General features: G+C 41.8%; 2 protein-coding genes and 1 long non-coding RNA gene across 4 annotated transcripts in view; 1 reads left to right on the top strand and 2 right to left on the bottom strand.

Moving 5' to 3' along the window:
* The window catches only part of znf711 (zinc finger protein 711), a 35,253-nt gene extending 32,798 nt beyond the window's left edge, over positions 1 to 2,455 (top strand). For both annotated transcript variants that reach the window (XM_080187705.1, XM_080187706.1), the window contains one exon: positions 108 to 2,455. In XM_080187705.1, the coding sequence (XP_080043831.1) occupies positions 108 to 1,285 (1,178 nt within the window). In that variant the 3' untranslated portion in view covers positions 1,286 to 2,455. The remainder of the gene's footprint in view (positions 1 to 107) is intronic.
* LOC145342277 (uncharacterized) overlaps positions 1 to 18,392 on the bottom strand; it is a 30,687-nt gene extending 12,295 nt beyond the window's left edge. Inside the window, exon 1 of the long non-coding RNA XR_013886528.1 lies at positions 18,370 to 18,392. This is a non-coding gene — a long non-coding RNA (uncharacterized LOC145342277). The remainder of the gene's footprint in view (positions 1 to 18,369) is intronic.
* A 10,680-nt stretch (positions 18,393 to 29,072) lies between these two features.
* pof1b (POF1B actin binding protein) lies at positions 29,073 to 121,572 on the bottom strand. The gene is made up of 16 exons (XM_080187707.1): positions 121,176 to 121,572; positions 95,820 to 95,906; positions 87,397 to 87,519; positions 84,496 to 84,603; positions 82,209 to 82,385; positions 66,433 to 66,575; positions 58,823 to 58,856; positions 57,611 to 57,691; positions 52,846 to 52,938; positions 50,998 to 51,111; positions 49,575 to 49,727; positions 43,440 to 43,562; positions 40,148 to 40,276; positions 34,119 to 34,189; positions 30,634 to 30,742; positions 29,073 to 30,428 (listed from the first exon to the last, which is right to left on the bottom strand). The coding sequence occupies exons 1-15, from the start codon at positions 121,377 to 121,379 to the stop codon at positions 30,640 to 30,642; spliced, it is 1,743 nt and encodes a 580-aa protein (XP_080043833.1). The 5' UTR covers positions 121,380 to 121,572; the 3' UTR covers positions 29,073 to 30,428; positions 30,634 to 30,639.
* Between the last annotated feature and the right edge of the window lie 324 nt (positions 121,573 to 121,896).

The raw sequence follows: 121,896 nt of genomic DNA on the forward strand, positions 1-121,896 counted from the left end.
GAATCCTAGCAGATATTTCAGCTTAACCATGAGAGTGAAGTTGTATTTTTAAAATTGTAAAACATGAATTTTAAGGAAGTTTACACAATTTTTTTCTTGTTTTGAAGCTGTCATCATAGGTCCTGATGGACAGCCTATAACTGTATATCCATGTCACATCTGTGGGAAGAAGTTTAAATCCAGGGGTTTCTTGAAAAGGCACATGAAGAACCATCCTGAGCAGACCACTAAGAAGAAGTATCAGTGCACAGACTGTGACTATACAACAAATAAAAAAGCAAGTTTTCATAATCATTTAGAGAGTCACAAACTCATTAACAAAGGAGAGAAAACATACGAGTATAATGAGTACGGAAAAAGGTTCATTCAGGCAGGAGCCCTGACTGCTCATAAACTGGTCACTAGGGAAAAAGAAACCAAAATGCATAAGTGTAAATTTTGTGATTATGAGACAGCTGAACAGGGTCTTCTCAATCGCCATCTGTTGGCAGTGCACAGCAAGAATTTCCCGCACATCTGTGTGGAATGCGGGAAGGGATTCCGTCATCCATCAGAACTCAAGAAACACATGCGAACTCACACAGGGGAAAAACCATACCACTGTCAATACTGCGAATACAGATCAGCTGATGCTTCTAATCTGAAGACCCATGTGAAAACTAAGCACAGCAACGAGCTGCCATACAAATGTGACCATTGTCCTCAAACATTTTTGGATGACAAAGATTTGCAAAAGCATGCCACTTTATTTCAGGCACATAGGACCCATCAGTGCCCACATTGCGACCACAGAAGCTCTAACTCTAGTGACCTTAAACGCCATATAATATCTGTACACACCAAGGAATTTCCACACAAATGTGAGGTGTGCGATAAGGGATTTCATCGTCCATCAGAGCTGAAGAAACATATGTCAACTCACAAAGGTAAAAAGCTTCATCAGTGCAGGCACTGTGATTTCAAAATTGCAGATCCTTTTATACTTAGCCGCCATATTCTTTCAGTCCATACCAAGGACCTTCCTTTTAAATGCAAAAGGTGCAAGAGAGAGTTTCGACAGCAAAGTGAGCTTAAAAAGCACATGAAGACACACAGTGGAAAGAAAGTTTACCAGTGTGAATATTGCGAATATAGCACTACTGATGCTTCAGGTTTCAAGCGTCATGTAATATCTATTCATACAAAGGACTACCCTCACCGATGCGAGTTTTGCAAAAAAGGTTTCCGTAGACCATCAGAAAAGAATCAGCATATAATGCGGCATCATAAAGAGGCTATAATGTGACGTACAGGAAAATATTTTACACAAAACGTAATAACTTAATTGGCACGGCTCGTTAACTGTTTCTCCTGGTCTCAACTTGAATGTTGTTTCTCAACCTACCTTTCATTCTTTGTATTATAAGTTTTTAAAAGGTATGAGAGTTGGGAAGAGGAGTCAATTGTACAAATGTTTTGGTTTCTTTACAAAAGCTGACTAGTAATATTCCGAGGTTGCCATAATTGCGAAGCCATTCAGCAAGTTCTCTGTCTTAACAGTTTCAGGTGACTCGCGTTTAATTCACATGCAGTTGCAAAATATTGTATTCTACAGCTACGCTATAAAACCCGCAATTAGACCCTTCAAAATTGTTTCCATTTTATTGTTAATCCTGGTGAATATCTGGTTCGTAGAACAGATGTTTAAAAAATCTGTTTTTAACTTTTTATCAAAAATAAACCCCAATCAATAGTGATTTGTGACAAGTAGCCTCTTTCCAAAAGCTTCAAGAAAAGAGTGATTCAATAGATGAAATGGAACTTCTTTTGATTCACTCCTTACAGTTGCTACAGCTTGTTACAGACTTGCATTTTAATATTAAAGCAAGTATAGCTCAATGTAACCAGTGTGAATTAGTGCCACACTGCTGAGAGTTGGACTGCTTTTTATTATAGGGCATATGTGGTGATTCAGTGCATCCCTTTTCAAATACGTTTGGTCTGCAAGTTACATAATGTAGGGAGTACATTATGAATCAAGCAAGTTGGTTCAGGGCTTATTTAATGGATACAGATCTTGTTTTGACATTGTTATGCATATAATGTACAAGAAGTGGTATGATGGATATAGTTTCTTAGCTGGTTACTGCTCACACATTAAATGGTTGTTCACTTTGTGAATTTTTAACTTTATTCATTGTGTTGTGGTAGTTTTTGTGTTTTTTCAAATGTTGTCAATTTTTGTTTTGCACCAGATGAGAATCAGTTGCTCGAGAATTCAAAATGTTCTATTTCCAAAATTCAGAATGTTAATTTAGCAATGCCTCTTAGATTAAAATAAAACACTTGTGTTTCATGTGGCTGTAAAGGTTGTACACTCTGTAAAATAAGAGATCTTTTGTCACTGTTCTGTGGGATTACTATTTCTAAATGTTCTTAATGTGATGAGTATATCAATAAAACTGCATCTGTTGCACTGTAAGTTATTTCTTGGGCAATTCCACATGTCCAGGCAGCCCGATCACATTGTGGTTTGGACAAAGGCTTTCCAAATGGTGGTTTTGCCTTGCTGTTAATTTATTGAAGTCCTGTCGGCTGCACTGAAAAAAAATTAAATTCCTATGAACTAAGTAGAGTTCCTGCACAGATAAAATATTTTAGATTTCATTTATGCTGATCCACATAGAACATAGAACATAGAACATTACAGCGCAGAACAGGCCCTTCGGCCCACGATGTTGCGCCGACCAGTTACAAAAACAATGACCCACTAGCCTATACCAATCCCTTTTCGTCCATAAACCTATCCAGAGATCTCTTAAACGCCCCCAAACTAGACGCATTTACAACTGCAGCAGGCAGGGCATTCCAATCCCTCACCACCCGCTGGGTAAAGAACCTACCCCTGACATCCGTCCTGTAGCTACCCCCCCTTAATTTAAAGCCATGCCCCCTCGTGCTAGCTTTCTCCATCCGAGGAAAAAGGCTATCACTATCCACCCTATCTAAACCTCTAATCATCTTATATGTTTCAATAAGATCCCCTCTTAGCCGCCTTCTTTCCAACGAAAACAACCCTAAATCCCTCAGTCTCTCCTCATAGGACCTCCCCACCATACCAGGCAACATCCTAGTAAACCTCCTCTGCACCCTCTCCAACGCCTCCACATCCTTCTTGTAATGCGGGGACCAGAACTGCACACAGTACTCCAAGTGTGGCCGCACTAGAGTAGTGTACAGTTGCAACATTACACTGCGACTCCTAAATTCAATCCCCCTACCAATAAACGCCAAGACACCGTACGCCTTCTTAACAACCTTATCTACTTGATTCCCAACTTTCAGGGATCTATGTACACACACACCTAGATCCCTCTGTTCATCCACACTATTCAAAGTCCTCCCGTTAGCCCTATACTCGACACATCTGTTGCTCCTACCAAAGTGAATTACCTCACACTTCTCCGCATTAAATTCCATCCGCCACCTCTCGGCCCAGCTCTGCAACCTATCTAAGTCTCCCTGCAGACTATGACACCCTTCCTCACAATCTACCACACCTCCAATTTTGGTGTCATCAGCAAATTTACTAATCCACCCAACTATACCCTCATCCAGATCATTAATAAAAATTACAAACAACAGTGGCCCCAAAACAGATCCCTGAGGCACACCACTCGTAACTGTACTCCATGATGAATATTTACCATCCACCACCACCCTCTGTCTCCTATCTGATAGCCAATTCCTGATCCAACTTCCTAGATTACCCACAATCCCATACATCTGCATTTTCTGCAGAAGCCTACCATGGTGAACCTTATCGAACGCCTTACTAAAATCCATGTATACCACGTCAACCGCCTTGCCCCCATCCACCTCTTTGGTCACCTTCTCAAAAAACTCAATAAGGTTAGTAAGGCACGACCTACCCGCTACAAAACCATGCTGACTAATTCTAATCAATTCATTACACTCCAAATAACTATAAATCCTATCCCTAATAATTTTTTCTAAAACCTTGCCCACAACAGAAGTAAGACTCACCGGTCTATAATTCCCGGCAAAGTCTCTGTTCCCCTTCTTAAACAATGGGACAACATTCGCTATCCTCCAATCCTCCGGGACTACACCAGAGACCAATGACGACCTGAAGATCTGAGCCAGAGGCTCTGCAATCACCTCTCTAGCCTCCCAGAGAATCCTAGGGTAGATCCCATCCGGACCAGGGGACTTATCTATTTTCAGCCCCTCAAGAATTTCCAGCAGATCCTCTTTATCAACCGTAATACTGTCTATTTTACACCCCTGCAACCCAATGTCCTCCTCAGCTATATTCATGTCCCCCTGCGTGAACACCGAAGAGAAATATTGGTTCAATACTTCTCCAATCTCCTCCGGTTCCACACACAACTTCCCCCTGCTGTCTGTAACTGGCCCTAATCTTGCCCTGACCAACCTTCTGTTCTTGACATACCTATAGAACGCCTTAGGATTCCCCTTAATCCTATCAGCCAAAGTCTTCTCATGTCCTCTTTTAGCCCTTCTCAACTCACTCTTCAACTCCCTCCTAGCCAATCTAAAGCTTTCTAGTGCACTATCTGAGCCCTCCAATCTCATCCGAACATAAGCCTCCTTATTCTTTTTAACCATCGACTCAACTCTTTTAGTGCACCACGGTTCCCTACATCCGTGCTAATTTCATCACTGTGTACTGAATTTCTCCAATCACCTGGGACAGAGAAGAAATAGGTAATTTGCAAGCTCTTGTTTAAAAATAATGCTCTGGCCTTTTATGATTAGGTAATCCCTGGGTTTGGGTTGGCAAGAGTGCAGTCATGAACCCATCAATTACTATCCAATATAATTTCCTCGTGCTGTGATAACCTAATTTTTATGAAATGCTATCTGCTCCTTTCTGAAGCGTTGTATAATATAGGTTTTCTATGCCTCCTTTAGAATCCTGTTCTACGTGTTGATCACTCTCTTAGAACAGTGAAGCTTCCAGGTATAGGGTCCACCCTGGCTTCAGTTTATGTGGGTGGCCCCTAAGTCTACCTATCCTCATCAATGCAAACACATTGTCCTTGCCTTTAGTAATCGAAATATCTGCCTGAAGTACGAAGTGTCAAGTCTATCACTACCTCAGGCAAGGTGTCTTTGTTGTCATTCTCACTGCCTTCAAATTCAAATAATCCTTCCTCAGGTAGGGAGACAAAAGTAAATTGTGTTTTGCTAAAGGAATATATAATAACATGACAACAAAATAGTGTGGATGCTGGAAATCTGAAATAAAAACAAATAATGCTGGAAAAACTCAGAAGGTCTGGCAGCATCTGAGAACAGAGAAACGGTTAACATTTCACGTCCATATGATTCCTCTTCAGAGCAGGACAGCACAGTTGGTAGCAATACTGCCTCAGTTTCAGGAATCCGGATTCAATTCCAGTCTCAGGTCACTGTGGAGTTTGCACGATCTTCCCGTGTCTATATGGGTTTCCTCTGGGTGTTCGTTTCCTCCCAGTCTGAAAGATGTGCAGGTTAGGTTGATTTGACTTTGCTAAATTGACACTTAGGACCCTATTTTACCATTTTGATCCTAGGTGCTGGGTGGACTTGAAACTGGGAGTGTTTCAGATCTGACTTTTAAACCTGTTCTGAGGGGCCCCAATATGTATTGTGCCTGCAAAAGTATCAGCAATTCTGAATTGTGCTGCACAATCCCGGGGGTAGGGCTTAATGCACCCAAAACGCTGCAGCTCCGATCCGAGCTTCCAACTGCACATGCGCAGAAAAAGATATAGAATGTGACTCCCCTGCCATTTTGCTTCTGGGCCGAATAATGCCTCCCCCTCTGCTACCCAGACCGATCGCAGCCCACCTCACCACCACCCCCCCACCCCACCCCCATCGATTTCAGGCAGAGTGGCAGCGGACACCCCCCCCCCTTCCCACTGATCTCAGCCAGAGTGGCAGTGGACCCTTCTCCTTCCCCATCCCCATCAATTTCAGGCACAGTGGCTGCGGATGAACCCCCTTCCCACACTCCCAACTGATCTCAAGCGGAAAGCCACCGGATGCTCAGCACTTAGCTCCTCAGTAACTGAAGCGCCCAAATCAGACTTTTGAGGAGTAGCTTTGTTTTGTGCCGAATCTGGATAGGTGAATGCAGTGGTAAAGGGGGAAGTGCTGGTTAAGTTGGGCGTGCAGCCAATTAAGTCAATTTAAATGCATTCTAATGAATTTAAATGGCCATTATGTCCTTTTCAGGCGCAGTCCTGATCACAGCCATTTTCAGCCCTTGGTAAAGGGGAACTGGTGCAGAGGTGGGCACACACAGATTGCATTACTCGCCTTACAACTGACTTTACCAAGTTTTTATACCCGAAAATGGGTGCAACGTGATGGTGAAATTGGGTCCTTAATGTCAGGGGGATTAGCAGAGTAACTATGTGGGATTAACAGGGATAGTGCTTGGGTGGGATTGTTGTTGGTGCAGGCTTGATGGGCCGAATAGCCGCCTCCTGCACTGTAGGGATTCTATTATTATATAATCCTATTACTATGGTCCTAGTTTTGATATGTATGACCTAGGCAATATAGCCCAGGAATCCACTTAATAGAAGAATGTTGCGAATAAACACATCTTTCTTCCTCTCTTAACTAACTGCACGTAACATTTCCCGTTTGTGTTAAATGCACCTAGGTGTGTAATAGGACATGTTTCTCTATTGAAAATAATTTTGGACTTTCCCAGTGTAACAAAACTCATCTGCTGTCTATAGTCAATTTCTTGGCTCCTGCGTGCTACACAGTTTGGTGTCATCAGCAATTGTAATTACAGTGCTGTCAATGCCTATCTCAATCATTAATGAATATTCTGAACAGAAGGGAACCTAACATTGAAACCTGAGGCTCCTATTTTTAAGCATTCCCATTGAGAAGCCACTACTTCATTCAAAACTTGGCTTTGTTTATGGCCTGTTAGTTTGTTACCTGTCTTTCCATTTCAACCCCACAACACAAACTTAATTTCCCACTGCAGCACCTTCAAAGACTTAAATTCAAATAGATACATTTCATTAGCACTCCTTGATTCAACAGTATAGACAGCTATTTTAAAAAGTTGGATCAAATTCATCAAACAAGTCTGCTTTCTAGATTTTTTTGGGTATCCCTTAGATGTCTACCTGTTTATTTATAGTACCTCTTACTGTATTTTCCCTTATCTGTCCATTGTGGAGATTAGACTGGTCTATGGTTCTTCAGATTTGACTTGAATCCCCTTTTTGAATAAGGAGACCATATTTGCTTTTCTCCAATCCTCTGGTATTATTCAAAACCACAGCGAACCAGGGTTTCACACCAGACTGTCAGAAATTTGTTCAACATGCTTGGATAAATTAAGCCAGTCTTTAATGCTTTCTTCATCGTTTGGGGCATTTTAATTTAGCTACCACCTTGACTATACTTTCTCATACCCTGCATCCTGTAGGGACTCTATTCCATTTTCCAAGTTTCTCCATCTTCTTCACATTGGTTCAGATCATGTGATCTTTCAAACTAATGCTTCATTGTGTCTTCCATTTCCTCCAGGGAGGATTGCCCCCCACTCCCTGCCACAGTATGGTTGACAGAACCTCTGTATTCAATAGACCCGCAACCTCCAGTATAATGCCACCATCACCTTCCCCTTCCCATTCAGCTTTCACAAAATACTGTTCCCTTTGTGATACCTTGGCCCTCTCCTCAGCATCCCATACTTGCAATGCCTGTTTTCATTTTTTTTTGCCAACTTTTCATGCAAGCATAGGAGCTTCAATACGACTCCTTTTACCTTCTCTTATTGTCTAAGGCCCCAAACGCTATTCCAAGAAATAAGATGTTCAGGTTAGGCGGATTTGCCACGTTAAAAATGCGGGGTTATGGGGAAAGGACAGGGTAAAATGCTGTTTTGGAGAATCAGTGCAGACCGAATGGCCTTTTTCTGCGCTAGAGATTCTATTTTTTTGATGGAAAACTTGTACTTTTAACTTAGAATGTTGTATTTGTTGTCCACAATGTGGTCTCCATATTGAGGAGACCAAATGCAGACTGTGAGACCACTTTGCGGAACACCTCTGTTTAGTCTATACGCATCATCTTGAGCTTCCAGTTACCTGTCGTTTTAGTTCCCTACTTTACTCCCACTGACCTTTGTCTTATGTCTGCTGCAGTGTTCCAATGAAGCTCAAAGCAATATTGAGGAACAGCATCTCTTCCTTCTATAAGGCATTTTACAGCTTTCCTGACAAAACATCAAGTTCAACAAATTTATATTGTGCTCACTTGCTCATTTTGTTTCCTTTTTCTTTGGGTCAGTTTTTTTTGTCCTCTGGTTTCTCTCTCCATGACTTTGATTTTGGAAAGCAGCTATTCAGGTTCCTACCGTCAACACATCTGGACAAATCTTGTTGTCCTATTATTTAGGCTTTGCAACATGATTTTCTACTGCACGTTCTCAATCCCCACCATGACTTCCCCCAAACCAGCTGTCCCAAAAAAATGTTTTGCATCTGTTCTGTGATATCCTTTAACCTGTCACCAGAGAGGGAATATATTTTAAGAGATTCACATTGGTAATGCATAATCAGCTATCTATCCCCTGACTATTAAACAGCCACTGCATTTTGACACTTTATACCTGCTTTTTTAATTCCCCCCAAAACCCTCGCCCTCATCGTTCAATACTGAACCAGTTTGTAAATGCCATATTCCTGGAGGATTCCCACCCTGCTAAATGACTACCCATTTACTATCCCCACTGAAAGCTCTATGGCTTTGAGATGAGCACTGTCTGCAACATGCAGGCTAGGAAGGTCTCGGCCTCCTATATGACCTGCAGTGACTCTACCCAATCGCCAAGCTTAGAAAAATGGAACTCAAGCAGCCAGTGGCACTTCCTGCACACATGGTTATCCAGGACACACAATTTCCTGGTTTTCCCACATAGTCACAGGAGGTTCTCAGCTATATCATCATTCCCTTAAAAGTCAAGCTAATATGATGTATGCTTTTGCATTCCTTAAGCCTAAATGTTATTTACACAGGCAAGATTTTTACTTTGTAGAATTTCAATCCCTTTAATGTTGATGTTCTCTACTTAGTAATTAGCTAAGCATAAGGGGATAAATTAACTATCTATATTTACAGTTGTCTCTGTTTACTTAGATTCTCCATCTTCCTTTGCACCTCATTCCTGCTCTCACCAAATTTGTATTTAAATACTCGCTCTCATTCAGAATTCATTTTCTTAGCTCTTTGAGGCCAGTGTCATGTATCTAAACTTAGAGCTTAGTTCCTGTCACAACTTTTCCCCAAAATGTTCCATTCACTGTTTCAATGCAATGTATTTATCTGTTTTAGTTGTGCTAAGTGGAATTCGACTTCATTCATCTTTTGGGTGAACAGTGAAAAACATCCAGAATTTGGAAGGTGGTTACATATCCATATTTTTTCCAAGCATCCCACAGGATCCCTCAACTTTGGCAAAAGTGCTTAATATATGAAACAATAGGATTGTCCATCTGTGGTTGTAGTATAATAATGTTATTTTGAAGGAATACTGTATTGTATCACTTTATTACTTTGTTGTCTCTGTACTTGACTGTTCTAGTGCTCATTTGATTAATCTCCCAATTTCCAGTCTCCCTTATTCGCACTCCAAATCTTTGCTGCTTGTATCCTATCCCATATCAAGTCATGCTTAACCATCACTCCTGTGCTCACTAAGCTATACTGGCCCCTTATCCCAAAATGCCTCATTTAAAATTCTAATCCTGTTTCAATGCCTTCTTGGTTTCATCCCAACTTGACTCGGTTAGCACCTCCAGTTCTACAATCCCCTGCTCAGAAGTACCGTTCCATTGACTCTTGTCTCTTGTATGTTCCAGCCTCTTTGTTCCTCCATAAATTGTCTACATTCAGTTGCCGAGGCTGCATCTCAAGCCTTTCTTGCTTCCTTTAAAATCCTCCTTAAAACTCCTTCGATTAATCTTTTAGTTTCTCATCACTCCTCTTCCTATCTTTTATTTCTTTGATTGTACCTCAATGAAGAGACTTGAGCGATAGATAAGTGCAAGCTATTGTATAACTTACCTTCAAGCATGTCCTTTCTTCTAGATTGAAATTCACTTTAAACATGCAAAACTCTTCCCCTTAGTATTTATCTAAGTCAGACTTCTTGGAGATAAACAAATTGGTAAAACTTACTTCTTGTAACAGTCAACCTTACTTGTTGCCAGCTGAATCAAAGAGCATAAGAATAGCAGTAGGAGTAAGCCATCCAGCCTCTCACCTGCTCTGCCATTCAATAGGACCAGAGTCAATCTAATTATGGCCTTAACTCCACTTTCCTGTCTGTCACCATAACCCTTGACACACTTAAGAATCAAAAATCTGACAGCCTTGAATATATACAATGACCCAGCCTCAGCTGCTCACTGTATGAGCAGCTGAGGTTGGGTCATTGTATATATTCAAGAGAATTCCAAACATTAATGACCCTCAAAGAAACTCCTAATCTCTGCCTTAAATGAGAGACCTCTTTAAACTGTTCTTAGTTCTAGATTCCCCTATGAGAAGAAACACCCCTATCAAGCCCCCTTGCGATCTTATATGTTACAAAGGTCCGTTGACTTCGGGTTGGATTTTCTGACATTGGGGCGAGTGCAGCTGGACAATCCTGTCCTTTCTTTCGTTAGGTAGACAGTCCTCCATTCATGCTAATATATTACCACAACATCCTACATTATATAGTAACCTTTCCTTTTGCATCTGATCAAATACTTTCTGGAAATCGGGTGCACTACATCTACTGGTTCCCCATTTATTTATTTAGCTGATTGCATTCTCAAGTTTGTCCAAAGTTATTTTCCAGTGGTTGGCACTTCTACTTCACAGTGCCAAGTGCCCAGATTCGATTCCCAGCTTGGGTCACTGTGTGGGTTTGCACGTTCTCCCCGTGTCAGCGTGAGTTTCCTCCGGGTGCTCCGGTTTTCTCCCATGGTTCAAAGAATGTACTGGTTAGGTGCATTGGCCATGCTAAATTCTCTCTTGGTATACATTAGCAGGCACCAGAGTGTGGCGCATAGGGGATTTTTCACAGAAACTTCACTGTGGTGTTAGTGTAAGCCTCCTTGTGAAACTAATAAATAAACTTAAAACTTAGACTGTTCACAAGACTATGCTGACTCTGCCTAATGGTAGCAGGACATTTAGAAAATCATAACACTATGTATCTAACAATGGACTCTGGCATTTTGTTTTACCAATGGCACATTAAGCTAACTGACTTAAAATCTTCCTGCTTTCTGTCTCCCTCCTTTCTGAACAAAGGTGCTACATTTGCAATTTTCAAATCCACCTTTCCAGAATCTAGGAATTTTGGAAGATAAAAGCCATTGTGTCCACTATCTTTGCATCAGGCCTAGGGAACTTGTCATCCTCATGTTCCATTTGTTTTCCCATTCCTTTCTCTCTAGGGATAGTAAAAGTTCGTCCTTTTGCCTCTTGCTTTTTTCTTTCACTTGGCATCTTTTTTGTGTCCTCTGAACAAAGAAGGGTGGGTAATTTGGAGCCATATATAACGGGTTAGGGCAATGTTCCTTTTGAACATCAATGACCTGCATGATTTTTTTTAGTAACTTGAAAGGTTAGATACATAGTTTAATAAATTATGAGCAGGAAATATGAACCAGATTGTATAACTGCAAAATCAGATGTCTTATAATGTTATGCCCTAATTCTCAATGTTGCTGAACACAATAACTTTTATCAATTTGTTGGGTGCAAAGCTCCTGGCATAATCATATATTCTATAAACTACTGAGCATTACAGCTTATCAGCTAATCTGACACCATGAATGAAAAACGAGTAATGGAAATATCTCTCCTAATAAATTTTGTCTTAAGCTTGTCAGGCATATGTATTTGTGAAGAGTTGTGCAGTGCAGCTGTCCTTGATGTGTCAATTAAATGCTTCTTTCTGACATGCACTAACCTCTCTACTGCCTGTAAGAATCTTAAATGGAATGAATTTTGGGCAGTCATAATCGGTTCATGGTAGGGGTGAACCAACAATAGAAAATTTGCCATGGTGTGACAGAATTTGATATTAAATTGGTAATCTTGTGCAGAAAAGTCAAAAGGGTGACATCTATTTAGTGGAAAAATTCTTAATGGAATAATTCCAGGGTTGCAAAGTTTAGGAAGTGCTATTCTGCATCTGACTGCCACATCAGGCCTGAGATTGTTCTATGCTAGTGTTGTAATTATTCCTAATAAACTATAGTGTTCATAACCTATAACCATTGTACCACTTCCCTCTGAGTTTGAGCATTCCAAATGCTGTCTTTCTGTATGGTAACACTGTGCAATATGCAGTAGTGATGAGGGAGATGTTTTTGTGGGACACGTATTTGGGAACTCCAGATCTGCTAGACACCTGAAGATTGGCATTAGCAGCTCTATAGTGTACTGGCTTATCAAACCGATGAACTTTACCTGTGCTGTTCAGGTGGCATGAGCCACCTTCTGAAAGTGTGCCACTTGTAGCCCTGCCAGCATCCTAGCACATTGCTGGGAGACAGTTCATTTTAATTTAGTTTATTTATTTGTCACAAGTAAGGCTTACATTAACACTGCAATGAAGTTACTGTGAAATTCTCCTAATTGCCACACTCCAGCACATAACCAGCATGTCTTTCAGAATGTGGGAGGAAACCGGAGCACCCAGAGGAAGCCCAACAGACCTGGAGAATGTACAAACTCCAGACAGACAGTGACCCAAGCTGGTCTCCGGTGCTGTGAGGCAGCAGTGCTAACCACTGTGCCACAGTGCGCTTAGAAAAATAGAATCCATAAAGTGCAGAAGGAGGCCATTTGGCCTCTCGAGCACTGACAACAATCCCATTCAGGCCTTTCCCCCTTAACCCCACGTATTTACACTGCTAGTCTCCCTGGCATGAAGGGCCAATTTAGCATTGCCATTCCTCCTAACCTGCACATCTTTGGAGTGTGGGAGGAAACAGGAGCACCAGAGGAAAGCCACATAGACATGGGGAGAACGTGCAAACTCCACTCAGTCACCCAAGGTGAGAATTGAACTCGGGTCCAGGCGCTGTGAGGCAGCAGTGTTAATTACTGTGCCATCCAGTTGCGTATCTAATCATTACAGCGACTTGGGTTCTTTGGATAAGTCTTGTATTTGATTCTATTTCAGCTACCCAGACTAGCCAGATGTTAATGGAGTTGCAGCTGTTTTCTACTTTTGAATAGTATTCATGTGCTCTGATGACAAACCCCCATGTGCTGTTAATAGTACCAGGGATACGAGGGAAGTCAGCCACTGTTACAAGAGAGGTCCTCTCTTGCTGACTGATGAAGCCAGTGGAGATGATGATGGATCCTTCAGCCCTGGTGAACAAGATGTCAGTGATCTATTTAATGCAGCAGTGTGCTATGAGAGCTGTTGGATTATGAGAACTACTGGAAAAACAAATTCCCTTGGTCCGGCACAAGATTACAAATGTTTACAATGACCCACCCAGAGTGTCCTGATACAGCACTCCAGATATATCCAAGGAAGTGATCTTGATGTAGACACCCTTGGGGTTGGGTATAACTTTTGAGCTGCTTCCTTTACCTGCTTCTTCCTAATAGACTCAGCTGCTGCTCATGCTGGCTTTTGAGGCAGATGGTCTTTGTGTGCTAAGTCTTCCTTTATCCCCCCAAAAATAGTAACTTAATAGTACCTAAGATTAGCAGAAGGAGTTTTCTATAGGTAAGTAAAGCTAACAGAAAGTTCAAGAAAGACTTGGTTTCCAAGCTGGAGACCTCTTGACAATTCATACCACACAGACCCTTTGCAATGATTTGCGACAACCTTCTCAACTGAAGTTAAATTCATACAGGTAGAGGGGACATTGCGCACATTTGAAGACACACTTACTGAGATTGGAAGAATTGAGTGGAGTCAGGAGATATGTAGTTAAAATATGTCACCCTGAAAGTTCTGAGTGAAGATTGGCTTTGGATTCTTCCTTCACCAACCGGTTATCAGGAATGTAACCTTGGTGAATGTCCCTTTAAACACTGTTTCAGTGGCTCTGAGAGACCTATTCATTTCACATTCACATTCTTGCATTATTCAATCATTCCATTGACATAGATAACCAAGAAGTCTCAGTTAAACAGTTACTTTGTTTTATTTTCACGGTCTCCTAACAATTACAAATTCTTACGGTAAGAACTTGTAATATTATAGCACCAATCCCTACATATTTTCATACCAGGATAAAAAATAGCCATCAGCACTGCATAGTTTAAAACACAATTACAAAGAATATATAGCACAGAAATGTTGTATTTTGTTTAAAAAACATTTAATTTGAATTTCCTCAGTATATTCTTCATCTGGTGAGAGGCATTGAGGTTAAAATTATACTTCAACACAAGTAGATGCTTATTAGATCTGTCCTTCAAAGGAGTTGTACGTTGGTGTAAATTGTAGAAATGTGTTAAACACAGGCAGTGCAATATTTGTACTTGCCACAGGGTGGAGGGAACTGGTTAAAAAAGATCATATACTCCTCCACGTGTTGGAAGGTCTCATTAAAACATTAGAATATGATATTGGAAAATATCAGTGTGTGGTATTGCCTTAAGACAACCATCGGTTATTGTCATAAGAACTCAGAATTAGTTGAGTATTTAGAACAGATGTAAATTGAATTTTTTCCTGCATTTGGGGAGAGTTTCAATTGATCCAAACATTCATGTTATGGAAGTCAATTTGAGAAGCTGCCTAGCTGAGGTATTGGATAGATATATTTGGATGAGCAATCAATATGAACAGCATTTTTCTCAGTGAGTGAGCACAGTTTTCCATTTTTATGGCATTTTATGCTCACCCTTTTGTCCCTGAAATTTGAGAAACTTCACCGAGTTTCAAATGCTAAACTTGTAGTGGCCACAAATAATGTGGGATGTTTTTGTTCTGTTTCGCTTGGGACTTTAATTTATTGTTCCTGACTCTCCAACTTGTTATTTAAGGGCATTTACCATTTATATAGATGATCTGGAGGAGGGAACCGAGTGTATGGTGTCGAAATTTGCTGATGACACCAAGATTGGTGGAATGGCAAATTGCGCGGAGGGTGTGGAGAGTCTGCAGAAGGATCTAGATAGGCTGGGCGAATGGGCCAGGAACTGGCAAATGGAATTTAATGTTGGCAAGTGCGAGGTAGTCCACTTTGGTAGGAATAATGGTAGGAAGGACTATTTCTTACTGGCGAAAAACTGCAGCAGGCGACGGTGCAGAGGGACCTCGGGGTCCTTGTGCATGAGTCGCAAAAACCCAGCCTGCAGGTGCAGCAGGTGGTCAGGAAGGCTAATGGGATGCTGGCCTTCGTAGCGAGGGGGATTGAATATAAAAGTAGGGAGGTCTTGCTGCAACTGTATAGGGCATTGGTGAGGCCGCAGCTGGAGTACTGTGTGCAGTTTTGGTTGCCGTACTTACGCAAGGATATTTTGGCCTTGGAGGGAGTGCAGAGGAGGTTTACTAGGCTGATACCGGAGTTGAGGGGGTTGAGCTATGAGGAGAGGCTGAATAAACTAGGCTTGTACTCGTTAGAGTTTAGAAGAATGAGGGGAGATCTCATTGAGATGTATAAGGTGATGAATGAGATGGATAGGATAGAGGTGGAGAGACTCCTCCCGCTCAGAAAGGACAGTAGGACTAGGGGGCACAGCCTCAAGATAAAGGGGGGGCGGTTTAGAATGGAGTTGAGGAGGAACTTCTTCACTCAAAGGGTGGTGAATCTCTGGAATTCTCTGCCCGTTGAAGTGGTGGAGGCTGCCTCGCTAAATATTTTTAAGACGCGGGTTGATGGGTTTTTGATACGTGAGGGGATTAAGGGTTATGGGGAGAGGGCGGAACTGAGCCACGACAGATCAGCCATGATCTTATTGAATGGTGGGGCAGGCTCGAAGGGCTAGATGGCCTACTCCTGCTCCTATTTCTTATGTTCTTATAAAATTAGTTGAAATTCCTTCTCTTGTAGGTTTGTAATTTCATCTGTAGGAGATGCTTGCACCAAAAGATGTGTGACAAACATGGAAAAGCTAAGGAGAAGATGAGTGCCACAATAACAACCAACTGTCAATGCTGCTTCCAATGGCACTAAAATAAAGTAAGTAGCAGTACAATTGGACTAACATTTTGTTATGTCTTCTTCCATCTCACTGGGATCATTGAAAAGGCCGTTGTCTATCTTGCTTGTGCTAGCTTTTGCCAAAAGCTAGCTAATTCATTTCCATGCCACAATCTTTTCCCTATAATCCTGTAAGTTATCCCTCTTCAAGTACATGTCTGTTTCTTATGGAATCTGCTTCTACTAACTTTTCATTTAGTCTGGCTTTCTAGGGCTCAACTACCCTAGTTGTGGAAAAAGAATTCTCATCTCACCTCCAGTTCTTTTGCCAAACATTTTAAAGTGATGACCTTGGTTGCCAACCCAGTTGCTTCTTGTTCTATCAGAACCTTTCATAATTAAGGAATATTTTTATTAGATCTTCCATTAACTTTTAATCTCAAAAGGCGCACAATCACACTCTCTGACAGAACACCCTCAACCTTGCTAAGCCTTCTTACATCCTCTGCAGTGCCTCAGTATCTTTTTCAAAATGTGGTACCATAATTATGCCCACTGTACTTCATCTGAGACCTGGTTTTATTCATGGTTAGTGCCACTTTCCTTAATGCCTTATCAACTCACCTGCCACCTGCAACGTTTTTTTTTTAATATGCAGCCCTTGGCTTCTCTTCTTCTACCTCTCTCAAATGGGCACCATTTATGTTGCCTCTCCATGTTGTTCCTTCCAAAGTGCATCACTTTAACTTTTCTGCATTAAATTGCATCTGTGTCTGCTCATTTCATCAATTTAAGTGCATTTGAAGTCAGCTACTACCCAATTTGCCAAATATTCTGTCACCTTCAAACTTTGAAATTGTACTTTCCACAGCCTTTTGTGTCACATGTTTTAAAGGACTTTAAGGGACTGTATCTTAAACTGCTGTCAATCATTACATACCTCGACAGGATGTGATGCATTTGTCCCAAACTTGCGGTCAGTCAGCAAGCAACAGGTCAGATGTACCATATTTAATCCCCCAGTGAATATGATCTATGTATAGACTTATCTTCAGCTAAAATGCTTCATTAATGTCTCACTGATACTAATGTATGATTGGTATGTTTATATTGAATAGAAGAAGAGTGTGGCACTCTAAAAAGTTCAAAACTTTCAGAGAAACAACAAAAGCTTTGGTCCTATCACCTGCATGGTGGCACAGTGATTAACACTGCTGCCTCACAGTGCCAGGGACCTACGTTTGATTCCTGGCTTGGGTCACTGTCTGTGTGAAGTTGACACGTTCTCCCTGTATCTGCATGGGTTTCCTCTGGGTGTTCCGGTTTCCTCCCACAGTCTGAAAGATGTGCTGGATAGGTGCATTGGCCATGTTAGCTTTTCCCTCAGTATACCCGAACAGGCATTGGAGAGTGGCAACTAGGGAATTTTCACAGTAACTTCATTGCAGTGTGAATCTAAACCTACTTGTGACACTATTAAATAAAACTTAAACTTTTTTTTACTGTTTTCCATTTTTTTTAAATCCTCTTTTTTTCTGTTTTCTAATCTCTTGTGTTTGACCATTCTGTCTGCAGTTACCAGTATTAACCCTCTTGGCATTTTTTGAACAGTATTGTAATATTTGCAACCTTCCAGTCCTTTGACTCCAGACATTTATACAACAAAGATTGAAAGTTTGTGCCAGAACTTGTACTGTCTCCACCCTTAGTTGTCCCAGCAACTGGACAACATTCCAATTGGACCTGGCGACTGTTAACTTTGAATGATGCCAAACTATTTAGCATCTCCTTACTTTTTCTCTTCATCTGACTAATACCTTTAATCCCTCCTTCTTCTGTTACATTAACTTCACCTTCCTGTTTTGTGAAAACAATTGCAGCCATACCCGTGTAGTACAAAAAGGTTTCCTTGATGCCTTGGATCACCCTCATCATTCTTTTTAACTATCAGTTTATTTTTTATATATTTATGCACGTTCTCCCCTTGTCTGCATGGGTTTCCTCCGGGTGCTCCGATTTCCTCCCACATTCTGAAACACATGCTGGTTAGGTGCAATCGCTGGAACAGGCACCGGACTATAGCAGTTGGGGAAATTTCATAGTAACGTCATTGCAGTGTTAATGTAAGCCTTACTTATACAAATAAACTTTAAAATGTGACTCTGAACCCACAGCAATGTGGTTCACTCTTACATACCTTCTGAAATCGCTGAGGAAGTCCCATGAATGAACAAAGAAAAAATAACTTATTTGGTTTATAACTGAGCTTTCTCTAACTTGAAAGTCTGCCATTGGTCATTTACTGCTTTGCTAATCAATCATTTCTTTCAGTCTACCAGATACTTATTGTTGTTTCCCTTCCTGCATCTAGTGATGCACCAGGCGGACTTTCATCTGTGCCTATAGTGAGGCTTTACCTGGAACAGGTTGCTAGCGTATTGCCAGAGGTTTATAACTTGAGGGGTACCCGAATCCACATCAAGCATGCTGACCAGAGTCTCTCTTGTTCTTACTTCCTCCCAATGGCGTGTATTGGAAGGATTTTGCAGATTGAGACTCAACCTGTTTTCTGTGCTATGAGTGCACTTTCCTCGGCCATCAAGTCCCGAGTCTCTAGAACCTGGAACCTGGAGTCTCTGGTTCAGAGGCACTGATTCCATCCAATGTGCAATGAGACCTCCTACCTAATCCACTTGTGCTGATCACAGACCTTCCATCTCCATGTCTTTTGCGCTTTTCTTTCACTCAGTCTACCTACTCGAGTGATCAAAATCCCTTATTACGCTTATGTTCTTTCCATCTCTCAAATTTTCTGTCAGATCTGCTATCCTACCATCTCCTCATTATTTGGGGTGGTTTATAAATACCCAGCAATGTAATGTCCTTTTTCCATTTGTTTGCTCTAACCAAATTGACTCAGTCTTCCTTGTGTGTTATCCCTCTTTAGAACATTAATATTATCCTTTGGTAATACTGCCTCCTCGCCCTAATCCTTTCCTTCCTCATCCCTCCTGAATACATTGTATTCAGGGAAGTATTGCATAGACTAACCCAATAGGACTTCAAATAGGGTGTTGAGCTCCTGCAGACATTACAGCATCTAGATTTCCATAGTGCTCCCACTTGATTTAGACATGCACTTAGCTACCCCGGAAATATGGCTGTAAAAGGAAAACAAGGTGCTGAGTCTGCTTCTGTGATTTTAACACTGTTACTACTGAGTTTCTGCCAGGAGTAAAAAACAAATATTTGGTATTCTGTCCTGGACCACATTGTTCTTTGAGTTAAGCACCTCTTCAGTTCTGAAGAAGAAATATAGGGACTTGAAACGTTAACTCCGTTACGCTCCCCTCAAGCACTGCCAGAGCTACTAAGGTTATCTTGCATTTTCTGTTTTTATTTCAGAATTCCAGCATCCGCAGTATTTTGATTTTATTTATCTTTTGAGATATTGTTTGCAACATGGGTTTTCAAATCTTGTGTGCGCTTGTTTGAGCATTTGTTAATGGAATTTTAGTGCTTAGTAATTGTTTTATGTGAGTCTGGGGTTGGGTGATCAATTTTAGGGATAGGATTTAATCAGCCTTTATAGTGATGAGCAGAATCAATCAATGTCTGGTGCTGAAGAATGACAGGAATACAGCTCAACCAACATGTGAGCCACACATTGGTAGTGATGATGCCTCATCTGGTGTTATTTTGTTCAGAAAGGGAAATGGTCTCACTTTGATAGAGAGGGAGGTGAAATTGATCTACCAAAATGCTTAACCCAATATATACTCTGCCAGTTTTTACTTACATAAGGAACACAACTTTAGAAATGTGTAATATTTTAATACCTTAGTGACATGACAATAGGTTTTTTTTGGTTGACAAGAGAGTTGAGACTTATGGGGGGTTGGGGGGGGGGGGGGGGGGGGGGATGTCAGGTAGGTGGAGTTGAGACCACAATCAGATTATCCATGATCTTATCGAATGATGGAGCAGCACAAGGGGCTGATTGGCCTATTTCTGCTCCTAATTCTTGTTCCCTTGTTCATTTTTCAATGTGTTTCTTACCATGCAAAACAATAAGAATTCAATCTCCAGGGTGGCACAGTGGTTAACACTGCTGCCTCACAGCCCCAAGAATCCAGGCTTGATTCCCAGCTTGGGTCACTGTCTGTGCAGAGTCTGCACATTCTCTCCATGTCTGCGTGGGTTTCCTCCGGGCGTTCCCATTTCCTCCCACAGTCTGAAAGTCATGCTAATTAGGCGCATTGGCTGTGCTAAATTCTCCTTCAGTGTACCCAAAAAGGCACCGGACTGTAGCGACCAGGGGATTTTCACAGTAACTTCTTTGAAGTGTTAGTGTAAGCCTACTTGTGACCCTAATAAATAAATTTAAAACTTTAAACTCCTGGGTTGCTGTCACTACGTTGTTGCTCAGAGTTTTGATGCTTCAATATTTCGTACATCCAAATGCTTATTTTGAGTCACACCCATTTTACGAACAGAATTGCTGCATAGTATATTTCCAAACTTTATGCAACAATCTCATAAGGTTTCACTTCAGTGACAAAAATGTTACAGCCATATCATAACATCAATACTGTTGCAAGGAAAAAAATAAAATTATATGCTGTCTAAGTACATCCAAAGGGAAACCATAAATAATTAAAGGTTGGTAATTTTACACTGGGTGTGTAACTAGGTGGTTGTAACATGAGACTTTACATTCAGTTGGTATCGTGATAAGTGAAATCTGAAAAATAAATTGGCTGGCGTCCATAAGATGTCATGCAGTTTGTTAAAGTAACTTGTGTTAAACCAGTAGGGCATGTTATAGGAGATTCTGCTGTTTTTGAAAAAAGACCGAAGGGTGGAGTTTATGAAATATTTTGCACAATGAATATATTCAAAATCTTTTAGGCCTATTAATTTAACTTGGCTGAACAACAAGTTTGCAATGAGATAATTCAACAAGATCAAGGTGGGCAGAAGAGATTATGTCATTTTAGTGTGATTAAAATTGTATAGAGTATGTATTACAGCAAAGCAAACATAAGCCTAGGCTGTGGGAAAAATGCACATACGCATTTGAGTGTCTGTTTCCCATGCAAAATAAATCGTGTATTCTTAGAAGATCGTGCGCTGACACTTGCTGGTGGGACTGGGGTGTCTTATTGACCCTGTATTTAAGTTTCATTTGTGAGTTGCTTTTTGCTTCAGGCAGTATCCCTTCAAAGGGGCCGTCCCTTTGTTTTTGCTCCCTCAGTTCACTTATTTAATGAGTTATTTAATTTGTTCTATAATACCTCAAAACAGTGCATAGAGCGCAAAGGGCCGAAAAATATTGTCTTCTTCCCGTGGCCTAGTGGTATTGGTCACTAATCTGCTCATCCACAAACCTAGAGTACCTGTGACTGGAGCTGTTGCTGAAGTGCTTGTCCCGAAGGAGCAGGACTTGTATGTGGACTTGATGCTACAAGATAGCCAGTAAGAAGCAGCATCTTTATTATTTGTGTTTGTTTTGCTTATCTTTTGTAGAGGAGGAAGGAGAGAGAGTGTTTTGGACTCTGTGCATTGTCCGTTCACAGCCTTGTACTACAGGGCCTAATTTTACTGAGCATTTTCACCTGGAGCAAGGAGCAGTGTTGCTGCTGCTAGGCCAGCCTTCTCTTGGGGCCTGGAGCCCGAGGCTTCACAGGCCCAGTGGGAGTGCCAGCTGGGAGGGAGAATATTTCAACAATAAGAACTTTTGACATTGTCAAGCTGATGCCTAACACCCTGTTGGGGTGGGATGATTCTCTACCCATTATTGTGTTGAGACAGGGGAAGGTGAAGAAGATGCATAATTCTGGACTATAGTTAGACACCTCCTGGGTTGAAGATTCTATCCACTTCACCAGTCAACACACACCCCCCACCCCCTCATTTGCCCCTGAACTAGGGCACCCATCTGTCTTTTGTCCTACCCTTGAATAACCCTCCTCCGCTTCCCTCTTCTCCCTCTCTTTATTTGCATAGCAATAGCTGGATGAGAGCACCTTTTTTTTCAATGACCTACAGAGATGCACCAAGGGAGGCTTTGCTGTCCTCCATGAGGGGACATCGTATAAAATTTTCTGGATGGTAAATGGATGGTAAATCAGCTACGACCCTCACAAGCTTTTACAGATGCGCCATAGAAAGCATTCTTTCTGGTTGTATCACAGCTTGGTATGGCTCCTGTTCTGCCCAAGACCACAAGAAACTACAAAAGGTCATGAATTTAGCCCAATCCATCATGCAAACCAGCCTCCATCCATTGACTCTGTCTACACTTCCTGCTGCTTTGGCAAAGCAGCCAGCATAATTAAGGACCCCACGCACCCCAGACATTCTCTCTTCCACCTTCTTCCTTTGGGATAAAGATACAAAAGTCTGAGGTAACGTACCAAACGACTCAAGAATGGTTTCTTCCCTGCTGCCATCAGACGTTTGAATGGATTTACCTTGCATTAAGTTGATCTTTCCCTACACCTGAGCTGTAACTGCAACACTACATTCTGCACTCTTGTGTTTCCTTCTCTATAAATGGTATGTTTTGTCTATATAGCACACAAGAAACAATACTTTTCACTGTATGATAATACGTGTGACAATAATTAAATTTAAAAAGTGGAATGCGGCGCCATGCCTGTAAGGAGATCGGGCATGTTAAGAAGTGCCCTGCCGCCCATTCCATGGATACCACAGCCGGCCATGCATCACCAAACCTCACCACCACATCATCCCCACAGCCAAACCAATCCCATCACCACACCATCTCCTCCCCAGCAAAGGGGGGCTGACACCAACAGTTATTGAGACCTCCGCTGCTGGGGAGGAATGACCACTCCAGAAATAAGATGGAGAAATATCCAGGGACAAGCCCAGACTCTGATCCATTGCCTGATCCCCAGACACCTCAGCAAACCAGCTTGATGGAAGCAGGATTAAAAAAGGACCAGGTACCCCAATTGCATGGGACCAACCCAAGCCCCAAATCCCAGCGGGTAGAACTTCTTTGGACATTTCCCCAACCCCTGACCTCCTCCAGAAGAGGCGCCACTCCCTGGAGGGGGTGTGGGGGGGTATTCTCCCACCAGAACAGCCAAACGTGCCAGCCTCCCATCCATCTCTTCCAAAGAGACATGGTGACTTTTCCAAGTGGACCAATATTCCTCCCTGCAGAGGGGATGTGATCCTCAGTATACTGCCACAATGCCTCGAGCAGGGTCCCTTAGGGGAGAGGAGGGTAAAACCCTGAGGCCACACTCCCCAGAATTCCATCTTGTGACCCTAGAGGGACCTATTGATTCACTGGGGACTGCAGCAGCAGTCCAAATGCTAGGTAACTGGATGCTGGCGAAGTTGGCCCCTCTCTCTGTTCTCAGGAGGTAAATTAGAATTTATGTGCTGTGAGATCTCCCAAACGAGTTGCCATTCATCCCCTCAGATCCCCCCAGGACTTTTCTCTGATTAACCAGAGGATTGTATTGCATTTCCCTTTCTTCTACTCGCTGGAAAAAAGACAAGGGATCGGTCAGCTGCTCCTTATGCTGCTGGCTGATGATGGATCTGTTGTCTCGGACCCGGAGAGCAATAGGGTTCTCACCTAAAGTCATAGAGGTTTACAGCATGGAAACAGGCCCTTCAGCCCAACTTGTCTATGCCGCCCTTTTCTTTAAACACCTAAGCTAATTCCAATTGCCCGCACTTGGCCCATATTCCTCTATACCAATGTAACTATCTATATGATTTTTAAAAGTTAAAATTTTACCCACCTCTATTACTACCTCTGGCAGCTTGTTCCAGACACTCACCATCCTCTGTGTGAAAAAATTGCCTCTCTCTGGACACTAGTGTATCTCTCCCCTCTCACCTTAAACCTATGCCCTCTAGTTTTAGACTCCCCTATCTTTGGGAAAAGATATTGACTATCTACCTTGTTTATGCCCCTCATTATTTTATAGACCTCTATAAGGTCACCCCTCAGCCTCCTACGCTCCAGCGAAAAAAGTCCCAGTCTATTCAGCCTCTCCTTATTACTCAATCCATCAAGTCCTAGTAGCATCCTAGTAAATCTTCTTTGCACTCTTTCTAGTTTAATAATATCCTTTCTATAATAGTGACCAGAATTGCACACAGTATTCCAAGTGTGGCCTTACCAATGTCTCGTACAACAACAACACATCCCAGCTCCTGTATTCAATGTTCTGACCGATGAAACCAATCATGCCCAATGTCTTCTTCACCACTCTGTCCACCTGTGACTCCACTTTCAAGGAGCTATGAACATGTATCCTTAGACCTCTTTATTCTATAACTCTCCCTAAAGCCCTACCATTAAGTGAGTAAGTCCTGCCCTGGTTCAATCTACCAAAATAAATCACCTCACATTTATCTAAATTAAACTCCATCTACCTTTCGTCAACCCACTGGCCCAACTGATCAAGATCCCTTTGCAATTGGAGATAACTTTCTTCACTGTCCACTATGCCACCAACCTTGGTGTCATCTGCAAACTTACTAACCATGCCTCCTATACTCTCATCCAAATCATTAGTATAAATGACAAATAACAGTGAACCTAGTACTGATCCCTGAGGCACACATCTGGTCACAGGCCTCCAGTTTGAAAAACAATTCTCTACAACCACCATCTACAGCCAATTTTGTATCCATTTCGATACCTCATCCTGGATCCCGTGAGATTTAACTTTGTGCAACAACCTTCCATGCATAACTTGTCAAAGGCCTTGCTAAACCTGCAATTATTACACCACCCTTTTGTCTCCAGATCTGTCCAGCAAAAATGCCCATAGAGGTTTTGTGGGAGGACCTGCCGCAGGTTGTCCCAGAAGGCACCACGATGCTGGATGCCCCAACCAGCCTGGGGGAGCTGACCGGCACCCTCAACATCCTCTCTGGGGTAAGACCCCAGGGCTGGGTGGGCTGACCGTGGATTTCTTCAGCGTCTTCTAGGGCATCCTGAGAGATGATCATGAAGGAATCCTGAGGGTAAGTATTGCAACTGGGGTGATGCCCCTTTTACGGTGCAGGGCCCTGCTGCCCAAGAAAGGGGAATCTCTACCTGCTGAAAAACTGGAACCTGGTCTCCCTCCTCAGCACAGATTATAAAATCTTTGCCAGGGCCGTGTCTTTCCACATTGGCACTATGCTGGACCACATGATCCACCCTAACCAGTGCTACACTGTCCTGGACTGGACCATCCATGATCATCTAGCCTAGGACTTAATCCATCATTTCACAGGACTGGTCTGTTGAGCACTTTCCTGTCCAGAAGTCATTCTAGAGGGTGGAACACAAGTATCTTACGAGGAAAGATTGAATGAACTTGGGCTGTTTTCCCTTGAGAGACGTCGGCTGAGGGGGGATCTAATAGAGGTTTATAAGATTATGAAGGGGATAGATAGAGTAAATGGTAGTAAGCTTTTTCCGCTACAAGAAATGGATAGAACGAGGGGTCACGGGCTTAGGGTGAGGGGGGCTAGGTATAAGACAAATATTAGAGGGCAGTTTTTCACGCAAAGGGTAGTGGGGGTGTGGAATGCACTGCCGAGTAAGGTGGTGGAAGCAGGCACGCTAGGGTTGTTTAAGAGTCACTTAGACAGCCATATGAGCGGGCTACATATAGGGGGATATAGTAGGCCTTACTGAACATTGTAGGCTTGGGAATACGTTTTGCCTCAGGAATGTTAGTCTTTGCCTGTTTAATAATGAATTTTTTTGTCTCCACAGGCATTTAAGTCCAGCAAGGGGCATGCAGGCGGCAGGTTGTAGTGGGCTGCTCTTGGATGTTGCTTCGGGAGTTGCCTATTGCTTCATGTCGTTAGTGTGCTTAAACTGGACCATCTCGAGGGCAACATGACAGCTCAGAGACTATCTCTGTTGCTGTGCGGACACATGGATTTGGGCCTGTGTCTGTGGGAGTTTGCACGTTCTCCCCGTGGTTGCGTGGGTTTCCTCCGGGTGCTCCGGTTTCCTCCCACATCCCCCAAAGATGTGCTTTTAGGCTGATTGATTGGGTACTAAAATTGTCCCTAAATTGGACCTCCCTGATCCTCGCACGTTAGGCGTAGACTAAAATCATGAATAGGTCACTGAGATAGTAGGACGGCGGCGCGGGCTCGTTGGGCCGAAGGGCCTGTTTCCCGTGCTGTGTTGTTCTTTGTTCTTTGTTCTATCTACTCAGGACACTGTGGAATTTTGGATTCAGGAAACACTTAGCAATCCAGATCCGATTACTGTACGCTGTCACAGTGTATCTCATTAAGGTTAACATGTCCCTGATGGTGCTCCTTCACTTAGGGATAGCAGTGTGGCAGGGCTGCCCCTTGTCTGGCCAACTGTGATTTGTGTGGGGCCATTCCTGCACCTCTTGTGGAGGAGGTTGTTGGTTTTAACTCTGCATAGGCTGGACATCGGGATGCTCCTTATGTTCACAAACCTAGCTGACCTATGAAGGATGCATTAATGCCAGGCAGTGTACTCAGCCATGATCAACTGGGCAAAGTATTCCAGACTCCTGGTTGGTCCATGGCAGATGGGCCTCTTCCCAGATGAGCTCAGGCCTTTCACTTGGAGTAAGACCAGCCTCCTCTACTTGGGAGACCATCCTTGCTTAGCTGAATTATGGCTGGTGAATTGGCAAGAACTGGAGGCAAAGATCACCGCTCTCCTGAATTGCTGGACTCACAGGGCATGAGTTCTCACCATAAACCAGCTGATTGTCTCCATGTTGTGGTACCGGCTGGTCACTTGACCCCTCCCCCTGATTTTGTTACAAAAGTCTAGATGAATTTTTCTGGGACTAAAGACTGCGCTGGGTTGCTGGTAAGGTTCTGAATCTCCAGCTTAAGTCTGGCACTGGTGTGCCCTACATACCCAAGCTGCACCTTCCGCCTTCAGCAATACTTTTACATCAAGATCCCTCCTAGATATATTTTTGGTAATGTATTTTTTCCACCAGGTGCGTAGCATGAATTACGATGCGCAGCTTCTGTTCGTAGACCTGAGGAGTCTTCACTCTTTGCAGGTGTTGCCCATCTTTTACCAGGATGTAGTCACAGTCTGAAACATAGTTGCCTCGCACCACACCTCTCCCTATCTATATATTCAACAACTGCTACTCCAGATAGGGAGATGTGTGGTACAAGGTGACTATGTTTCAGGGAACCGCTGCTCAGGAATCTATACCTTCACCATTTCAGGTAGCTGGTGGAGGAATAGGCAGTGTGTACTGGGGTGACCAGGATCAGGGCATACTGGTGGTGAAGGAGTGGGCTATCTCTATCTCCCTCATCTGGCACTTTAACAATATAACAATTTTTTCTTTCAGGTGTCTAGGGTCACAAACTTCACCAACTCTTGGATTTTCCAGATTCTTCATCCTCTTCATTTTCCATTGACCCCAAATCTCACTCCTAACCGTCTTTTCACTTTTGTCCTCTGTATGATCAAGGATCTCAGCTTCATACATTAACTACAATGAATTGGAGCTCAAAATGACACTTCCTCACTCCTGTTGGCGTGCCACCCACTTCTCTGGCCAGAAGTCTCCCCCCACCACACAACAAACTCTTCCACCTACCTTCAATCATCTCATTTCACCTTGACCCTCTGGTCTTGTACCCTCTTTTAATCTTTTCATTTGAGAGCTGACAGCATGACAGTGTTTTTCTCAATTTGTCTGCCGCCCTAGTATCTTTAAACTATCTCCCTTTGAACTTGCAGCACTTTGTTTCCTCAGATTCAGCTCCAATATTGTTCTTCTTTGGCGAATGAAATGCGACTTAGCGGAAGCTGAAAGCTAAACACTCTTGACATTTGGACCATGACCACTAAACAAAGCCATTGTTTCCAAGACCTTTACTTACCTCATCTTTCCTACAGTTTTTTTTTCCTTCACTGCCTTCAATCTAATGAAAGTTCAAACTAAAGTTTATTTATTAGTCACAAGTAGGCTACATTAACACTGCAATGCAGTTACTGTGAAAATCCCCTAGTCGCCACAGTCTGGCATCTGTTAGCGCACACAGAGAGAATTCAGCATGTCTTCAGACTGTGGGAGGAAACCAAGGCACCCAGAAGAAACCCACACAGTCATGGGGAGACTCAAGCTGGGGATCAAACTCGGGTTCCTGGCATTGTGATGCCCAGTCTTATTGTCCTTAAGCCCTGCACAATCTGCTTCAACTCTTATCAAGATTAACAAACTGGGCAGATCATTTCAAACAGCTCTTGCTTCACAGATGTAGTTTCTTCTGATAACTTTTTTTTCTCCTGGTTCAGCTCTTCCCTTCTAAATCCACAAACTCTGCCGATCTTCCAGCATTTCAATAGTTTTAAATTTCCTGGCCCCTTCTGTCTGTACCACGGACATCTAATCTCTCGACACCTCCATTCACTAACAGGCCAGCCCATAGCTCTCCAAATCTCCCTCAACCCATCTTTTAAAAAGTTGTCCAATTAACCCCTTTCCAAAAGTCCTGTAAATTCCTGAAGTAGATGTTTAGAAATATTCTCTGAGCAGCATTAGAACAACAGATTCAAAGTGATTTTTTGCGATTATAGAAGTGGATTGAGCCATAATGATGGTGAATGTGTTGAAACCCACATTTATAAGTCCAACTGCAAAAAAAAACACATAGCCACAGAACAAATAACAAACTGACTCAAAAGGCAAATTAACATTTTTATTTATGGAATTCCACAAATACATTCAGCTTCATAATATACGTTTGGTTACCTGATGATTGGCCAGGTAGCTTGGAAAAGATCCATGAACACGATAGGAAGAATTACCAAATGATATACAGGATTTCACCTATTTTATATTAACTCAGAAGAGAACATTTTACCTCTAAATTTTCCGCGCAGTTCGAGCAATAATTAAGCAGTTTGCCAATGAACTGGTATTATTGATATTATTTAGATAGTACAGCTTGTGTCTCATCTTGCACTTGTAGCTTATAGTCACTTCACCCCCAATTTTAAAAATCTACTTCTGTCTCAAAGTTACTTCTTGCACTAAAATTAAATCTATGAATTAAGAGCATGTTGCACGTAGAAAATAATGTCCTTAGTTATAAAAAGATAAACACTGTCCATTTTACACCATGTTCAGTTTGACTCTCAGACCATCCAAACTTGAACCGATTGGTTTCACACCTGATAAATAACACGTTATTTTACATAACCATGGTGGTATCAGCAGGCTGAAATCATCCTGTATATCAAGATGCATGAATTTTCAGAGAGCACTGTTTAATCCTCAATCCTTTGGCATGAAAGTTATTTTCATAAATATAAATAGAATTTAATAATTTGAATATTTTCTTCTCTGGGTCTATAACTTTTAGAAGGTCAATAACCTTGATTGTACAATAATCCTAACAATACTAGAATTCCTAACCAAAAATGACAAACTTCTCAACTATTTTGAATAGTCAAAAATGGCTGATCGGTCATTGCTTCTGCTCTTTGGCAAATCTGTGTACCATTGTTCTGATTTGCATAAAAAAGAAATAATCACAAATGAAAGACAATGCTGGCCTGCGCATTGATTGTTTCCAAATCTTTGTTGCCCAACAGAAATTTCTGACTAGCCACATACACTAAGCTATCAAAAACACCTTCCACACATTTAAACAATATATGTAATTGACAAACATTACACCATTGAAGTAAATATTCACATGTTCTTTTTAATCTAACCTTTTAATAAAATGTGAAAGGACATGGAGTGTATGCCTTGCAAGTGGAGTATGGATATTCTCAATTATGATGTCGATTACTCTCTTATTTACTAACCCGAAACATGATTACATAGGGCTCACATATTGGACAATATTGTTCTAATTCAAGCTCTATCACTCTGTTAATGTTACAGTTTACATACTTTACACCATAATCCTTAAACCACACACCAAATTCCTATTTGTCCCCTTTACAAAATCTTATTTCATCGCAAGATATAAAGCAAAGTTATCCCGTACCCGAAACCTCCAACATTTCTAACTGTAGGAAAAATGAACCGAATTAATTAAAATAAACTGACAGTCCCATAAAAATACATTTTGTGTTGTTCAATCATTTTAACTTTTTCATCACAGGGTCAGAAAGACCATTGTCAATTGGGAAGAATGTGGAGTAACTTCTCTTTCCAAATAGTAAACAGTGGCTCTCTGAAGATCTGTATGTCTTCAATTTCATGAAAAGAATTCCTAAAATGTAAAAAACAAAGTTTGATGAAAGGTGACTCTGTAGAACAGTCCTTAACTTAGTGTCAATAACTAGGCATCCACGTTTTCAACACTGACAAGTTTATTATCTACATTTCCCTCCAGAAGCTTTCTAAGCAGACTGCATTTTCTGCAGCTTTAAAGAGTGCACCAGCTAACCAAAGATAACATGTTAATATTAATGTACCTGTTTTTACATTGTTCTGTTCTTTTCAATGTAAACAGTCTGTATTTCTCTACTAGGTGAATTCAGCTTCGTATCTTTCAAAAGGCCCAGTATTGGGTAGTCAAGTCGGCTGTATTGGAAAAGAAATGTTATTCTTCAACAGCATATCACATTGCACATGATACAAAACAATTAGAATAGCAACAAAGTATTAAAATCCATATTTCTGGCATTTATTTCATGCAAACTAAGATGCATCATAGTCAGAGGATTAGACTGAAAAAAACATATAATGTGCAAAGGTTAGTGGTAAGCCAGAGGTTCGAGAAATATTTTAAAGCGACAGAAGATGATCAAATAAAAGAGAGAAAATAAATTACGAGGTTAAACTAGCAGGAAATATAAAAATATAGAGTAAGACCTTTAAATATAGAAAAAGGGAGTGAGGGGCCAAAATGAACATAGGCCCCTGACAGAATGAGACTGGGAAATAATAATGTGGAACCAGGAAATGGCAGAGATGTTAAATAAAAACTTTGTATCATTCTTCATGGCAGAAGACACTTCAAATGGGGCATATATGGTGGCATACTGTTGCCTCACATGGCCTGGGACCCCAGTTCAATTCTGGCCTTGACCATAATGTCTGTATGGAGTATGGAGTTAGCCAGTGTCTGCATGGATTTCCTCTGAGTGCTCCAGTTTCCTCTCACACTCCAAACATGTGCAGGTTAGGTGGATTGGCCATGGTATCTGTATAGGGCTGCTGGGATAGGGCAGGGGAAAGGGCTGAGGTAAGATACTCTGTCAGAGAATCAACACAAACTTGATGGGCCAAATTGCCTCATTCTGCTCTCTAGAAATTCAATGAAAATGCTGAATAACAAAGAACAAAAAAGAGGGGGAGGAAATATATTCAGTAACTGTCACTAGAGAAGAAGCACTAGGGAAACAAATGAGGCTAAAGGACGAGGATATTGAAGGCAGCAGTTACAAAGTTGGTGGATGACCCGCAGTAACCTTCCAAAAATCTTTCAACTCCAGAAAGAATCCAGAAGTTTGGAAAATTGCCAATGTTTTACCCTTATTCAAAAAGGGAGAGACGCACAAAACAGGTAACTATAGGCCAGTTAGCTTAACATTTAACATTGGGAAAATGTTAAGAGTCCATGATTAAAGTATGCAAATATCAGAGAATTTAGAAATATATAATTAAAGAGAGTCAGCGATGCTTCAAGAAGGGGAACTCATGCCTGACAAATTTACTAGAATTCTCTGCAGTACTAATGAGCAGTATCTTTAAATTATCTCTTTTGAACTTGCAGCACTTTATTCCCTCAGATTCAGTTCCAATATTGTTCTTCTTTGGTGAATGAATTACATGGATTAATGGATACTTGTGTTTCCAAAGGGCAATTGTTGAGGTACTACATAAAAGGCTACTTAATAAGATAAGAACTTGGTGTTGGGCCAGTATATTAGCTTGGTTAGAGGACTGCCAATTGACAGAAGTCACAGTTGGGATGAGGAGCATTTTGAGTTTTTTTTAAAAATCATTCATGTGATGTGGGCTGCTGGTTGGAGCAGCACTTATTACCCATGAATAGAGTGTCTTGCTAGGCCAATTCAGAGGGCATTTTAAGAGTCATAAAACATTGCTGTGGCTATGGAGTCACACACAAGACATACCAGGTAAAGGCACAGGTTTCCTTCTCTGAAGGACTTTCGTGGCAACCTGTCTGAGAAACCTCTTAGAAGAGTGCTGCAGGGACCACAATTATTTACGGTATATAAATAACTTGGACAAGGGAAGTGAATGGATGGCAGTTTGTGGATGACAAAATAAAAATAGGTGGGAAGGCAAGGGGTGAGGATGACACAGGTCTACAGAGGTAGACAACAGGTTAAATGAGTGGGCAAAAGTTTGGTGGACAGAATATAATGTAGGAAAATGTGAAGTTATGCCCTTTGGTGGGAAGAATAAAAGGAGCTGAATATTATTTAAATGGAAGAAGACTGCAACATGCAGGGATTTGGGGATCCTCGTGCAAGTTCAGCAGGTAATAGGGAAGGCAAATGGAATGTTACCCTTTATTTCAAAAGGGAATGGAGTATTAAAATAGGGAACACTTGTTAAAACTATACAGAGCTCTAGTTAGGCCACACCTGGAATACAGTGAACAGTTTTGGTCCCCTTGTCTAAGGGAAGATATAATGGCATTGGAGGCAGCCCAGAGAAGTTTCACTGGGTTGATTTCAGGTATGCAGCAGTTTTCTTATGAAAAAAGATCGAGTATGTTGGGCCTGAACTTATTGGAGTTTAGACGAATGAGAGGTGACCTTATTCAGACACACAAGATCCTCAGGGGGCTGACGGGCGTAGATGCAGAGGTTGTTTTCCCTTGTGACTAGATCTGGAGAACATAATCTCAGAGTAAGGGGCTGCCAATATTAAACAGAGATGAGGAAGAATTCCTTCTCTGAGATTAGTGAATCTGTGGAATTCTTTACTGCAAATTGTAGAGGCTGAGTCATTAAGTACATTCAAAGCTGAGGAAGACAGATTTTTAATCAGTAAAGGGAGATTCTGGTATTGTACTCAATGGAGTTTAGAAGAATGAGGAGGGATCTCATTGAAATTTACAGAATTGAAAGGCCTGAATAGAGTGGATGTGGGGAAGTTGTTTCCATTAGTAGGTCAGACTAGGATCCAAGAGCACAGTCTCAGAGTAAAGAATGACCCTTTAGAACTGAGATGAAGAAGAATTTCTTCAGCCAGAGAGTGGTGAATCTATAGAATTCATTGCCACAGAAGGCTGACGAGGCCAGGTCATTGAGTGTATTTAAGACAAAGATACATTGGTTCTTGATTGGTAAAGGGATCAAAGGTTATACGGAAAAAGAGGGAGAATGGGGTTAGAAACTTATCAGAAAATTGCAGAGCAGATTCGATGAGTCGAACAGCTTAATTCTGTTCCTGTATCTTAGGGTCGATTATGGAATCAAGCATTATTGTGAGAAAGCAGGAAAATAGAGTTGAAGATTATCACAAAAGATCAGTAGTGATCTCATTGAAGTGATGGGCTGAATGGCCTACTTCTGTCCCTACATATTGTGATCTTCTATTCAGATAGTGATTTCATCAGGACTATCTGATGCAACTGTATTAATGGCAAATAACTTATTTATACGTAAGCACACAGCCTCATCAATACATCAATCAGCACACAACCTCATCAATACAGTATCTCAAGGTGCTTCATTTGATGCCTTACATATTAATTTGATTGCTGTTACAAAAAAAATGTACTGACACACTGTAATCGCTCAAAGCTCATATTCATGGTGGCTACAAACAAAAACAATTTAACACAATTGGTATATTCGATCGGTTTTGACACAATAGTTGAGATGGATCAGTAACAGGAAGATCAGTCTGCCAACAGTAGATCTCCAATACCCAAATAAGCTTTCCATTTCTAAGTGATGGTAATAATATGGATTACCGCTTTGTAATGATTGTGTGGGTCACATTCCTCCCCGCCGCTTGTGATGAAGATTTCAGTCTCAATATTTCCTGAGGATTAAAAGAGATCAAAGTTATCAGATTCAGTCTGGGGTTTCAACCATGATTATTTATACTTGAGCACTCTGACGATCCTGTTTCAGGTGTTCAGACAAGCTTGTTCTCCTCAGAGTGAGAATCGGTATTACTGAGGGAATCTTGCCAGTGACTAGCTGCTACACTTGGATATTTGTCATTCAATCTTCACTGTTCCGGGTATATATCTTGGAATTCCTTACCTAATGCTATTGTGAGAGGAAGATGGACTGCAGCTGTTCAAGGAGAAAGTTAGGATGGGTAATAAGTATAGCGCTGCCAGCAATAAGGCAATAAAGGTGCAGCACAGCGGCAAGCGCTGCTGTCTCACAGCACCAGGGACGCGGATTTGATTCCCGGCTTGGCTCACTCCATGTGAAGTTTGCACATTCTATCCGTGTCTGTGTGGGTTTCCTCCGGATGCTCCAGTTTCCTCCCATAGTCCAAAGATGTGCAGGTTAGATGGATCAGCTGTTAAATTCTCCCTCAGTGTATCCAAACAGGCAAGTGTAGCAACTACGGGAATTTCACAGTAACTTCATTGCAGCATTAATGTAAGCCTACTTGTGACTAATAAATAAACTGTACTTTACTTCTACTTTTTATTCCAAGAACAAATTAAGCAAGGGACAGTTTGACTGGTGCTGATTTTGTGTAGGGAATTTCGGCATTTTATAAGCAGATTATTCTGGTGTTGTAGCAGGATCAGTGCCAACTGAAGCGATGCAGAATGGCCATTAGTAGAGTCCACTAATTAAAATGCCTCATGAAGTACTTGCTGGACTGTTTCTTAAATTACAATAATCTGATCCTGGCTAACCTAGTTGAAAATTTCTGACACAACTGATGTTTCCTTTAGCTCATTCTTTTTTTAAAAATTTTAATACCTATTCACTCTCTTTTATTCTAAGAGTGGCTGATAGAGTGCAATTATGAAAGGATTCAATGTACCTGTCTGATAGGTGCACTGATACATTAGGTCTTACAGTGTTAGCTGCTGAATGGTGTCTGAAATTACACCTTCAGTCTGTGCTCATTCATAAATCAGCACAGTCACACTGCACCAAGGCAGCTGGTGTATTAGGTGCAGCCAAGTTCAAGTTCATGCCAAAAGTTTGACAGTCGCTACCCCTGTGGTTAGCTCCCACAAAATGGAGTGTAAAACATTTAGGCTGGGATTCTCCCAAAAAAAAACCCCAAAATGCCCAACGGGTGGGAAAACAGGAAATTTTCCCACCGTTTTTTGGGCGTACTGACTTGCATGAATCTCCAGCAGGGCCTTAGAGAGATTCACGCCAGATATTGGGGGTCGGGGCCTCACCTGCTTGACAGGCCGATAGCACAATGCTCAACGAGCCACCGCGCATGTGCCAATCTGTCAGAGGGGAGATTGGTGCATGTGCAGTGCCTCCCTCCCCCCATTCCAACCCCCACTCCCCCATTGATTGCTGACCTCCCTGAAACGCACTCCCCAATTGATAGCCTACCCTTCACCAGCCTCCCTGCAATCGCCAGCCTCCCATGGCCAGCTCTGATCTCCTCTCCCCCAATCGCTCCACCTCCCAGCAGTGGCCAGCCCCAATTTCTCCCCACCCCACCTCTCGTGGCCAGCCATGACCTCCAACCTCCCGCCACCGTCTGCCCCAACTCCCTCTCCCATAGCCAGCACTGGCCACTCACCCCCTCCCTCCACTGCCAATCCTATTGCAGTGCAGTGTCTCCCCCCTGATCGGCAGATAGTAGACCCTGTCTGCCCTCTGGTCCCACCAGTTGGCATTGCCTGATGCCCTACTGAACTGCCTGTGAACTGTGCCAGGGTTCCAGGCTGGCATTGCCCAAGGGGCATCCCTTGCCCTTGACCTCTCGGGGGGGGTGGTGGGGGGGGCCTCAAAGGCTTCTGTCCCCATTGGCAAGGTGAGCTCCTGGTCTCCATTGGTGGGGACCTCTCCCGGCAGGGGGTAGACACTAGCGGGCCCACAGACTACTTTCCTGGACCACTAATCATATGGAAATTCAGATGTCCAAATGGCAATCAACCCCATGCCAATTTCCAGTGGGGGACTGATTACGTCAGAGAAAGTGGCCAGACAGACTAGTGAGCAGTCACGAGTCTCATTACTGGCCCCCCTCTGAAGTGCTACTCCAGCAGCGCAGCAGATTGGGAGAATCCAGGCCTTAGTTTTCTTTTATTCATTCTTGGGACATGGGCATCGTGGCTGGCCAGCATTTATTGCCCATCTGTAATTCCTAAGAGAGTCAACAATATTGCTGCGGCTCTGGAGTCACATGTAGGCCCAACTAGGTAAGGACAGCAGATTTCCTTCCCTAAAAAGGACATTAGTGAGTCAAATGGGTTTTTCTGAGAATTGACAATGACTTCATGGTCATCAGTAGATTCTTAATTCCAGATATTTTTAAGATTAAATTCAAATTCCACCATATGCCATGGCAGGATTCGTACCCAAGTCCCCAGAACATTAGCTGAGTTTTTGGATTAATTGTCTTGCGATAAGATCCAGAGACATTGCCTCCCACAAACATTTAGTGTTATCATACACTCCCAAATTACAAAAACAGATGGCCAAATTACCTGGTACTGAAAATATGCATCAAATGACATACTGACATACAGACTAGCAGCAGGAATCGACCATTCAACCACTCAAGCCCGCTCTACCATTTGATAAGATCATGGCTGATCTGCCTTCAGAACTCTGCACAATGTTCAGCACCTTTTGCAATTCCGCAGGTACTGAAACAATCAATGTCCAGCTGCAGCAAGACTTGGACAATATTCAGACTTGGGCTGAAAAGTGGCAAGTAACATTCATGCCACACAAGTGCCAGACAATGATTGTCTCCAACAAGACAGAATCTACCCATTGCCACTTGACACTCAATGGTATCACCATCACTGAAATTCTACTGTCTGCATTCTGGGGGTTAACGTTGTTCAGAAACCGAACTGCACTAGCCATATAACTACTGTGGATACACAAACAGGTCAAAGGCGAGGAATCCTGCACCTTCCAAACACACAACTGCTACCACATTGAAGTGCAAGGGCAGAGGACACATAAGAACATCACCACCTGGAGGTTCTCCTCCAAGCCACTCACGTTCCCAAATTGGAAATATTGTGCTGTTCCTTCACCGCTGCTAGGTCAAAATCCTGGAAATCCCTCCCTGTGGGTGCACCTACACCACTTGGACTGTACAAGGTGGCAGCTCAGCATCACTTCCTCAAGGGCAAATAGGGATGTGCAAGTCCTGGCCTAGCTAACAATGCTCACATCTCATGACAGAATGGAAAAGAAAGGACAGAGGGCCAGCAAAATGATGAACAGTGCTACCAAGCTGCGTTTACCAGCAACAAGCTGCTCATTGATGCTCAGTTTGGGTTCTGCCAGGACCACGCAGCTCCTGACCTCATTACAACCTTGGTTCAAACTTGGACAAAAGAGTTGAACTCTAGAAGGTGAGTGACTACCCTTGTCATCAAGTCAGCATTTGACTGAGAGTGATATCAAGGTACCTTGGCAAAATTGAAGTCAATGGGAATCGGAGGGCAAAGTCTCCACTGGTTGAAGTCATACCCAGCATAAGAATGATAGTTGTGGTGGTTGGAGGTCAATCACCTCAGCCCCAGGACGTCACTGCAAGAGTTCCTCAAGGGAGTGTCCACGGTCCATCCATCTGCAGCTGCTTCATCAATGATCCTCCATTCATCGCAGTTTGAGTAGTGGGGATGTTTGTTGATGATTTCACTATTTGCAGCTCCTCAGACACTGATGCAATCTGTGCCCACACGCAGCAAGACCTGGACAGAAAAATGGCAAGAACCCTCGCTATCATGATCCTGAGTGGGGTGGGTGGGCGGGGGGGAGTATTTCCATTGATCACATGGCTAACAGCCATATAAATACTGTGGCTGCTGGTGGGCAGTACCTCACCTCCTGACTCGCCAAAACCAGTCCACCATCCACAAGACACAAGTAGGAGTGTGATGAAATACTCTCTACTTGTCTGGATCAGTGCAGCTGCAGTGACATTCAAGAAGCTCAACACCATTTAGGACAAAGCAACCCACTTGATCAGAGCACCATTCATCACTATAAACTTTCTCCAGCACCGATGCTCAACAGCATCTTCCAGCCCAGTGTCATCTACCACGTAGGTCAAGGACAGCAGGTGCATGGCAACACCACCAATTGCAAGTTTCTCTCCAAGCTGCACACCACACTGACTCGGAACTATATTGTCATTCCTTCATTGTCGTTTGAGCACTGAGAGTGTACCTACATCACATGGGCTGCAGCAGTTCAAGGCGGCAGCTTACCACCATCTTCACAAAGGTAATTAGGAATTGGTCAACATCCGTGGTCTAGCCAGCAATGTACACATACCGTGAAATAATTATAAAAAGACCAGAGGCCCACCGCACAGGCCTATTCCACAGAACCTCACAATGATCAATTCTGTTGCAAATCTCTTTGCAACAAATCTTTTCTTGGATCTTGGCAGGAGTTATTCTAGTTTTACGCCTGGACCTCAAATGAAAGCAATATTTCTCATTCAAGTGAGGCTGCAGTCATCAGGTTGAGTTACGATTTTAATGACAGGCCACTTATTAATGATGATGGTATCATCAGCTTATCAATAGGTATGGTTAATCTCTTGTTATCAATCAAATCAATGTCTGTAAAATTACAAAGCACTAAAATCACAGCCGCTGCCTGGAACACCCATAAGAATAGACTGCAACATTACTGATGTCAGTGCCTTATTACTGCATAAGTGGTATACCTCATCCCCACACTGCAATGGACTTATGCATATTATGGAGATATATAGAGCTATTTTCCCAGCAGATATGGACCCGACACATCTCCTTGCAACAAACTGGAGTGGAATGCAGTTCCTATGCATAACTTGGGGTTGCCACATAGTTTTATCTTCCTTCACACAAAGTTACAAAAAATTAGAGAGGTCAAAAACTCAAAATAAATCTTTATTTTTTAAAAAAAAGCTTTGAAGATCTGGTCATGAATATTCTCCCAGAATTCCTGTTGGGAGTCTCCTGATCTCTGACCGTAGCATCGAGCAACATTCCAGGGAAATGATGTGCGGGTTAAGTGGATTGGTCATGCTAAACTGCCTCTTAGTGTCAGGGGGGCTAGCTAGGGTAAAATGCATGGGGCTGTGGGGATAGGGCCTGGGTGGGATTGTGATCAGTGCACAAGTGTTAGGCCAAATGGCCTCCTTCTGCACAGTAGCAGTCCATGATTCTATGATAACAGTGTACGTCATTTTGGCCGGATTTCTCCTAATCTTCCACCAAAATCATGAGGAAAATCAGAAGAATGCAGCAGGACTTCTAAACCATTACAAAGCAAGAACGACATGTCTGCTCTGAAAGTTAGCAAGGAAATCCAGTGCTGAAATGGTTAAGAATCATACATGAAGCAGAAACAGAATTGGGGGGAATGGGGAAAATTGCCACATTTCTGTTTGCTGTAAGAGTGAATGTTCCCAAATCTGCTCCAGATATTGATGTAGTATCATGAGAGCCAGCAGTTCCACTTCCCTTGTGCCTGACTATAGTGCGAGAGGCGCTAGTTAGTGACACAAAGTAATGGTGAAGCTTGGACTGATGCCAACAAGATGACGTCAGGCATACTTGATAGTGCATTGCTCACAGTCTGCTGCCAAGCAATCAATGTTCAGTTGGTGATTCTAACTTCTGACTTCAGTCCCCACCTATATGGGGAAACTGCACAATCACCCACTGCATTCCACAGAATGCTGCTGTCAGGCTGATCCGGAGCCACAACAGAGTGTATAGGGTCCATAGCTGACTCTGTGCTGAATTCATTCTTAATCTGGCATGACAGTGTCACTGAAATCCAAGAGAAGTCATGCGATATTACTCACCTCATTCTTTTGTTTAATGATGGCATCCTTCTCACTCAGGCTATTATTGTATTCCATCAGTTTAATTTTCAAGCTACTGGAGCTATCTTGTCCTGAAGACATTTCGCGTTTCATATTGCTGATTTGTGACTAAAAGAGAACAATACATTAATGATTAAAAAGTCCGATTCATAGCTCAGAGAACAAAGAACCCTCTTCCTGGAAGACAACTGAAGTAAGATAGGTTTGGACTACAATCAGCAACCACTTTTCCCATAGAGAACTTGTCCCAAGACTTCTCATGGAGGTCAGATAAAATATGGACGCTGCACTAAAGACAAATATGTTAGTAAGGGTATCGAAAAGCTGACCGCTGAAATGGGTCTGAAAGGAGGAGATGGGTGTGGAGAGAGAACAAAACCATATACCTTTCCTCAGTTTATTTCAAAGACCAGACCTAGGCATTTGAAGGCAGGCTACTCACTTGTCCATAGTAAAGTGAAGTAGGGAATGGAGCAGGAGGAGTAGGGGCAGCGGTGGAGGGAGAGGTTGTGAACAAGAGTCCAAGAATGGTCAGGGGTGAGGAAGCGTGGTGTGAAAGTTAAAGTAAAGTTTATTTGTTGGTGTTGCAAGTAGTTTTACATTAACACTGCAACGAGGTTACTGTGAAAATCTCCTAGTTGCCACACTCCGGCGCTTGTTCAGGTACACTGAGGGAGAATTTAGCATGGCAATGCACCTAACCTGTACACCTTTGGACAGAGAGAGGAAATTGGAGCACCCGGAGGAAACACTTGCAGACACAGGGAGAATATGCAGGCTCCACACAGACAGTGACCCAAGCCAGGAATTGAAGTCCCTGGCGCTGTGAGGCAGAAGTGCTAACCACTGTGCCGCCCCCATGTGGATGAAGATTATAGGGTTGGAGGAGGTTACAGAGGGGAGGATGAAGCCACTAAGCAATTTAAATATGAAGGTGGTAAGTTTTAACTTGAGGGATCAGGAGCTGTTAGGGCAGGGATAAGAAGTGATCAGGACTTGGTGTGGTAGTTTGTAAGGTCAGAGGGTTCAAACATGGGTTGTTTTAAGATGGGATTTATGATGGTAGTCTTGAAAGTGAAGGGCCCCCACCCCAAATTTCAAATCCACTAGTGGGGAACATTAAATTCAGCCAATAAGTCTGGCTGAGGAGATGTAATAGTTTCCACAACACAACATGAAATAAAAAATTGAGGACAAACAAAGCATAAGATTGCACTTTGGATGATATTATTAAACAAATAAATAATTTCTTAAAAGACGTTTTGAATTATAGTAATAAAAGCATCATATAATTAGCAAAATGATGTATTCCATAAAGTTAGCAAATCCGAGAGAAAGAGAAGATGCGTACAAATGTTGCTCAGTTTTTTGAAAGTCAGCCTGAACCACATTCAAAATACACAATTACAATTAAAATTGATCAGCTAAATGTTCAATGAATAGCCCCAGGCCTGTCCTGGGAATATGGTTAATGGCAGTAAATCTTCATTAACTGAATAAGTGGAGTAAAAAATATAAGAGCATCTTAATAAGGTGTAAACTGAACTATTCAGGATGAGTCATAAGGATAGGGCAAGTCATTTAACCTCTTTCACCATTCAATGCCTGTTTGGTATCCTAACTCCATTTGACCACCTTGCCTCCACAATCTATGCCCTTGTACAACAAACAACTATAGTTTAAAAGTAAATTTAAAATTGCCATTAGAGTAGCACAGAAGGCTGGGAGGATCCCCCCATGCTCTCTGAATAAAGGATGAATAAAGGGGTTGAATATTATTCAAATGGAAAAAGACTGCAGAAAACTGCAGCATAAGAGGATTGGGGATCCTCATACACAAATCACAAAAAGCTAGCAAGCAAGGTCAGCAGGTAATAGGGAAGGAATTGAATATTGGTCTTTATTGCAAAAGGGAATGGAATATAAAAATAATGAAATCTTACTAATGGCACTAATTAGATCACAGCTGGAATACTGTGAATAGTTTTGGTCCCCTCGACTAAGGAAAGATAGAGGGTGTCCAGAAAAGGCTCACCAGATTGATCTCGGGTACGGACTGAGTTTCTTATGAGGAGATGTTGAGTTGGTTGGGTTTGTATTCATTATAGTTTAGAAGAATGAGAGGTGATCTTTTTGAGAAATGTAGGGTTCTCAAAGCTTGACAGGATAGATGCTGAGAGGTTGTTTCCCCTTGTCGGAGAGTGTAGGACCAGAGGGCATAATCCCAGAATAAGGTATTGCCCATTTAAGACACAAATGGAGGAAATTCTTCTTTCAGAGGGTAGCGAACCTATGGAGGTATTTACTGCTGATGGCTCTAGAGGCTAAGTCGTTAAGTAAGTTCAAGGCTGAGATAGATACTTAATCAGTAAGGGAATCATTCGACAAGGGGATAAGGTGGGAAAGTGGAGCTAAAATATAAGTCATGATCTAATTGAATGGAGAAGCAGACACAATAGGCCAAATGGCCTACTTCTGTTGTTACATTTTATGATCTTTTGGACCATCAAAAATCATGATACAACAAGACTGCCACTTCCTCATTTCTGCAAGTAATATTATCTGCATCTGTTTTTACAGGGCTCAAATACCCAGGAAATCTTATTTTCTTGGAACTTTTTATGTTAATTGTAAGTTAATCGGCCAATAAGAGTGAGTCATTTTAATCAGCCTACAAATTCTGTAACTGAAAAACAAAACCAATATCAACATATTTTGTTGTGAGTGGGAATGCACTACCTGAAAGTGTAGCACAGTGGTTAGCACTGCTGCTTCACAGCATCAGGGACCCGGGTTTGATTCCGGTTTGGGTCACTGTCTGTGTGGAGTTTGCACATTCTCCCCGTGTCTGCATGGGTTTCCTCTGGGTGCTCCAGTTTCTCCCCATATTCTGAAAGACATGCTGGTTAGGTTTATTGATCTGAACAGGTGTCAGAGTGTGGTGACTAGGGGAATTTCACAGTAACTTCATTGCAGTGTTAATGTAAGCCTCAGTTGTGACTAATAAATAAACTTTACTTTTGGTAGTGGCAGATTCTATGGTAACTTCCAAAACCCAATTGCACATATTCTTGAAAAGGAATAAATGGAGGGTTATGACAAAAGCGCAGGGAATTGGAACTAATTAGCAGCTTTTTGAAAGAGCATGAACAGGTATGATGAGCCAACTGGCCCCCTTCTGCATTTTACCATTCAATGATTTCCAACTGGGCTTTAAAAAGTGATGATCTTGAATTGAAAACATTGGCAGCAAGAAAATGAATTTACATACCCTCAAATAATCAATCTCCTTGTCCTTTTCTTCGCGCAACTTGTTGACCATTTCATAGTAATTATTTGAGATGTCTGTACTAAATATCGAGGTGACTGATTTACTTGATGGGCTCTTGGTGAGCTGTAAACATAAGATATTATAGTCAGTGTAAAGCAACAGATTTCAGACTGGACTGTCCAGGCCAATTCAACAAAATTCAATCATTAAGAATTAAACATTTGAATCAACCAGGTTGTATTCTTTCACATGACACTTTGCACATGTTACATCAATTAATTAGAGTGGGAACATTGCCACAGGGAAATCTGTGGACTGTTTGTGTACACATGTAATGGAATGATTTAGCACAGTGGTTAGCACTGCTGCCTCACAGCACCAGGGACCCTGGTTTGATTCCTGGCATGAGTCACAGTCTGTGTGGAGTCTGCATGTTCTTCCTGGGTCTGTGTGGGTTTCCTCTGGGTGCTCCAGTTTCCTCCCACATTCCAAAGATGTGCAGGTTAGGAAGATTGGCAATGCTAAATTCTCCCAATTGCCCAAGATGTGTAGGTTAGGGCAATTAGCGGGCAAATACATGAGGTTACAGAGATAGGGATTGGGTGGGATTGTTGTCGGTGCAGGCTCAATGGGCCAAATGGCCTCCTTCTGCACTGTAGGGATGCTATGATTTCCGCAACTCTGTGGACTCCATGTCAATTAATCACATTAGGTTTATTTTCATTTCAGTTTTGCTAGTGATTTCCATTCTTCCCCTTCAGCCTTAATAAAGACCGGCAATTGCTGCAGTGCATTCTGAGTTTGTCCAAATTTTGTAAGGACCAGTTCCATCCCCACCTCCCCCCACCCACCAGACGCACGCACATAGATGCTTTTTTTCATCTGTGTTTACCCATCCACATCTCTTCAAAGTTCAGCAGACCTGCAATTTTCCTATCTTACTATGAGTCATCTGTCTGACTACGTCCAAAGCTGCACTGGAGTTCAGCCTTGGATCACTGCCCGTGTGAAGTTTGCATGTTGTCCCTGTGTCTGCATGATTTTCCTCCGGGTGCTCCGGTTTCCTCTCACACTCCAAAGATATGCAGGTTAGGTGTATTGGCCATACTAAATTCTCTCTGCGTACCCAAGCAGGCAATGGAGTGTGGCAACCAGGGGATTTTCATAGTAACTTCATTGTAATGTTGATGTAAGCCTACTCGTGACACTAATAAATAAACCTCAAACCAGGAAGAGGAGCATCAGGATTTGAAGCAGACAGATGAGTTGCTATTGCCCATTTTTACATGGTAGTAAAAGTCAAAAGGACTCTCTTCTGGGGAACTTTGTACTCATTGCCTGCAATTTATGATTACACCACATCTTAGCCAGAACGTCTATGCTAGTATGTTTCTCCACCAAAACAAAAATCAGATAAAATCAAACGTCTTAGGTACATAAAATTTACAATGGAGAACAATGCATCTTGCCATTTTGTAAGCACTATGGTTACATAACAGGCTGCTGTGATGATTTTTAACTGAGGCAATTAATTTTATTTGAAGTTACAAACTGGGATAGTATTTCATTAATGAATGCCAGAGTTAACTGTCAGTATTAGTTTATTTTAATCATTAGTTTCAGATTAGCTTTCAAAGTGTGAATATTACTTTTTTTAAGAAAACAAGGTGTAGTTAGAGACAATAATAACAAGGATTATAAGCCCCAAGGCCAAATAGGAAGTATTTTGAGGTAATAAAAATCTCTTTGATGGTGGAAATGATGAGCTCCATCATCTCCACTGATAGTATGGCTTTGGGCTGTGCTACATTTCTGTGAAAGCAGTGACACTTTCCTGCACACTACCAATAAATCTACTATCTTCAAACAATGAGCAGATTTGTATCACTGCTAAGAAATGACAAACTAAACCTAGAGGATTCCTACCCTCAACATGCTTTCCAGCCAATATCGGCAGTGGCTATGAACATTATTTGATTTGATTTATTATTCTCACGTGCATTAGCCTACAGTGAAAAGTATTGTTTCTTGCAATGCTATACTGACAAGAGCAGACCGTTCATAGAGAAAGAAAGGACAGCGTGTAGAGTGCAGTGTTACAGTCATAGCTAGGGTGTAGAGAAAGATCAACTTATTTCAGGTAGGTCCACTGTGCAGCATGTGACAAACATGGTGCAAAATATGTGCAACTGAGAGGAGCTATAACCCACAAAGGGTAGAAAAATTAACATCAATCTTCAAAATAGTCACCGAGACTAGGTTTGTCGTCATGAAGAAGATAGCCCACTGAAGGTAATCTGCGATATCCATTTCCTGATACAGAACTAATATCTCAGAGGTGGTTCTGTTGTCAAAAGAGATCATGATTTTTAATAATGAAACAGTTTAAGTTTTAAAGTTAATTTATTAATGTCACAAATAGGCTTACATTAACACCGCAATGAAGTTATTGTGAAAATTTCCTATTCGCCACATCCCGACATCTGTTCGGGTACACTGAGGGAGAATTTAGCACAGCCAATGCATCTAACCAGCACATCTTTTGGGCTGTGGAAGGAAACTGGTGCACCAGAAAGAAATCCACACAGATTTGGGCAGAATGTGCAGACTCCGCACAGACAGTGACCCAAGCCGGCTATCAAACCCAGGTCCCTGGAGCTGAGAGGCAGCAGTGCTAACTACTGCATAGGCAAATGATTAACGTCACTTGCCTGAGCGCCTGTTGTGAAGGTGTTTCACGTTGATACGTATTTCATGGATTTGATGTGACAGCATATTAAATGCACCACTAAAGGTCATATTTTCAGTGGGGTTAAGATACCATTGAATATTGAAAGTTTAATCATAATGATTTGGATGAGAATTTAGGAGGCATGGTTAGTAAGTTTGCAGATGACACCAAGATTGGTGGCATAATGGACAGGGAAGAAGGTTATCTAGGATTGCAACAGAATCTTGATCAATTGGGCCACTGGACTGATGAATGGCAGATGGAGTTTAATTTAGATAAATGCGAGATGATGTGTTTTGGTTGATCGAACCAGAGCAGGACTTACTCAGTTAATGGTAGGAGCGTTGGGGAGAGTTACAGAACAGAGTGATATAGGGTACAAGTTCATAGCTCCTTGAAAGTGGAGTCACAGGTGGACAGAGTGGTGAAGGTGGTATTCGGCATGCTTGGTTTAATTGGTCAGAACATTGAATACAGGAGTTGGAACGTCTTGTTGAAGTTGTACAAGACATTGGTAAGGCCATTGGAATACTGTGTATAGTTCTGGTCACCCTGTTATTGAAAGGATATTAAACTAGAAAGAGTGCAGAAGATATTTACCAGGATGCTACTGGGACTTGATGGTTTGAGTTATAAGCAGAGGCTAGATAGACTGAGACTTACTCCTCTGGAGCGTAGGAGGCTGAGGAGTGATCTTATAGAGGTCTATAAAATAATGAAGAGCACAGATGAGCTAGACGGTCAACATCTTTTCCCAAATGTACGAAAGTTGAAAACTAGACGGCATAGCCTTAAGGTGAGAGGACAGAAATACAAGAGAGTTCAGAGCAGCAATTTTTTCACACAGAGGGTGATAGGTATCTGGAACGAGCTGCCAGAGGTAGCAGTAAAGGCAGGTACAATTTTGTCTTTTAAAAAGCATTTAGACAGTTACATGGTAAGATGAGTATAATGGGATATGGGCCAAATGCAGGCAATTGGGACTAGCTTAGTGGATGAAACAAAGGGCAGTATGGATAAGTTGGGCCAAAAGCGCCAGATTCCATGCTGCAAACCCTATGACTCTATAACCAGTGAATTGGGGCAGAAAGAATTTCTTAAGATGAGTGAAGTTAAAAGATCAGAAGCCAAGTCATTGTTCAGAAAAATTCAAGGAAGAGCACTCTGAGTTAAAGAAACAATTGCAGTAACTAGGTTTAAAGTTAGACAGCAGGCTTCAGAGCTAAACGAAACATTTGATGCAATTTTAATTAGAGTCTGGAAATCGAGAGTTAAATTAACTGAACAGTTTGTACAGCAGTCAATACGAAGAAATCCTTAAGGGGCTGGTATAAAATCCAGGACCGGATTCTTAAAAGTGGAGCAAAAGTGTTGTTTCAAAGTGTCAGTTGGAAAATATGGTTGAAACCAATTAGTGGTCCTGTGGCTCTGTTCCCCCATATTTTATATATAAAAAAGTTAAAGTTACAATCGTTTGAGCCGGGATCTTCCTATCCAGTTCATAGAATCATAGAGAACTTACAGTGCAAGAGGTGGCCATTTAGTCCATTGAGTCTGTACTGATTCTCTGACAGAGCATATTACCCAGGCCCATCCCTTCCACAAAACCCCACATATTTGCCCCGTTAATTCACTTACTACACATCTTGAGATTTGAAGAAGCAATTTAGCATGGCCAATATGCTTAATTCGCGTATCTTTAGACAGTGGGAGGAAACCAGAGCACCCAGATGAAACTCACACAGACATGGGGAGAATGTGCAAACTCCAGATTCCAAGATTGGAGTGGAAACTGGGTCCGTGGCGCTGAGAGGCAGCAGTGCTAACCACTGTGCCACCCCATTATTGGAATTGTAACAATGGTCCGAACATTTCAGAAATCTTTGTACACAAAGATTGTTATTGGCACAGTACCACACTGCATTCAAACATGTTTACAAGTTTAGGAAGTGATCAACATGCACTGGAACAAGACTATTCAAATATTTTGAATCCAGATTACTGTAATATATTCTGTCACAAATGGATGTTTCTCTGAATTGAAGTAGGTGAATGGACATTTAGGAAGGAAATTGTGTTGAGAGAATTTCCTCAAATTAACCGTATTTTAGTGTCAGGGAGACTAGCTAAGGTAAGCGCGTGGAGTTTGAGAATAGGCCTGGATGGGATTGTGGTTGGTGCAGACTTGATGGGCCAAATGGCCTCCTTCTGCACTGTAGGATTCTATGAACAAACTATAAATAGTGAGCTGTACATTGCCAAGAAAAATGACTACAGCTCCTTTAACAGTGATCTCACTCCTGGGGAGGGTATTTTAGGTTACTAGTTTCCTCAGCTGTCATTTTACTGTGGACATTGCTGTAAAAGAGGAAAGAGAAATAACTATATACATTTTAAATTCTAATGCTAAAATTTAGCAAAAATTAAAACATAGACCCTTGTCACCTGGACAGAACAAGCGTACATTAAGGCAATGATCAAAAAAGTAAACAGACTTCCAGGGACTGAATTTTTTGAGAGCAGACTGCCGCGTGTACATAAGTATATGGTGTGATTATGTCGGGTCAGCAATACGACATCATGCCAGTCTCCAAAATTACAGAGAACGTGTGGACGTGAAAAATCGGAAACCAATTTGATATAACCAATTAACAAATTATTGAGCTCTTTAAACAGCCAATTGTGTGCAATTTTCCACTGCTCACTCCATTTTTCTTGTCAGGTAGAAACAGGTTTGGGAGTGCTTTCCTACAGGTAGCACACAGGCAGAAGTAAGGCCTTCCAACAGATTGCATCAGTCCAAAGATGTGCTGGTTAGGTGAACTGGCCATGCTAAATTGCCCCTCATTGTCTCAAAATGGATACGTTCAGGGGTAAATGCACAGGGTTATGGGGATGGGGGTTGGTGGGCTGGATAAGATGCTCTGTCAGAGAGTCAGTGCAAACTTGATGGGTTGAATAGCCTCCTCTGTGCCATAGGGATTCTCTGATTCTATTATCTAGCAAAAGAGTCTGACAGCAAAGGTTGCAGCGTTTGTATGTTTTTTGACTATTTATTTGCTGATTTGAGCCAGACGTTATGAGGAAAGATTGAGGTGGGACAGGGGGCCTTTAAATTGGTCACTGTGACCAATTTACTGCTCGCGGCATAACCCCCCTCCTACATGGCATCCCAGCCTGGACACCCAATTCGATGCCAAACACCCCCACCCAACCATATGATGTGTTGTGCTGAGACCATGAAGGGAGAAGTGTGTGGATCACTCAACTCTCTGTCCTGCCTCTTTCGCCCTGCCAAACAGAATCCAGCCCCGTGTATGTGGAATAGGTTTCATTCTCTCAGTTACACCTGAAAAAATAATTAAATACTCGATTATGTGGATGGTATAGGGACTATTTCTTACCTGTTGCCGGAGTGTCTCATTTTCTTGTTCTAGAGCACGCTTGCTGTATTCCAACTCCTTCACACGGAACTCCTTATCTGCCTCGGAGTTCCTCAGAGTTAAGATCAAATCCTCAAGTGATCGGTTAGCTGAACCGTTTTCTTTAATGGTGTTCTAAACAAAAACCCCAGAAACAGACATATTGAGAACATGACTATTCTGATCCCATCTACCTCCCCCTCTTACACCTTCTCACAACATGCTAACTTACCAAACATTTACACAAATGATTAAAATATAGATTGCATAATAATATTAATAAAAATATTAAAGCAGCTGCAGTTTTCACAAGAAAATGATTGGCTTGATTGTTAATGTAAAAACACTACAGTAAGTGTTCAGCATTCTCTTCACCAAAAGAAGAAAATAAGTAAGTGATTTCTCACAGTTGAGTTCATTTACTGACTGCCAGATGAGCTGATAATGAGATATCAACTAAAGAAAGACACTGGTTGCTGGAAATGATGTTTGGTGGTAGAGATGCAGGAGAAAGCAAAGGATTTGCCGACCTTTTTTTTAACCCTCATAACAGACTATATTTTCCAGCTAATATTGCCATTCTGCCTCTCGTTATACAGAATGAATAGGTGGCATATTGCAAGTCAGCAAGGATACAATGATTGAGAGGTTCTATGAGCCACAAATTGTAAACTGCTAGAAACACACCCCTAGCAGATTCTTCCAAATATGATGCTTCTTACTAATGTCCCGCCAGAAAAAAATTGACATTAAGAAAGTAATTACCACAGGATTAAAATTATATTGTGCAATATTAGTAACAAGTGTGTCAGCATACTTGTATGAAATTTGGCTGTCCTGCTATTTCTGTAGGTCAATGCCTTTGGTAAATTGTAAAGTAAATGTTGACGATTTTGTGGGACCAGTATCTCTCAGTCTGATTCAATCCTGATGGTGCTTATTTCCTATTTTTTTTTACTTGTATGGACATCAATAACATATGCTACATCTATGAAATTGAATTGGCACTATTGTACATGATTTCACAAGCAGTAATTGATCAAGATATACCAAAACATTTGCGTAATACTCCACTAAAATGAATATCGTTAGCAGGAGATAATACTGCTTAGTCTGGCTGAGTTCCACCTTATAACAACAATTTTCTAAAATACACTGTATTTTAGAAAGTTGTATGAAATGTGATGAATATGATACATGTCATGCCTGGCTCATCGAATACCACAAGATTTCAAAGAGTTCAGAAAGAAGTAAGCTGAGTAGAATGTAAAAAGGGAATGAGTTAGAGCTGATGAAGGTGAATCCTCTAATGGGAAGATTTCTGATTAGTCACCAGCATCCTCCAGTTTGGTTATTACCACCAGAAACAAGTGCAAAAGTCATAATAACTACGCTACTGCTCTACCTGCAGCTGTCGGTTGTTCTCTCGTACAGACTCCAAGAGCTGTAAATATTCTGTCACTTGCTGAGATTTAAAACCCAAATCTCTTTCCAGCATTTCCTTGTCTGTTGCCAGTCTCTGTGGAAACAAAAAGGCAAACGTCCCTGCAGTTTACTGAGAATCACATTCTACATTTTGTCCACAAAGATCACCAAACACATATACCAACAGAGGGAGTCTAAAAGGAGAATAATGGCACCTATCTTTAACAGCAGTTTAGTTCTGATTATGAGTCTTACTGTTTCTTCCCAAGAACTTCACAATTCCTTTAAATTAAAAATTACATTTATAGTATATATTTAGACCAGGAGTAATTTTTTAAAGATGCTGCTGAAAGATCTAAACTACAGATATTAAACTCAAATTAGCTTCCTGTATCTCCAGTTTACAGATTCAACTCCATAGTATAGAAGTCAAATTGCTTCAATGAAACGTCCGTCATGAACCAAATGTAGAACAATCTGGCTCATTGATATTTAAACCCAATGCCCATCTGTCTTTCTCCAACAGAGAAATGATAATAGGAACATGAGTAGGGTGGAAGGCAAAATGAGCATCAAACCCCCAAACTCAACAATGAGAGTCTCAAAAGATTTTAATACCTAGGCCTCATGGGCTTGCCGGTCAGCAGGATAGTTGCCGGTAACAAGAAAAGCAGCAGCAGATAGTTTCTGGGAAATAGTCGGTGCCTGGTGCAGGAAGGAAAAGTACTAAAAAAAAAACTTATCTTTTTGGGCCTCATCTGACTTGGGTGGATCAGCCATGCTAAATTGTGTCTTAGTGTCCAAAGACATGTTGGTTAGGTGTATTAGCCATATCAGATGTTCGGCGTTATGGGGTCTGGGTGGGATGCTTTCTTAGAGAGTCGGTGCAAACTCAGTGGACCAGATGGTCTCCATCTGCACTGTTGGGCTTTTGTAGTTGCTTGCCTGCCCTTGTCACCAGTCAGATAACATCATCAAACTCACATATGTTAATTTACCGCAAAACCCTACTTCAGGTGGGTGTCCTTGCTACCCATTCAGAAAAACAGGCTAACACAGAAGATTGGCATTTGTGGGGGATGCCAATGTGCAAGTCACCTATATATTATTAAATACCAGCCATTGAGTTCAGACCATGTATGTAGGGTTAAAATCATCCCTATAATGTGGCACAAATCATCTGAGATAGGTTCAACTCCTAGTTTATGCTGATGGCACGAGCATACGGGGAAATGAGAAAACCACAAGGGTTTCTATTGTTCATCTCTATCCTGATATCTATTCTGGAAAGTACTTTCCTGTTGACACCAGGTGGCCTTGGTTAGTTGTGATGGCTCCATAGTCAAATAGCCTGCCGATTCTACTGACCTTAGATCACCCATGAAGAGTGAGGTACAGAAGTAACCACTACATATCAGTGTCCTCAGATGATGTGGGAAAGATGAGAATGAAATGCAGTGGTGGGGGAGGGGACAATATTTAAATGTCAAATATAACACACTTCTGTCTTTCAGATAGGCAAACATTTCTTCCTATGAGAATTTATAAAGATTGGTAGTTTTATAGTTCCTTCAATATTCAATTCATATATGACAAAAGTACACATCTTTTAATGATTATTTTCTTGGTTGATACTTCGTTAAGTTTAAGTCAAATATATTTACAGTTGAAATGAAAAACTACAAAAGACAAGGAAACTTTAATTTTGATATAAACAGGTTAACAAGTTCTACTGATCATTTTAGCTGCTTTTAAGCACCTAAGCTAAGATTCAAGAATATAAATATTGCATTTCAGACAATGAATATTTGGAACTCCTTGGACATACGTTTAGGTCGTCTTGCAAATGGACGAGGTCTTCACGTAGGCTGTTAAATGTAGCCAAGAGTAGTCGTAGAGACTTGTCCACGGTAAATCTTGTCTGAAGGTATAATCATACAGAAAACATCAACTCAACAATCTGCAATATTTCATAACCAAAGTGTAGGATGTTTGACATTTAGTCATTGAACTGAAAACATCACAACTACAGAAACCTGACAACTCATCTCCCAACAAGTAACTGCAGATCAGATATGATAGCATTTGATCAACCAGAGAAAAACTAACAGGGCTTAGTAACAACAAACAAATAGCACACTGAGGGCAATGCAAATGGATTTTCTGTAAAATTACTAAGTTCGAATACAAAATACCTTCTTCCTTATTGAAAGGCAATAGTCATGATTGTTTGGAGGCTGTGCCTGTGGAATCGTGACTGTTGAGCTGTAAGGATGGTGATGATATAAACTCAGCATCACTTCCAAGCGGGGGAGAAGGCACGAACTACAAAGCTGAACACTGAAATTTTCTAAAAATTGCCCCTTCGGCTCCCAGGTTTATCCTGGGAAAAGCTGAGACCAACAAAGCCCCAAAGTGTGACATAATATGCTTTAAAGTGACACGCACGCTGCTATCTCTTAAAGGCATTTTACAGCTTTTAGGGGATTGCAGAACACCGTCACTTTGTAGGAAGTGTGTCATGTGATCCAGCCTCAATTTCACTTCGACCTGAAACAGAACACAGCTGGCACAGGGCTGCTGCTGATGTCTTCAAGGCTTTCCTACACAGTCACCATACTGCCACTACGATGCTGTGAGTCTGCAGTAATCTGACCAAAACATCAAGGATCACGTCATGCAATGTAGCGCAATCTAAGATGGTTCACTATGTCTTATCTGTGCTTGTTGTTACTGCCAGGCTGAGTGCTGTATAATTTCACACAATCAGAGAATCCCTACAGTACTGGAGGTGGTCATTTGACACATCAAGTTTGCACTGACTCTCTTACCCAGGCCCTATTCCCATAACCCCACATATTTACCTCACTGATTCCCCTAAGCTATCCATCTTGGGACACTAAGGGGCAATTTAGCACAGCCAATCAACCTAACCTGCGCATCATTGTGGGAGAAAATTGGAACACCTGGAAGAAACCCACACAGACAAGGGGGAGAGCATGCTGTCACTGAACCTACATCCTCAAACTGAGAGGCAGCAATGCTAACCACTGTTCTACTGTGCCATCCTGTCATTTAGGAGGAACCACTGCGGTGCATTGTGTTGTGGGCATTATAATGATATAAAGGTACCAATTGTTCATAAGGGACTGTACAAACATTTTGTGGGTTCACTTATTAATTCTAGGCACATATGAATATATATACATATGGACAGAAAGTCTGAAGACATCAGCAGCAGGGCTGTGTCTGCAATGTTCTGCTCCAGGTTGAAATGAAATGAGACTGAACTTTATGTGACATACATCCCTTAAAGTAATGGCACGCTGCTATCACCAAAACGCATATTACAACAAACTGTGCTGTGGTAAGTGATCTCAGTAAGAAGTCTGACAACACTAGGTTTAAGTCCAAACGATTTATTTGATAGTAAGCTCACAAGCTTTCGGGGTTCCCCTCTTTGTCAGGTGAAGAGGGGAACTCGAAAGCTTGCGAGTTTACTATCAAATAAATCGGTTGGACTTAAACCTGGCGTTGTCGGACTTCTTACTGTGTTTACCCCAGTCCAACACCGGCATCTCCACAACGTAAGTGATCTCAGCCAGGATATTGTTTAGACTACAATATTGCATCCCTGTAGTCTTGGAATAGAGTGAAAAAAATCAACATAGTTCTTGCTCCTACATGTTATCCACTGATCCCTTATTGAAGTGTTTGTGTGATTAACAGGTGAAGAAAAGATCAGACTTGTTCAGGATTCTTGATTTTGTTGAAAAATCTACTACTACATAAATAATGACTACTTAGAGGCAACACTGGAGAGAAAGAAGCAATGTCTTGAGCAGGGTGGAGGAAAGGAGGTTGAAACATTGAAGAAAAAAAGAACAAGTAGTAAAATTCGGGCAGGATTTTCCAGCCCTTCTGGTTGGTGGGATCTTCCAGTCCCACTGAAATTAACCACTGCGGCAGGGACAGGTGAGCATGTAAAATGCCGTAGATATTGGTAGGTCCTGAAGATTCCACTGACAGTCAATGGCAAGAAAACCTGTCATGGTGGGGATGGCGGTGGGGGAAGAGAGAAAGGGGGCACGCTGGATTACTTCAACTTGAGATTTGTTATTACTTTCTCTGAACTTGTGATAAATTGGCACAGAATCTTTTCAATCATTTCTCGTAAGATAGTCAAGAATCAATTAAGTCAGCTGGTTAATTTATTTACAGGTTGGATAGTGCTGGATCAGGTGCCTTCTGTCCAGTATCCATGACTGACCCAGCTGCTTAGTGACAGGTCTTGTCTCTGGTACCAACAGAACAGCTACTTTCAAAGAAGAATGATATGAAATGATAGGCCACTTGGGAAGAGGGAGGGTTGCTGGAAGGAAGAAAATTAAATAAAAGTGAAGATGTCCAACCAGGCAGGAGTTCCGAAGAATTTTGTCACACAATCCAACTGATGGGGTGAAGGGGAAAGTACTCAAAGAGCACTTTCGTTTACAGAAATTATCCCATTCCAGTGCATATATAAGTGTAGGATTATCAGGCATTGTGAAGTAAGTGCTTTCCTATACAAGTCAGCGTAGAAACATTAGGAAAGATTTTCATCGATACTAGTGTCTCAAAACATGTCAATTTGGCCATAAGCAAAGATCGAGGAAACTCAGGCACACACTAAGGGTGTAATTGTTGTACGCACATCTCCTCACTTTTACACCAAACTATTGATTCCTTCCTCCAATGCATCTCAGCTTTTTAGCTTGGGTGCGAAGTCATTGTAAGGAGTCACGTGAAAATTTCAATCCAGGCAGCATGGTGGCATAGTGGTTTAGCACCGCTGCCTCACAGCACCAGGGACCCAGGTTTAATTCAAGCCTTGGGTAACTTTCTGTGTGGAGTTTGCACATTCTCCTGCACGGGTTTCCTCCGAGTACTCCGGTTTCCTCCCACAGTCCAAAGGTGTACAGGTTAGGTGGATTGGCTATGTTAAATGCATGGGGTGACATGAATAGGATGGGGGAAAGTGCCTGGCTAAGATACTCTGTCAAAGAGTTGGTGTGGACTTGATGGACCAAATGGCCTCCTGTACACTGTAGGGATTCCATGATTAGGCAAGTTCAAAGTGGTGCAGAATTCTTGGTGCAGTATGAAAAAAAGCCTTTTTTTCTAACTTTCTGTGAATTTTAAAAATGCATTCTCTGGGATTGGCACTATGTTCTTGCTGCTTTGAATGTATTTTTCTGTCATCAGCAGAAGTCACATTAAACTTCAAAAGCCTCCGTGATTGTATGCTCTCATGATGATGTTATATTGTTATGTGTTTGAAATTAATGTTTCCTTTAAGCTATGTGATTGTGCACAATGAGCCACACAGGCCACGTACAAGTTAACTCCTCTAAATTACCACACATACACTTGGTGCAAAAAACCTTAAAGTGGTCACGTACTTAAGCAATTTGTCCCACACAGTCAAAATATAAAAATGAGAGGGAATGTTGCTTGAAACATCAATTTTTATTCTTAAAGAAGAAATACATAGCATGAGTTTGGTGCTTTTTCTACAGGATCTAATTAGTTCTATTCATTTTAAGCTCCAGTAGGGGTACATGTGCGAGCACAACCTCAGGTGTAATATAATATCTTGATTGCACCCCACAAGGAGATTCCATACCCTTGTTTCCATATTAATTTTGTGTCCAATGTTATAAATCTAAGTAGTATTTTTTATCTCCATGTGGTATCATGCAGACAGAAAGAAGTCACTTAGGTCCAAAAACAACAGAAATTTCCATGACTTGCACTAATGACCCTAACTGAACTTGTACGAATAATCTGTTATCCTTGATAAAAGCTAATTACTGTGGATGCTGGAATCTGAAACCAACAGAGAAAATGCTGGTAAATCTCAGCACGTCTGGCAGCATCTGTAAGGGGAGAAAACAGCTGACGTTTTGAGTTCAGATAATCCTTTGTCAAAGGGTCTGCTACCCTTCTTTTACCACAATCCATATACTTTCAAAAATAGGCTGCTATTTGCATATCATTCAACTTCCCTACTCTTTTGACTTAACCCAATAAATTATTTCCATTACATTATGTTCCTGAGACATTCTAATAAGGCAGAGTTGGTGCAGATCCGATGGGCCAAATGACCTTCTTCTGCACTGGAGGGATTCTAGGGATTCTACTGTTTTCCTTTTGCTGTCTATGTCTGTGGGGCAGGGCAGGAAATGGGGAATGTTGAACAATTTGACAACCATTGACCTAATTCATAGAGATCCCCATGACTCACTCTTGAGCCACTGCTAAGTAAACCTTGGCTTGAAGTAGACAAGAAGCATTGACATCCCATAGCTGTTTCCTTTTTCCAATGGGGTGGTGCTCATATTAAACTGTGAGAAATTGTTGAATAAATACCAGACCTATGGCCGAAAGATCACAATGAAATGGAAAGTCCTCGCTTAAAGAATGGCTGCTATTATGTTCACTAGGCTTTTCCTTCAAGTGTAATGATTCTTCCAACATTATTCCACTGCATAAAACAAACTGGTTTTCACTGACAGTTCTGTAACTGTTATTATGACTTTTATCAGTTTTACCTGCAAGAGGTAGCGCAAGTGTTGTTTTGTCAATTCAGACAGTCCTTTTGGTATCAATGTTTCAATGTTCTCAATGGTATCCTGAAAAAGAAACATATTTTGTCTCCAAGGCTGGACGTATTTTCAAATCTTATTTGCATTCTAACTAATCCAATCTTTTGCAGAGATCTTTTAGAAAAAAAAGAGCTTTTGAGGTCTAGTGGCCTACTCCTGCCCCTAGTTTGAATGGTTATTGCAGATGGTCATTCTCTAGTACTTGTGTGCCATAAATATAATTTGCCAATTATCAGCCAAGCCTGAACATAGTCTAGGTTTTACGGTGTGTGGATTTGGGCTGCTTCATCATCTGAGGAGTTGCGATCCGATCACATCGCGACCTTGCACTATCCTGTTTCAACTATTTCTAATTTTCACATAGTCACACAGAGCTGATCTTTCAACTAAGTTCCCTCAAGCAGATTACCTTTACAGTTAAGCAAGACAATCTTTAAAAATGTAGGTTGAATGCACACACAAAGTTAATTTCAATGGTACTCTAAAGGAGCGTTCCAATTGCGCCTATTTTTTTTAATCCACATGTATTTTCCATTGTTAAAGGACAATGTTAAATAAATAACTAGCAAAAGGAGGCCACGGCTGTGATTTAGAAATTATGATATGTGAAGGCAACAATGTGACCCATAAATTATGTTGTGATCAAACTCTTTGGCTTCATATCAAGAATGCCTCTCAAGGTAGTGTTTAAAATGATACACAGTTGATCCAGTATTAAAGTACGTTTAAAATGCTTCCATCAATAGAGCCAAAGTGCTAGAACAATGACACTTTTATAGACCTCTACTGTTAGGAACTTTCCTTTATACCAGATCCTTCTCAGCAATCAGAAAAATAAACTAACAGCCCATTTTGGAAAACAGAAACTTTTAATCAATTATCTGTTTATTTCATCATTCTTAGTTAGAATATTTTCATTTTGTACCAGAGTTATCTTGTATTTAAATATGTCCAACTAATGGTAAACGGTATCATTTTGCACCACTGGATTAATCTATGAGTCTCATTTTATCTCAGTAAAATTTGCTCATTCACATTTATTTGTTGTATTACTTGTTTTTCACTTCAGGAACAGAGAATCCCTTTGTCAGATCAATAAGGCAAGAGTACATTTTTATGCATGTATATTAGGTTCCAATCAGAAACTCCCGTACTTACATTGTGGTCAATATTCATTTCCAACCTTGTTTGCCTGCCAAAAGAAATAATTAATATGAATTTCTTTAAAACTGCAGTGCACAAAGTTACATGAATAAATCACGTTGCATGGATACGGAAACAGTTACTGGTTACTAATTTAGTTTGCATTAACAAAGTGGTATCTGTTTACTTAGCAGCATGGCCTGGATGTCAGGGTTGTTGCTTCAATGCTTTCTCTACTTAATAAGTAACAGATTAAATGCAGGTCGATTTGTGAGTTAATCAATGTTTATTTATAGAAAGGGATTAATTATTGGTAGAACCGGATCGGTCGCACAAATGGAAAACTATCTAAGCAGATCGAGAGTAGTCACTGAGACGCTGTTTTGCAATTAACGCAGAAAACTGAGAGGGTGAGTGTTCTAGAAAGCACTAAAAGGGAAACTGCACCCTGAGTTATACACACCACCGACAGGGGGAGACTGTAGCCAGAGTTGCACCGACAGGGGGAGACTGTACCCAGAGTTGCACCGACAGGGGAGACTGTACCCAGAGTTGCACCGACAGGGGGAGACAGTACCCAGAGTTGCACCGACAGGGGGAGACAGTACCCAGAGTTGCACCAACAGGGGGAGACAGTACCCAGAGTTGCACCGACAGGGGGAGACAGTACCCAGAGTTGCACCGACAGGGGGAGACTGTACCCAGAGTTGCACCGACAGGGGGAGACTGTACCCAGAGTTGCACCGACAGGGGGAGACTGTACCCAGAGTTGCACCGACAGGGGGAGACTGTACCCAGAGTTGCACCGACGGGGGAGACTGTACCCAGAGTTGCACCGACAGGGGGAGACTGTACCCAGAGTTGCACCGACAGGGGGAGACTGTACCCAGAGTTGCACCGACAGGGGGAGACAGTACCCAGAGTTGCACCGACAGGGGGAGACTGTACCCAGAGTTGCACCGACAGGGGGAGACTGTACCCAGAGTTGCACCGACGGGGGGAGACTGTACCCAGAGTTGCACCGACGGGGGAGACTGTACCCAGAGTTGCACCGACAGGGGGAGACTGTACCCAGAGTTGCACCGAAAGGGGGAGACTGTACCCAGAGTTGCACCGACGGGGGAGACTGTACCCAGAGTTGCACCGACAGGGGGAGACTGTACCCAGAGTTGCACCGAAAGGGGGAGGCTGTACCCAGAGTTGCACCGAAAGGGGGAGGCTGTACCCAGAGTTACACACAGCACTGACAGGGGTGACTGTACCCCAATGAACTTCAAAGGTCCACAACGCTCAACAATCTAACCTCAAAGATAAGTGAAGATCTTAATCATATATTCTTTTCATTTAACTGGATTCTAACTTTCTTATTTCTGACACGTGTGCGTGCATGCGCGCCTGCATGTGCATGCCTGCATGTCTGTGCATGCCTGCGTCTGTGCATGCCTGCAGTGTGTACGTGAGATTTCTTTCATTATTTCTCGCAGGTTTAGTAACTAATAGATTGACTCTTTCTTCCTCTTAAGAGCAAAGAACAATGTAAAGTACAGCACAGGAACAGGCCCTTTGACCCTCCAAGCCTGCACCGATCACAATGCCTGCATAAACTAAAACTATATGTACTTACAGAGTCTGTATCCTTCCATTCCCATCCTCTTCATGTATTTGTCTAGCTGTCCCTTAAATGCCACTATTGTACCTGCTCCCACCACCTCCCTGGGTAATGCGTTCCAGACATTCACCATCCTCTGTGTAAAAAAACTTGCCTCGCACATCTCCTCTAAACTTTTCCCCACATATCTTAAACCAATGTCCCCTAGTACTTGACTTTTCTACCCTAGGAAAGAGCATCTGACTATCCACTCTGTCCGTGCCACTCATAATCTTGTAAACCTCTATCAGATCACCTCTCAACTTCCATCATTCCAGTGAGAACAGACTGAGTTTATCCAACCTCTCCTCGTAGCTAATACTCCCCTCAGACCAGGCAACATCCCGGTAAATCTCTTCTGTATCCTCTCCAAAGCATCCACATCCTTCTGATAGTGTGGCGACAAGAATTGTACATAATATTCTAAATGAGGCCTAACTAAGGTTTGTGCAGCTTATGACCTGTCAATTTTTATACTCAATGCCCTAGCTAATGAAGGCAAGCATGCCGTATGCCTTCTTGATTACCTTATTCACCTGGGTTTCCACTTTCAGGGATTAATGGACATTTATGCCCACATCTCTCTGCCTGTCAATACTCCTGAGGGTTCTACCATTTACTGTATAATTACTACAAGCATTGGACCTTCCAAAACGCATTATCTCTACACTTGTCTGGATTAAATTCCATCTGTCATTTCAAGTCTTCAACCAGTCTATATCTTGCTGTATCCACTGACAATCCTCTTCACTATCTCCGACTCCACCAGGAACCAAGAAAACCTGGTTTGACTGGATCCTTATTAATAACTAGATACATTTGGATTTGGAAAGCCACTTACAAGGAAAATAAACTTTAAAATTGCTCTTGCGACCAACCAAGGGGGCTGTATAGAAGGGGAGCCAGTTTACTCCTTCCCACCCGGTGATAACATTTTCTCTGGACAAGAGGTTGGCCCACTGGCTACTTCCCAACATTTCCTAACTGTACTTAAATGTAAAATGACAGTCTGCTTGACCTTACCCTTCGTAAGCCTTTTTGTGCTTTAAAAAACAAATGTGGTGTCAGCATTGACCCAAAAAGAGATGCAATTGCAAAGTTTGCACCACTTTTCCAAACATGTGGCCATAGCCTTATTCCAATGATTCAAGATCCCACAATCCAAAGAATCTATATCTTGACCAGCCCTGCTGTAGAAAAAGCAAATTGGTACAAAGCCCTCGACATTACCACTCCCAGAGACAGGGAGGTGCTAAAAGCTTTAAAATGGGGAATGCATCAGTAACTTGCGCTGTATTTAAGGCAAGTATCATGCCACATGGGTAGCTTGCTGTTGACACTTCATCAGCATATTTAAATCATGCTCCCATGTGATTTAATTTTAAAGGAGTTTTCCTAGGGCTCAGCAGGAAACACAGCAATAAAATGGAAGGAGGGGTTGCCGATTCCAGTAGATATGCACTCGTTTCATTACTCCTCGAGAGCCAAGAGGAGCAGGAGATCACTTGCAGCTGTCAGCTTCCCTCCTTTGCTGTGATTAACTACCTCTCATCCCACCTCCCCACAAATGCCAGAAGCCTGTTGTTGATTTTTCTGCCTGGCTGCTGTCAAGGCATCGATCAACCCGGCTGCTAAGAGATAAACAGGTGGAAAAATGTACATGAGGTCTTGGCATTAGGTTCAGCAGGACATCCCTGTCCCCAGCCTGACCAGGGCTTTCCTGTACCACCATGCTTCTCCACTTTACCCCCACAATCATCAAGCTCATGATTTCAGAGAAATCTATCGGAAAAGGACTGTTTTGTACCTGCATGAGGTTCCTGCTTCTGGCCAACAGGTAGTGCTGTCGAGCATTTTCTCCATTTCCTCAAGAGGAACACTGCCAGCCACGTTGGTCTCCATTGTGTGAGACATCGCTCAATTTGTGAAACTTTTAACTGTTTATTTAATATGTTTCTCGTTTTTCCCTCAGAGAGGCCCTTCCCACACACCTCAGCCATTACCAGGATCTTTGAGTGGAGTTTCTCTGAATATCGACAAAGGCCGCTGGCAGGTGGGAAAAGCAGTGTTGAAGCCGTTGGCACCAACAGAAGCTTTCTTCGCCGCATCATTCGGGAGACAGTGCAAAAAATTTGAAGAGGCAGATTCTATGACGTCACGCTGGCTCTGATTGAGCTCGCACTGCCAGCAACTTATTTTTTTGAAGATCTGGGCACCATTTTTAAAGGCAACCCCAGTACATAACTTTTAACCAGGAAACTTCCCCCCACCCCTGGCAATGCCTGAGCATTCCCCTCCCGAGTGAGGCATTCAGCTGGGCTACTTTGGGAAGTCTGCCCGCCAGTTGCATGCCCTGTAAGATCAGTTATAATTCACACTGGTCTGTCCTCATGCCAAAGTGAATGGACTCTATGACAATGGGGATGATTCAGGCATAAAGACCTGATAATTAGATGTAAACAGATGCCCCGACTTTGAACGCCAGAAATCACACAATGTCACTAGCGACGGACGGGGAGAATCACGTCATGCTGTTATGTCAGCGTGAAACGCGATACAGACATCCCGTGAGACTTTCCGCTCCTATCGCTGATCCCACCTCACAAAATTGGGAACGCAAAACCCCTTACCCTTTGTCTTCAGTTTTGCCCTTTAACCTTGCTTGCTACGTCAATACATACAGCTTAATCTTCTCTTTGGAAATACGTAAAACAAAATGTGCATTTAGTGGCAATATCAACAGCAAAAACAGTTTCTGAACGCAATGCAGAGGTAATTATAAAGATATCATATAATGTACAATGCTAATAAATCTCTGAAACCCTAACCTGAATATTAAACTCAAACTAAAGCAATAATCCTGACTTCTAACCAAACACTAACCCCCCAGTTCTAAGCCCAATCCTAACTTAAATCAGGTGTATGATGTAGAAAGGTTGTAGTGCTAACATTCATTATGACATTATTAGAGCAGATTCAAAGCCAAAACACTTTGACCAAGTAATATCCCCTAATGTCTTGATCTTCCCATTTGAAATAATGAATAGCCAAGATCTTCCTGTTCCAAATAAACAGGCATTACGCCATCCCTACACTTCACATTAATTAAATTTCTGCTAGTCCATTATAAATTTTTGCCATGCGGAACTTTGAGGAAGTTTTGTCATATCAGGAATATTAAAAATAACACAAAGGAATATATAAAGATCCGTTTTGCCTATGGTTCACACCATAGGAGACTGACGATTGTTGCCAAACATCCAACAGGACAAGCAGGGTCACCACACCAGTGAGAACTGAAATCTATTTAATGTAATCTGCAGCTTTTTGTTGCGATGAGTAATCTAACGTCATAGTGGCTGATTGATCAAGGATAGTTATCAACAACTAAAATTAGGCCATCCAGAGAATATAACAGAATTCTTGCAATGCAATTCTACCCCACAAAGTCACAGCAACTGAAGATAAATTCAAACAACAATTCAAAATAGCCAAGCACAAAAAACATACACACAGTTGTGCTGTGGAAATCAGGTATTGGAATGTGATGGGACAAAAAATGTAACCCCACAAATTCATTGCATTGCAAATGGTCATGTACAGTAAATAAATGTCCAGGTGCTGCACGTTCTCTGCATAGCTTCAGCCATTTCAGGAAGGTTTTAAATTTGAATCGCATGTGCTCCAGGTGATGTGTATTTTACTGAGACATTGGACAGAACTTCACTGTGGAGTGCAGTATGAATGGAAAAACCAATTTCCTGCTGGGATTAAATGATGGCAGAATTCAGCACTCCCACCTGTCGTGGGGCAGGGTCACCATTCCCGCTGAAGCCGCTTGAAACCACTTGGCATCCAATTCATGGGATGCAAATGAAGACCCAATTGGAATCATGCCCCATGTCTAACCATGCGTTGGACCAATATTACTCTAATCTATGGTCCAACGTGACACGGAGATGTCAGGTGTCACCTGGAAGAAACTCTGGAGCAGCTTATGGATAATGAAAGGTAGAGGCCTCCAGCAACTGTGGACCCTGGGACACCACATGCAGCAATGGGTGGGTGGAGCACCAACCACATGGATCTTCTCCATCCAGGAGGAGCAGCTGGCCAACTGCATGAAGTACTGTTGGATGGCCATGGTCTGTGGTGGAGGGTGTATGGAAAGCCAAGTGTTCTAGGCTATTTTTTCTTTATAATTTTTATTAGATTTTCTACAATGTATTTGTACTAACATTTTCTCACAGGATAAATCATGCTGAGTTTCCAAGTTTTATTTGTGCTAGGGCATGTTACAATGTTACAACATGCTGAGATGTTCTACATACATTCACAGCTCATGATCAGCAAACCTCAGTGGACACGACTAACTCATGGACAGTGCATGATGACAGGTCAGAACCAATTAGTGTCAGCTATCTCTGCAAATGTGTTTAATTAACCAATGAATGGGAATACGTGTTCTCTGAAATAAAATGATAATAAAATAAAGTGAGAGAGAGAATAGAAGACTGTAAACATCACGCAAGGAATAAGGAACTCCTAATAAATGGGTTTCCTCCGGGTGCTCCGGTTTCCTTCCACAGTCCAAAGATGTGCGGGTTAGGTTGATTGGCTATGATAAATTGCCCATAGTGTCCAGGGATGCACAGATTCGAGGGATTAATGGGGTAAATGTGTGCGGTTGTGGGGATAGGGCTGGTGCAGGCTTAATAGGCTGAATGGCTTCCTTCTGCACTGTAGAGTTTGTGTGATTCTTTCTGTAATAAACTCATACTCTTGTACCAGACACGAGGTGTCAGTGAATTCTTGAACCCAACAGGTGGCGGTTAAATTTAGATGTGGACAGAGGAATGAAGAGATGGGGCTGGTGTGGCGGCCTTGGGGCAGGGGGGTGGTGGGGGTGATAGGGAAGATAGGGAAAAAGACAGAGATATTGCCAGGGCCATGAGTTGGTATGGAGCAAGGGGATGGGGAGGGAATGCTAGCGGTAGGGAGAGGCACGCCATGAAGTTGGAAGTTACACCCATTGCCAAACTGTTAATTATACATCAAATCACCTGTCACAAGGAGCACAGTTCTCAACTATGAGTGCGGATAAAATTCCAGCTATTTGTTATGTTAGATTGGCTGCTTTTGCAATGCAATTGCTGGCACGTCCATCTCAGAAAAGGATATCCATCCCGCTAGATAATGAAATATTTACTGAGAAAGTAAGGTGAAGGGTTAGGAGAAATTCCTTTACTCAGGCTAGGTGTAGCAACAGATCTTTTACTGTAGGAAGCGGCAAAGCAGGGAACATTGCTTGACCTAAGGGAAAGCTGAACGAATATTGGAAGCAATACGGGAGCATAGTGACAGGATAAAGAAGTAGGATTAGTTTTGGATGGCTCGAGGCAAAGAGGCTTCCTCCTACGCTTCAAATTTTAATTTTGTAGATTTGATCAAAATTCAAACTAGGACTAGGAAATTAATTACCTGAAAGAGGGTGAATTCAGGAGGATTGGCAAGAGTTTGCATCTCGTCGTAACCAAATTTTGTACTTTTAAGCGCTTAAAGATAATAGAATCAGATTCAAAAATGTAACTTCTGTTTCATTTGAAATGGTCTCACTGTTCGAATATAAAATGTATGCTGACTGTAATCCTCTAACATTACCTTCTTCAGACCAGATGGCAGACCAGACATCTGAAAGCAAGCAATTAATCTGAAACTGTTTGATGTGGTCGCAAACACCTGGATGGAAAGGTGTGTGGCTGACAGGTTCAATGACATGGTGCAAATCCGACAATCCCCAGAATAAATATCACCTAGGAACCAAAATAAATCAGTGCTAAATTGTAGGGCTTCTGTCGCTTTGTTTTGAATGGGCAGCCTGATAGTTAACAATTGCTCTCGCACACTTCAAAACAAATACAAAATCCTTCAGCTCAAATCCCATACATCAGGAACAACGAACAGAATGTATACTTACTTTCCCTTGATTTTCTGCATGTTTTGTAACAGGATGTTGTGGAGGTCAGAGGTCTTGCATGTCAGCTCAGCCAGCAACTCACCAAAGTATCGAGGATCCAATTTCTCAACGTTAGAACTCTCATAATCCATGGCACTCTTTATCTAGTGTCAGAAAAAAAATCCATTACCCAATCGGCATGTTATCCCAAGTCATAATTATGTATTGCTTACAGCATGGAAACAAACTAAAACAAGGGGGTTCAGATTTTGCGGCTCCAATATGGAGATGTTGGGAGGTCTCAGCAAATGCCGAGATGTTGATTGCCACAGAGAGCCGGACCAGCATTGCAACTGTTGGCATGCGCGTGCACCAAAGGCAACAAGTTGCAATTTATCCCCATGAGCTCCAGAGGAGGATACAATCATGATCTATAAGGCGTCAGGGGCCTGTAACCCAACAATTTGGGCTAACTTCCCACAAGTTACGCTGATGTTCACTCTTCTGTTTTCAGTTTGTGAGTTGCCATGGTATAAATCAAACAGGCCCTCCCCTAAAGGCTTCTAGACAAATACAACCAAACGTGCAAAATATTTCCAAACAACAGGATACTTTGCAATGAGAACTTCCCAATTTGTCAGAAATAATTGTGAACATTAATTTTTATTTCTTAAAATCACATTAGAAGGAACTTTATAAAACAAAGACACATTAACCAGGCGAAGGTTCTGAGAATTAGGAGAGGACGCAGCCAATGCCACATGATCTTTAAACTGAATTAAATATTCTCAATGCGCTGATATAATTTTGTACAACTCTCGGCCTTTTGGCTAAGATCAAGCATCAGATCAAGTTCAAGTTGAGATGCAAATGACTTATCTTGTCAGCTTGGATCTGGTTTGTCTCCCTTGCGAGGACCTTGAATTGGATTCAACTGGAATTTGAATTCGGATTTTGGAGCAAGCCAGGAATGGATTTGAGTTTGCCTGAACCACTCTAAGCATTGGCTTTGTAACATACTGAATGGAGCAAAAAAATCTTAAAAAACAATTTTGTACATCTCCCTCCAAATATTCATTATCCAGATTCAATCCCTTAGGTCATCTCGGGAAAATGTCTGAAACTGAGAGGCTGCTTTCTTCGTTTGACTTCTTCCAAAATCTCTCTCGGCACTCCAGCATCTGTAGATGCTTTAAGCGTGCAGTAGTTGGAGCTGACGCTGAGCTTATGAGTGTTACAGGATGAAACATTAGCAGCGATTCTCCCAAAAAAGTTCTAAGTGTTGAATTTGGGGGAAAACGGATATAAATCACCTTGTTTTTTTTCAGTGCCGTTCTGCTACAGTTCAGTCCCTGGCCCGCTAATTACATTTAAATTGTATTTTAAAGGCTATTTAAATATTTGCCCTGCCTCCCAGCTGATTTTCGGTGCTGCACAGGCACCACCAGAAACCCGGGACTGGAGGTACAATCGTGGCACAAACGCTGATTGGAATCCTGCGAATCAGCGGACATGCCATTCTCCCGGCCTGCCGTGTTAAAAAATTAGCATGCTGGAATGGGAGAATCCCCCATTCTTTCTGCTATTCCTAGCTCCACGCCTGCAGAAAGCTGGGGAAAAAAGTGAGTGTACTTTCCAGTGATCTGTCTCTGATTTATGCACAGCCACATTGAGAGTTTAAGATACTCACAGCAAGCTGGTTCTCAGAATTTGGAAGTGGTGCATAGGTTTAAAGAAAACACTTCCAGCTACCTTTGTAATGTCCCAGTGTCAACCCAGTAACTGTAATGTATTCAAGGAGAGTGACCCTCTCATGAGTGACCATTGTTCAATGGGCATAAATTGATTACATCTGGGCAGATATCTTCCAAATAATGGAAATCCAAGAGAGGCTAGATCTTAACACCTTTGCTGAGTTGACAGTGGAGGAAGAAGTTGAAATTCTTACAGCAGCCAAGGAACCAAATAAATCTGTTTATCTCAGTTCAGTCTGTGCAAACTTCATTGCTGACTTCAGGATGTTACTGGAATAGGATAAGTCCATAAGCACACTTGAGGTAGTCAAGGCATGCAAGTCCAATGACACCAGCTCACATTTTAAGCTTTACGGCTGTTGTTGAAGGGGTTTGTTTGGAACTCTTGAGCTTCGTGTAAGTGGGGAAAAAAGGATGTCATTTTAAGAAGAGGACCTTGGAGTCAGTGCAATGAGTGCTATTTTAACACCAGCAGATTTAACCCATCAAATTTAATGGATGGACAGTTCCAGGCTGTGGGCCAATAATATCCAGTTCCAAGACTATGTAATATCTGCAAGCCCCTGATTACAGGATCAGCTTTACTAATCATATTCTTCATACACACTCAATTATGGAAATCCCCATTATTTGACCTGTGGGAGTGGAAAAATTGGCTTTCTCTATCAGCCACGTGGGATAGAGGTTTGGGAACATTTGGGTGGGACAGGGAGTGGGGGGAATGAAGATGGAACACCTTCAGCAGCAATTTCCACAACTATTCTTGTGGGGTCCAGAAGAGAACCCCTACTTTCCTCGCTCCACAACAAGTTGCTTTTTTTAAAGAAAACTTATCTTGGAGAGTCTTCACTTTGGATTGGACACCTTTTACTGATCAAACGGATCACCCATTGGCTATCAAAATAAGGCTCTATTTACATTTGGAAATATTAACATAAATTGATGAAGGCCCTGTGTCAATCAGACAGGTGAAAGTCAGTCCCAGGATTCAGACGGCTACAGGGGACAACAGCAAAGCTTAACAGACCATTTTCATTTCAATTCCACTATCATCTAGCTTCGACTGCATGGAAAACTGTAAAATCTACCCCTTTCCCTTTTGTTTACTTGCCACATATGTATGGTTGTTGCAGAATAGCTTCAAGGAAAATATCATAGGCATTTTTGGCTCTTGGCTCATGCTTGTCTTTTCATGAAAACAGTGTCCCTTTCAAGCTGGGCAGAGAGAATTGAAACAAACATGAGTCTTTAAGCGTGGGCGATGCCACAGTACAAGGAGGTAACCTGTATTTTCTAGTCCAGAAGCCTTCAGTTTGGCATCCAAATTGGCAAAGAATGCCAATCAACTTCTACAGAGTTGTTCACTAATGGGTCTGAGAAAGCTGTCAGCAAAAGTGCCATAAAATGTAAAAATACACTAACTGTGAATATCTCGTGTATTTTTGTGCTATTTCTTCAGTAAAATGTAGGATATGTAGGGACAGAATTCAGGAAGCCATTGCAGGCGCCAGCATGTACTAATCATCGCACAGGAGGAGAGCACAGTTGAGGAAATATGGTAGGGTGGGGAACAGTTCTGCTTGCCAGCTTAACTTTCATCATTGCATTTTCTTTCACCTAATTAGTAAAATCTCCTGCATTATACAAGGGTAGGGTGGCTTCACCATCAGAAATGTCTCAGAACGCACCCACACCACAACTTAGAATGCAACCTTCAATAGACTAGTATTACCGTTCAAGATCATTTAAAGTTTGGTCTGGTTCCCAGTTTCATGGGCTTGGTTTGTTTTCATACCAGTTTAATCCAGTATTAACTCGATTTATATAACTGAAAAATCTGATTGGAATATATGGGGCAGTACATTAATATTGCCGTCTGGAGCCATTATCAGAACTGAGTGCTACTTGAGCCTGCATTGCTTCACATTTAAATAAATTATTTTGTAATAAATTGAGCGTGGATCTTAATATTCCACCCGACGTGACTGCATGGCTGGATACTACTGCCAACTTTTGCTAAACTTATTCAATTGACATTCTGTTAAACTAGATTGGTAACATTTCAACTGAAATATTTCCAAAGGTTAAAACAAGCTTACACGCAGAAATAATAGATAAACAAATAAAAGGGGCGTGCACCATTTTCAACCTATCTTGAGAAGCTGAGTTGAGGGCCTATGACCTATAACATCGGCTATAAACAAGCTCGTGAAGACTGAGGAGAGAAAGAAAGCCAAATCACAAAGTAACTGGGTGGTCTCAAGCTTGATTTTTAAAAGCCTTAGGATTGCATGAGAGAAAAAAGGCAAAGGTAAGAAGAGTTCATTATCTGGGAGGTAGAATGCTGCGAAAGGACAATGAGTCACGACTTGAGCAGACTGGAGACAAGGAGCATGTGGGAGACCCTTTGTTCTGTTTAGTTCAGAAAACAATGATAAGATCAAGAGAGAGACACACAAATAAAAACAGAATGCAAATCATGAAGGACTGAAGTGGGAAAAGCTACACCTGCTATGTAATAAGGTCTTTCTTATATCCTTCCCAATGTGTACACCTGAGGAGATCTCCCAATGTGGGATTATTATCCAATTCCAAGACAAACTTAGTTTTATAAATGCAGCTTTTGGTTACATATTTAATAAGGAAGGCAATATGGACGCCCATTTGAGGTCAGGAAGACAAGGCCTGAATTCTACACGTCCCCGGTGAGTTTCGAGGCCAAGAACATGGAATTGCAAGGAGGGGATTCCCTCTGAGATCCCACCCACCCCATCCAGGATGCAGGTTTACAGTGGGGTGGGCTGTGCCTTGGATGCAAATCCCACCCTTACCCTGAGTCAGGCCTTTAAGTGGCCACTTAATGACATTTTCCCACCACTCTCAATTTTTAGGCTAATGGGCACTGGATAGATCTGGGGGAAGGAGAAATAAAAAAAAGCTTAAATCCTAAATCTTGGGTGAGTCGTAATGAACTATTTTCATAAACGGCTACCACTGCTGATCAACCTCTTTATTGCTAAACTCCTTTTCGCAATGCACTCCAGCCAATTCCCCCCTCATTTCTTTGTAATTATCTTATTTAAGTTTAGCACAGTTGTTTCTGGTCCTTGTTTCTCACTCTCAAACTGAATGTTAAATTCCATCATATTATGCTCACTATTACCTTGGGGATCCTTTACTTTGAGCTGGTTTATTAAACCTGCCTCATTACACGCTACCAGATCCAAAATAGCCTGATCCCTTATTGGATCCACAGCATGTTGTTCTATGAAACTGTCCCTAATATACTCCATGAATTTTTTCTCATGACTACCCCTACTAATTTGGATTTTCCCAATCCACATGAAGATTAAATCACCAATGATTAATGTGCTGTCTTTATTTTTACATCACCTGATCTTCTCTCTATCCTAAAGTATAGCTACTGTTAGGGGCCAAAAGACGACTCCATCCAATGTTTTCTTCTCCATGTTACTTCCTACTTCCATTCATATGGATGCTACGTCTTCCAATTCAATATCATTTATTGCTATTGTAGTTATTCCATCCCGTGCTTACAAAGCCACCCACCACCCTTTCCTTTCTGTCTGACCTTACTGAAGTTATATACCCCTGAATATTTAATTCCTAGTTTTTACGTCCTTGTAACCATGTCTCTGTAATGGCTATAAGATCATACCCATTAATCTCATTGAGGCAAATGTTAATGGAATTTGTGCCAAACAATAGGTGCATGTAAGTAAACAGCCATTACTTTAGCCTGTTTATCATTTTCCTCCTTTGGCCCTATTTGCTGCTTTTTTTAATGTTTGTACACTGCCCCTTCCTGTCACACTCTGGGTATCATTACCTAAATAGCTGCAATGCTGCCATATCCTTTGCTTTGTAAGTCTATGTATCGTCCCCCCTCCCCTCAGCCCTTCTGAAAGTCAATCAGGAGCAAGAACCCTCTGAAATCATGGGCACAGTTCAATTGTGGTCAATTAGTGAAAAGTAAACTAAAGTAGCTCAATCTTAAAGCATAAGGTCTTTAGCAATCAGAAGGAAGTTGCTGATTTTGGAACTGAATCATGCAAAAAAGCAATGGATAATGAAGATGAATGGGAACAGAAAATAAAAAGCATTCGCAAAGTTAAATTATTAATAAGATCATTTAACAGGCATTTGGGTTGCCCCACGCAAAGCCTGGATGAAAGTATTTAGAAGGTCAATTAGTTCACAACTTAACGTTGCCTCTCAAAAGTGTACAAAAAGTTTAATCAGTGACATCCATATAGCTTTGCAGCACTGAATACTGACAGGCCTTATACTGCTTTTCCAAAGAAAGCCCCTCTGTCTGTTAGGGAGGTAGGTTTTATCTTGACCTGCAACTAAATGAGAAGAATCCCCAGCCCTACTTCCCTCAATCAGTTAGAACCCTCCACTGTCTCATCTCCTGACCAAGGGATGGAACTGATTTGGAAAGTTTAATACAGGCAAGATAACTAATGGAATGGAAAGGCCAAACAACATCAGCAATCACTCATTCTCAAATATTTATTTCAATTTCCCATCAGCTAATCAAAAGTAATGCTTCAGATTCAGCAATCACTTGAAAGTTAATAACTGATTATCTAATAACCAACAACAGGGAATACCTACTGAAATAAAATCCTTCAGTACCTTCTAGAAAAGAGAAAAAAAAACTGGTTCTTTAAATGGACCAAATTTTATGTACTGTATCATATGGGCTGGAAGATCTTTACCTTCAATACCTTCTTATGCACCAAAGGAGAAACAAGTTCAGACTAATGCTTAATGTAGAGGTGACTGTTTGCTCTTTCCCCTTTGCTACTGAATTAGTACAAATTTGTGGTGTTTTCAAGCTTCCTTTGCACAAACCCACATCTTCCATTTCAGGTGTGGAATTTAAATCACTGCTGTTGGGGTTTTGACTTTAATGATCTCAAAGAAATTTAGCAATTAACAGCAGAGCAAGCACTATGTTATTAAGCACCGTTTTAACTTAAGTAACATTCCAGCACAACACTCAAATAAGGAAATGGCTTATCACCTGATTTAAAAAGTACAGTACTTTTTAAAAGTATAAAGTAAAACTGTGCAAATTCTGTTAACATAAAGGGATGGGGTTTTAGTTCAGACAGGCAGCATGGTCGGTGCAGGCTTGGAGAGCTAAAGGGCCAATTCCTGTGATGTAATTTTCTTTGGTCTTTGTTCTAATTTGGTTGAAATGTTTCCAACGAGCCTTGTTCCCATATTTTAGATGTTTGTAGCAAACAAGGTCAGTCAATCAGGATTCTAGTAACATGCAAAATCAGCAAAGGGTGATGCCTTTGATTTACTGTTGAACGCTTTAACCTTTTTCACAGGTGGTGCTGACTGCAGGAATGATATAACTTGACAGAAACAACATGATTCATGAGCAAAGTAACAAGAGTTTTGCTGAATATGCGACTTCTTTTAAGACTTTGTAGGATGTGAGTGCAGCTCATCCCTAATTGCTCTTGAGAATTTGTTTCAATTATATGGGCATTCAAACATTTCAATGCAAAAACACTTTGGGTGCGTAATCAGAATTACACAATTTACAGTATACATAATAGGGATCTACAAAAAAAATCAGCATCTATACTCAAAACAGCAGAGTTTCATGTTTGAATCATAAAATCATAGACTCCCTACAGTGCAGAAGGAGGCCATTTGTCCCATCAAGGCTGCACCGCCCACAATCCCATCCAAACCCTATCCCCTTAACCCCATCTATTTATCCTGCGAGTCCCCAAACACTAAGAGGTAACTTAGCTTGGCCAATCAAGCTAAATTATCACCGCATTTGCCAATCCGGAACCGCGCCTTAACAGACCTGCTAAATAAAAGTCTGAATCGGGTGCTCCAGCTGTTGAAGAGAGCGTTCAGTGATTCCAACGGCAGTCTGACTCAGAGTGGTGGTGGGGGAAGGCAGGCAGGCAAGCCTGATCATTCGGGGGGGGGGGGGGGGGGGGGGGGGCACGGCGGCGCCAGATCGTTGTCTGGTGGGGGAGGGGAGAGCAGGGGTCAGATGTATCTCTGGCGGGAAGGGGGCCAATCATTGTCTGGTGGGGAGGGAGGAGGAGGTGGGTCAGATGTTCCTCTGTGGGGGGGGGGGGTTCGATCGCTCACTGGTGGGGTGGGTAGATAGATAGATCTTTGGTGGGTGGAGCAGGGGGGGCAGGGGGTCTGTTGCCACTCTGCAGGCGATCAGTGGGGGGGGGGAAAGGGGGCAGAAGTGGCAAATCAGTCTGGGTTGTGGGGGGGGGGCGGATAAGGGGGACAACGATGTGTGTGGGTAGTGGGAGAGTGGATAACTGGGACAGTGATGTGTGTGAGTAGTGCCGGGGGGGGGGGGGGGGGGTTTGGATAAGGGGGACAGTGACATAGTTTCCGCTTGTCGCTCCCGGGCCACCTTCTCCATTCTCTTCGGCCCAGGAGTGATCTGACACGGGCACCGCGTTTTCAAATTTCTTTCCAACTGCGCATGCGCAGTTCAAAGCTTCAATCGTTTTGGCTGTGTTAAGCCCTGCCCACAGCGTGAATGGGACTGGAGATTGTTTTTTCAGGCTGAGTGCTTTTGGGGGTGCCTGAAAGCAGATTTCCAAGTTGGATCTTCATTATGTCCAGATTCGGCACTTAGAATGAAAATGGTAAAATTGGACCCAGTACGTAAAAAAATTGCGCCCAAGCTATTTTATACAAGTGTCCATAACCGTAGCCTTAATCGTGGGTCTGAATTTCCAGCTGATCTACAATGTTGACTTCACTCACTTTCAGCATATTTTGTCTCATCTAAATATGAGCCAATGAACATTATTTTTATTGCAATTATGCAAGGACTAACATATTCTTCCACTAGTTGAAGCAAGATGAATAGGGGAAGCCTGCATGGGAAAGGGAGGATAAGGAGCAGGAACTAATCAAACCAAAACAGACATGCATCCTTCACAGGAAGGCCTGTTTTCAACTCCACGAAGAGTAATGCAAGCTCTAGGAGGACGACTTAATCAGAATTATAAAGGCTTGCCAATAAAAAATGTCACTTAAAGTCATTCATCAGACTATGTAAAAGCCAATAATTCTAACTTTGGTTTTAGTGCTTAGCTCTTGAAATCTACTTTTTAATATAATGCCTCTGAGCTGCTGTAGAAATTTTACTGAGGGAATGCCAATGCATGTTCACATTCAACAAGCTAAATAATACTTATAACTCGGCTTTGAAACTCAAAGTAATTTTTGTTGCTTACAAGATATGGAAAGTTATCATTAACTCATCTAAATACATGATAGTTGAGAGAATAGATCGAGTCTGGTGAATTTTCCTTAATAATAGCATTTTGTAAGGAATAAACATAATAGTTACAACTGCGCAACACGACTTTGGCCAGAATATTCCAGCCCTCCCACCCACCCCCTCCCCCTACCTACACATGGGCCATTTGCCATTAGCTGCCAGTGGGATCTTTCAGTCCCACCAAAATCAGTGGCAATTTGCATAGCGGTTCCTTCTCTCCACCAGCAAACCTGTGGCACGAGTTGATTTTGGCAGGACTGGAAAGGCTCCATCAGCAGAAAGGGCTGAAAAATCCCAGCTAGTGTGTGACGCTTTTCTTCATCTCACGTATGCTCGGGTTCTTAAATTCATCCGGCTTTGCTATACATCAATAATATCCTTCATGCACGGCAAATTTAATTAAATTAATTTGGTTAAAAGACCATAATTCAGCATTCTGGACATGCACCGGAACTGTTGCACAAGACCACAGCAGCAGTTTCTGTTCTCTTAAAAGCGTTCACAAGACTACAACGTTGTAGTTCATAAATACTTCAATAGGCCAATTGCCAGTAGCTGGAAGGCTAAATGAAAAGCACACCTCCTAAATTACATCATTCTGGATTAATTAAACCAGAACTCCCATTCACAATTTAGGACTGTTATTACAAAGAACACAATCTTGCAGATACTATAAATTTCAAATGGAAAGAAAAAAATGCTGGAAATACTTAGTAGGTCAGCCAACAGCCTTGGAGTGAGAAACAGAGAGAATGTGATGGATTTTCACCATCAAGACAGAAAGTTCAAGATGGAAAATCTCCTGACTTGGCAGATGTCTTCCTGGAAACAACTCCAGCAACCATGACTTGTACTTTGACAAGGGGTGGGGCTGCACAAGAGGGTCAGGCCCGCAGTCTCCAGAAGCAGTCTGGAGGTGGCTACAGGGGTGGGCAAGTGTTGAGGCAGGCTAACTAGAAGTTATGCTCTGTTTCTCTCAGATTTTGGCCTGAATATATAAAAAGCTCTTAAGCCATGTTGTCCTCAACACCACCCACCAGTTCCCATGCCCCAAGCCAAAGTGCCCATGTCAACACCATATCTCCTTATACCTCCATATCTATTCATCCAGTATCCACAATGGGCAGACCTTAAGAGCCACGTGGAGATGAAAAACGATCTTAGATCTAACAACTGAATAGAACTTTCCCTCATGTAAACTTGATATTGAAAAAGGTCTCATTTGTGAAATCCATTTAAAGATGTTAAAGCCCCTCAAATAGTTGACCTGATGTAAAAATACTCACATTTCTATTTACTAACATAACCTCCTAAAACTGATAATCAAAACATGAACTCATCCCCTCAGCTGATATAAATGGTTTTGAGGCACCTGAAACTCAGCCAAGCATTTTTTAAAAAGCTCAGCTGTAGTAACAGCTTTTTTCTTAAATGCCAAGAATGAAGTCTATTGGAACTGCAGTTACAGATGGCTAATGTTTTATTCTAAAAAACACCAGGTTGCCTGTAAATCAATGTATTTGCTTGAACGCTGATAGCAACAGCCTGTTTCTTTGTCTTTTTTAAACAACTTGAGATCATGACAGTTAAACATGCTTCATGCACCCTTCACAAGTGTTTATAATTCTCCCTTAAATTCATGACTACCGCACTGCACATTAAGGCCCATGAAAGTGAAAATGGCATATGCTAGATCTCAGGCTAATTTCAAATGGCCCTGCTAAGCTTGGGGTACCCACCCTTCTGATCCATCCCATTGACAAAAATGGGATCTGCTGGAACTGGGGGCAGGACTAAACATCCAGGTCCTACCCCCCATGTCTGACCAACTCCATGCAAGTCCAGCCTAATGTTTCAGGAGTGTGCCTTTTCCTCAGACGTGATTCTAGCATTTTCTCTTATTTAAGTTTTGTTATTTATAGCTTTACATGGCATTCCATCCAATTAATTTCACATGGCATCAACTCATTCACCTATTCATTTTTTAATTAAACAATTTATAATTCAATTTGCTTATGAAAACATTTTAATTAAACAGAAAGAATCTTTTCAAGCAAAGAACACCAATCTTTATCGATCAGACAAAATAAATAAATATCAACATGTTTGCTTTTACTGAGAATTGAGATTGTAGAAGACAATGTAGCTTCACGGGTTCTCTCAGACACTAGGTGTCATTTACAATGACAACCTTTTTTTTAAACACTATGAAATCTGCTCGGCATCTTTTCCAAAATCCATTTAAGATGAAAATCGTGAATAATTTGCAAATGTATATGTTAATGCTGCGTATCTGTCCCCTAAGACTAAATCTCTCCTATTCTCCTACTGAAGCAATTGTCTCCTAACTAGGCGTGGTTCTACAGCAGTCACACCCTGTCCAAACGTTCACAATTTAAGTAAAAGTCTTCACTGCAAATCCAAGCTGAGCTCAGTTCTGGTCTCATCTGACAGGTGATTCTCCCAGTCCACTGTGCTGTTCTAGACATCGTAGGAAGTCTCACAACACCAGGTTAAAGTCCAACTGGTTTATTTGGTAACAAATGCTACTAACTTTCGGAGCGCTGCTCCTTCATCAGGTGAGTGGGGAGTTCTGATCACAGACAGTGCATATAAACACACACGCTCAGTTTACAGAATACTGATTAGAATGTGAACCTTTACAGCTAGTCAAGTATTAAAGCTGCAGACAATGTGAGTGGAGATAGCATTAAGCATAGGTTAAAGAGATGTGTATTGTCTCCAGATAGTACAGTAAGTGAGATGTTGCAAGCCCAGGCAAGACATGGGAGTTACAAATATTGTGACATGAATCCAAGATCCTGGTTGAGGCCATCCTCATGTGTGCGGGACTTGGCTATCAGTCTCTGCTCAGCAACTCTGCACTGTTGTGTGCCGTGAGGGCCGCCTTGGAGAATGTTTACCCGAACATCAGAGCCGAATGCCCGCGACCGCTGAAGTGTTCGCCAACAGGAAGAGAAGTCTTGCCCGGTGATTGTCAAGCTGTGTTCATTCATCTGTTGTTGGAGCACCTGCGTGGTCTCCCCAATGTACCATGCCTCAGGATATCCTTTCCTGCAGTGTATCAGGTAGACAACATTGGCCAAGTTGTAAGAGTATATACCATGTACCTGATGGATGGTGTTCTCACGTGAGATGATGGGATCTGCTCAGATGAGGAGGATAGCAACAGACACCTCCAGACGCTGAAAGATGCCCTCATAAGAACAGGATATGGCGCTCGACTCATCGATCGACAGTTCTGACGCATCACAGCGAAAAACTGCACTAACCTCCTCAGAAGACAAACACGGGACACAGTGGATAGAGTACCCTTCGTCGTCCAGTACTTCCCTGGAGCAGAGAAGCTACGTCATCTTCTCTGGAGTCTTCAACATGTCATTGATGAAGACAAACGTCTCGCCAGGGCCATCCCCACATCCTCGCTTCTTGCCTTCAAACAACCGCACAACCTCAAACAGACCATTGTTCACAGCAAACTACCCAGCCTTCAGGAGAACAGTGACCACAACACCACACAACCCTGCCACAACAACCTCTGCATGACATGCCGGATCATCGACACGGATACCATCATCACACGTGAGAATACCATCCACCAGGTACACGGTACATACTGTTGCAACTTGGCCAAGGTTGTCTACCTGATACGCTGCAGGAAAAGATGCCCTGAGGCATGGTACGTTGTGGAGACCATGCAGACGCTACAACAATGAATGAATGAACACTGCTTGCCAATCACCAAGCAAGATTGTTGTCTTCCTGCTGGTGAACACTTCAGCGGTCACGGGCATTCGGCCTCTGATCTTAGGGTAAACATTCTCCGAGGCGGCCCTCACGGCACGCAACAGCACAGAGTTGCTGAGCAGAAACTGATAGCCAAGTTCCCCACAGGAGGACGGCCTCAACTGGGATCTTGGATTCATGTCACACTATCTGTAACCCCCATGACTTGCCTGGGTTTGCAACATCTCACTTACTGTACTGTCGGGAGACATTACACACCTCTTTAACCTGTGCTTAATGATATCTCCATTCACATTGTCTGCACCGTTAAGACTTGATTAGCTGTGAAGATTCGCACTCTGATCACTATTTTGTAAACTGAGTGTGTGCCTTTATATGCCCTGTTTGTGATCAGAACTCCCCACTCACCTGATGAAGGAGCAGCGCTCCAAAAGTTAGTGGCATTTGCTACCAAATAAACCAATTGGGCTTTAACCTAGTGTTGAGAGACTTCTTATTGCGTTTATCCCAGACCAATGCCAGCATCTCCACACCTGTTCTAAACATCAGCAAAGGCTGTTTTGCAGGCTTTCTGCTGGGTACCCAAATGACTGCGTGTCTCCGAGGCAAAACTTTAGTGTCATCAGCTCTGTTCCGCAAATCAGCACAATTGATTTCAATATTATCAAAGTTTGCATGTCATTAGCAAGAACAGGACTGAATTCTCAGGGCCTGCTAGCCTCTCTTCCTCCCTTTCCCCACCTCTCCAATGGGAATTTCGGTCAGGTATGGCCTATGGGCATTTAGATAAATGGCAACAGCCTAGCTGTTGTCCTCAAGATTAGCCAACTTACTACAGCTGGGACCCTTCTTGTTTGCAGCTTCCCACCGGAAAAATTCTTGGGAACAGGATATAGTTAATGAACAAAACCCAGTATGTTAATTCATACTGCATTGTTATTGTACAGATATGTAATCAGATACTACTGCCTCATAACTTGAAATAAGAGATATCACATAGCATAAAAAGGGTGGAGCTTAAATGGTGAATTCTGTATTATTAAAGTCAAATATTTTTCAAATAGGAGTGACTTTATTAATTGGTTGAAAAGGCAATTTGGTTTGAATTTGACCAGAAAGCTTTGATTAGTCACATCCAAGCTGCAAGTAATTTGGATCGATTATTTGTTGAAAATTAATCACTGACCCTACAGCAATCACACAGCAAATAATGTTCATTTTAGTCGATTTAAAGATCATCTTTTACACTCCATAGGGCAAGGAATTCACATCCAAGTGGAGGGTCCAATTACTGTGTAGTTTAATCTATAAAACAATAAATTACGTGAACTCATTAGCCGGATGGATGAATTACAGATCTCGAGGAAATCGGAAGAGGCTGGCCACGTGTAATCACGCAGAGCCAGTCATTTAGCTGAAGTGACACGTAGGGCAAATCCAAGTACATAACATGGGCAGGATTCAGCTGGGGAATGTCAGCATCAGCTGACATGTTTCATTGTGCATTTCCTTCAAAACTCACGGCTGCAACGCAACTCGATGAATGATCCCAGGCTTCTAACATTCTCCCATTAGAGAGTGGTGGAAGTTTAGGTGTTGACCCTGCTCTGGATCTCTTCACATCTGCTCACTCTTTAGAAGTGAGGAGCTTCATCAATGAAATGCCCTCAGCTCCTCAGAGCTGCCCCTCTTATCTCATGAGATTTTTGCTTATCTCTCTCCTCTGTCCTAGACCCGATTGTCATTGAAGTCAGATCAGCTGTCACACAGTGCGAGTTGGAGAAGCCGGCCAGCTCTCAATAGTCAGATTTTCAAAAGGCACGTGAGACGCATGTGCCCTATCCCCATAACCCCACATATTCACCCTGCTAGTTCCCCTAGCCTATACATCTTGGGACACTATTTTTCATGGCGCAATTTTTCATGGCCAATCAACCTGACCCTCACATCGTTGGACCATAGGAGAAAACTGGAGCACCCAATGGTAACCCGTGCCGATAAGCGGAGAACATGCAAACTCCATACAGCCATACACCCAAGGCCCGATCCCAATCCCAAGAACAAATGCTCCACGTATTTTCTGGAGCTTTTTCAAGGGTCTTTGTTCCCAAACAGAACCTCTTGGCTTTATATATAAGATTTGGGCTTTTGCAGCTTTAACCAAAACACCCCCCATTCTCAGTATTAATACTTTCAGGATGAGCTACATAAAATAGAATATGTCAGTTCACCTAGAAACTCGCATACTTAATTTGTGTAATTGGGAGAGTAGTATGCCTGTGTTTCACTATGCAATTTAATCAGGAAGTAATATACATTTTGTATTAGTACATAGTTTAATGGGAGAAATACCACATACACATTATTTGCAGCACCACATAGAGACCTGCAGATACTTAAATAAAATTGTCACTGTGCCAATTCTGATAAAATTAAGCCATTTTTGGTGTTCTGTAGTTGGAAGCAGTTGAATTCATTTGCAATTCCCAAATTGCTGGTAGGTCAATCCCTGACATAACAAAATGTTTCTAGCTATATTCACTTGACCTCAATAATGGATTATAGAAAATGCCTTACAAATTAAAAATATGCCACAACTACATAAATTTAAATACACAATCGCTCCTATTACAGGTCCCTGCTAGATGTCAGCCATCTTCATTCTTTACCCACTGTGCAATGTAGACACAATAACCAGCCTCTAAAATGTTCACTCTAAACCACAGCTACAAAACTCCATTTCAAATATTTTCCCTTCAAGCTGCAGGCCATGTCCAAAACTTGAGTCAAAAGAACTGTTTCAGGTGTCCCTTCATTTGGTTTCAAATTTTTAAAGGAGAATAACCTGGCAATCGGGAATGAACGGCAACTATTTAACAGTCTTTTTCAATCTAACGCAGCAATGCAAAACATATTACTTATAATTGCAGATTTCTATTTGAGCGTAGTACCTGGGCTGGTTGAGGACTCCGCACTCTGGCTGGTAAAGGGCTTTGCACCCTGGTTGGTATCGGACTATGCGCTTCCGAACCTCCCGAGCTTCTAACGCGGGTTTCATCAAATTCTTGGGAAGTGACAGAACTTCGTGCACTCCGATGTCCACTGAATTCATGTGGAGGGGCTAGAGTCTGTAACACAAACAAATACTAGTGAAGACGTGAATTCCCCATCCTTAAACAATTCCAGGAAGATATCAAGCTAGTCATCACTTCACATGTCAATTTTATCATTTTACCATTCATTCATTCACTGCATTTTAATTTTGATCTTCAAATCTTTTTGATTTGAAGGCTGTTCAAATCTTTAACATTTCAAGAAAATTATTTTATTTTGTTTGAAGTTCTCAGCTTCAAGTAAAAACACTATCATTTCTAAACAAAGTGCAAATAGTATCCATCATGAGTGGCACAGTGGTTAGCACTGTTGCCTCACAGTGTCAGGGACTCAGGTGCGATCCCAGCTTTGGGTTACTGCCAAATGTAGGATTTGCTCATTGTCCCAACGTCTGTGCAAATGTTCTGGTAACCTCTCACAGTCCAAAACTTCAAATACAGCTTCTAATGCATGGAACAGGTCCACAGCAGATGCCAGTTCCCTGGCCCTGCACTCAGCACTGGAACACCTAGATAACAAGGACACTAATGTCAGACTCCTATTTATTGACTACAACTCAGCCTTCCACACTATTATTCCCACGAAACTCATCTCCAAACTCTGTGGCCTGGGCCTCGGCAACCCCCTCTGCGACTGGATCCTGGACTTCCTAACTCAAAGACCACAATCAGTAAGGATAGGCAACAACACCCTCTCTATGATCGTTCTCAAAATTGGTGCCCCATAAGGTTGTGTTCTAAGCCCTTACTGTACCCCTTATACACCTATCATTGTATGGCCAAATTCCCCTCCAATTCAGTTTTCAAGTTTGCTGTCGACATCACTGTAGTGGGTTGAATCACAAACAATGACAAGACAGAGTACAGGAATAAGATAGAGAATCTGGTGAACTGGTGTGGTAACAATAATCTCCTCCTCAATGTCAACAAAACAAAGGAGGTTGTCATTGACTTCAGGAAGGGTAAAGGAGAACAATGCCCATGTCTTCGTCAATGGAGATGAAATAGAAAGGGGTTAAAAGAATCAGGTTTTTAGGTGTCCAGATCACCACAACCTGTCCTGGTCCCCCATGCCAACACTAGAGTTAAGAAAGCCCACTAGTGCCTCTACTTACTCAGAAGACTTAGGAAATTTGGCATATCAGCTACAACTCTCACCAACTTTTACAGATGCACCATAGAAAGCATTCTTTCTGGTTGTATCACAGCTTGGTATGACTCCTGCTTTGCCCAAGACTGCAAGGAACTACAAAAGGTCGTGAATGTAGCCCAATCCATCACGCAAACCAGCCTCTCATCCACTGACTCTGTCTACACTTCCCACTACCTCGACAAAGCAGCCAGTGTAATTAAGGACCCCCACATCCCGTACATTTTCTCTTCCACCTTCTTCCTTCGGAAAAAAGATATGAAAGTCTGAGGTCACATACCAACTGACTCAAAAACAGCTTCTTCCCTGCTGCTGTCAGACTTTTGAATGGACTTGCCTTACATTAAGTTGATCTTTCTCTAACCCCTAGCTATGACTGTAACACTACATTCTGCACTCTCTAATTTCCTTCTCGTTGAACGGTATGTTTTGCCTGTGTAGTGCACAAGAAACAACCCTTTTCACTGTAAGTTAATACATATGACAATAATAAGCCAAATTGAATCAAAAGATGTGCAGGTTAGGTAGATTGGCCATGCTGAATCGCCCCTTAGTGTCCAAAGATGTGTAGGTTAGGTGGAGTAACCACGGCAAATGTGCAGTGTGGCAGGGTGTGTCCCAGGTAAGATGCTCTTTAGGAGAATCAGTGCAGACTGGGTGGGCTGAACGGCCTCCTTCTGCACTGTGGCGATTCTGTGGTTCTATCACATTTGGTGGTGAAGGGGTTTTAAAAATCTTGTGAAATCAGCTTTATTATTATTATTAAACAGTGCATCTATTCAGACACTATATTTCTAAATTCAACTCATAGCTGACAATTTGCAGCCAGCACACATCTGTTTTGTAAATACCAAGAATCACTGTTACTTTTTAATTGGATCCAATTGTTCGGTGAGAAAATAACCTTCAAGATTCTCACCAACTTGTGAAAAACTGCAATGTTTAAAAAAGTGAAATCAATATCGACAGTTGTACCTGCACAGGACTGTGTTTTACGCAGTCTTGATTATATCGGACATCCAAGTTACTTTGTGAGTATCCCATGTCCTGATACCAATGCTGATCCTTTGTGTTGTTATATGCCTGTAACAGGAACAAATGGTAATTAAGCTCTACTCCTTCATCGCAGGATAGCTTTAAAACTCAAACCTTGCCATTGCAGACAACATCCATCGCTTCACATTCCTATTGTTGATAATTTCAAAATCAATTTTTGTGGTTAACTTGATCAAGAAGCTCCAAGGGAATTTTTATCATGCTGATCTTTAGCAATATGGTTGCTGATAGCGTTCCACATTTCTGGCACCCAGTGTTAGCACTGAACTCCTCTCAATCCAGTATAGAAAAAAAACCCTCCTTAAACTTGTATTGATAATAAAGGTCATTTCACCTTCACCAGTTGCATGGTAACATCTGAGAGCCCATTCCCTTCCCGCACTGGATTCCACCAGATTTATCCAGTGGATTCTATAACATACAAGTGATCCATTCTGCCAGGTTCCAATTGGGAGTGAAAACAAAATCCAACAAAACCCATATTTAGTGGGATGCCCTAATCTGCAGCATTTGGCAAAGCAGTTTTCAGAGCTTGAAATGCTGAAAGTTAAAGGTAGGAACTATCTCTACTATTAACACACTGGACAATATTACCTCAATCTACAGTTCTGATTACTATGGTCTATTAGCAGAAGATACAATTTCTGAAAAATTATTGCAGACAAGGAGACTAAGGACTGGATTTTGGTGGGGTCAAATAGCAGACTGAACCCAGAACCAACAGTGGCACCCCCATTTCTAGCAGATCACACTTTCATTGGTAGGGGAAGACAGCAGACGTGAACAGCATAACAACAAATTACAAATTGGTTGAGCCATTTAAACTCTACGAACACAGCAAGTAGGCTTGATTTTCGGTCCAGGGACAGTCTACGACTCTACAATGGAGGTAAAGATGTTCTGGAAGGGTAACAAGGCTACGTCGAACTGACACATTCAAGTTATTTAAATCCCCTGCTCTTATAAACTAAAAAAAAAACTACCTGTCTGGGTTTCTGGGGATAAGAAAAAACGTTCAAGCTGTTTCATCAGCTGTATGTTTACGAAAGTGTTATCATTATAGCTATATTATTGTTTGACTGCTTTCCACAATTTACCGTTATCACAGTGGGGCACTGTTGTTCAATTTGATTGACAACTCAAACAGGTTATTAAGGATTAATTGCCTATTACTCAGAATTATAAATGTTTTAAAAGGAATGAATACTTGAGGTAATTTAAATACATTGATTAGACTTTTATGAATAGGACTTTTCTTATCTATAGTAAGCTATGTTACAGATACTGAGAAATTTATTTCATCTCAACATGGCTTCTGAGATCTGCCAATGATGAATATTCGCTCAGTTGGCATGGCATGTTTAATGGAAATGGGCAGTGGGTGGAGGCACAATGGATGAAATGATTTGCACTAAGTTGGTTAGAAGGGGCCACAAGCATGAGTGGATGGCATGGGCTGGCATGTAAGGTATGAGAGGTCATTCAGGCTGGGTGGGGGCACAAACCAGCATGTGTTGACATGGATGGGGCATGGAAGTTGGTAAGGTGAGTGGAGATGTGAAGGGTTGAGGGCCAGAGGGCCTAATATTTGACAAAACCACTGGGACAAAATCTCAGAGAACTGAGGCAGGCCTTTGCATTAGCCCTTCCCAACACTTTACAGTCCCTGTTGCCACCCCCAATCTGCAGGTCCATTTCCATCCCACACACCAACCACCACCCTCCCCCATCCGGAATGAAATTTTTCTTTCTCACTGCACTTCGCCCCCCGCCCCCACACACCCACACACACACACACCCCGAGGTGCATGTGCCAAGGTGTGAAATTTCCCAGCTTGAACTATCCATCTTAGAAGTGAAAACCCGGCCCTACGTATCTTATGTTTGAAGATTTTTAAAGCATTTACAGTAAATTCTTGATGTCATAATAAAAAGAGATGCCCTGGTGTTGAAAATTTTAAATAATACATCAAGGAGCATTTATTCTTTTGCAATCTTGCCCTTTTTGTTTATTACTTTGTAGGCCATAGGCGTCGCTGGCTGGCCAGCATTTACTGCCCATCTCTAGTTGCTTAGGGGAGGCTGAGAGTCAACCACAGTGCTGTGGCTCTGGAGTTACATGTAGGCCCGACCGGGTAAAGATGGCAGATTTCTTTTCCTAAAGGACGTTAGTGGACCAGATGGGTTTTACTGACAATTGACAATGATTTCATGGTCATCAGTAGATTCTTAATTCCACATTTTTTTAACTTGAATTCAAATTCCACCATCTGCCGTGGCGGGATTCAAATCCGTGGGGGTTCCCAGAATATTAGCTAAGTTTCTGGACTAATCATCTAGTGGTAACATCATGAGGCCACTGCCTCCCCTACAGCCTTTGTCTGTTTCTTTTTGTATACAAATGGATTCTATCAACTCAAAAAGGGTTTCATTCATACTTGGTCTCAACAACAAAAAAGTGCCAAAATCTTGCCTCTGATGGGGCCATGGTTGGTTATGGGAACAAAAAGATGAGGGAGGATAATAAACTGACATGAATCTTACTGGAAACAACAACAGGAGCTCAGTTAACGCAGGAGCTTCAGAATGAGTACAAACAATTCAAAAAGTCAAGTTTAAATAGATTAATCTGCCTAGCAATAGCTACAAATAAACTAATGTTTCAATTTTATTACAAATGATATAAGTGAATGAAAATGGCTTTTATTTAAAACTAATTCTGCTATTTTCTTCTTCAATTTCCAGGAAAAGATAAAGATATTAGCAGGTAATATTGTAAAGTGGTTAGAAAATGGTTAATCACATTGTGATAATTCATACCTGCACATGAGTGTTTGGATCAAACGTCACATAGGTTTGGTGCACTATAACTTCAGAATCTTTGGGAATATTTAATCCTTTCATGCTTTGAGCCAATATGTATTGATGCTGTCGGTTCTGTACCTGTGCCACAAACAAATGGCAGATTAGCCTAGATTTTAAAACGAGGAACTAAAATGACCTCCATGCTCACAGCAGATAAAGGCTTCAGCGACCCAGACATGCACACATCGTAACACATCATCCAATTAAAACAAATTCCTGTGAGGAAAAAAAGGAGAAAAGTAAAGGAAAGAAAACATTTCCATTCATACAATGGTTTTCATGTCCCTGGGGTGTTATTGACAAATAATTTGTTGACCCAAAGCGTTACAAACATACTGGAGGGATAAGCTTCAATTAATAGAATGCTTCTTCTCATGTCTTTATGCAAATTGGATTCCACAATAATATAAAAAGCATACCAGTGTCTCCAAATTAATTAACCTAATAGTTTAACATTTTGTAAATACAAATGTTTAATCAATTAAATTTTGTCACGTTTTCTGTGTGGATATACAGCATAATGCATCCAATGGCATTCTCCCAGTGAGTAGGTGGGGGCCAGCTATTAATCCAGATTTTGATTTGGAGCAGCTAGTTTCACAGTCTGCAATTTACCTCAGGTCTGAAATGTCATATGAAGAAACTAAAGTCTCATTCAACTGAAGTTGATGCTTTGGACAGATCTATCTGTCTGTCAAGCTCTAGAGAAAATAACCTGTATTTCAACAAACAACAACATTCACTTATAAGATGCCTTGCCGGAAGATTGGAAAACGGCTAATGTTACGCCATTGTTTAAGAAGGGTGCCAGGCAAAAGGCAGGGAATTATAGGCCGGTTAGTTTAACGTCTGTTGTAGGTAAAATGTTAGAATCCGTCATCAAGGAGGAAATAGCGAGGCATCTTGAAGGGAATTGCTTGATAGAGCAGACGCAGCACGGTTTCGTTAAGGGGAAGTCGTGTCTGACAAATTTACTGGAGTTCTATGAGGATGTGTCTAGGGCGGTGGATAGAGGAGAGCCGGTGGATGTGGTCTTTCTAGATTTTCAAAAGGCATTTGACAAGGTACCTCACAAGAGGTTATTGCAGAAGGTCAGGGGACATGGAGTTGGGGGTAGGGTGTTAGCGTGGATAGAGGACTGGTTGTCAAATAGGAGTAAAAAGTCTGACAACACCAGGTTTTAGTCCAACCTATTTATTTGATAATATACTCACCCACATCATGTCAAATAGGAGGCAGAGAGTGGGGGTCAATGGGTGCTATTCGGATTGGCGGTTGGTGACTAGTGGAGTGCCCCAGGGGTCGGTGCTGGGCCTCAGCTATTTACCATTTATATAAATGATCTGGAGGAGGGAACCGAGTGTATGGTGTTGAAATTTGCTGATGACACCAAGGTTGGTGGAACGGCAAATCGTGCGGAGGGTGTGGAGAGTCTACAGAAGGATCTAGATAGGCTGGGCGAATGGGCCAGGAACTGGCAAATGGAATTTAATGTTGGCAAGTGCGAGGTGGTCCACTTTGGTAGGAATAATGGTAGGAAGGATTATTACTTACGTGGCGAAAAACTGCAGCAGGCGACGGTGCAGAGGGACCTCAGGGTCCTTGTGCATGAGTCGCAAAAACCCAGCTTGCAGGTGCAGCAGGTGGTCAGGAAGGCGAATGGGATGCTGGCCTTCATCGCGAGGGGGATTGAATATAAAAGTAGGGAGGTCTTGCTGCAGCTGTATAGGGCATTGGTGAGGCCGCAGCTGGAGTACTGTGTGCAGTTTTGGGCGCCGTACTTATGCAAGGATATTTTGGCCTTGGAGGGAGTGCAGAGGAGGTTTACTAGGCTGATGCTGGAGTTGAGGGGGTTGAGCTATGAGGAGAGGCTGAATAAACTAGGCTTGTACTCGTTAGAGTTTAGAAGAATGAGGGGAGATCTCATTGAGACGTATATTATGATGAATGGGATGGATAGGATAGAGGTGGAGAGGCTCTTCCCGCTCAGAAAGGACAGTAGGACTAGGGGGCACAGCCTCAAGGTAAAGGGGGGGCGGTTTAGAAAGGAGTTGAGGAAGAACTTCTTCACTCAAAGGGTGGTGAATCTCTGGAATTCTCTGCCCGTTGAAGTGGTGGAGGCTGCCTCGCTAAATATTTTTAAGACGCGGGTTGATGGGTTTTTGATAAGAGAGGGGATTAAGGGTTATGGGGAGAGGGCGGGAATGTGGAACTGAGCCACGACAGATCAGCCATGATCTTATTGAATGGCGGGGCAGGCTCGAAGGGCTAGTTGGCCTACTCCTGCTCCTATTTCTTATGTTCTTATGTTCTCAATATGATAAAATATCCCAAATTCTACAGCTCATTTATGTGCGCCCATATAACAATTATTATCCAATGGAGATTTCTTCCCCAAAGGTAGTTCCACCCTCCCCTTCCTCTGTGATTTCCCCTCCCTCCCCCACTCCCTCTCCCTCTGCGTACCCCTGGCCAAGACTGCTCTGCAGAACTCAGCCCCCATCACCGTTCTGGGATCTTTGACTCTGGCCCTGGCAAGACTCTGGACTTGTCTCCGTGTCTCACACCAGGGCTCCTCTGCTTTGTTGGGTGCCTGTTTTCCCAGTGTTATGGTTGGGACTTAACCAGCAGCTCTAAGCGGTAGGACTTGCACCAAGATTGGGGGTGGAAGTCCCACTCCAAGACAATTAATGGTCCAACAGCTGTGAAATTGCTGTGATACAACACACCAAGCAGAGATATGCTCATACCAACTTTTACCGGGAGAGATACAGGCAGCCACCTCTGCATAAACCCCCTCAATGATCTCCAAACAATTGAATAGGCAGCTAGAATTTTATAAAAAAAACACAAGAGTTTATGTATTATTTTGTCAATAGAAAACAGTTTGAGTTTGCATTGAGTTGGAAATAGTAATAGAATTCTGGACTCGAGCACTGAACAAACGCATTTCATCATTAAAAGTGAATCAGTGCGAAACCCTTCCAGGAGGTGTATTACTCATGAGTCTTCATCATGTTATGCAAAAGTAATATTATCACCCATTCTCTCTTCTGAGCAACCACTGGGAAGCTAAGCTTAATGTGTGCAGATAAGCATGTACATTCCCCTGCTGAGTAATGTGCAAGCTGCCCCATAAAACTTTGCTCTTGGCTCACAATTTGAGGTTACTCATCTCGGCACAGTAGTGCAGTCTAACAAATCCCTTAAACAGAATTGAAAATACACAACAGTGGTGTCACTTGGCCCTAAGATGAGCTTCTAACTGCCTATCCATACAATTTATATTCCACCTCTGTATCACTGGCCGAACTTAACCCGTTCAAAGCAATGCGAGTGGAGTCCGAACTCTCACTAAATGCTAACGGTCCGTCACGTCCGTGCTCACTGACCGATACTGGCTCCTGTTTAATCAGCAGCCCAAAGTTAAACTTATCTTTCTTTTCAGTTCCTCCACAGCCTCTGCCCTTCTTTAGTTCAGTCCCACAACCCTCAAACATCTGCTCACACTCCACCACTGCCGCGAGTGAGGACGGAGAATTCGGCGTTCAGCGAAAACACTGCAAATGGGACCAGAGAATCCTGTCCCTATATTGGCGGTATAGTAGCACAGTGGTTAGCAATGCTGGCTCCCAGCACCAAGGACCTGGGTTCGATTCCTGGCTGGGGTCACTGTCGATGTGGAGTCTGCTAGTTCTCCCCGTGTCTGCGTGGGTTTCCTCCGATTGCTCCGGTTTCCACCCAGTCTGAAAGAGATGCTGATTAGGTGCATTGACCCGAACAGGTGCCAGAATGTGGCAACTAGGGGAATTTCACAGTAAGTTCATTGCAATGTTAATGTAAGCCTTACTTGTGACTAATAAATAAACTTTAACTATTAATTTTGGCCACTTGAACATCCCTGACTATTGGTGGCAGTGCTTTCAACTGTCAAAGCCCTAAAGCTCTGGAATATTGTCCCTAAACCTCCCGTCTCTCTACCTTTCTTTCCTCCTTTGAAAGGCTCTTAAAATCTACCTCTACGACCAAACCTTTGGTCATTTTCCCTGGTATCACCTACATGTCTCAGTGCCATACTATTTTATCATAATGCTCCTACTTTATTATATTAAAGATGTTACATAAATATCAGTCGTCATTGTTAAGGAGTATACTGGAATAGGAATTAACTACTGTAAGGGACAAATTGTATACTCCATTTTTACTGCCCATGATTGATGTGTTTGTATGTAAGGGCAGGAATGGGAGAGGTGTTTTTTTTTACATTGAGTGATTGACCCAATTAAATAACTCAGCAGCATGCTTTTGTGAGTTTACAAATAAAGAAGGTCATTTATCATACACCTCTCTGAATGATTAAAATTTACTCATCTTGCAACACAAAGATTAGACAGACGAAGGTAAAGCAATAAAATCACCAATAATGATCATTTCAGTTTTGGTCACCACAGCCCAATAGTTTCTTTGATGAAATTGATGCTTTACTGAAGTGAAGGTCTTATAAAACAGAGGATCCTTAGTAAACTGTGGGTCTTCTTGTATCACATTTCCAGAAGATTGGTTCTCAGCCAAACTTAAAGTTGGAACAGGTCATGGAAAGGGTTGGGGTTGTGTGGTGGAGAGTCCTTTTACACCTTTCAAGATATTGCTGTTTATTACCTTGGTTGCTTAGATGGCTTGTAGCTGGTCCAATGGAACTCTACCTGCAGAGTAGCTTATTGGTGTTATTTTTTCTTGCTGGGTTGCCCATAGGGCTCCTAGTCCTTTTATGGCTGCTTGCTCTTAAGGAATACTGACTTCCCCTTTTCTGTTACCTTGGGGATAAGTTGGTCCCTAATCTGCCCCATGCCCTTTGAGATACTGCTGCCGCAATCAACTTGTCTGGTTCTGCTGCACTGCCCGCACCTTTTCAACCGGTGAACATTAATGGCCCCTCCCAACATCAAGATTTTCCAGCCTCACTGAAGTCAATGGACTTTTAAAATGCTCACCACTTTTTTATGGCCCTACCCCACCACGATGGGGCCATAAAATTCCACTGTGTGTCTCTACCAGTTTTGGAATTTTCTCTGTCCCCACTTAAATCCTATGAGATGGCATCTCCACATCATCATGACTACCATTGACATTGCAAACTGCCAGCTCCAAGTGGAGAGGATCTCCAAGAAGTTCGTGCATATCGACATAGCCATCAAACCTGCATTTCCACATCATAGATGTTTGCAAACCAGACCTCCAATTCAGCCCTTTCATTCTTTTCAAATTGCACAAGGCCTTTCTTGGTCTTTTTCGCTTTTGAATTTTTATGGTTCCTGAGTCTCCATGCGCTGTATTTTATGTCATGGTCACAGTTCTTGGTATCCCACCAAGTCAATGCCCAACAATGGATCCATTCCCTTTCTGAGGAAGCACAACTGTCATTACACAGGTGATCCACTTACTCTGCAGGCGAACCTTCACTAGGAGAACCGTAAACAAGTGCCAGTAAATCCTTCTACTAGCACTCTGACGTTTTCCCCGCTTTTGGACAGCATGAAATAAACCTTCTGGGTTTTCTTATTGGCTGAACTAATATCAAAAGAGTCCAAAACTCGGCTGGTGGTTGTAATTGAGCTGCTAGGTTCTCAAAGGCTGCAAAAGAAGTTTCCACATCTTCCTCTTCAAACCTGGGGACACATCGGGAATATTTTAGGAACTAAGATACGTCTTTGGACATTTAAGTTCCCACAAGGTAAAGTCAGGTTCTCTCAAGCTTTAATCTGTCTTGGTTCCCAATCATTCTGTACCTGCAACACTCTCTCAAATATTTCAAGCTGACCATAAGACCAGAAAAATAGGATTGGGAATAGGCAATTCAGCCTTCCAGCATGCTCTTCTACTTAATAAGATCACGGCTGATCAAACACTGACTAAGTCTACTTTCCTGCCTTCTCTCCATTACCCTTAATTTCCCTATTGATTAGAAACCTATCGATGTTAGCCTTGAAAATGTTCAAGGACTTCACAGCTTCTTGGGGTAAAGAATTCCAAAGACTCTCCACTCATTGAGAAAGGAAATCCTTCAACTCCATCTTAAATGAGCATCCCTTATCCTGTGGCCCTCGTCCTAAACTCTCCTATGTGTGGAAGCATCTTCCCAACATTTACCTGGTTTAACCATATCATCTTTCATTCTTCTGAACTCCGTAGAGTACAAATCCAACCTGTTTAATCTTTCCTCATATGGTGCTCCCTCCATAGACTGAATCATCTCAGTAAGAATCTTCTTTAGCCCTCTAAAGATGATACATCTTTCCTTAAATAAAGCCAAAATTGTACACAATATTATAAATGTGGCCTCACTAGTACCCATTACAATTGCAGCAACACCTTTCTATTTTAATGCTTCAGCCCCCATGAAATAAGAATAGGCATTTCATTTGCTTCCCCTATTATTTTCTACACATGAGCTAGTCTTCTGGGTTTCATGAACAAGGACCCCTAAGTCCCTTTGTGCTACAACTTTCTGCAGTCTGTCTCCACTTAAATAATAATCCACCTTCTCAGTCTTTCTTCCAAAACAAACAATCTCACATTTTCCCACACTGAATTGCCAATTTTCTGCCCACTCACCTAGCCTGTCACTATCTCTCTGTAAGATATTTATATTCTCCTCACAATGTCTTCCCTCCCATCTTTGTATCATCTGCAAATCTGGCCACAATACACTATGTTCTGTCTTCCAAAATCATTAACATAAAAATTGAAGAGCTACACTGAAACCTCTGGCACTCCACTGGTTGCTACCCTCCAACCTGAGAAGGACCCTTTTATCGCTGTTCCTTGCATCCTGTTAGTTAGCCATTCTTCTATCCATGCCAGAATATTACCTCCAACACCGTGAGCGTAGCAGTCTTTTGTGTGGCACCCTATCAAATGCCTTTTGAAAATTAAAACATGCACCATTGATTAGTTCTCCTATATATGATCTGGCTGGTTCTACTCTATTTGATCTGGCTGATATCTCTTCACAGCATGCAAGCAAATTTGTCAGACATGATTTCCCCTTCATGAAACCGTGCTGACTCTGCTCAATCAGATTATCACTTCCCAAATGCACTGCCATTCTATCCTGAGTAATCCATTCCACTGTTTTTCCAATAACTGGAGTTAAATTAACTGGCCTATGGTTTCCTAAATTTTGCCTGCTACCTTTTTTGAACAAGGGTACCGCACTGACAGTTTTCCAATACTTTAGCACAGTTACATAATCCAAGGATTTTTGCAAAATGACTACCAGTGCATCCACAATCTCTGTAACTACCTTCTTTAAGATTCTGGGATGCAAACCATCAAACCAGGGGAATTGTCAGCCTTTAACCCAATTAGTTTGCCTAAAACTAATTTTCTGGTAATGCTAATTGTATTGAATTCCTCCTCCATATTTTCTGCTATTTTTATGATACTTGTAGTACCCTCAACAGCAAAGACTGATGTGATCCAGATAGCACCAGGCAGACCTGTCCAGTGTTCTTGCCGTTATAACACTTGGGAAAATCGCACCCACATCTTTGAACCATATGGATAAATGGGTATCACTACTGTTCTCTACCACGAGAGCTTGGTGTTGGACCTGAGGTCCTGGTCTTCAAGCACTCAGGCGGCTGAAGGCTCCACTGACACACTGAAGGCAGTGTTGAACCTCATCCTCGATGTTTTTGCTTGCTGACAATAGGTTCCCAAGGTATGGAAAGTGGCCCACTGTGTCCAGGCCTTGTCATGGATTTTGATTACCAAAGGGCAGTGTTTTGTGGAGGAGACAAGTTGATAGAGGATCTTTGTCTTACATAAGTGTAAGGTCCAAGTTCTTGAACACTTGAAAGAAGGTGTTGATGATGGTTTGGAGCTTGGTTTCAGAATGTGCACAAATGTAAGAGTCATCTTGTATACTGCAGTTTATACGTGGTGAAAGACAAAGACAAACCAGCAGGAATGCTGTTGCTCTTTAGTTGATGGCCCATCCTTAAATAAAGGAACATGTGAATTCCCCAGATGGCTGTGAATGTCCCTATTTAAATAGGTATTTGCTTGAAATGCAGGATTGTCTGGAGCTCAAAATTCAAAGGTCACGTGGTTATTTAATAAACTGTTTTAGGTTTTTAAAGTATTGACTGAAAGTTTATAACACACTGGAATGTGACATGACCCAGTAAACTCTATATAATCTCAAACAAGCATAGTCACTAGATTAAACTTTACTTCATTGTCACACATGACTATCATTAAGTGGATTAGAACTAAAGTTGCCACTATTGTTTTAAAATATATCGAGCAAAATAAAGCTGTCAAGATAATAACAGGTTTTGCCTGGGCAAGCTTGTAAAACTGAAAACTCATACCTCTGTGGGGCTTGGCAGGCCAATTTGTCTCAAAGTGTTCTGTTCATATGTGACATCATTTACTCGTTGATACTGTGGCTGACCATCCTACATAAAAAAAATAAGCATTAGACCCAAGTCGAAAAGGTTTGTTATTCACTAAAGATGGTTCTCTAATAAGGTGTCATATTTTCGTGCACAGTGTACATTACCAAAACAACCCAGAGCAAAAATATAAATGGATTTACCATCAAGTACATATGATCACTAAGTTTTCACACTAACATTGACTTTCAGCCCAATACTTAATACGTGTGGTTCCCAATTTGACTAGTTCAATATTAAACCAGCCAACGGCAGGAGAACTAGGGGCGGAAGTGGAGTGGAGTAGATGGAATTAAAACTATTGTTGTCCCCTAGCAATTTTAAATGGCTTTTACAAGAATGGTAGAACACTAACAACAGGTCATCTGCCTGCCTGTTAGTTGGAAACAGTGTTTCATGTGGCTGTGCATGCATAAAACATTTATTCATTTCACACAGAAGGATTATTATACAATGAGATTGGAAATATTATGGTGAGGCAGAGCAGCTATTGGTTGAAAAAAAACAGGTGTGTTGTGAACTATGAAAATATAGTCAGGGCAATTCACACCCAATTCTATCGTTAGCCTTGAGGGGTGTGGACAGCAGAATCCTTCAGCATTTCAACATGCACTCAGCGTGTTCATATAGTGGTTATTTAGTCTATTTATGCATAGGATCTCTGAATTGTCACTCATTGGACACCCTAGATTAAGAAACTTTATTACTTGATAAAAAGGTCAAGGCTATTTTCAACCGTACTTTCAAAAGAATACAAAAAAATGCCATTCCCAACAAAATATTAATTACTAAATTACCTTAATATAAATTATTAAATTACTTTAATAATTTATCAAGGATGGTGCAACAAAAGTTATATTTGTCAAACAATCTGGTTAACAATACTTCAAAGTCCATTTGCATAAAGAATATTGATATGAATATATAGTTTTTTTTACTGTTAATTTGCCTGCCATTTAACCACACAGAAATTCCACTTCTAACTTAGGTCTAATACCTCAGCTAGATTTTTGCTTACAAACTGTAGAAATCATATCCGTGGCTAATTCAAATGTATTAAACTTAACCACATTACAGTGTTTCACTCAATTTGTGATGTGCTTTTCCAGTAGATTAGAACATATTCAAATTAAATTGCTATTGGTTACTGTGCAGATTATTTTAGTTCTGAGGAAAAATGCAGCCCATTATGCACTGTGCTTTTTCCAGCAAATTGCCTCTACGCAATGATACAGAGTGGTTATTTACTTTTTCAATGCAAGTTACTGAGTGCACAAGTTCATAAACAGCCTTTAACATTGGACAATAGTATAGTTCTTAGTGCTTTTAGCAAAGAGGTTTACTAACCTGTGACCAAACACCTTAATTCCAAGCAGCACTTTGTTTCTGGGTTCAACACAAAACTAATTTCACACATTACCCTGTGTTTCATAAATGTGCAACTTTCGCAACTTTTTAAAGATTCATTCTATCGCAGCTAAATCTATTGGCTGCAACTTCACAAAACAACATGTCTCATATATAATGAGAAGTCTCTGTGTGGATTGTCAATTTAAAAATAGCTCTGCACCATGAGATTATGATCACTGGAACTGAACTGAGAAAGTCCAACTTCAGTTCAGGTAGAACCGCCCTTACAAGTGACAAACACTGAAGGCTTTTATCCCATCAGTCCAGGCTGACTCTCCACCAAGATTAGGTGTAAAGATTCGCATTCTAATCAGTAATCTCTAAACTGTCTGTGCTTTATTTGCTCTGTCTGAGGCCAGAACTCTCCATTCACCTGATGAAGGGGCTAACCCGAAAGCTTGTGAGTTTACTATCAAATAAATCAGTTGGACTAAAACCTGGTGTTGTCAGGCTTTTTACTGTGTCTCCACCAAGATCCCAGAGATCAATATCTGCAACTCACTGCGCCACCCAGGTGTGTTTATAATGCTTTTTATAAAACACCTGTATTCCTGTTTAAAAAGAAACATTCAATATGTGACTGGTTATTTTAAAAGCACAGGTATTTGCTGAAATCCACACCTAGTTGGAGCAAAAAACCTGCCACACAGCTTCTAATTCACAACAGCCACTGAGAATTGATTACCTTCAGTCTCTTTGGATGCAAGTAAATTTACTTTCCACTCCAAAGACAGAATTTAAAGCTGACTGTAACAAATATACAGTTGAAGCCATGTCAGCTAGAGGAGGAAGGGAGTTTACACAGAGTGGAAATGGCTTAAATTCCACAGAGAGCAGCAACAGGTGCCTGAACACTGAAATACACAGCTTCAGCTGAGGTGCATAAAAACTCAATGCCATAACTGATGAGAAATGAACATCTCATTAGATATCAACTTCTAAAAAATACCAACAGACAAGTTTCAACATAAATTTGAGAAAACACATCCAGAGTTACTCTATACATAAATTAGTTATAGCTTTGGGGTTACAGGAATCAAGGGATATGAGGGTGTGGGGAGTGGGGTAGGGATCAGGTTATTGAATTCAATGAGCAGCCATGATCAAAATGAATGGCGGAACAGGCACGGAGGGCTGAATGGTCTATTCCTGCTTCTATTTTCTATGTTTCTGTATACCTGAATGCTGCCGATGATGTCAAAGGGAGTTCTTGATCTTGCACACTAATGCTCTATACAGTTCTAGCGATCAAGAAGAATCTGCACTGATTTTATCATTAACTTTCAAATCCTAAATTAGGTGGCAATATACAAGCAACACACTTGAACACTTATCAAGTAAAATATGAAACATCAGCCCCATTGCTACAGCTGAACTGATGGATGGGAATTAGCTCACAGTGTTGTATTATAAAATTAAAGCCATGCAACAATTACATTATTAAAACAAACTCACAATTTAAGTTATTGCGATATCAGGAAATCAGTGGTAGATGACAAAAATAAAAATGCCATACTACTCACAAACCATGGGTAAAGTGCTCCATCATGAGCAATCCCCCATGCATTTAATCTGCAGCAGAAAAATAATGTACTTGGCATTTAAGCTGCACACTAATTCTTGTTTAGCTGTGGCAGCTTCCAGAAATAATCTTCCCATTTCTCTAAAGGTGAGTCAGGAAAACAATAGGATACATACAAACTTTCCAAGTGCTTTACTTTCTAAACTAATTGCTTTCCTGAATACAACCCTTGCATGGCATAAACAACTTGGGAACTAACAAGACCCACAAAGAGTTCGGATGACCTTAACCTCAAGTTTTCACTTCAATCCCATCCTTAACACTGCTACTTATCCAGCTCCCTTAATTTTCTAAATGTTAATTGGCAAAACATGAACCACCCTTACCTGGGGATCTATTTCTTCACCTATCTACAACTCTGGGGAAACAGGTCAATATTGTCTTGAAGATAATTGCAGATAATTTTTAACATCTATCCTTACTGATAAATCCATGCAATGTTAGAGTAATGTAATTGATATGCAGCCAAGTTATTAGCCTGCTAATTTGATTTGTTTTATCACTCTCACATGTATTAGTATACAGTGCAAAGTATTGTTTTTTGCATGCTTTCCAGACAAAGAATGCCGTTCATAGAAAAGGAAACAAGAGAATGCAGAATGTAGTGTTACAGTCATAGCTAGGGTGTAGAGAAAGATTAACTTAATGCAAGGTAGGTCTATTCAAAAGTCTGAAGGCAGCAGGGACGAAGCTGTTCTTGAGTCGGTTAGTACGTGACCTCAGACTTTTATATCTTTTTCCTGACTGAAGAAGGTGGAAGAGAGACTTCACACTGAATGACAACTTCTAATGAACAGTCATCATCATCCAAATCTTTCTCTTCCTATGTCCCCCATATACAAGGTTGTTAATGATAGATATTACAGTGCAGTTGTCCGTATTTTGATCAGACTTTGCACTTGCAATATTTTGCATAACTGGCTCATTGAAGTCAATGTTCCCCCAGTTAACATTTAAATCTTGTGTGTTTGGAGATTCCCTAAATTCTTTTTGAAAGTCATGCACCATGAAGAAACACTGCCTTAGTCATGAGTTAGATAGGATATTGTGCAACAACATTCCAGATACAGGTATTAGTGGCATCCCATCTGCCTGGTTTGAGTGAAAGCTTAAGATTTATAATGGCTTAATTACAGCCAACTATTTGACCTTGATCATTTTAAATGATGTTGCATGTCACCTGAGAGTAACTTGTATGGGAATAGAGTAAAATCTTTTTACTTCATCTCACAATATACACGAATAGGACATGGGTTGGAATGAAGCCTTGTAATTATATTTTAAACAGGAGTCATTAATCTCATGAGGATGTTTGCTTATAAGTATAAATATTATTAATTCCACTACTGTGTATCTGATAATAAAGATTATTCTGGAAAGAAAAGGATTTCACCAAAGTTCAATGTATTCACCATCACGTAGATTTATAATGGAATTAAAGACTGGAAATTTGTTCAGAGGAAGTCAAGTTAATTTGTTGAAATAATAAATGTAGACTAAGCAAGTTGCTACAGCATCTGTGGTTCCCATAAATATACTGACAGAGCATGATGAACGTATTTGCATTTATACAGTTTCTTTCACATCCTCAGTATATCAAAAGGTCCTTGACAGCCAATTATTTTTGAAGTCTAATCATTGTTGCTTCACAGGCAAATATGTAGTTTGGCAGCCCAATTGTGCACAGGAATTAGATGAATGATGAATTATTCTGTTTTGTGGGCACTGTTTCCATTAATATTAGCAAAGACAACAGAGGTTAAAAAGGATCCACAGGCTCTTTTAACGTCAAATAGGCAAGTGCAGCTTCCATTTAACCACTCACCTGAAAGAGGGCACCCTCTGATAATGTAGCACTTCCTCAGTACTGCACTGAAGTCTCAGCTTAGAAGTGCTCAAGCAGTTTTTTTTCATGGAATGGGGGCATTGCTGGCAGGGCCAGCATTTATTGCCCATCCCTAATTGCCCTTGAACTGAGTGACTTACTAGGCCATTTCAGAAGGCAGTTAAGAGTCAACTACATTGTTGTGGGTCTGGAGTTACATGTAGGCCAGACCAGCCAAGGATGGCACATTTCCTTCCCTAAAGGACGTTAGCGAACCGATGGGTTTTTCCAACAATCAACAATGGTTTCATGGTCATAATGATCATCAATAGATACTTAATTCCAGTTTTTTTTATTGAATTCAAATTCCACCACCTGCCGTGACAGGATTCAAACCCAGGTCCCCACAGAACGCAAGGTGATATTCTAGATTATTAGTCTAGCAATAATACCCATGTGCTGGCGATTGCCTCCCCTTGCACCACAATCTTCTGAATCGGGTCAACAAAGCGCTTCCAAATGAACCAAGTCTACACAAGCCGAAAGCTGTACACTGGCCAGAATCTTTCAGTTCCGCCAAAAGTCCATGGCCCCACCGCATCCCCCAGAAAATCCCAGCCATTGTAAACGCAACTTGCATTTACATAGAATTATAGAATCCTACAGTGCAGAAGAGGGCCATTCGGCCCATCATACAAAGTAGAACACAAGGCCAAAATTGTTGCCAAAGGTGGCTTTATTTAAAGAAATGACTAAAAATTGGGTCAACGATTTAAGAAAGGTCTTAAGCAGCTGCTGAGTTCTGTTTGGGTTTAGACCATTACCATAATAGAGCATTTCTCAGTTCAGCACCAAGGCCTAGATTAAGTGTTCAGCTCTGCAGTGGGACTTGAAGTCATAACCATCTGGCTTTGAGGAGATAATATCACCAACAGAATGAAGCTACACTAGGAATGGAAGTTGACAATTAATTTTACAATTACAAATTTTTTTTTTTAAAACTGCCTAGTTCACTAGGGGATCCTGCCCCTCCACCTATGCAATCCCAGAACCAAATAAAAATACTGCTCTTATCCTCAGGACTTGTACCCTTTTCAGAATTTTGTGTACTTAAGGAAAAATGTAGCAAATTCAATACCCTTCATAGAGCTTTGTAAGCTGACAGACCAGACTGGAAAATACTGCAGCAAATGCTCGCTTCTGCAACACAAAGCAGGAAGGGAGAGAGAAAGATGTACTGAGTGGGAGGGAGACTGAGAATAGGGTGACAGAGTTCACTCCAGCCTTTGATGTGTGCTATTGTAAATGTGTTTTGTTCCAGATGTCAGTGTAATTTTCTTGCTTTTTCTCACTGCAGCCAATACTGTAAAAATATCATTAAGTATTTATTCAAACACTATTTGTCCTCAAATTTTTTTTTGTTTTGATTTGTAAATTAGGCAATTTATCTCCTCAGAAAAAGTTAAATTTTTCATTCAATGACTGGTGATATTAGGACATTCAACGAATAGAAAGGCATTAACGAGCAATGGGCAAATGTCATGTGATCAAAGATCATGTGATTACACATTCTGACCTGTGCCAGGTGATTAAATACCACGTGATGCAATGTTACATCATCAAATCTCCAGGCAGCATTTTAGCACACGCCCACCCAGCAGGTTGTCAGATTGGGATTTTCTCCGGTAGCCTTCTCCCTGTCTACCTACCCACAAACCCATCTGAAATTTTATGGGTAGTGGGCAAGGCATAGGGGTCCACCTCCCTCCAATTCCACAGGTCCATCCTCGTTCCAATTGATGGCTCTCTGCTAGGTCTGCTCCCACCCCTCCCATCTGGGAGCTAACTGCCCCACCCCCACCCCCTTAGGATTTTCCAACCCAAGCCAGCATTGGGCTAATATGCTTTCTGTTCATTAGTTCATGGGACGTGGACATCGCTTGCCAGGTCACTATTTATTACCCATCCCTAATTACCCTCGAGGATGTAGTGGGAAATTGCTTTCTTGAACCACTACAGTCTACATGATGTAGGTATACACCCAGTGCAGTTGGAGAGGGAGTTCCAGAATCTTGACCCAGCGACAGTGAAGGAACAGTGGTATATTGATATATTTCCAAGTCAAGATGGTATGCAGCTTAGAGGGAGACTTCAGCTGGTGATATTCCAATGTGTCTGCTGCCCTTCTGGACGGTCGTGGACTTGGAAAGTGCTGTCTGAGGAATCTTGGTAAATTGCTGCAGTGCATATTATAGATGGTACACACTGCTGCCACTGTGCATCGGTGGTGGTGTGAGTGAATGCTTGTGGATGGGGTGCCAGTCAAGAGGGCTGCTTTGTCCAGGATGGTGCCAAGCTGCTTGAGTATCGTTGGAGTTGCCCTTAGCCAGACAAGTGGGGAGTATTCCATCACTGACTTGCGCTTTGTAAATGGTTTTGGGGTGTCAGGATGTGAGTCACTTGCCGCAGGATTCCTAGCCTGACCTTCTGTTGTAACCGTGATGTGGGGATGCTGGTGTTGGACTGGGATAAATACAGTAAGTAGTCTCACAACATCAGGTTAAAGTCCAACAGGTTTATTTGGTAGCAAAATCCACCAACTATTGTAACCACAGTATTTATACGGCTAGTCCAGTTCAGTTTCAGGTAAATGGTACCCTCAGGATGTTGATAGCGGGGAATTCAGTGATGGTAGCACCATCAAATAACAAGGGGAATGTGTACATTGGGAGATTTAATTCCGAATCATAGAAACAAGACTAGGCCACTTCGCCCCTCATGGCTCATCAGCCATTCCATGACACCATGACTGATCTGTGCCCTGTGCTCCTTAATACCTTTGGATAAGATAAATCTGAATCTCATATTTAAAATTAACAATTGATCTAGCATCAGTTGGTGACTGTGGAAGAGGATTTCACATTTCTACCATCTTTTAAGTGTTTCCTAGTTTATTCCTGAAAGATCAAGCCGTAATTTTTAGACTATGCCCGTTCAGTCCTAGACACTCTAGCCAGTGATAACAGTACCCTAACTTCCCCTTAATATCCTGAAAATGTCAATCAAATCATCCTTCAACCTTCCAAGGAAAAAAAAACCTTAGCTCACATAATCTCTGCTTATAATTTAAACTTTGGGAGTCCTGGAATTATTACACTCCAAATGTTTGCTCTCTCCTGTGATTAAAACCATTGCTTTACACAATATTTTCAACCTGTTCTCCAATCAACTTTTCCAGAATTGAATGGATTTGAACAACTGACTTTGTTTAAAGCTTCCTCTTTTCTCTCGCACGCACAAATCTGTATTCTGTGCCACTTTGCTATTTTATGTCCATTCTTCTTGACTTGATATTGCTCTGGTTTTCACTGTGAAGTCAGGAAGTGTAACCAGAAAACAGGTGTGTTGTATGGCAACATAAATCTGGACAGCTGTTTGTGACAATTTAGGCTAAGTGAGAATTAAGGCATTGACCTGAGATACAGAAAATACCAACGTGGCAGTAAGTGTAATAGTTGGCAATTAAATAGACGGTGCAGCTCCTTATCTCCAATATGGATTCAATAGCATCACCAACTTGGGAGGTATTCATGATAAAATATGTAGCTCAATTTCCCCAAACATGAGAACACAGAAATAGGAGCAGGATTAGGCCATTTAGCCCCCTGAGCCTGCTTCACCACTCAATAATATCATGGCTAATCTTCTGCCTCAGCTCCACTTTCCAGCCCACTCTCTACACCCTTCTGCACGGACCAAATCTCTATCTATTCCGGTGTTGAATATGCTCAATAGTGGAGCATTGAAACAACCTGGGGTAGAAAATCCCAAAGATTCACAACACCCTGAGTGAAGAAATTTCTCCTCATTTTAATCCTAAACGATCAGCCCTTTATCCTGAGACTGTGTTCAAGATTCTCCAGCCGGGGGAAACAGCCGCTCAGTGAATACCTGCCAAGCCCCATCAGGGTCCAGTATGTTTCAGTGAGATCAACAGCCAACCTCCTCCCTCGCCATCTCCTCCTCCTCCTCCTCTCTCTCTCTCTCTCTCTCCCCCCCCGACTCTTGTATACTCCAGAGACTATCAGCCCAATCTACTCAGTGTCTCATCCCAGGACAACCATCTCACCCCAATCCAGTGACCCTTTGCTGTACACCTCCCAGGCAAGAATATTCTCCCTTGGACGTGGAGAACAATTAGGGCAGGACTTTCCCCTCAGATTCAGCACTACGATAGCAGACTCAAATGCGGCGACTATACACATTGTGTGGTGAACAGTCACTCGGCTGTGATTTTCCCAAATAAGCCAATTAGTGGCCAAAAGGCATACTAACTGACAATTAAAAACAGCAGACAGGCTTTTGAAATCAGAGGGCCAGTAGAAACCAAGTTTCTGACTCAACTGCCCTTTCAGGCAGTGAGTTCCAGAATCCCACAACCTGCTGAGTGAAATATTTCTCCTCAACTCTCCTCTTAGTCTTCCACTTCTTACCTGAAATCTATGCGCCCTGGTTATTGACTCCTCTAATGGAAAAAAGTGCCTTCCTGTCCACCTTATCTATGCCCCTCACAATTTTATACACCTCTATCTGGTCCCCTCTCAACCTTCATTGCTCCAAGGAAAACAGCCCCTATTTATCCAATCTCTTCTCACAGCTCAGAGCCCTCCAATTGAGGCAGCATCCTGGTGAAATTTCCTCTCCAGTGCAATCACATCCCTTCTACAATGTGGTGATCAAAGCTGTACACAGTACTCCAGCTGTGGCCTAACCAGTGTTTTGTACAGCTCAAGTGTGATCCCCGTGCTCATGTATTCTTTGCCTTGGCCAATAAAGGCAAATATTCCATGTGCCTTCTTAACTACTTTATCTCTCTGCTCTGGCACCTATGCTTTTCTGGTTGAATTCAATTTGCCACTGCTCTGCCCACCTGACCAGTCCATTGATATACTTCTGCAGTCTATGGCTATCCTCATCACTATTTGTCACTCTACCAATTTTTGTGTCATCCACAAACTTCTTGATCATACTCCTCCAAATCATTAATGTACATCACAAATAGAAAGGCCTCTCCACAAATAGACAGGGCCAGCGGAAATCCCACTGGAAATGGACTTCCAGTCACAGAAACATCTCTCTACCATCATTCTCTGCTTCTGATCAGAGCCAATTTTGGATCCAATGTGCCACTTTGCATTGAATCCCAATAACTCTTACTTTCTTGACCAGTCTGCCATGCGAGACTTTAATCAAAAGCCTGCTAAAGTCCACATAATGTATTACCCTCATCAACACTCCTGGCTATCGCCTCAAAATATTTGGTTAAATTTGTCAAACACGACCTCTTCTTAAAGTCATGCTGACTATCCCTGATTACTCTGCCTCTCTCCAAGTGCCAATATGCACTGTCCCAATGAATTCTTTCTAGTAACTGGCCTATATTTTCCTGGTCTATTCCTACCTCCTCTTATTAATAATAGGACAGTGTTAGCAATCTTCCAGTTCTCTGGCACCTCACCTGTGCCCAGACAGGATATGAAAATTACCTACAAAATATTCATCTCGGTTCGAGGTATTTGAGGTCTATTTTTAAAAATAGATCCAGCAGTTGGGAATTACTGAATTTGGTTATTTGCTTTTATCTATTGCCAAGGATAGTGCATCAAATCAACAATCACTGACCAAAAGTGGACTTACACACACGTGGAAATAGTGAGAACATCTCAAAGTGCTTTACAGCCAATTAATTATGTTTTAAGTCTAGTTGCTGCTGTTGTGTTGGGAGATGCAGAAGCAGAGCATGGTCTCACAAACAGCAAAGGAACAAATGATTAAATTATCTGTTCAGTCATGATGGCTGAAGGGTTAATGTTGCCCACACATATTGATAGGTCATTAATAAAATTGCTGCGCCGTGTGAAACTACTGGTCATTAAAATATGTTCTAAAGTTATGAAGCTTTTGTTAAACAAGTAGCAAAAACACTTTAGTAAGTAGAAAATCAATCAGACACCGCTCTGTATGTATCTCTTTTCCCATTCATTACTCACACGCATTGTATTTAATATTCACTGGGCTGGGTCTACTACTTTCAGATACACCCTTTTGCCTACACACAAATAATTAGCTAAAATTGGTCTTGCATCTGTAATTTTCAGACTGTTTCAGTATTTGTAGTAGTGCCAGGTTTTGCTTAGGAGTTACAATGTGTACTTAAGTCAAACCATAGCTGCATAAAATCTTTTGAACCCTACACTTTGTACAAGTATCACAGAACAGGTAGGAGTTCTCATCCACAAAGGAATCTTTTAATTAAATACTTCCCATCAAAGCAAAAGGTGATGATCGCTTTCATTAAAAGCTCCCTCGAACACATATGAGGAAGTTGTTTCATAATAAAAATTACTGGCCAATCTGCTGGAGCTACTTTATTGCGAGTTCCAATGAATTAAGGCCAGTTGAGTGGGAGCAACGTGGGTTGTCTCTATTACGATTAGCAACACCACTACTAAATACTTATGATCTCACCAACAATGTGTACTTTAAAGTCATGTTCAACAAAATAATCTGCCTCAAAGCACTTCTCAAAGTTGTTAGCTGATGTTAAACAGTAGCATTTATGTAGTGCCTTTTGTATACTCAAAATACCCAAAGGTGCTTTATAGCCAATGAAGAACGCCTGAAGTGTAGTCAGTTGTAATGTATAGAAATACAGCAGGTAACTTATTCATCATAACAGCCCATCATTCAATTGGGTAAGTGATCACTGATTTAAGGATAAACATTATTCAAAGCACAGCAGGGCAGTTCTCCTGGTGTCCTGGCTAATATTGTGGAAATGCCGGCATTGGACTGGGGTAAACACAATCATAAGGGATTAATTAGTAATAGGACAGTTTGAATAATGTAACAGGATCATTTAATTTTACCTGAAGGGGCCTTGCTGTAGCACTTCATCTGAAACATAACACCTCAGGAAGTACAGCATTCCATCAGTTTTGTAAAATTATAGAATCCCTACAGTGCAGGAGGCCATTCAGCCCATCAAGTTTGCACTGACCACAATCCCACTCAGGCCCTATTCCCATAACCTTCACATTTACCCTGCTAATTTCCTGACACTATGGTTAATTTAGCATGGCCAATCAACCTAACCCACACATTTTTGGACTGTGGGAGGAAACTGGAGCACCCTGAGGAAACCCATACAGACATGGGTTGAATGTGCAAATTCCACACAGACAGTGACCCGAGGCTGGAACTGAACCCAGTTCCCTAGCACTGAGGTATTAGTGCTAACCACTGTGCCACCATGCTGCCAAAGTGAAGTGTCAGCCAAGCCTTAGATTCCAAACATCAATTAGTCTGTTGACATAGGTGGACCCAAATGAAAACATTACTTGATTGACAGATTTCTCCATTAGATTTATTTCTCAATTACTCGGTGTTTATTCACACAAGCTAAAGTACTTGCAGTATCTGCTATAGATTCTGTAAGGACTGCAGTAAAAGGGATAATCTGGAAGAAAGTTATGAAGTAATGACTTTTTTAAAGCTATTTCACACATGACATTGTTACTACGGGGTTTGTTTATTCTGTACAGTGGATACTGGGTCAACGGACAATGTGGTGTCATCCGTTGGCATAGAGGGCATGAGGGGCCATTGCGGTAGGGCTTAGATTGGCATTGGAGTACGAGTCACTGAGGCAGTTGGAGGGGAATATGCTGGCACAGAGAGTGTGAAGATCCTTTGGGGTGGGTGGAGGGCATGAGACGGTAGGCATGGGGAGTGTGTGGAGGGATGTGAGGAGTGAGGGCTAATTTCTGTTTTATTGTTTTTATTATAACTGGGGGGACAAAGTCCCAGGGCACTGAGGCAAGTCATTTAAACAGTCCGCTTCTGCACCCAGCAGCCTCTGTGTCTGCTTCCAAACTATTTCTGGGTGTGGTGAGCTCAACTCCAGTTAGCATCCACATATACCACCACCCCCCCACTCCTCAGCCTTCAGTCCCTCCAAAATGAAAATTGTGCCTTTAAAGGCACTTTCTTCCAAGATCAGTAGCCAAGCCAGGAAACTTTTGAAGTACTTCTAGCCACCTCTTGGTTGGAAATCGGTTGCCAGTGGTTAGCACTGCTGCCTCACAACGCCAAGGACCTGGCTTCGATTCCCAGCTTCAGTCACTGTCTATGCAGTGGCTACACATTCTCCCTGTGTCTGCAGAGTTTCCCCTGGGTACTCCAGTTTCCTCCCACAGTCCAAAAGATGTGCTGCTTCGGTGCACTGGCCATGCTAAATTCTCACTCAGTGCACCTGAACAAACACCAGGGCATGACAAGGGGATTTTTGCATAACTTCACTGCAGTGTTAACGTTGTGATACTACTTGTGATACTAATAAATAAACTTTAGCCCCAAATGTTCAAGTTTGTGGAGTGGAGCTGGAGAAATGAACAGTCAAAAAGTACAGAACATTTAAATGTTTAAGTTATAAATGAAATGTCAAGACCGGGAAGTCAGAGGTAGAGAATTTAACAGGATAGAACTGCAGTGCTACTAATGGACAAGTGCAGGAAGACCCAAGTGGACAGTCTGGAATCCAATACCAGAGCCTGCTGGAGCTGTAGAGTTAGAGTCAAGGTTTCTGAATTCTACACGGTTGGAAAAATGGGAGACCAGCAAGGACAAGGATGATGTGATGAAATGGTATTGGTGGGGGACAGGATGAAAGTGCAGAATTTATGTACGGAGGTGTTCAGGATGCCAGCACGGACGTACTGAAGAAGCCAATTTTGCAGGATTTCCACACTGTGAGAATGATGAGATATGTTCCTACTTTTGGACCTGCCTAAGTAGTTGTCATTTGTAACTTAATGTCAGCTGGGCAATCTGAATAAACAATGAGAGGCAAGTAATAGGCAGGTAGTCGAGATATTAAACTGGGTTTTGTGATGGTACATGTAGAAACTAATTCAATATCTACAGATGATATCTCTAAAGAGAGAGGAAAAGATAGAATTCAGGGTTGAAGAGGAAGGAAATGTTGGAGACCTGGTAACTACATTGAAAGAGATAAGAAAGGTAACAAAACCACAGTGAACCTTGGTCAAAGTTCCATCTCAAGCAGCTCAGTCAAATCACTGCTATAGTGTATCTCTCAAGGCAACCAAGTTAAAACATTTGTAAAATATTGGTCATTGAAAATTATTCAGGAAATCATATATGTTATTACTCATTTGACTAAAATCCATTGTTTAGTTTAAATGTATTTGCATTTTTGTTTTCTGTCTGCATGTTGTGTGGGCACATGAAAAATTAGCATCCTTCTGCAAGGCAGCAATAGAGAGACTATTTTTGATTCAATTATGGGCTAACCGCCAAAGCAGGAATAAGAGTGCTTATTTTTACGTCAACATATTTAATAAGTTACAATAATGTACGTCATGAGATTACACAGCACACTGCATGGAGCAAGACAAGTCTTGAACACATACTGCTTATCCATTCATCACCACCCACAATGATGTTGGGAACAAAAGCAAGCCTAGTACAAATTCACCAGCTCCAAAAATTTGATTATTAGCATCATAAGGATGTTAAAATTGTATCTGTTATTGATTATAACCAATAGTCAATATTCTAATGTATTTTGTGCCGGAAGAGACTCTGAACATGTTCTAACTTCAACAATTTGCACTTACTCAACACCAGCTATCTCAAGCTGGAATCTTCATTTTTTTTTTAAATGTCAGATTCCTTAAAAATTGTCTACATCTATCGTGTAAATGTCACAGACCTGCCCAAATTGAATTTAACTTAAAAAAACAATAATATCTGGGTGAATGGTATTGTGGTCACACAATTAAATACAATGATCAAAAAGAAATAATTTTTCAGAATGAGTTTCCTTCTTCAGTGTTCTGCTATCACTGCAAGAATTTCAAGGCACACCTCTTTTTAATGTGGTTTTCTTCCTTCTAGCAGCCTACCTTCATCTTTGGCTTGATCCCCGCTCACTATCCACCACTGTCTAGAAGGAGGAGTTGTTATGACTAGGGAAACGTTTATTCAGCAAATCGTTTCTCCTTATTCATGGGTAAAGGAAACATATGTATTGTCTGTTCTGCCCACACATGGAAATCTAACTAGGTTCGGGAAAATCAGCTACCACGTGTGCTAACTCAAGAGTGGTGCAGTATGGTGTAAAGATTTTCTTTTAAATTTGCTGAAAATGCAATAAAGCCTTGAAATAGATAGGCTAAATATGTGGAAGGAAAACTGCCATATATTTGTTCAGAACTGATAAAAATGTTTCATGAATAAAAAGAAAAACTTCTGAAAATTCACAGCAGGTTACTTAACTTGCATTTTGCTTAAACTAAAACAGAAATCTATTTTTCTCTTTCAGATGCTAACTGATCTACTGCACTTCCAAAAGCTAATGCTTATCCTTCAAATTTCCATAATACCACTCTTTCTCTTCTATTTCCGAAATAGAAAGTTTATTTATTAGTCACAAGTAAGATTTACATTAACACTGCAATGAAGTTACTGTGAAATTCCCCTTGTTGCCACATTCCAGCGCCTGTTTGGGTCAATGTACCTAACCAGCACGTCTTTCAGACTGTTGGAGGAAACCCACACAGACACAGGGAGAATGTGCAAACTCCACACAGTGACCCAAGGTGGGAATTGAACCTGGGTCCCTGGCGCTGTGAGGCAGCACTGCTAACCATTGTGCCACACAAGCTAAAGAGGTGTAAAGTACTTGCAGTACTTGCTATAGATTCTGAAAGGACTGCAGGAAAAGGGATAATTTAGAAGTTATAAAGTAATGTCTTTTTTAATGCTATTTCACATGTGACATTGTTACTATGGGGTTTGTTCGTTCTGTACAAAGTGGATACTGGGTCAATGGACAACGGTGTCATCTATTGGCATAGAGGGCATGAGGGGCCATTGCAATAGGGCATAGATTGGCATTGGAGTATGAGGAGTCATTGGAGCAGTTGGAGGGGCATATGTTGGCACAGAAGTTATGAGGATCCTTTGGGGTGGATGGAAGGCATGAGAAGGCAGGGATGGGGAGTGTGTGGAGGGATGTGAGCAGGGAGGGCTATTTTCTGTTTTATTGTTTTTATTATAACTGGGGGGACAAAGTCCCAGGGCACTGAGGCAAGTCTTCTACACCCCAACAGCCTGTGACTGCTTCCAAACTATTTCTCTTCACTCAAAGGGTGGTGAATCTCTGGAATTCTCTGCCCGTTGAAGTGGTGGAGGCTGCCTCGCTAAATATTTTTAAGACGCGGGTTGATGGGTTTTTGATGAGAGAGGGGATTAAGGGTTATGGGGAGAGGGCGGGAATGTGGAACTGAGCCACGACAGATCAGCCATGATCTTATTGAATGGCGGGGCAGGCTCGAAGGGCTGGTTGGCCTACTCCTGCTCCTATTTCTTATGTTCTTATGTGAGCTCAACTCCAGTTAGCATCCACATATACCACCACCCCCCACTCCTCAGCCTCTCCAAAATGAAAATTGTGCCTTTAAAGGCACTTTCTTCCAAAGCCAGTAGCCAAGCCAGGAAACTTCTGAAGTACTTCTAGCCACCTCTTGGATGAAAATTGGTTGCTCAGTGGTTAGCACTGCTGCTTCACAATGCCAAAGACTTGGCATCGATTCCCAGCTTCGGTCACTGTCTATGCAGTGGCTACACATTCTCCCTGTGTCTGCAGGGTTTCCTGCAGGTGTGTCAGTTTCCTCCCACAATCCAAAAGATGTGCTGGTTCGGTGCACTGAGTGAGAATTTTGCATGGTCAATGTACCTGAACAAGTGCCAGAGAATGACGAGGGGATTTTCACATAACTTCGCTGCAGTGTTAACGTTGCCTACTTGTAATACTAATAAATAAACTTTAAACTTTAGCCCCAAATGTTCAAGTTTGTGGAGTGGAGCTGGAGAAATGAACAGTCAAAAAGTAAAGAACATTTAAATTTAAGTTATAAATGAAATGTCAAGACCCGGAAGTCAGAGATAGAGAATTTAACATGGTAGAACTGTGGTGTTAATAATGGACAAGTGCAGGAAGACCCAAGTGGACAGTCTGGAATCCAATACCAGAGCCTGCCGGAGCTGTAGAGTTAGAGTCAAGATTTCTGAATTCTACACGGTTGGAAAAATGGGAGACCAGCAAGGACAAGGATGATGTGATGAAATGGTATTGGTGGGGAACAGGATGAAAGTGCAGAATTTATGTAGGGAGGTGTTCAGGATGCCAGCATGGACATACTGAAGCTGCCAAATTTGCAGGATTTCCACACTAGTGGGAATGATGAGATAGCAATGTCCAAAAGTAGGAATCTAAGTAGTTGTCATTTGTAACTTAATGTCAGCTGGGCAATCTGAATAAACAATGAGAGGCAAGTAATAGGCAGGTAGTCGAGATATTAAACTGGGTTTTGTGATGGTACATGTAGAAACTAATTCAATATCTACAGATGATATCTCTAAAGAGAGAGGAAAAGATAGAATTCAGGGTTGAAGAGGAAGGAAATGTTGGAGACCTGGTAACTACATTGAAAGAGATAAGAAAGGTAACAAAACCACAGTGAACCTTGGTCAAAGTTCCATCTCAAGCAGCTCAGTCAAATCACTGCTATAGTGTATCTCTCAAGGCAACCAAGTTAAAACATTTGTAAAATATTGGTCATTGAAAATTATTCAGGAAATCATATATGTCATTACTCATTTGATTAAAATCCATTGTTTAGTTTAAGCGTATTGCATTTTTGTTTTCTGTCTGCGTGTTATGTGGGCACGTGGAAAATTAGCATCCTTCTGCAAGGCAGCAATCGAGAGCCTATTTTTGATTCAATTGTGGACCAATTGCCAAAGTATTAGTTTAAAAAAAAACTGCAGCAGGAACCATGAGTGGTTATTTTTACTTCAATATATTTAATAAGTTACAATAACGTATCTCACTTGAGATATACAGAGCACACTGCAGGGGGCAAGACAAGTCTTGAACACATACTGCTTATCCATTCATCATGTGGATGTGCAGGCGTTGGACTGGGGTAAACACAGTAAAAAGTCTGACAACACCAGGTTTTAGTCCAACCGATTTATTTGATAGTAAACTCACAAGCTTTCGAGGGGACTCCCTCTTCGTCACGTGAATGGAGAGAGTTCTGGCCTCGGACAGAGCATATAAAGCACAGTTTAGAGATTACTGATTAGAATGCGAATCTTTACACCTAACCTGCTGTTCAAGTCCTAAAGTGGCTGACTGTGTGTGGAAGGAGCACTGATCACAGGTTAAAGAGATGTGTATTGTCTCCAGACAGCACAGTGAGTGAGGTTTTGCAAACCCAGGCAAGTCACGGTGGTTACAGATAGTGCGACATGAACCCAACATCCCTGTTGAGACTGGCCTCATGTGTGTGGAACTTGGCTATCAGTCTCTGCTCAGTGACTCTGCGCTGTCGTGTGTCGTGAAGGCCGCCTTGGAGAACGCTTACCCGAAGGTCAGACGCTGAATGCTCGTGACCACTGAAGTGTTCGCCAACAGGAAGGGAACAGTCTTGCCTGGTGATTGTCGAGCGATGTTCATTCATCCGTTGTCGTAGCGTCTGCATGGTCTCCCCAACGTACCATGCTTCGGGACATCCTTTCTTGCAACGTATCAGGTAGACAATGTTGGCCGAGTTGCAAGAGTATTTACCGTGTACCTGGTGGATGGTATTCTCACGTGTGATGATGGTATCTGTGTCAATGATCCGGCATGTCTTGCAGAGGTTACTGTGGCAAGGTGTGTGTGTGGTGTTGTGGTCACTGTTCTCCTGAAGACTGGGTAGTTTGCTGCGAACAATGGTCTGTTTGAGGTTGTGTGGTTGTCTGAAGGCAAGAAGTGGGGGTGTGGGGATGGCCCTGGCGAGATGTTTGTCTTCATCAATGATATGTTGAAGACTCCGGAGAAGTCGGCCAACATTGTCTACCTGATACGTTACAAGAAAGGATGTCCCAAAGCATGGTAAATTGGGGAAACCATGCAGATGCTACGACAACGGATGAATGAACATCGCTCGACAATCACCAGGCAAGACTGTTCCCTTCCTGTTGGCGAAGACTTCAGTGGTCACGGGCATTCAGCGTCTGACCTTCAGGTAAGCGTTCTCCAAGGCAGCCTTCACGACACACGACAGCGCAGAGTCACTGAGCAGGGACTGATAGCCAAGTTCCACACACGTGAGGACGGTCTCAACAGGGATCTTGGGTTCATGTCGCACTATCTGTAATCACCGTGACTTGTCTGGGTTTGCAAAACCTCACTCACTGTGCTGTCTGGAGACAATACACATCTCTTTAACCTGTGATCAGTGCTCCTTCCACACACAGTCAGCCACTTTAGGACTTGAACAGCAGGTTAGGTGTAAAGATTCGCATTCTAATCAGTAATCTCTAAACTGTCTGTGCTTTATATGCTCTGTCCGAGGCCAGAACTCTCCATTCACCTGACAAAGAGGGAGTCCCCTCGAAAGCTTGTGAGTTTACTATCAAATAAATCGGTTGGACTAAAACCTGGTGTTGTCAGACTTTTTACTATCCATTCATTACCATCCACAATGATGTTGGGACCAAAAGCAAGTCTAGCATAAATTCACCAGGTCCAAAAATCTAATTATTAGCATCATAAGGACTTGAAAATTGTATCTGTTATAGATTATAGCCAATAGTCAATATTCCAATACATTTTATGCTGGACAAGACTCTGAACATGTTCTAACCTTCAACAATTTGCACTTATTCAACACCAGCTATCGCAAACTAGAATCTTCATTTTTTAAATATCAGACTCCTTAAAAATTGTCTACATCTATCGTGTAAATATCACAGACCTTCCCAAATTGAATTTAACTTAAAATGATAACATCTCAGCAGATGGTCTCTTGTAGTCACACAAATAAATACAATTATTCAAAAAGAAAGATTTTTTCACAGAGTTTCCTTGTTCAACGTTCTGCTATCACTGCAAGAATCTCAAGGCACACCTCTTTTTAATGTGGCTTTGTTCCTTCTGGCAGCCTCCCTCCCTTCATCTTTGGCTTGATCTCCACTCACTATCCACCACCCTGTATAAGGAGGAGTTGTTATGACTAGAGAAATGTTTATTCAGCAAATCATTTCTTCTAATTCATGGGTGAAAGAAACATGTGGATTATCTGTTCTTCCCAACATCTAGAAATCTAACTAGGCTTGTGAAAATCAACTACCACATGTACTAACTCAAGAGTGGTGAAGGATGGTGTCGAGGTTTTGTTTTAAAAATGCAAGAAAGCCTTGAAAAAGATAGGTTACATACGTGGAAAGAAAACTGCCATATGTTTGTTCAGAACTGATATAAATGTTTCATGAATAAAAAGAAAAACTTCCAAAAATTCTCAGCAGGTTATATGACTTGTGTTTTGCTGAAACTAAAACAGAAATCTATTTTTTCTCTTTCAGATGCTGATTGATCTACTGCACTTCCAAATGCTAATGCTTATCCTTCAAATTTCCATAATACCACTCTTTCTCTTCTATTTCCGAAATGGAAAGTTTATTTACTTATTAGTCACAAGTAAGGCTTACATTAACACTGCAATGAAGTTACTGTGAAATTCACCTAGTCGCCCCACTCCAGCACCTGTTCAGGTCAATGCACCTAACCAGCATGTCTTTCAGACTGCTGGAGGAAACCAGAGCGCCTGAAGGAAACCCATGCAGACACGAAGAGAACATGCAAACTCCACACAGACAGTTACCCAAGGCGGGAATCGAACCTGGGTCCGTGGTGCTGTGAGACAGCACTGCTAACCACTGAGCTGCTGTAAAACAAAGCTACAGGAACTCTTCTGCCTCTAATGAATGTTCAAAAATATTTTTGTGTTGAAATAGTGACAGGGCATTGATTAAAGCAGAACTTGAGCTCAAATAATTCTCATCAGCTTCTGAATTCCTAATTCCCAGTATTAAATAAACTCATTATTCAACAACTAGAAATAAAGGCAGTCCTAAAACAGTGTTATCCTTCGCTTGGTAATGAATACAAAAAGGGACAATTAAATATGCTTTGATTTTAATTAAGAAGCTAAGTCATTGGATTAAGCCAACCAAGACAAACCAGGAAACAAAGAAATATGAAATAAACAGAATAAAACTGGTCCTTTTTATTAGTAACAGCAAAATTCTTCGCTGGAGATTATAAAAGGTAGCATTGAGAGATTGGAAGGGAAGCTGCATTCACTGACTGGAGATTTGCTTACTATTCCATAAAGATTCAAAAGGCTTTTGACAAGGTCCCACACAAGAGATTAGTGAGCAAAATTAAAGCTCATGGTCTTGGGGGTAGTGCATCGACGTGGATAGAAAACTGGTTAGCAGACAGGAAGCAGAGCATGGGAATAAACAGGTCCTTTTTCAGAGTTGCAGGCAGGGTACCACAGGTTTCAGTGACGGGGCCCCAGCTATTCATCATATATATTAATGATTTGGATGAAGGAATTGAATGCAATATCTCCAAATTTGCAGATGACACTAAGCTGGGTAGCAGTGAGGAGGATACTAAGAGACTGCAGGGTGACTTGGACAGGCTGGCTGAGTAGGCAAATACTTGTCAAATGCAATATAACGTGGATAAATGTGAGGTTATCCACTTTGGTGGCAAAAATAGGAAGGAAGATTATTATCTAAAAGGTGAAAGTTTAGGGAAAAGAAAAGTGCAAACATTTCCTGGATGTCATGGTGGAACAGTCATTGTAGGTTGGAATACAGGTACAGCAGGTAGAGAGAAAAGCTAATGGCATGCTGGCCTTCGTAACAAGAGGATTAGAATATAAGAGTAAGGACATCTTGCTGCAGTTATACAGGGCCTTGGTGAGGCCACACTTGGAGTATTGCGTGCAGTTTTGTTCTCCTAGTCTGAGGAAGGACATTCTTGCTATTGAGGGAGTCCAGCGAAGGTTCACCAGACTGATTCCTGGACTGACAGAACTGAGATATGAAGAGAGATTGGATTGATTGGGCTTGTACTCACAGGAATTTAGAAGAATGAGAGGGGATCTCACAGAAACATATAAAATCCTCATGGGACTGGACAGGCTCGATGCAGGAAGAATATTCCTGATGTTGGGGAATTGCAGAACTAGGGGCCACAGTCTAAGAATAAAGGGTAAAATAGAATGAAGAATAAAACCCTACAGTCTGGAAGCAGGCCCATCAAGTCTGTATTGACAGCAATCCCACCCGGACCCTGCTAATCTCTCTAACCCACGCATCCCAGGACACTAAGGGGCAGTTTAGCTAACCAACCTAACCCACACATCATTGGACTGTGGGAGGAAACTAGAGCACCCAGGCATAAGCCATTCAGGACTGACAAAAGAAAGAGCTTCTTCACGCAGAGTTGTGAATCTGTGGAATTCTCTACCACAGAAGGCTGTTGGGGTCACTTCATTAGATATGTTTAAGAGGGAGCTGCATATGGCCCTTATGGCTAAAGGGATCAAGGGGTATGGAGAGAAAGCAGAAGTGAGACAATGAAAGTGCATGATCAACCATGATCAATTTGAGTGGTGATGCAGGATTGAAGAGCTAAATGGCCTACTCCTGCACCAATTTTGTGTTTCTATTCACTGGGATAGACTTTATTAGTATTGGTGTGCAGTATCCCAAGCGCTCATTTTCCAAAGTTAATGCCAGTGTTTTGTCAAAATCAGATTAAATATTTCCATTTACTTACTCATTATAGATAATAAAGTTTGTTTTTTAGTGAGCTTCAGGGGTTCAAGACAGAAGACACCAGGGCTGGAGTCTTGGACTTTTTTTTGATGTGACATCCAGTCTCTGTTTTACACCTCCTACAGCATTGATCTATTCTGCTCCCACAATAGGTCCAAATATATCTACCAATAGGCATCACTTATCACATCACTGACATCTTTCCTATTTCTCTATGGCCACTCAGAAGTAAGACTCATTTACAGCCAATTAGAACCAAACTGTAACTAATCTTATCAGCCTGCAGTCAAACACAAAAAAACTGGATGGAGCAGATGAAACTCCCAGCCATCCAGTCTACAAAGCCCACAGATGAAGGCGTGTGACGCCCTATCTGAAAACATGTTCACGCATGGAGCTGTGGATTGACAGGATGAGTAAGAAAATCATCCTGAAGCTGAGCAGTAAAATAGACACTGGCGTGAGAAAACCGCCACTTATTCACTTCTTCCCAGATTACAGGCCGTGTTTCCTTTATCCAAAACCCCTGCAGCTGACTTTCACTTGGTAGATACCACATGTTAACAACAAGTCTAGGACTAGGCTACATCAACTAGCCCTGAAAATGGATGGCGCTGGAGTGTCGGGCCCATACCCAGCCGTCGCTGGCAATGCAACGCCCTCAGGTACTATGCCACAATGAGTAGGAGGGCCGCTGCGGTGAGCATGGAAGCCTAGGGCACGGGCCCAGATGGAGCCACCGCCGGTGCAGATCTTGGTGATAGTAGCAAATATTCAAAAAAACTTATAGTCTAAAGTAAGATGCATCACTGAATAACAAATACTGGCTACCTAATGAGTTTCCTTTTGACATGTTCACCACAGAAGTAGCAAGGTAAACAAACAGTGCAGACAATCAATGAGACTAGACATGATAAAGGTCAATGCTGTTCGAAAAATATGGTTTTAAGATGTATGCAGTTTTCAGATTTACGATAAAGGAACTTGACTGTGTTGTGAATACGTGATGTGGAGATGCTGGCGTTGGACTAGGGTAAACACAGTAAGAAGGCTGACAATACCAGGTTTAAGTCCAACTGATTTGACCTTCATCGTCCAGTACTTCCCTGGAGCAGAGAAGCTACGACATCTTCTCCGAAGTCTTCAACATATCATTGATGAAGACAAACATCTCGCCAGGGCCATCCCCACACCCCCACTTCTTGCCTCCAGACAACCACACAACCTCAAACAGACCATTGTTCACAGCAAACTACCCAGTCTTCAGGAGACCAGTGACCACAACACCACACAACCCTGCCACAGCAACCTCCGCAAGACATGCCGGATCATCGACATGGATGACATCATCACACGTGAAAATACCATCCACCAGGTACATGGTACATACTCTTGCAACTCGGCCAACATTGTCTACCTAATACGCTGCAAGAAAGGATGTCCCGAAGCATGGTACATCGAGGAGGCCATGCAGACGCTACGACAACGGATGAATGAACATCACTCGACAATCACCAGGCAAGACTGTTTCCTTCCTGTTGGCGAACACTTCAGTGGTCACAGGCATTTGGCCTCTGACCTTCGGGTAAGCATTCTCCAAGGTGGCCTTCACAACACACGACAGCGCAGAGTTGCTGAGCAGAGACTGATAGCCAAGTTCCGCACACAGGAGGACGGTCTCAACAGGGATCTTGGGCTCATGTTGCACTATCTGTAACCCCCATGACTTGCCTGGGTTTGCTAAACCACACTTACTGTACTGTCGGGAGACAATACACATCTCTTTAACCTGTGCTCAATGCTCCTTCCACTCACATTGTCAGCCACTTTAAGACTTGAACAGCAGGTTAAGTGTAAAGATTCGCATTCTAATCAGTAATCTCTAAACTGTCTGTACTTTACATGCTCTGTCTGAGGCCAGAACTCTCCATTCACCTGACGAAGAGGTAAACCTCGAAAGCTTGTGGGTTTACTATCAAATAAATCGGTTGGACTTAAACCTGGTGTTGTCAGACTTCTTATTATGAATACATCACAAGGTTGTATAGTTCAAATATTTCAATAGATCCAGTAATCTGTGAAGTTAGTTTACGCAGCATTGTGTAGGGTGGGTGGGAGAGAGGACTGTTATGGGAGGGTCAAGAGTTAAGGGAAGAGGGTTGAAAGTGAGATGAAGAAAAGAATGTTGAAAGTTAAGGAAGGTAATGGAAGTGAGATTCAACCACCTTTTTGGGATTATCAGCAAAGATAGCCAGATATGATGAGATAGTAAGGGGCTGATTTATCATTCACACACAGGTAAATGTACCTGCTGCCAATGCAACCAATTACATCTCATGTTCTCTGAGCTTTATTCTTCCAAAATTCTAAAAATCAAAGGTCTCAAAATCTATCATGCTGACCTGATACATACATAAGGGTGCTTTCTACAGATCGCTTAGGCCTACGGGACTAACCAATCACTAATATTAAACCTTAGGTTAAATCAACAGTTTCCTAAGCATGACCAATTGTTATTGTGTATTTACTTAAAAAGTAAAACATTTGCGTTTGTTCATTCACGGGACGTGGACGTCGCTGGCTAGGCCAGCATTTATTACACATCCCTAATCGTCCTCGAGAAAGTGTTGTTGTAAAGGTTCAAACTATGGTGTTGAACGCTGTGAAGGTGACTCACCTGTCCCAGGATTAAGGTGTTGCTCTGCGGGCTGCTCCCATGGCGGTACAGAGTGCTGATGTGGCTGGGACTCCCAACAGTCAGGTAGGACTTCTGCTCATTGACGCCGAACACAGGATTTGGAGAGCTAACGCTGCCGAGACTCTCGTAGTAAGAACTTTCCGAGGCAGTGGATACACTTCCTGGCCGGAATGACGCTGACATGTTTGGGGGCGAGACGGTGCGCCGGCTAACTCGCGGGGAATAGGGAGCTGCACCCCAGACCCCCGAGTCTCCTCTACTTTGTTGGGGCGAAGCGGCCCCGGTGGAGTGAACAAATAAAATGGAAAGGCGGACAGGCTGCAGAATGCTGTATTTCCAAAGGGATAGGCGTGCCTGAGCCAAGCCCAGTGAGAGGCACACCTTTCCCACACTCTTGAGTGGCAGCTCTCTGAGACACTCCTAGGGCTCTGTCACCACATTCACAAACACCCTTCCCAGCCCAGACTCCCGCCCCAAAGAAGAAACGCTCCACTTCTTTCTCAATCCTGGTTTCTTGAATGGTTGAAAATGAACATGACTGTGAATATTCACCCTTGATTCATTTTTCTAGAAAAGGATCTCCCTCTCTGTGCCTCCCCCCCACACTCCATCATGACACTTCCTAGTGCTACTACTTTGACCAAGGTTTTGGTCATTTGTCCTAAAATCTCCTAATGTGGCTCAGTGTTAAGTTGTGTTC

Source organism: Carcharhinus amblyrhynchos, chromosome 4, assembly GCF_965287045.1.
Source record: "Carcharhinus amblyrhynchos chromosome 4, sCarAmb.v2.hapA, whole genome shotgun sequence".
Taxonomy (NCBI): Eukaryota; Metazoa; Chordata; class Chondrichthyes; order Carcharhiniformes; family Carcharhinidae; genus Carcharhinus; species Carcharhinus amblyrhynchos.

Excerpts from the sequence above, each read along its gene's own strand:
- pof1b (XM_080187707.1), bottom strand. The coding sequence starts at position 121,379 with ATGTCAGCGTCATTCCGGCCAGGAAGTGTATCCACTGCCTCGGAAAGT. Across the intron at positions 66,576-82,208 it reads GGAGTCCTCAACCAGCCCAG|ATAAAGAGTGCCATGGATTA; the intron begins GTACTACGCTCA and ends TTCTGACACTAG. Across the intron at positions 58,857-66,432 it reads ATGCAGAAAATCAAGGGAAA|GCAAACAAGGTTGGAAATGA; the intron begins GTAAGTATACAT and ends TTCTTTTGGCAG.